At 45.5% G+C, this 142,941-nt stretch overlaps 3 protein-coding genes across 5 annotated transcripts in view; 1 reads left to right on the top strand and 2 right to left on the bottom strand.

Annotated features, from left to right (window-relative positions):
* The window catches only part of WIPI1 (WD repeat domain, phosphoinositide interacting 1), a 32,411-nt gene extending 17,236 nt beyond the window's left edge, over positions 1-15,175 (bottom strand). Inside the window, 5 exon segments of the mRNA XM_032870779.1 lie at positions 3,190-3,286; positions 8,163-8,332; positions 10,138-10,220; positions 15,009-15,052; positions 15,054-15,175. Of these exon segments, the coding sequence (XP_032726670.1) occupies positions 3,190-3,286; positions 8,163-8,332; positions 10,138-10,220; positions 15,009-15,052; positions 15,054-15,089 (430 nt within the window). The 5' untranslated portion in view covers positions 15,090-15,175.
* A 34,530-nt stretch (positions 15,176-49,705) lies between these two features.
* Positions 49,706-71,407, top strand: PRKAR1A (protein kinase cAMP-dependent type I regulatory subunit alpha). Of its 3 annotated transcripts, none has more exons than XM_032870765.1 (11): positions 49,706-49,794; positions 53,023-53,205; positions 58,506-58,676; positions 59,502-59,593; positions 59,796-59,857; positions 63,570-63,616; positions 64,538-64,696; positions 65,944-66,004; positions 67,174-67,295; positions 68,477-68,558; positions 68,896-71,407. In XM_032870765.1, exons 2-11 carry the CDS (start codon positions 53,029-53,031, stop codon positions 69,066-69,068), a joined length of 1,146 nt encoding a protein of 381 aa, XP_032726656.1. In that variant the 5' UTR covers positions 49,706-49,794; positions 53,023-53,028; the 3' UTR covers positions 69,069-71,407. The 3 variants fall into 3 exon arrangements, with proteins under 3 accessions (XP_032726656.1, XP_032726655.1, XP_032726657.1); XM_032870764.1 differs by lacking the exon at positions 49,706-49,794 and adding an exon at positions 50,014-50,159; XM_032870766.1 differs by lacking the exon at positions 49,706-49,794 and adding an exon at positions 52,538-52,780.
* A 4,126-nt stretch (positions 71,408-75,533) lies between these two features.
* On the bottom strand, positions 75,534-121,276 carry FAM20A (FAM20A golgi associated secretory pathway pseudokinase). The gene is made up of 11 exons (XM_032870763.1): positions 120,885-121,276; positions 85,056-85,240; positions 84,290-84,340; positions 82,757-82,835; positions 80,712-80,804; positions 79,828-79,943; positions 79,111-79,291; positions 78,495-78,604; positions 78,026-78,107; positions 77,554-77,613; positions 75,534-76,141 (listed from the first exon to the last, which is right to left on the bottom strand). The coding sequence occupies exons 1-11, from the start codon at positions 121,274-121,276 to the stop codon at positions 75,877-75,879; spliced, it is 1,614 nt and encodes a 537-aa protein (XP_032726654.1). The 3' UTR covers positions 75,534-75,876.
* Positions 121,277-142,941: the final 21,665 nt, after the last annotated feature.

The following is a 142,941-nucleotide window of genomic DNA, read 5'->3' as shown; positions in this document are numbered from 1 at the left end:
CTACTCTGTTCGATTACATGCACTGCCATGTGGTATAGACAGCTCCCTCGGTATTCTGGAGAAGGTCGTAAGAGCATGGCACAGCCGAGATCTGCAGCTGGCAGAACTTATGCGGAGTTCTCCCCCCTCACTGCTCAGCACACAGACCGCGGCGCTGGCAGGAAATTAACTTCGAGCCCCGTCTGGCCAAACCCTTTGAAGGAAACAGCCTGCAGTCTTTGACACAACGGGAATGGCCGTGACACAGACGGACACAAGGAAGGAAATTTACAGCTGCATTAGAGACAGGGTGCGAAGCCGTGGTAGAGCTCTGTGTGTGTCATTTATTTATAATTCACTAGGTTACAATCCACTCAGCATCCATGTGCTCCTGCCCGTTGGACAAGGGACTCTGTTTCCCTGTGTACTCATGAAGCACCGATCAAATCAAGAGCCCGAGTTTCCATTTTACAGTTTTGTTAAGAAAATAAATGAGATGGGGCTCCTGGGTGGCTCAGTGGGTTAAAGCCTCTGCCTTCGGCGGAGGTCATGGTCCCAGGGTCCTGGGATGGAGCCTTACATCGGGCTCTCTGCTCAGCAGGAAGCTCTCTCTCTGCCTGCCTCTCTGCCTACTTGTGATCTCTGTCAAATAAATAAATAAAATCTTTAAAAAAAATAAAATAAATGAGAGAATGAGAACAAATAAAGGAGGCGCCTGGCCTCTGAAAATTTTACATTTCTGGGTTTGACGGATCTCAGTCTGCTCAGTGAGGAACTGGTCATGTCTGGGTGGGTGTGACTTTGACCATGGCCGGGCTAGGGAAAGAGCCGAGCCTTTGCTCTCCCTGCACTGCTCACTGCCTGCCCTCAGTTAATCCACCCCAAAATAACTTTGTGGGATAACCATTATCATCTCTCTCTTCCTGGAGAACAAAGGGAGCTCAGGGGAAGCTGAGATGATAATTATAAATTTCAGGATTTGAAAAAGTCTTGGGCTATCTCTCCCAAAGGCATCAAAGGTGTCAGAAGACATATTTTGGTCTTTCAACCCGCCCGTGGTCTTTCAGAAGGAAATGCTAACTCTGTCCTAAAATCCATTCATAACGTTTATCTGAGACAGAGAAAACACCTCCCACTGTTTCTAATTTTTCTCGAGATAAAATTATTCCTTTACAAATAGCACCCATTCTCTCTAACATAAAATACAAAAGGCCCACCCTTTCAAACCTCCTTTTCTCCCTGTTTAAAGTGCAGAAAGAAAGGCAACCAGTGACTTTTCTGAGCTGAGGAAGACAGCTCCATTTGCTAGAAATTAAGAGTGGGTGGGGAGAAACTGCTTTTCATGGGAGGAAAGGGCCCAGTCGTGCAGGCAGGCAGAGCTGTCTTGCTGGCTGAGCGTGTGCGGGCAGAAGCAAGGGAAGGCGACTGCAGCGCTAACACACGGGCCCCGCGGCTGGAGAGGGTCCTGACTGCGCCACCTCCTATCTTCCCAGAGAAATGGAGAACCGAGGGAGCTTCCAGCTTCCTAGCCACCTGGTTGGCCCCTTGCCCAAATCCATCAAGGTCCAGATCAGGTCCACTCCTGCCCTGAGCTCTGCTTCGATTTGGCAGCACCTCTCTTACCAGCCCTCGCAGAAAAGCACATCTTCCTTCCAGCTGTCTGCACCCACAGTCCCACCCTGGGTCCTGGCCCTGCAAAGTGCGCGTCTCTGGGGACTGGTGTGGCTACATTCTAGGCCCCTGGTGGGCAGCACCTCGTATCGCTACCCGTCAGCGCCCTCTGTCGGCCAGGGCACGTAGTGCATCTTCAGTCCGTAACTTTCCAGACCATTTCAACCTCCCGTTCCTAGAACAAAAACCTAACCATCCGCAGCTCCTTCACTTATCATCTTGCATTTTATGAAATATGCTTTAAAGTCGTCGTCTCTCAGAATTTTCTAAAGGTCTCAATGGCTTTGACCTTTGAAAATATATTTTTCATGGCAGAAATTTTATTTTTTATTTTTATTTACTGATTTTTTAAAGATTTTATTTATTCATTTGACAGACAGAGATCACAGGTAGGCAGAGAGGCGGGCAGAGGTGGGGGGAAGCAGGCTCCCTGTTGAGCAGAGAACCCGATGCTGGGCTCGATCCCAGGACCCTGGGATCACGACCTGAGCCAAAAGCAGAGGCTTAACCCACTGAGCCACCCAGGTGCCCCCATGGCAGAAATTTTAAAGCTCTGAGGTCGACAGGAGAGAGGGGATGCATATAACCTAGGTTTATTTTATAGGTAGAATAGAGAAGAGGGGAGGAAAGCAGGAATAGGAGATTTTACCGCATGGTGGTCTGTGAGCTGGTCAGTTTCACAAACACGAGCTCCTGTAATTCTAAGATGATGTTGCCAGATGGGTATTCCCATCCCATTTTACAGAAAAAAATCTGAGGCCCAAAGAGCCTCGGTGACTTGGGGTAGGCGATACAGACCTTGAAATTCAGCAAAAGTCGAAGAATTAGGAAACTGCCGTAAATGAATTCGGCTCACAGACGTTAACCTGAATCTGTACACACCAGCTGTCCCAGCGCGATGACTCCCCACCCTCCCAGCCAACCAACGGCCGCTTTCTCGTTTACTTCCCGCTTCGTGAGCTCACAGGAGTCCTCTGCTTTTTCAATCCACCGAATCCAATCTGTTCCCATTCTTACATGGGGGACTGGTTCAATAGTGGTGTCTCCAAGGGGTTTAGTGAAGACCAGTCTCCCAGCGCATCACCCAAGTCTAGAGATTTCATTGTAGCTTCATAAAACACATTCTTTGGAGCCTTTCTCCTGCTCGTGCAGGCACACCAAGTCAAAACCTGCTCCTAATAACTACACCTCCTCTGGACTGAACAACCACAGACAATAATTAGGGGCAAACACTTTTTAATATCAGATGCACGAAATCTCCTACATGTCTACCTTAAGTGCCTTGACACCCTTGCAGAGAAGGGGTTCCAGAAGAAAGGGGTTTCTCAGAGGCCGCGGTCCTGAAGGGTGTACAGCCTAACATAACTGGGATCCGCCGCCGTGAAGAAAACCTCCAACGTAAACACCACTGAGACTCAAAACCCATCCAAACACTGCTTCAGGTTTTCGATGGAGGCGGGGAGTCCAGTCTGTGAGAGGAGCGGCTGGGTGTGACATCTGGGGGTGGGGGAGGGCATCTCCTCTGATTTCGGAGCTCACCTGTTGGGTTTGCAGGAATATCCAGGATGGTCTTCAACAGCTTCATGTCCTTGATGTTGTGAATGTAAATGGCCTCCTCCAGGCACACCAGCAGCCTCTGCAATCACACATACGCATCAGTCCACTGGGCTGGTTCCTCCGAAAGGACCCGACCGGACAGACATTGCTCATCCTTCCTGTGAGCCCTAACTTGCTTCTAAGCCTAAAGGAGGATGAATTTTGATGATCAAGTGGAAGATTACGTGGAGGGATGCCCATGTATGCACACACACACACATTATCCACCTGAACAGAAGCACACAATACAAGATCTTAAAAATTTTCCTTTAGAAATTGAGAATTTTTTTTGTGGGGCGGGGGTGGGGTGCGCCTGGGTGGCTCAGTTGGTTGAGTGTCTGCCTTCAGCTCAGGTCATGATCCTGGGGTCCTGGGATCGAGCCCTGTGTTGGGCTCCCTGCTCAGTGGGGAGTCTGCTTCTTCCTCTTCCTCTGCCCCGACCCTGTGCTCTCTCTCTCTCTCAAATCGATAAATAAAACCTTAAAAAACAAAAAAGGAATTGAGATTTTGTGTGTGTGTGTGTGTTACTTTCTTCTCTTTAGAACAGGGACTCCTGAACACTTCCTGATCAGACTCCCTTTGCCATGTGGAGCAATTTTGGGTAAATGTTTGGTTCCTATTCCTATCAGACAGGCTCCCTTTCAATGTTCATAACAAAGTCTCCCTCTTGCACAGCGTGGGATTCTTTTTTTTAAACTTCATTTAGTTACTTGACAGAGAGAGCGAGCGAGCACAAGCTGACAGAGTAGCAGGCAGAGGGACAGGGAGAAGCAGGCTCCCTGCCAAGCAAGGAGCCGGACATGGGCTCGATCCCAGGACCCCGGGGATCATGACCCGAGTCAAAGGCAGTCACCCAACCAACGGAGCCACCCGGGTGCCCCACGGCGTGGGATTCTTTACTCCCTCCACATCACCAATCTTAGGTTTTACTCCCTTGGAAGAACTGCCAGATTTACCTTCGTTCCACTCAATTCTCCAGCCCACTTCTGCATGCTCTCTCCGGCTCTGATAAAGGGAACTGGAAAGCCCTTCTGCTCTCATGTGTACCCCTGGTCCCAGGGTGCCCCCGCAAGACCATCCCAGTGACCCCCACCCTCTGCCCTGCCCCAGGCTCAGCTCCTTTCTCTCTCCAGCACAAGGCTCTTCACTTCCTTTTCAAACGAGGCTGGTGAGGTGCAGAGATTCTTCCCAATGGTCATGTTCTCTACCAAGTGGGAACAGGCCACGGGGTTGCCGTTGGGTGTGTCAAGGAAGGGAATGCATAGCTCAGTGTACGTGTGGATGCTGGGTGTGGGTGAGGGGCTCTCGGGAGGGACTTTTTGGTTCGGTGGCTCTTTCCTCACTCGGAGCAGCTGCCCGCACCCCCTGCATGAGCTGACTTGGCTTCCTCTAAGCTAGTGGTTCTCAGGCTTTGATGAGCCTGCCGAGCACTTAAGGGGCAAGGCCCGGCCTCTTCCTGGAAATTCTGGTTTGGGAGGTTTGAAACAAGTACCCAGGTCATTCTAATGCACACCTGAGTTTGAGAGCCTCTGTTCTCAGGCCAGATCCTCTTATCCCAAAAGACAACACTTAGAAAGGAAGGCACCTAAAAATACTACAAAAAACCCTGGTTGGTTCTCCTCCAAGGGAAAGCCTGCCCTGCTGGCTTCCCAGTATGACTTCTCACAGCTCAGAAAATGGAGACCATCCCTTATATCCAGCAGAAAAAGAAAATGTAAACACATTCCTCAATTTTAATTAAGGCTCTGTGGTCACAGGCCTGGGTGCTGAGGGGTTAAAAAAAAAAATTCTAATAGGGTCTCAAAATTGATGGCAAACATTAGCATTTCTCCGTGAAACACATTCCCTGATTTGTCTGAAAACTTTGCCTTTTACCCACACTTTCTGTGCTTACGTTCTTAGGTTTCTGATGGGCTCCTGTGTCCCCACACCCAGTCCCCAGGACAGTGGGTCCTCAACGCATGCCTCTTGTGGTACCAGCCTCTACACCGGGCTCATCCCACCTGTCTGCCTCTGTGCCACCAGCTGTCAGCCACCGTTTGTCGTGTGGCCCAGTCAGTGAATTTCAGGTCACTCCTGCTGGCCGTGGACAAGAATTAAATGGGACAGAGGGAAAAGGAGAGATAACAAGGGGGAGAGAGGAGACACCGTGTCCCGAGTTCACGTGCACACAGACTTCCAGGGCCAGCCTGACCCCGCAAACTGCTCGCTAATGACCAGTTTTCAATCCTAGCCGAACCCTGGGTACGCCTTCAAGTCCGCCGGGTCACCTTTGGTTCTCATCAACTCTGCTAGGATTTAGAAGCAATAACTCCTTTGCCCGATTATAAAAATACTGATATCGTCTCTCCTGAGCACCAGACTTAGGTATAGATCCAGAGGCTTCAACACTCATCTGGATAACCAGGGCCCTCAGAACAGATGGCAGGAGCACTGTCGGAGTTTACCTATGGAAATACATTGGGTGTGCCATCTTTATTCTGCAAGATACGTTTCCTCCATTGAGGATGAGGGGCATAATATTAACCGATAGTGAAAAATAACATAATTACTAAATGTGCTTCCTTTCTACATATTTAGAAGAAAATAGGGATGTTCTCTCCTCATAACTCCCTACACAAATCTTTGATAGTTTCCTGTTGTTTTTAAAAAAGGAACCTCACTGCCGGAAGACCCGCTGAACCCCACAGCGGGTAGGGCGCACGGCTCTCACTCCCATTCGTTTCCTGCAGGGGGCGGCAGAGCCTGGGCATCAAGGGACTGTGGCCGGGCAATGGGGGCTGAGGCAAGTGCCCAGCCCCAAAGCCGCCAAGACCAGAGCCTGCACGTTCGAAGAAAAGCAAACCCCAAGCACGTTCCAGACTGTTTCAAATCATCTTCTTCGGAGAAGAAATGCTAAGGAGGAGAGAGATGTCTGAGCGGGTTCCAAAGAGCTGGCCGTTGACAGCGGGGTAGCGCTAGGAGCACCTCGGTTCTAAAGGAGCTGGGGAGGAGAACCACAACAGTCATGGATGTTATACTGAGGACATGGTGGCATGGAAGGGCTAGCAGACTCAGACCCGTGAGTGATCCTTTGTCCCATGTGGTAATGAAAATGTCAGAGAGCAATTAAGAAAGAAATGAGAGAAATAAATTCTATAGATAATATTTGAGAGTTCCGATCTTTACAGGACTTTGACCTAAACAATCTTTTTTTAAACAGATTAAAAAAAATTTATTTGAGAGAGAGAGAGAGCGTGCATGAGCAGGGGGAGGGGCAGAGGACGAGGAGGAGGGACGAGCAGACTTCCTACTGAGCAGGGAGCACGATGCAGGGCTCGATCTCAGGACCCTGGGATCATGACCTGAGCGAAGTCAGACACTTAACCGACTGCGCCACCCAGGCGCCCCTGGCTGAAACAATCTTAAAAAGACAATCAGGTGCCAAAAACAGAGATTTAATTTTTATATACTGGCTATCACTGTATGCAAAGACAAAAGTTTTGCAATGAAATTTAATGTGCTCCCAACAGATTTCGATAAGAGCCCTTGAGCCAAGAACTGGGCTTAAAAACCTTCAAGCCGAAAACTCTCAAAGCCTCTCCCTCCCTGGCCAAGAGCCTGGGCTTATTTCCTTCTTTACTCCTGCTCCTTACTTAAATATCCCTACATCCTGCTTCTCGGGCTCTTACCTACCACACTGTTCTATACAGACGTAAAAGAGTATCCAAAGTAGTCGACCAACTCAAGAAACAATCTCTTCCTTCTCATAAGCCGAAGGAGCACTTTGTCTCATTTGTTAAAAAAATTATTAGCTTTCAATAGTTGGGTAAGAAGACAGAAGAAAACATTATCCTGGATGAAGGCATTGCATGACCTCTACCATCTTGGGAATATTTAATTGGACAGACAGATCTGCATGGTCATATAAAGAATATATCCGTTTGTTTATTTATTTAACAGGCAGTTGGCAAACATGTTCATGGAGCACTTTTCCCCCAGGCACTGTCTTTTCTTACCAGGCCTGTAGCAGTGGACATAGCAGATACAGTGCCTGCCCTTATAGGATTTAGAACCTAATGATTTAAGGGAGACTCTACTAATACCCCCAAATATTTATTTAAGGAGAATTTCTATTTTTAAAGAGAATGTTTTCTATATTTGAGATAAGAATAATCCTTCCTGGGTCACCTGGGTGGCTCAGTTGGTTAAGTGTCTGCCATCGGCTCAGGTCATGATTCTAGGACCCTGGGACGAGCCCCGCATTGGGGTCCCTCTCCCCGCTGCCTGCTGCTTCCCCTGCTTGTGCTCTCTCTCTGTCTAATAAATAAATATACACATAAATCTTAAACAAGCAAACCACTACAAGTAAGGTCTGTAAGGATGAGCTGGTGGAAGGAAAGCGGGGCGCAAGAGCCTGGGCACCTGGATTGCAGGGAAAGCCCAAGGAGAGAGCAAGAGAAGGTTAGTTCTAGAACTGCCTTCAGAGCTAGCCGGGGGGGAGGGGGTGCAGGGCACACTCATCCTCAGGGGCTTCATTCTGAGAAGCATTGCTGCCCGTTCGTTGGCAGTGGATGCCACCATCCAGGGTCCAAACCAGGGAGAGGTGTCCTTCTGCGTTCAGTGCCCACGAAGTAGCTCACGGGACAGTATCAGAGCCAGATTTCCACCCAGCCTGTGTCCAGCAGAAAAGGGTTCACTCCACCAGGGGCCAGTGTTCGAGAAGGGACGCGAAGCAGAATGACCAGGGAGGACACATCCCTGAAACTAGGGCCTGGAGGAGGCTCGCCAGGTCCCGGTGATACGAGGCCCGAGTCTTAAAATCCCTTTTAGAATTGGCTGCGTGGTTTAGCAACACTCGTCTCTACGAACAGTCATCTCCTTCTTGGGTGCCCATGAGCAGAAGCCTTGCAACCCGAGAGATCTCGCCCACGTACCTGCCGGTTCAGCCGTATGGACAAGATGTTGCTGGAGTAGCTGTAGTTACAGATCTCCGTGCCTTTCTTGAAGTGATAGACGTTCATCTGCCGCGGCTTCGTGTGGCTGACCACCACAACCAGGCTGCTGGAGAAAAGGCGCTCCACGATGTAGACATCCGGGATCTCGTCTGGGAAGGAAAGTGGCCCAAGGTGACACAGACTCCTGCCTCCCCTGCCATCAGCCTGTGGCCTCCAGGTCTTGCTGATGGGGCGCCCTCCCTGAGCCTGCATTTACAACGATTTTCTTCCCTCCTCCCTGACGCTCTGTCTGCTTCCCAAGGTAGCAGTTCCAAAGCCCAGTCCAACACCCAAAGAAAACGTGAGTGACTAGAACCCCGAGTCAGGTCTTCCAAGCCTCCCCGGATGCCCTCTGGGAGCTAGAGTCAGCCCTCAGGCACCGCTGTTTGCTGTGAAACACATTTGGGAGGTTTGGACAATCTCAACCCACCCTTCCTCCGTGACGGGTTTCCAAGGAGTGTCTGCTCGGGGGAACGTCTGATTTCAGAATTCTGGTCCCTGTCGCTGAGAGTTACTATGGATATGGCCATGGCTTGGGGGGCAGTAACCTAGTTAAAGCCGTAACCCCTCCCCATCTTGTGCTCCCTGGGCCTCTCCGCAATCTCTTTCTTGTTGAAGACAATCTGGACATCTGTGTCATGACCAGGGAAGTACTTCCACACTCAGGAAGAAGGTAAATAAGTAAGCCCATAGGTGGACACCTCCGTGTTTTTCTGAGAACATTCTTTCTGCATCCCTGCCTTCGTTGTGTGTAGGCAGGTCCCCTAGGCAGTGACATAGGACAGAGACAGAGCGAAGTATTCCCGAAAATGGGGTAATAAAAATAGTATCTTACAAATATATTAGGGACCCAAACTATTTATTTATCAAACCACTTTTTTTCCAGGAAAGCCAAAGATTGTGTAAGTGATAACGAACTATTACCTACCCTGAAAAAAATAAGAGAGACACATTTCTCAGCTGCATTTTTTGGTGATATTCATTTGAAGTATTTCAACACCTTCAATATGAACTACATGAATGGGATCATATTACTTTATTAAAACGAAGAAAATATTTCCATGACTGAATGACTGTTAGTGATATTCTACAGTGCCAATATAATGGCCAAAAAAAAAAAAAAATTGTAAGTGACCTTCTGGTTTGACAATTATAAAAACTGATGGCTGTGCATAAAAGTATATGAAGAAGTGTGAACAATATGGTTTCAAATAAAGGATTTCTTTCTTTTTTTAAATTTTATTAACATATAATGTATTATTTGCCCCAGGGGTACAGGTCTGGGAATCATCAGTCTTACACAATTCACAGCCCTCACCAAAGCATATACCCTCCCCAGTGTCCATCACCCAGACACCCTCTCCCTACCCCCCTCCCTACCAGCAACCCTCAGTTTGTTTCCTGAGATTAAGAGTCTCTTACAGTCTGTCTCTCTCTTTGGTTTTGTCCCGTCAAACAAAGGATTTCTTAATAGAAAAAGAAAATGTTACCTAAGATATTGCCAAATCTAAGGGCTTACTTGTGGGTGTTTTTTTTTTTTTTTAAAGATTTATTTTATTTTATTTGACAGAGAGACAGATCACAAGTAGGCAGAGAGGCAGGCCCAGAGAGAGGGGGAAGCAGGCTCCCTGCTGAGCAGAGAGCCCGATGTGGGGCTCGATCCCAGGACCCTGAGATCATGACCTGAGCCGAAGGCAGAGGCTTAACCCACTGAGCCACCCAGGCGCCCCTGTTTTTTTTTTTTTTTTTTTTTTTTTTAAACCAAGTGGAGGCAATGATTTATATTCCAACCTGAAAAATATGGACTCCTTCAGCTTGACAGTTAAGGGAGAAAAATGCAGACAGGTCAGGAGCACCACAGATTAAAGTCTAGAGGGAGGATTTGGTGTCCCTGCGATCTCACGCACACACTTACTGCTTCCATGGACTTGGTCCAGTTGCTCCACAGAACTCAAGGAGAACAGCTTATAACCGGCTTTGGTTCCGATTGCTAGCGATCTGTGGAAGATAGTGACAGCAGGGGAATGACAAGAGGTACCGTACTCCGACCACAGATCTGCCCAAGATAGACATTCCCTTTCCTCCCAGTCTCTCAGTGGGCAAACATCCATCCTCAGGTTTTCTGGTATTTGACAACTATCTGAATAGTAGTCTGGGGCGGGGACGGGGGCAGGCATGTTAAAAGGGAAAAGGGCAAAGACAAGGAGAGACACAGAGTTGCGAAATGGGTAAGAGATCTGAAACTCATCAAAAGAAATATCAAGCCTACTGGTGGCTATGCTTCCCCAACCAGGCAGAAATAGGAAAAATGGAATGCTGGAGGATATCCATCCTGGCACTACTCCTAACATGAGGAGGGGTCTTCTGGTTGTTTGAGAAGGACTTTAACAAAAGGTAAATTTTTTTTTTTTTTTTTTTTTTGCTTAAAAAATAAATACACCAGCATAGTAGGTTTAGTCATTAGTTAAGTACGGTTTAATGGATGCATCCTTTCATTGTTTTCCATAAAAACATCCCAGATACTTCATACCAGTAGTTCTCATCCCCAGATGGACATTAAGTTCATGTGGGAAGCTTTAAAAAAATATTGATGTTTACTCCTCCTCCAACCCTGAGCTTTTTAATTAGGTTAATCTCTCTCTCTTTCTTTCTTTCCTACCCCCCATCTCACTCTCTTTCTCTTTCTCTTCCTCTCTCTTTTTCTTTTTTTAGTTCAAGTACTCCCATGTGCAGCCAGGGTTGAGAACTCTGCTTTCTACCACGTTCCACAAAGCTAGTATCACAACCAACCAACAAAACAAAAACTAAATACTCATCTGGAACAATATGGGCTAAAAACAAAAAAGAACGAAAAAAACAAAAAAAATTTTTTTCTTAATTTTTCACTTTCAACCAATAGAAAAAGACAGAGTGTAAACCCAGGTTTCCTTGGCTTTAGGATGAAAGCAAAGGGGTCAGTTTTGTTCAGGAGCTGGGATCCCCATCCAGCTCTCTCCTGCTTTGCCTTCAATGCCTCGGTGGTGAGGAAAATCTTACCCAGGGCACCCTGAGAATAAGCAGTCTGACCTTGAGCACTTCCATCCTGAGAAAATGGGATGTCAGAGCCAAAATGGACCTTAAAATAGTCCTATGTGGACCTAAAAATTAGCCCAGCTTCCTCATTTAAAAATAAGTATTTGCAAAGGTGAGATTTGCTCTTCACAGGGAAGCATATACAAACATAAGCCGTTTACTGGGGCAAGCCTGGACGCAAGGCTCTCATTTCATACAAAAAATCGTTTCAAATAAAAAAATGAGGACATCACATGATTTTCCATGGAATTATTTTTTTGGTTTGTTTGGTTTTTTCCTACCCAAACATCTGTTCTTCCCTGGAACACAGGGATAGGAGACTATGGTCAACTTTTAACTGGTGAGGGAGTTGCTTGTTTCCCAGCCCTCCCACCTGCTTGCGGGGGCAGGGGGGGGGGGAAGTGGTGTGCTAGCCATTTGCACGAGAGCAGCAGTGTGCCCGGGACCGGGGTCTGGCACCCAGGACTACAGCATTAATGGTGACAAGCAGCTACTCGAGAGGCAACCCAGCAGCATCTGAAAACTTCAAAACACAGCTACGAAAAAAACCAAACAAACAAAAAACACAGCTACAGGCAAAAGGGTGGAACTGGATTACTATCTGATACTCGTATACACATGTGAACTCAAAGTGGATTAAAGACTTGAATGTAAGACGCAAAGCCATAAAACTCCTAGAAGAAAACATAGGCGGTAAGCTCCTTGACATGGGTCTTAGAGATGTTTTTTGGACCTGACTCCAAAGGCAACGGAAACAAAAGCAAAAATAAACAAATAGGACTACATCAAACTAAAAAGCTTCTGCACAGCAAAGGAAACCACCAATAAAATGAAACAACAACAACAACAACAACAACAAAAAAAACAACCCACCGAATGGGAGAAAATATTCGCAACAAGGGGTTAGTATCCAAATATATAAATTCACCTAACAATAAAACGACCCCCAACCTGATTAAGGAATAGAAGAGGGTCTGAACTGACATTCTTCCAAAGAAGACATATGGATAACCAACAAGTGCATGAAAAGACGCTCAATGTCACTAATCATCAGGGGAGATGGAAATCAAAACCACAATGTGATATTGCCTTACACCTGTCAGAATGGCTAGTGTCAGAAGGTAGGAAATGCACAGCATGGGAAATACAGTAGCTAATACTGCATTACTTTTGTAAGTTAACAGGTGTTTAGTAGACTGACTGTGGTAACCATTTCCCAGTGTATACAAATGTTGAGTCACAATAGGTCATACACCTGAAACTAATAGAACACTGTATGTCAATAATACCTCAACTTTAAAAAGCTCCTTTGTATTCCTATGATTCAAAAAATGTTTTAAAATACACTTGGTAGTCATTACCATTTTTAAACTTCCTTCACACAAATATAGATGCGTTTAGTAGCAAACTGATTTTTACAAACAAACTTGCAAGGAAAAAAAAATGTAACTAGAGTCTTGTGATATTAACCAAAAGATTTTCAACAATTTAAATTTGGCAATTTAAAATAATTTTCAAACATAGGCCCTGCTCCTAGAACAGAAGGATTTTATACTATTACTATTAAGTTTTAAAAATGATGGATCAATGGCCACAAAAAATGCTGAATCAAGGAATTCAAACTACGACTTTATTTTATTCATAAGGCCTTCCTGCAGGCAAACAAGTTCTCATCATCTCTCATAGGAATAGGGCTTGGGACAAATACATACTGCCAATCAAATGAAAAAATGTACCCAAAGCACAGTGCCAAACATGAAGGATGATCAAAGAAGTTTAGTTGTAATACTGTAAAACTCAGCCTTCACTGAAAGAAAAAGACACATTGGTAAGCCTAAATGCATTAGTAAGGGGCTTGACTTATTTTAAAATCCAATGTCATACCCTCTGTGGCTCAAAGCAACTGATGGTGACAAAAACTTTTATTTATAGATAAGACAGAGCTGTCCAGCAGAGCCTTCATCCAAGAAAACAGAACAGACAGTAGAGACAAGGAAATTAACTTTCCAAGCACCCAACAGCTTTGAAAATAACATTCTTACCCAAGTGCTATAGAAAGTTGGGACTCAGCTAGAATAAAAATCATCATCACTTAAAAAAATCTAATAAACAATGCGACAAAGCAGAATTTAGAACATTTACTTCCAGTAAGCAAACTGACTCCCCTCCTTGTCCTGTGTTCAGTTGGGAAGGAAAACATTCTGGCATTTATTTCAACAGCCATCCTCTCTTGCAAAATGCTACTTACAAAATGTCAGAATTTTATCTACACCATCATTTCTGTAAACTGCTGGTTTCAACCCATCAGCTGATCTTAAAAACAGTTCAGTAAGTTACAAACACCTTTCAAAGAAGGGATCCCCCAAGTAGGGGGTAAACGCTATTTAATGAATCACATTTTAGGGACGTTCTATGTATGTGGGTATTAGGAGATGTTGTAATATGTATTTCTTATTGTCGACTGTGGTTAAAAAAAAAAAAAAAGCTTGAAAGTCATTCATCTAACCAAGCTGACCAACTACCAGATTACCCGATTACACATAGTTTTTTTGGAACAAAGGCATATTGTTTGGCACAGGGTGTTTTTAAGCAGAAACACAAAGGGAATGAAAGCCAGAGTTACTTATGGTACAGCTCGGCCTTAATTACACCACTGAATGTTCAATATTAGCACAGCCCGGTCACAGGCAGTCAAAGCACAAGCGTGAAGCCAGCTCCAAACAAGGAACACAACAGAAACTGGTACAGCAGGAAGTGGGAAACTGGAAAGCGGTCATCCCTGCTTGATGCTCTGGGTGCACATTCCAAAGTGATTATTCCATATGGTCCTAGGGACTGGCGTCTAACAATTCCATGAAAAGAGGCAAGGAAACAGGCGTTTGCTTCCAAGGGACTGAATCCTTGAGATGTCCGAACCACAGTTCAGCAACTCACTCTCTGGCCAAAGTCCAAATGTGCACCTCGAAGTGAAATATTAAAAAATCCACTCCAAAAGCAACTGGAGCTCGTGCTTCTCAGAGAAGGCAGCCTGGGCCCGGGAAAGGGCTCTTGAACTCGGAGAAGCAGATGCTGCCTCGCCCAGGGAGGGGGTTGGGAGGCTACGTGCAAGCAGTGAGAGGGGTGGAAAGGTTTCTGACACCCCGAGACTGCAGGCGAGATGCCTTGAGTGGGGCTGGGACCGGGGCTGGCCTGGCCACAGGGATAGGCTGCCTCTTTGTCCCAGGCCCTGCCCAGATGCCACGTTGAGATGCTCAAGGACAAATGGGAAAGTTTTTCCTGTATTCCCATCTTCCTGGGCCCCAACAACCTCGCCCTGGGTCAGCTCGCCACTTCCCCCTCCCCTCCCACCTCCTTTGTTTTGGCTTCTCCTCCCCCTCCCCCAGACCCCCGCTCCGGTCGCTAACCTCTGCCCCCACTGGATTCCGAAGCCTTCGCCCGCCCCGCTCCGCCCTGGAACTCTCTCCCTCCTTGCTCCGCCGGCCGCTGGCCCTCGGCCCGCAGCTGTGGAGGGGCGGGGGTGGGGGGGCTCGAACCCCCGCCGCGGGAGGGGGGGCCCCCGCCAGGCCGAGCCTGTCCCGGGCCGCCCCGGCCGCGCCGCCGCCGCCCTCCTGGGGCGTAGGCCTGCGCCTCTCCCGCTACAAGTTGCCGACAGGACAAGACCCCCGCTCGCCACTTTCTTCCCCAGCTCCCGGCAGGGCAGCCGCCGCGGCTTACGTGCAGTCTTGGTTGAAGGAGAAGCAGCTGAGCGCCGCCTCGGCCCCGCCCGGGGGGGCCGTCCGCCGCCTCGGCCTCCATCGGGGACTCGACCCGGGGAAGCCGCAGCTCCGAGCCGGCGACAGCCACCTCAGCAGCCCGCTGGCGCCGGCTCCGCGGGCCGGGTCGCCTGCCCCTCTCCGCTCCTGGCCCCGCCCCCCCCCCGCTCGGCCCGCCCCCGCCCCGGCTCCGCTCCGCCCCCCCAGGCCCGGCCCCGACCCTCCTGCGGGTCCCAGCCAACCCTCGGCGCTGAGGGGGCGGAGGCCCCACCCCCGGCCGCCATTGGTTACGAGTCCACGCCCACGGCTCCCCCTGGGCCAATGGACGACAGCTGCGGGTGGAACCGCCCCGGTGGCGACCCGCCCCCGGCTCGGTGAGAAGGCTCTCCATTGGCCGAAGGCGCATGACGCAAGGCTACAGGCCACGTGGTGGTGTTGTCATTGCCAGATGCCGCGAAACGGGAGATGGCGAGAATGAGTGCAGCTGAGGCCCGACCTCTTGGCCTCCGCGGCGCATCTGCGATGGGGCTGTGGCGGGGGCGGCGGGCGGACGCGCTCGGTCCCACCCCGCCCAAACCCCTGTGACGAGTAGCTCTCTATTAAACTCGTAGAGTTTAGTAGACAGCGTGAGACGCCAAAGCCCCAGCCTTTAGTGGAGTCTTCAAGCTGCTTAGAGAAAAGTTTCCAAAACGGGGATGCTAAGGCCAGACCTGAAGTTATCTTACCGCCTGCCCCGCCGTGGAAAGCCAAGCGCTGTCTTAACTGTGCCGATGATCTCGCTGAATTTTTAAAACAGGAACAATGTTTTATGCCCCATTTTTTATTTTTTATTTTTTTAAATTTTATTTATTTATTTGACAGGAAGAGATCACAAGTAGGCAGAGAGGCAGGCAGAGAGAGAGGAGGAAGCAGGCGATCCCAGGACCCTGAGATCATGACCTGAGCCGAAGGCAGAGGCTTAACCTGCTGAGCCACTCAGGCGCCCCTATGCCCCTTTTTTTTTTTTTAAGATTTTATTTATTTATTTGACAGAGAGAGATCACAAGTAGGCAGAGAGGCAGGCAGAGAGAGTGGAGGAAGCAGGCTTCCTGCTGAGCAGAGAGCCCGATGTGGGGCTCGATCCCAGTGGGATTATGACCTGAGCCGAAGGCAGAGGCTTTAATCCACTGAGCCACCCAAGCGCCCCTATGCTCCATTTTTTAAATACAGGGTCAACTGAACAGCCAAATAATCTGTCAAAAGTAACACAACAGATGGTAGAATGTGGATTTGTCTGGTATCAAGACCCGCGCACCAAACCACCTGCTGGGAAATTTGGCAAAATCCATCTGATCTGTAGTTGAAAAAAAAAAAAAGAAAAGGAAAGGAAATGTGTATAAGATGGTGTTTTTGATGAAAGGGATGAGATCTCGAAGATGGCCCGATTCGAAACTCACATATTTGACATGAATGCTGACAACAGTCTCTCTTCCCAGGTTAAATGCATGTTGCATGTAATATACCCAACACAGTTCATGAATCAGTAGCTCTGCTGGCTTTGGATTTATATAACTCCTGATGAATTTTTAACTCATACTTTTCAAGCTGAGATGACATTTTAATTATGCCACAGTATTTCAAATTGGCATAATTAAAATCTATTTTGTGACAAAGCTGTATATGCATATGTGTGTATACTCGCACATACTTTGGAAACTTGAACCTGTCATGGATGTGGGAAGAGCACTATTTCACATAAGCTTTTCTGGTTGCGTTTCTGGTTTGGGTTTTCTGAAGCATAAAAATAAGTTTCTTCATGCAACACTACTATTCTTTCTCTCAACTGATGTGAAAATAGTTCAGTTCATAGACCTGCAGATGTTGGTTGCTCTTGAGTTGATTGTGAAGTGTTGTGTAAACCATCTTAAGTGAAAATAGCTTCTGTTTGGATGCTTGAACTGTATCATCTTTGTTACCTCTTGGATCACAGGTGCTTCTCCTTAGCACTCCCAGCTCAGCCATTTATAAAAGTAGGAGTCTGGTAGGCTAGGTGCTGGGCTGTTTGGAGAATTAAATAAAGTGTGGAATAAGGTTATTACGGTGGAAGCCGTTATTCTTGGTAGTTTAGACGTTATTAGGTAGAGTTGGGAGCTGGTGTTAGTTTTTGAGCAGGAGTGTTTCATGATAAAAACAGTGTTTTAGACAGATAAACTTGTTTGGGGTGTGCAGAATAGATTAGAAGGGGGAAAAGCCTAGACTAATGTGAAATTCTAGGAGTTAAGGGACGTAAGATACAGGCTGGAAAGGTTAGGACAAACCCCAAATAAATTTTTTTCTATTGAAATATATTTGACATATATTTGATACATAACATTGTGTAAATTTAAAGTGTATGGCATGTTGATTTGATACTTATATATTGTAATATGATAGCCATTGTAGCTATTATTAGCACCATATTAGCACCACTAATGTGTCACATGAAGAGATATTTTGAGGCAATGCTGTCCAAGAGAAAGATAATGAGAGAGAGAAAGTAAGAAAGAAAGAAAATGTCAGCCACAGATATGAACCCCATTTATAATTTTAAATTTTCTAGAAGCCACAGTAAAAAAGGTAAAAAAGCAATGAGTAAATGAACTTTAATAATTGTTTAACACAACGTGTCAAAAATCCCATTTTAATGAGTAATCAATGCAAAAGTATTAATCGGTTAGTTTAGATTATTTTTTAGCATCATTATTTAAAATCCAAAGTATGCCTTTCGCTTAGAACATATCTCAATTTACGCCAGCCACATTTTAAATACCTATGTGGCTATGGCATTGCCCAGTGAAGTCTGGGGAGCATAAAGCACAGAACCTAGTGGCTGATGGGGAGGGGTGGTGTGGCAGAGAAGAGGAGGGAAGAGTCCAGTCTGATTCCAGGGTTAGGAAGGTGGGAGCTCATGATGCTGTTTTCAGAAACTAGGTGTTTGGGCAGGTGTTCAGGAAGATGCAATTAGTTACATGTTGACACAGCTCACTGGGATTACAGTTCAGGCCTCGAGATGTAGGTACGGGAGAAAACTGATGACCTTCCCAGCCCCACCTTTCCCATGAATGATCCCCCTTGGATGTTTCCCACTGAGTTAGCAGTCCACCACCCACCACCACCCCCTTGGAAATAATACCCCAGGGCTGCCTCACTTGATTTTATTTTTCCCAAGATAATACAGAAATCTGTATTTTTATATAAACACATTTAAAATAAATATGTATTTTACATAAACCTATGTAATTTTATGTAAAAATTTAAAATGTTGATGATCAATTCTTATTTTTAAAAAGCACTGTGTGGGCCAAATTAAATATACTAGCTGGCTGGATGTGGTTTATGGAGGTCCAGTGTGTGACCTCTGTTCGAGGCATAACACCCTCAAAAAAAAAAATCCAATGAAAATTCTATGAATAAATCCAGAGGTGCTGGATTCATTTAATGTCGGGCTGATTTTTCTTTTTCTAAGTCCTAGTTCTAGGTTCCGTGGGAGAAGAAACTCCTGATTTAAATATTGGGTTGATGCCATCCTAATCCTTCCACATTCTAGGAATAGGAAATTTCAACACCAAATAACAGAAGGAGAGGCTATCTGGAGGAAGAGGGGATGACAACACTTTACCGCAAGAAAAACAGAATTTCAGCTTTTTGTCCTTCTTCCAAGTGAGATGCCTAAGTGGCTATCTTTTCCCAGACAAAATGGCTATTATTTCTAGAGAAACAATAAATCAGCAAAATCCGAAGAATAAAGCTGAGCTTGGGGATTAAGTATGCTTGGTAATACAAAATGCAGGCCACCATTCAGCTAATGGGAAGCCTTCTTATTTGTGCAGCCATCAGGCTGTCATTTTAAAATGCTGATTAGGGACTGCACTGGGCAATGACCAGGGAAGTTGGAAATGACACATCCTGTCTGACTCAACCCTCATGTCACCCAATATGGTTGCCCACAACACCCAACTGTCTATAATTAGAGTAACTACGAGGTGAGCAGATGCCACTCCTGTCCCTTTCTTTGTATACAATCTATTCCATTTTTATAAAATCAAGTCATAGGAAATAAGCTCCTTTTTTCTTTTCCGATCCGTTTCAGCACTCAGAACGTGAGTTGAGAAGGAGTAGAACCGGAGTGGACGTGTGTAGGGTAGTGCTTTGAGAAAAGGAAGAAGGAGGAAGGGCCTGGGGACAATGCAGAATAGGTAAGACTTGGGGAGTGGGGAGAGGGAAGAGGGGTGTGTCCCAGGCTCCAGGAGTCAGCCCTACCCTACTATTCTAGGGTCAGAAGTAAGGGCTTGAAATGTAGGGTGATTTCTGGGAAAGGAGGTGATCCCATCAGATTGGCAAACAGGAAGTACCCAACCAGAGGGATGGCTACAGAGCAGACACAATTGGGCTTTTTTCTTACTCATCCCAGGCCCAATCTGTGTGGGAGAGCATGGCTGCAGTAAATGAACGGTCACTATAATGTTCCTCTGCTCTCCAAATGGAACCACTAAATCTGGTTTTATCACTGAAAAAAAAAGAGAGAGAGAGAGAGAGAATGGGGGGCAAAACCCAACAACCATTCTAATATTCCTTGACTTATGTATTTCCTCTCAAGAGTAAAAAACAATGGTATTTCATTCAAGAGTGGACTGGTGTCTTTGCCTACATTCTCTCCACCATCTGTCTTATTTTTGCTTCCAGAATAATCTTCAAACGCCGAGGCAAAATCACAAGTTCTCCATAAATACTTGGTGATCGGCTGACATTCATGAAGACAGTAGCTTTCTATGTGAGCATTTGCAGACATACGAGCTAATGGTCTATCAGTCTAGGCAATGTAGAGAGTTTCAATCAAGGAGCTTTGTTCACTGGGCCATCTTAAGCCCATCCAAGATTCTAGAGAAGTGTTCCTCAGGTCAACCAATCCCCCCCCCCCGACTTAAGTTTGAAAGTATAAATATAGGTGACATCTGGAAATGAAAAGCAAAGCTTTGTAGAAAGCCTGACTTGAAGCCTCATACATCTTCTCATTTAATGCTTACTACATGTCCTATCCTGGAGATTTTTATGCGTATCACCGGACTGCGTAAACCAAGGTCGAGAGATGCTGGATAAGTTGCTCAAGGTCCTGGGGCAGTCTGTGATGGAGATGTGGTTTGCACTCATCTTCCCACCACATTTCCAGGTCTCCTCTCCATCTGTGCTTCCCCTCAGACTACGGTGCCTCAAAGCTCGCAACAGAACTGGTGTCTTAAACTGTACTCCATTCTCTAAAGGGACAGAGAGGCAAGGGTAGAGACGTGGAGGCAGGATTGTGCCAAGAGGGCCACAGGCCAAGTGCAAGGGGCAGGGCATCAAGCCCGGAGCTTTTCAAAGGGGGCAGAAGCTTTGCTTAGTTTTGGCGCAGATACTACTAGACGTATCTAGAAACATCTTTTGCTCCCAGGCCGAAGGGTTAACCTGAGCTCATGGGCTAGGGTAGTTAGTTAATAAGTGTTGGCTCTAGGACTCTGGGTTTCTTCCTGGTCTAGAGAGCTGGTATGAAGAACAGTAACGATTCCTGAGAATTTTTCACCTCTGGGGGAAAGGTGATTTCAAAGGCCTTAGGGGAGCCCAGGAGAGGAGCGAGAATCCCATGTTTCTTGGTGAACAGTGCCATCTAGTGACCTGTGGTATTCAGTTCCAGGCTGGTGGGTAGACCTGGAAGCCGAGACTGGCTTGAACGAGAAGATGCAGGGAGCTAATCCTGAAACCCTGGAAGAAGAGTCTCAGACTTCCCATGTGTTCTTCCAAAACCTCTTTACCACCTATGCATGGAAAATATAGAGGCCTCCTTCATCACTCTCTTGCAGAAGGCGAGGTTTGGAAGGGGTTGGGCCATTCATTCATTCATTTGATCCATTTTTATTCAGTGCCTGTTATGTGCCTGCCAGGTTCCAGGTCCTGGGGTTGCAACATGGATAAAAAAAAAAAAATAAAAATTCCCGCTTAAATGGGCAGAGAGACCACAGGCAAGAAAAATAGAATGGAGAGTCGTTCAGATGGCCATGAGTGCCAAGAAGAAAAAGAAAGCCTTTGAGGGTTTGGGGTGGGGGGAGGATTTCATGAAGAATGGGCAGGGAAGGCATCACTGGAAGGTTCCATTCAAACAAAGACCTGAAGCAGAGAAGGGAACGTGTGGGGAAAAGCATTCTATGCCGGACCGTGGAGGAGGTGAGACTGGCTGGGAGAGAAAGAGGAGGGGTGGATAAATAGGAAAAGAGTCTGAATGATGATGCTCAAGCATGTGGGGGAGGGGCGAGAAACCGCTGGGCATTTTGACTTCTAGGAACAGAATCACTCAGGGAGCTGTGTCGAGAATAAATGAAAGGTGTCTTGGTAGATTCACGATTCCCTTCAGCATGTTTAAAAACTCCAGGAAGCCCAGTTTATTGTTTAATGAGGTTGAACAAGTACTTTCCAGGCTTACGCCGATCTCCTTCTTCTAGGGGCAGCCACTAACTTCTTGTGGGACCCGAGGAAATGAAAGTCAGCCCTGATAAGCAGACTGTGATGTTCCCAACAGTCATAAATGAGGCCAGTGCAAAGCCAACAGAAAACAGTGTTTTTCCCAAGGCCACACCACAGCCGCAAAGAAACTAACATTGAATGATTAAGTCTTTCTTATCAGTGTCTTCCGCAGACTCCCTCCATCCCTCCCACCTGCTGAACAAAGATTTGTGAGATGCCCAATTGTTAATCCATCCCTCTTCGTGACCACCTCCAACCCTGGCCTGGTGTCTGTTCCCCTACCCTTCCCACCTTAGAATCCCTTAGTGGAAACCCAAACCTTACAAAAAGCCTCTTCCTAGAGCCTCGTACCGAGACACGCCATGGTCCATTGGGTTTATGCTTTCCCTTGTTGCACCAAGTTAAAAAATTGTCATCAACTGTGCAAACTTGGGGGTCTTTACCTATAACTTTATCTGCCCCCAATATTTTGGAGAACAAAGTTTAAGACATGTCAGACAAGGAGCGCCTGCATGGCTCAGTTGGTGAAGCGTCTGCCTTCGGCTTGGGTCCTGATCCCCAGGTCCTGGGATTGAGTCCCACATCGGGCTCCCTTCTCAGTGGGGAGCCTGCTTTTCCCTCTCCCTCGGCCTGCCATTCCCCCTGCTTGTGCTCCCTCTGTCTCTCTCTGTCAAATAAATAAATAAAATCTTAAAAAAAAAGGAAAAGACTGATGAACCACAGACCTGTATCCTTGAGACAAATTATACATATATAAATAAATAATAAAAATAAATAAAAATTAAAACATTGAAATTAAATTATATAAATTTATGAATTTAAATAAATTACATTAAAATAAAAGTTTTAAAAATAAGGGGCGCCTGGGTGGCTCAGTGGGTTAAAGCCTCTGCCATTGGCTCAGGTCATGATCTCAGGGTCCTGGGATCGAGCCCCGCATCGGGCTCTCTGCTCAGCGGGGAGCCTGCTTCCCCCCCACACACTTGCCTCTCTGCCTACTTGTGATTTCTGTCTGTCAAATAAATAAATAAAATCTTTAAAAAATTTTTTAAAAATAAAAGCTGACAAAAAAAAAAAAGGACAATCAGACCAAATAATTACTTGCTGTAACATTCTGTGACTCTAAAGCTGAGATCTTGCACCCTGCCTGAAATGTCTTGTGTACCAGTGTGTGATCTATGTAAGCGTGGAGGACTATATTGTCAAATCTTTTTTTTTTTTTAAATGTTCTGGATGTTTCCTATAAATCAGGTGATATGATATGTGACCTTCTGTGTCTGGCTTCTTTCATGTAGCATAATACTTTCAGGGCTCATCTTACATGGATGTTATAGCCTGTGTCATCAGTAGTTCATTTTTTATGGCTGAATAATAGTCCATTGAGGGTATATCCCACCCCTTATTTGTCCGTTTGTCAGCTGATGGACATTTGAGTTGTTTCTACCTCTTGGCTGTTGTGAAGAGTGCTACTCTGAACCTGTGTGTACAGGTGATTATCTGAGTGCCTGTTTCCAGTTGTCTTGGATATATATATATATATATATATATATCTCAGAGTAGAATTGCTGAACTATATGGTAATTCCATATTTAACTTTTTAAAAAATTCATTTGTGAGAGAGAGTGAGCAAGCACCTGTAGGGGGAACAGCAGAGGGAGAAGGAGAAGCAAATTCCCCGTTGAGCAGGGAACCCTATGCAGGGCTCGATCCCAGGACCCCAAGATAATGATCTGAGCTGAAGGCAGACACTGAACTGACTGAGCCACCCAAGGACCCCTCATTTTTTGAGGCACTAAAAAACTGTTTTCCCCATAGGCTGAACCATATTTTGTTCCTGTAGCAACGAACAAGGGCTCCAGTCTCTCCACATCCTTGTCAACATTTGCTAGTTTCCCTTTTCATTTTTGCCATTACTAGAGCCATCCCCGTGGGTGTGAAAAACACTGAGTTTTATGCCATGTCTGCAAAGTTGCAAATTCTTGCAACTTTGTAGTTGCACCCAAGTAGTTCTGAGTCCCCCAGCACTCGCAGTGAGCCAAAGCCATGCCATATTTTCAAGGCTCCCACACCCATCCTGGGTCACGCTCTGACAGTTGGGCAACAAAGTTTTGTACCCTATAGACACGCATTCAGGTTCAACATCTAAAGGTGAAACATGAGTCCACCAGGCCAAGTCAAGGGGGCAATGTCTGAAGCAGACCCTGGGCTGCCCCTTCTGGCCTGTTCTTTCTGTTTTTATTTTATTCTTCTAGCTAAAACCTGTTGATGCTGCAACATGGTCTTCAGCTGGGGCTGGACATGTTTATATCCCCCCTCCCCGCTTCAATTCAGCTGACGTACGCCAAGCAGGCTTCTTGTTAGGGTGAAAAGGGGGTGCTAACCACATAACTAACAACATGCAGGACAGAGTTGTTCCTTTGACTGTGAAGATCCCATGTGACATCAAAGAGGACATGTCTCAGGGGCATATGTGGCATATCTTGGAAGAGGGTCTCTGTATGGGACTGAGAGAGGGAGAGAGATCTGGTTTCGCTGGTGAAGACGTAGTCACTGAAGCCATGAGAGGAGGTCAAATGTAATGAAAACTGTGTCAGTTGGTGAAGAAAGGGAGCAAAATGTCCTGGTTTGATGTCTGGAGTATTCCTTTAATTTTAGGAACGCTACAGGAAAGGAGGCTGGAGTGTGTGCGCAGAGCCGGCAGCAGCTCTATGTCCTACATTGCCAATGAATGAGAACCTCCGTTATAAATGGAAACCTGAACTGGCAAGCGCTCATTGGCTGAAGCCGAATGCACCAGTTTATTTTGGTACCTATCATCTCCACGATCTCCTATTTTGCTTATTGATTGCAAATACGCACGAGGAATAGAAAGCTGGAATGTTTTCCCAAAACGGGACTGAGAGTTGTCACTGCTGCGTATCTGAAGTAGTAGAACTCAGACTTTTCATCTTTTCTCTGTGGTCAGAGATGTCCTTTAGTGGGTTTCTAACTTTTTACAGAAGTTTGGCTTCTGAGGCTGTTGAAGAGCCTTTAGGAAAGATACCAAGTGGACGAGACTTATCTTAAAATATTTGAGATAGCTATTTCCTAGACCCTCAGCTCTTCTTTCTCCACTTTCCCCCAAGGCATCTGTTCCCATAGATGGAGGTTGAAGTCAGCGTCTATCTACAGATGACCTTTGTCTGACCTCACTCTCTGGAATGCTCTGCCTGCCCCTGTCTTTCATCCCAGAGCACATCAACACTAACTTCCACTGGCATTCCTGATAGGATCTCTTTCTCCTGAGCTCTTGAAAGAATCCTGCCTCAGCAACTCCCAGGGAATGGTGGGAGAGTTCATTTTTAAAAAAAGAAATTTATCCCACACCAAGGACAGGAGTCACTTATTTTGCACTATTGTGTGCATTGGCTCTGTGGGGTAGGCTATGCTTCTTCTTTTCTCTCAATCCATGAACATAGTATAGATTCTTATGTCCTCTTGACCCAGGCATACAATTTCTCATGACTTCGTAGACCTATTCCTTCTATTCCCAAGGATTTTTTTTTAAAGATTTAATTAATTAATTAATTTAGAGAGCACGAGTTGGGTGGGGAGAAGCAGAGGGAGATGGAGAGAGAGAATCTCATGCAGACTCTTCATTGGGCTTGGGGCCCAACACAGAGCTAGATCCCCTGATCTTGAGATCATGGCCAAGCCAAAATCAAGAGTCAGATGCTTAACCAACTGAGCCACTCTGGCTCCCCATTCCCAGGGATTCTGGTCACATTAACCTGTGTATTTACTTCAAAACAGCCCTCAGATGACTGAAATTATCTGGTTTGTTCATTCGTTTCCATATTTACCATGTATCTCCTTTATCTAGAAGGTAAGCTCTGTGAGAGCAGGGTCTCATGTGTCTTCTCCCAGCATCTAGAGCAATGCTTGACCATATAGTAGATACTCATAGAATATTTGCCAACTGAATGACTTAGAGAATCAATAATTGAAAAATCAGTACAAAATTAGCTTTCCATTAACTCTTCATAAGTGTTATTTTCTTGACTCTCTTGAACAACGATATTGCCCAAAGCTAACTAGTATTATGACCAAATGTCAATTAACTATATTAGTGCCTTTCAAAATTTTTGGACCCCCTTTACACCCTTAAAAATTGTTGAAAAACCCCAAAGGGCTGTTGTTCCTGGGAGTCGTATCTACCATTATTTAGTGTGATAGAAATGAAAATTGAGAAGAGTTCAAAATATTTATTAATTCATTAAAAATAATAAATACATTACATGTCAGCATCAATATCATATTTTTTTTCTGTTTCAAAAAAACCCCCAAATTAACAGGGAGAAGAGAGGCATTGTTTTACATTAAATAAAACATTTTGATGTCTGGCTTGATAGAAGACAGCTGGATTCTCATATCGGTTTCCACACTCAATGAGTGGTGATATCACACGTCACAAAGGCTTTGTGCACTTGTGAGAGAATAGGAGTGAAAAAAGGCAATAATATCTTAGTGTTACTTAAAAAATAGTTTTGACTTCCCAGATGACCTGAAGTCCCAGGGATCTTTGCAGAACACTGTGGGAATGAGTGATTGATATTATTGGAGAAGAGTACTTTTCTTTACATTTTAACCACATGGCCTTTAAACACTGTATCTCCTTCTTTAACTTCCTTTACTTGCTTACTATTAAAATGTTTATATTTCTCGAAACTGTATCATTGCCAAAGGCAGTCAATATGCATAGTTAGTGATGAATGATGGAAAAGTAAACCAAGATTAATAATTTGTTACACTCAAAACGCATCTGCACACAAACAAGAACGACACTAACAAAAATGGCACTTTTACTGAGCACATACCATAAGCTCCATATTTTCCAAAGATCATCTCTATTCTTTATAATAACACTTTTAGGTAGGAATTATTAACCTCATTTCAAAGAGGAAGAAATGGAAGCTCAGGAAACTTAAACAATTAAACAACTTAAACAAGCTAATAAGTGACAGAGAAGCGATGGCTGTACTCAACTCTTCTTTTACCCTCAAATGCTAGGTTAGCACGAAATGGAAAAAATGAAGAGTTCACTGTACAAATTAACCTTGCTGTTTTGTACAGATGAAACAAGGAATCAAACAATGCAGGTTTTATTTTTCTTTTAGTGATGTACAGCTAAAGAAGTTAATGCATGTTTTTGTGATATGGAAGGAGTACATTTACAGCAAAAGACAGGAGAACAGTGAAATATCCATCAGTAGAGGACAGGTTACATTAATTGTATCCCATAGATGGAATACTACGCAGTCATAAAAAAGAATAAGGCAGCCCCTTTGGTACCGAAACCAGCTTAAGATATGTTGTTATATGAAATTGTAGAGTGGCACCAGGTCTATTTCTATTTTAAGAATGTGTGCGTGAAGGTACAAATGGGACTGGTGTCTTCCATGAACTAGATGGAAGGATGAACAGAAGGCAGTTTATTTTTCTGGAATCATACCACCTTGAAGGGAGGCATGGGCACATCCCCTAACTTTTCAAGTCCTTACAGCCAGGAGAGGGGATTAGCAAGAGAGGGGTGACGTTTTCATCAGTGACATTCCTGTACTTCTTTCTTGCCTAACACCTTCCCATTATGACAGCTCTCTAGATGTCTCCTAAAGCCTGTCTCTCCCATGGGTCCCAGATGTGGTTATTCGGAGGGCTCTCAGGGGACCCTCTGTGTTGCCTAGCTCCTGATTTGGAGATGTGCTCTTTGGTGGACCTCTGTGGCTCTCCTCCTAAGCTCCTTTATCCAGTGCCCACCCACAGACTCTGTTCTGTCACACTGGCAGGTGGCAGGGGGGGCCCTTCAAGGTGGCTCTAGCCTGGAGAATTCCTCCAGCTTCTGTTACTTGGGAAGATGATGAATCCTTACCTTGTCAAGGCTGGGGTAGAGACTCCCACGTTCCAGGGGCCACAGGACAAACTCCACCCACCTTCCTGATTTCTCTGCTCAGGGGCACTGGGATGGTCTGTGAGTCTTTAGAGGGCAACAAACCTTCCAACAGGGGCTGACTACATGATTTACAGGGTTCAGTGCAGAACAGAAACTCAGGGTCCCTTGTTCAAAAAAGCAGGAAAAAGTGATGCTAAACCACTAATACATATATAATATTATAAATATACAGATATATTATATCTAGCTAAAATATAAATATAGGGGCCCCTGGGTGGCTCAGTGGGTTAAAGCCTCTGCCTTTGGCTCAGGTCATGATCCCAGGGTCCTGGGATCAAGCCCTGCATCGGGCTCTCTGCTCAGCGGGGAGCCTGCTTCCTCCTCTCTCTCTGCCTGCCTCTCTGCCTACTTGTGATCTCTCTGTCAAATAAATAAATAAAATCTTAAAAAAAATATATATATAATATACAATATTTTATAACTAAAATATGTTATTACTTATAAAATAGGAGTAAGAAAGATACTTGAGTACTAACATAAACTTACAAATTGCAAAACATAACATTTTGTATGTAACGCAATAAATTGTAATTTGTTTATGTGATTATCTTGAGTCATCATTCAGTTTTTCTGGCTCATTTTTATGCAAATTCATTTATTAGGTGACCAAAATTTATACTTTCAGCAACTTCCTTTTTAATCGATGGAAATGAAAATGATGTAGGTCACTCATGGCAAATGCCAGATTGTAAATAATTTTTAATTTTGAGAAGGGTTGTTCTGTGGATGCAAGTTTCATGTTCTTATATGACTTGCATATGTTACAGGAGATGTCAGAGGAAACGTTCAAAATGGCACGTACAGATTTACATTTAAACTTAAATTTGGGGCCGCCTGGCTGGCTCAATTGGAAGAGCATGTGAATCTTGGGGTTGTGTGTTCAAGCCCAAGATCAAGTTAGGTGTAGAGATTACTAAAAACACACACACAAAACAAAAAACCAACCTTAAAAAAACCTTAAATTCAGACTTACACAGAATTTTTTAATATGAAGAGATAGAACCATTCATTTGGCTACTGATTCAATTAACTGATTTCTCTAGCAAATTTCATTATCAATTTCTGGAAAGAGGGAACTGGAAAGGATAATTTCCCACTCCTAAAGCCTTTGAAATTGGGAGAATGTGGTAGGAAGGAGCTTACTCTGAATTTGTATAATTTGCTACTGTTTGGCTTTTTATTTTTATTTATTTATTTTTAAGTAATCTCTACATCCAACCTGGGGCTGAAACTCCACCTTGGAGATCAAGAATCACATGGTCCACCAACTGAGCCAGTGAGGCGCCCCCTGCCATGGTTTGGCTTTCTAAACACAGGCATGTATTCATCGTTCGATTTTAAAACTTGTTAACAAGAAGAGGAAGTCTCCAAAAAAAAAAAGGAATGCATGTCAGCTGTTGGATGCTCATTGGTAATGTTTTGATTCTTGCCAATCTTTCCAAAGCCATTCAATACATTTTCATATTCATTTTGTATTATACATAGCTACGTATAGTTTAGCATTCTTCAATTCAGCTGAAGAATTTGAAGCCTGGAAAATGTTTAGATTTAGAACATTAAGTCGGATCCACTCTGCTCTTTTTGTTTTTTTTCTTTTTCCTCTCCTAAGTTTTTGGAAAGGGAGGGAGTCAGCTGTCATTTGTTGCTGTTTTTAAAAAGATGAGGTGTGCTTCCTAAGGGTTGAATTGAATGCCAGCAGAAGGGTACATCCTGCGTTGGACATCTGTGCATGAACAGGACGAGCTGAGCGCTGGAGGACTTGGACAGCAGTGCCCCAGGGGCCTGTTTGATCTCCTGCTGCCTGATGTCACACAGAGTGACAGCAAGCCGGCAGGGCTGTCTCCGGTCCCGTGATGAATGTTCAGCAGAGCGGGGATGTCATGTGGTGCCTCTTGTAGCTCCCCAGCCAGTTTCTCAACCTGCTCATCAGATAAAAACCAAAGAACACCAAAGTTCAAAATCAAGACCCCCAAGTTTTCATATGTACTTAGTGAAGGAACTAAGACATTTAAAAAAGGTCTTAAAAATTCCAAAATCTAAGTTGGATTTGTTTCTACAATGAAAGGGTGGTTTAACACTCAAAAATCACTTTCTACATGTGATGTGATTTTAATGTATTAATGGATGAAGGAAGAAAACACAATCCTCTCAATAGATCTCTTTGAGGATTGACAAATTTCAAAAGCATTCACAATAGAAATTCTCAGCCAGCTGAGAATAGAAGGGAACTCCCTTCACCTCGTATGTAACTTCTACCAAAAACTTTTAGAAAATTGCATATGTATTGCAGAAACACATCCTGTGCACCCTGCGTTTCTACATAGCACTTAAAGGGGGCAATTAAATTTTCACATGCCAATAACATATCCAGAAACATAATATTGAGCAAATAAAACAAAAACAACAAAAGGACATGCATAGCATGAGATTTTCCCTGGGAGTCCTGCTTTAGCTTCAGCCCAACCATTCTGGTGCACTTTTTTCATTGCTGCTTTCACCTAAATATTTTCTAATTTCTGATTTCCACAATGGTGGAAATGCGTGTGTGTGTGTGTGTGTGTGTGTGTGTGTAATATTTCAAAATTTCTACACATGTCAAGTTTTTGTTATTGTTGTTACTATCCTTAAATTTGATTTCAAGTTTCCCAGAGAACATGGTGATGTGATGTTGAGTTTTTGGGTTATTTGATTTTGTCATCAGTGCTCTTCTTTTGCAACCTAATGCCTGTGTGTGTGTGTGTGTGTGTGTGTGTGTGTGTGTGTGTATGGGGCCTGGTCAATTCTGGTAAATGATCTATAGTGGTTAAAGAATAATGTCAGTGTAATAATTGTTGGGTGCTGAGTTCTCTCCAATTTCTATTAGATTCGACTTTTAAGTTATGTTGTTCAAATCTTGAATCTTCTTGATAATGGTTTGGGTCATTTTTGGATATTTACTGTCATTTTATTTTGTGCTTTTTATCTGCTATGTGTGCCTATGCATCTGTTTATCTCCATGATTAATATATTTTTAAAAGATTTTATTTATTTGAGAGAGAGAGCGTGCGATTGGGGGTGGGGGTAGGAGCAAAGGGAGAGGGACAAGAAGACTTTGCACTGAGTGTGGAACCCGAGGTGGGGCTCGATCCCATGACCTTGAGATTTTGAATTGAGCTGAGATCAAGAGTCAGGTGCCCAACTGATTGAGCCACCCAGGTGCCCCTCATTGATTAATATTCATGATTGCCTACCTCACCCCCCTTTTAACTGGTTTTGATTTGGAAGTTATACATCTTGACTATTCTTTTAGAGATTATCCTACAGTGGGTTTTTTTTTGAAGCTTATTTTAAGTTTTAATAGAGGAGGATTCAAAATCAAAATTCAAAATGTGCAGGATTCAAAAATCAAATGATACAAAATAACTTCTGAGAGGGAGCAGACCAGTAACTTACATTTCCTTGTCCTAAGCTCAACACACCATCAGCATTTACTTTCAAAGTGCTTTGTTTCCCAAAATTTCTCCTAAATTCTCAATATATCAAAGTAACATACCCTTTGTTATTTATTCATTTATAAATTTTAGACAATGCCTTCAGTTGTTTGGTGTGGTGATGGAATCTTTAACACACTCTTCCTCGATAATATAGTAATATGAAAATCCTCCCTGATCATCTTTGTATATGACAGCAATGGTCATATCATAAACCTTTATTTCTTTTCCCAGAATGTATAAAATCTCAGACTATCAGAAGGTATTAGATACCCTTCCATCTACTACTTCCAGTTTGTCTCTCTTCCTTCACTGTATTTTTATTTTTACATTTTCTGCCATTACTTCATAATGACCATGTAAATTTTGTTCACTTCATAACCAAGACTCATTATAAGAGAGCATTTCCTATTATTATTCAATTTTACGATCTTTATGTCACTCAGTGGAGAACTATCCAGTAGCTTAGGGAAACAGAGAAGAGTGTCTTTGTTTGAGTTCTGGGTAAAATAGAAAATCTCTAGAGACACTGAGATTTCCAGACTGTACTGCAAATGAGTTTGGGCCTCAAATGTACAGTAGCTGGGTTGTTCGTGAACCCTTGAACTGATGAATTAACATTTTTAAAAGTCCCAGGATAATGATAGCTCTGGGGTACCTAGCAGAAGAAACAAACAGCTCTCTGGAGGGATACACTGTAACTCAGACCACAGAGGATTCCCACTGACAGCTCTATTGTGAAAATGAGCTCACAATAGAAAATTAGCACACAAAAACTTCTTATGATACAGCAGTTTGAAAAAGACTTTCACGTATGCTTAAATAAGGATAGACGTTGAAAAGAGACTCAAAATGAAGGGAGGGGCCCCTGTGTGGCTTAGTCAGTTCAATGGCCGGCTTTTGATTTTGGCTCAGGTCATGATTTTGGGGTCCTGGGATGGAGCCCTGAGTCAGGCTCCGTGCTTTGCAAGGAGTCTGAGTGGGATTCTCTTTCTCCCTCCTTCTCTGCCCCTCCCCCTGCTAGTGCTCTTTCTGTCTCTCTAAAAATAAATAAATGAATCTTTTAAAAAAGAGAAGGGAAAATAGCCAAGATCCTAGAATTTAAAAAGATTGATCTATGTTTAAAAGAATCGAGTAACTTCCAAAAACAAAAAACAGGGTCATTGAAACTACAAGCTCATAGATTGGTTCAACAGCATGTTAAGAGCAGCAAAAGAGAAAATTTGTTAATTTGAAGAAAAAAAATCATGATAACATTAGGTGGAACACAGCACAGAGAGAGCTAAGAAAAAATCAACTAATGTAGTCGAAGATGTCGGTTTTATGTAGGGGTCTCAGTTTAATTTCCTGCCACAGATGGGTCCAAAGCTTCATTTCTCCTGTCTGTTTAGTGCAATCTGAGCCTGTCATTTACCAAGTCTAACAGCCGTAGCTCTCCTTACCCAGTTACGGCATCAGCTCACGTCCCCCATAGGTCTGGTTTTCCGTACCTTTTTGTTTGTACTTTTCCCCTGCCTATGTTTGTGCCATGTTTTTGGCTCCTGAGGTTTCCTTTTCCTCTTCAAGAACTTAGTTATGCATTAAAAACCTTATTATATTTGATCCCAAACTTCCAGGTGTGGATGGCCAGAATGTTTCCTCTTTATCACAGTCTCCATCTTTTTTTTTTTTTTTTAAGGATTTTATTTATTGGACAAAGAGAGACACAGCGAGAGAGGGAACACAGCAGGGGCAGAGGGAGAGGGAGAAGCAGGCTTCCTGCTGAGCACAGAACCTGACGCAGGGCTCGGTCCCAGGACCCCAGGAACATGAACCTGAGCCGAAGGCAGATGCCTTAATGACTGAGCCCCCCAGGCGCCCCTCACAGTCTCCATCTTGATAATGACTCATCACACCAGCCACTCATTCATTTATTCATGTGGTATCTCTGAAGTACTTCATATGTATTAAGCACAGGTGATACGAAGATGACTAAAACATGTAGAAACCAATAACACCACACACACACACACACACACACACACACACACACACGTGTGTGTGCATGGTAGCTATGTGGGGTGATGTAACTAGCTTGATTGAAGCAATCATTATATAAGGTATACTTACATCAAAATATCACTTTGGATACCTTAAATGTACACATCTTTAAAATGTCTAGAATGAAATGTAAGTTCCACGCAGTTGGAGAGTCAGAGACCGTGCCTGAGTTCACCATCACAGAGCGTGACCAATGTCAAGTGACCTCCAGACCCAGCTCTGGCTGCACAGGATATTATCTTAGACTTCCGAGTTACTCAGTGTGCTTGGATTATGTTGTATTAGTAGAGCAGTAAGTTTGCTTTGTAAAAGGGGGCAAAGTAAAAAGAAGACACCTGTTACTTCCCCTGAGTTAAGCCTTCTAAAAATATTTCCCTTCAAGTGACAGCTTGTTATTCTGACCCTTTGATCTTTTATTCTGGAGGCGAGATCTTCTAAACTCTCCTCCTTCTCTGTGTTTGTAAAACAGTGATCATGCCTGACCTACAAAGACAGAGACTTCATTTTGTACCCACAGATTTTGGGCACTGCGTATAAAGGGGGAAACATCATTCCAATTATTCTTGCAAAGTCTAAAAGAGCTACATCTTCTGTACTTAAAAATTCTGTTCCTCTCATTGATTCTAAACATATATGCTTTAAGCTCAATGATGAAGTGCTCTGGTCCATTGCACACTTAGTGATTCACTGAACCTCTGATTGATCAAAATGGAAGAAAAGATTCTCTCAGGAACCAGCCGACTTTGCCATCAATTTCGCATTAGTCAGACTGATGTCTGGACTAGGCAGAGAAGACCCTGAGAGATTTTTTTCAATGTCTGCATGATTAGGAAGTCTTGAAAACTAATGGCTTTCCAGGGGACTGTTTAATGAAAAAATCATCAGGCTGAAGTCTGCTCTACTGTCAGGGGACACGAGCTCTGGATTCAAAGATATTTCTTCTTCTTCCACCTCCTTGCTTTCTCCTTCTCTTTCTCCACCTCCTCCTTTTTTCCTTTTATTATTGGTTTTAAAAATATTTATTTATTTATTCCAGAGAAAGAGCAGGTGCGAGCACAAGTGGGGAAGGGGCAGAGGAAGAGAATCTCAAGCAGACTCCTGGCTGAGCGTGGAGCCCGGTGGGGGGCTCCGTCCCACTGACCCTGAGATCTTGACTCGAGCTGAAACCGGGAGTCAGATGCTTCACCGACCGAGCCACCCGCGTGTTCTCTCTTTTTTCCTTTTAAATAAGCTTTCCCCTTCCCCTTTCTAATAGAAGAAGAAATTAAGCTCACTATAGAAAGTAAGAACGTAGTGTGGCTGTACTTCTTCTCTGGAATCAAACCAGAGTTTGAAATCTGGTTCTACCACTGGGTACAGTAATCCCAGAGCTGATGCATGCATTTCCCAAGATGTTTATGCACACACGAATGGGCTGGGCATATGGCAGGAACTCAAAACACTGTTTTACTAATAAAAGTCAGGAAAACATAAATAACTAAAATGATCCACAGTTCCCCTGCTGGGAAATAAACTTTACCTCCAGGTACACTTTATACTCTAGAGCTTTCAAATGAAAGTCACCAAATTAGTTCATCAATATTTTTTAGACCTACGCTATGTTCTGTAGGAAGAGGCACCTGGTTATAATTTAAGTCAACATTTTCTGACTTTCTCTTGTGCCAATACTCTTTCTAGTATTCATTCATCCATCATTACATCATTCAAATATATTTCTTAGCACCTTTTATATGCCAGATACTATTCTAGGTCTTGGAGGCTATACAGTGATCAGAACAAAAGCTTTGCTCTCATGAAGCTTACATTTCTTTCTTTCTCTCTCTCTTTCTTTTTTTTTTTTTTTTTTTTGTTTTTTTGAATTTTTTGTTTTTCAGGTAAATTCTACACCACACGTGGGGCTTGAACTCACAACCCCAAGATCAGGAGTTACGTGTTTTCCTGACTGTACCTGCCAGACACCCCTGAGGCTTACATTTCTGTGTGTGTGTGTGTGAGAGAGAGAGAGAGAGAGAAAGAGAGAGAGAGAGAAAAGGAAGGAGAGATAGAGAATAAAACAGTAAGATACATACAATATGTCATAAAGTGATAAATATGGAGTAAGGGAGAATATGGGGGTGGTCAGGTGGCATTTGGGCGCAGATCTGAAGAAGGTGGGGCCATGAGGCCTGAGGCTGTCTGGGGAAGTCCATGTTTCAGGGAGAGAGAAGAGACCCTGAGGCGGTGGGCCTGACTTGTTTGCCAACCAGCCAGGACATCATTGTGCCTGGAGAAGTGCATGATCAGGATGTTCAAAGGGTTCAGATCAGAGGCTGACGGCAACCACACCATAAGGGCTTGTGGGCCATCGCAAGTCTTCTCTGCACCATGTACAACCTCGTCATCCTGTGATTGGCCTTGACAGAGAAATGCAAGAAGGACTGAAATGTGCCCCTCTTTGGCAGAATCTTTAAGGGCCAGCATGTGCTTCTCCAACATTTCTTTCCCTCTACCACAGTGCTTGACTAAGAGGTCACTTTTTAAACCTGAGACTGGTGTGAAGACGATATGGAACCAGATTTCAGGCGCCCCGCTGGAGAGGTATGGTGAGAGCAAGGGGTAAATTTTCAGATGGCTCTTTTTTCAGCCTGTTTCTGGATTGGGCTTGTCTTGAAGTTATATTTGTGAAGCACTTTATATAATATTTGTTGAAGTTAAATTGCCCGTATCAAAAATGAAATGGGGAGAAACTCCTGGAATGGCAGAGTTCCCCCTGTAACCCCCAGCCTTGCAGGGGCCACTGTCTCCATTATAGCAATGGCCATCCAGTTGGTCTCCCTGTCAAGCTATTTTCTGCACCGATGCCAAAGTAACATTTCGACAAGCAAATTAATAATATCCATTTCCTATCTAACATCTTTCAGTGGAAAAGTACAAAAACATATGGAGAGTCTGAAGAGATGGAACATCAAAAATACTGACAGAGAATTCTTCACAATGTTTTGTTAATTTCTGGGTGGTGGGATTGTGGATGATTTTAATTTTTTTTTGGTATTTTTCCATATAATGTTGAAAGAATCCACATCCTCCACCCCCAATAAAACCCTTTACTGGCTCCCCTACTTCTAGTATGGCAGATTCAATGTGGTCAAGGAGCTTTGATACTCCTTCACAGAAAGTCTGGGTTCAATGACCTTCCATTTGAATCTGGGCTGGCTAAAGTCATTTGTTGGATGAAGAGAATGTGGCAGGAATAATGTTCTGGGACTTCAAGGTTAGGTCACAAAAAGCTATGCAGTTTTTGCATGGTGGTCTTGAGACTCTGGGAGCTCTAGGCTGTCATGGAAGACATCTTGAGACTTCTGTGTTGTCAGTGCCCCAGCCAACAGCACAAGTGGGGTCCATTCACTGAATCATCCCCACCACAGTAGCAGACACGTTGGGGAAAAACCATTTGAACCCTTCAGACCTGCCCACCCTCCAGCTGAATACCACTGCAAGACCTCAGACCTCAGAACTCAGTTGAGTTGAGACCACATGGAGCAGAAGAATTAACCAACTGAGTTTTGTCAAAATTCCTGATCCACAAAATCATGAGATGTAATACAATAATTGTTGCTTTAAATTTTGGGTCAATTTGTTAGGTAGTAATAGATACCTGTAATTGTAATAGATGAAGAAAGTCTTCTCAGTGGGGCTAAGGGCTTCCCAGATCTGGCCTCTGCCTACCTTTCCTCTCATTCCCGTTCCCTCCTACTGTGCTCTCCTATAATCTCAGACTTCTTATAGGTTCCTCAAACCACCATGGTCTTCACCCTCTGTGCCTTTGTCCATGCCCGGGCTCTTTTTCTTTTCTTTTTTTTTTTTTAAAGAGTTTTATCAAAGTATAAGTGGTGTCCAAGACTCCCACAAAACTACACATGCTTATATATGCAATTTGATGAATTTGGACGTACACACACACACCTGTGGTGCTATCGCCACAGTTGAGGTAGGAAACATAGCCATCACCTCCAAAAGTGTCCTTGGGTCCCTTTGCATGTATGAGAGTGTGTGGCAAGAATACTTAACATGACATCTACCCACTTGATAGATTCTTAGGGCACAATAAATACTCCGTTAACTCCAGACACGATGCTGTACACCAGATCTCTACAACTTGTTCATCTTGCAGAACAGAAACTTCATACTCATTGAGCAGCATCTCCTCATGTCCCCCTCCTCTAGACCCTGGCCACCACCACTCTATTCTCTGCTTCTAGGAGTTTAACTATGTTAGAGACCCCATATCAGTGGAATTTTACATGCGAAGTGAAATAAGCCAGTTTCAGAAGGACAAACGCCATAGGATTCCACTTACATGCTGGGCCTCTTTTCTCGTGTATTCCATTGGCCTGGACCACTTGTGCTGATGTTGTCCATTGTGCCTGCCCCTCTGGTGCTCCTCTACTCATTGCATTTGCTCCCTGCCTGTCTTTTCTGCTAGTTCGTGTGTTAGTTTCCTCTTGCTCCTATAACAAATGGCCACAAACTTCATGTCTTGGAACAACAAAAATTCATTATCTGGAGCTCCTGAGGTCAAAAATCTTCAGTGGGTCTCACTAGGCTGAAATCAAGGTGTTGGTTAGGGCTGCATTCTTTTTCTGAAAGCTCCAGGGAAGAACTTGCTTTCTTGAATCTTACGTTGTCTAGAGTCCACACATTCCTTGACTTCCCCCTCCCCCTTCAAAGTCAGCAATGACCAGGGAAGTCTTTGTCCCAACACATCACTCTGACACCGGCTCTTCTGTCTCCCTCTTTCACATTTAAGGACCCTTGTGATAACATTGGGGCCACCCAGATAATCTAGGATAATCTCCTTATCCTAAAGTCATTTGATTAGCATCCCAATTCCATCTTCAACCTTAATTCCCCTTCGCCAAGTAATATAACAATCATAGGTTCTGGGGAGTGTGTGGATATCTTTGGGGGCCATTATTCTGGCTGACTCTAGTCTGTGAACTCTTATGATACAGAGGTTATGACTTACACATGACTCATTTCCAATGTGTACCGAGAGCCTGCTATGTAGTTAAGTAGCAGGATCTCAGGGGTAGGCATTCCAGAATATGGAGCTGTGAATGAGATGGGAGTTTTTCTAGAAGGAGCTTATACTCAAGAGTGCAGGTCATCAAACTATGGTCCACCTATAGTTTTTCTACAGCTCACAAGCTAAGAATGATTTTTACATGCTTAAGTGGTTGAAAAAATTCAGTTGTCTTGTGAAATACAAAAATCATGGAGATTCAGTTTTTAGTGCCTATAAAGTTTTCTGGAACACAGCCAGGCCCTTTCGTCTATGCATTTATGCGTTGTCTATAGCTGTGTTCATGCTATGCCGATGAGGCAGAGTAGTTACAACAGAGACCATATGGCTGCAAAGCCTGAAATAATCACTATCTGGCCCTTTTCAGAAAAATACACCAATCTTTGCTCTAGACCTCTACTGTCCAATAGAACTTTTGTGATAATGGAAATGTCCTATATCTGTGTCGTCCAAGATGGGAGCCACTACCCGCATGAGGCAGGCTAGTGTCACTGATATGTGAGTGTTTTTTTTTTTTTTACACTTTATTGATTATTCAAAAGATTTTATTTATTTATTTATTTGATCGAGCAGGGGGGAGAAGCAGAGGGAGACAGAGAAAATCTCAAGCAGACTCCACGCTGAGCACAGAACCCCACTTGAGGCTCGATTTCACGACACTGAGATCACGACCTGAGCCAAAATCAAGAGTCTGACTCTTAACTGCTTGAGCCGCCCAGGCACCCCCTGACTTTTACACTCTAATGATAACTGGTATCAGTTTAAAGAGCCTGCTGTAGCTGGTGGCTACTGCAGTGGACAGCTCAGCCCTAGGGGAGATGATGATTATGAAGATGCTGATGGTTTCACCATGTGCGAGGAGCCACGCTAACAGAGCAAGGGCAATGCTCTTACCGTTCCCACTTTACAGATGAGAAAACTGGGGTCTAGGGAGTTTGAGTGATTTGCTGACGGTCAGGCAGCTGGTGGGTGGCAGAGGTGGAACCCGGGTAGATAGACTCCAGAGCCGTCACTCTAACCAAGAAGCAATACTGTCTCAGTAAGGTAAGACCTAGACACATTGAACTATGACATCTAGGAGAATATAATAGGTCCTGTGGATTTCATGTAGACAAGGCAGGGAACTGCATGAGAGAAGAACATCTGACCAGGGAGGAAACAGACATCTTTGTAGGTGCCTGACTCTTGAACTTGGTCTTTGACATTCAGGCAGGATTTTGACTGTTAGCTATGCGCTTGTAAAGTAGGAGGGTCCAATGACCTGAACCTGGGTGTGGCATTGGGAAAACGGAGGGGCTATCAAAGAACTAGAGAGCAGTCCAGTTTGGAAACCCATATCAGAGCTTTGTCAGCCAAGGACACAAACGTTTTCTTGACAGATGGGTGCATTTCCTCTTTTCTATCAATAGCAACCATGTAAGTGACCTTGTCTCTCTTTTCCCTTGCTAGGAAGCTTAGCCTCACACTTGAACTTGATGATAGCAATAGTTAGGAAAATCTTAGGGCTTGAATATTTATGTTTCCTCTTCCATCCTGCCCCCAGCTTGATTTCTGCTCTTATTTATGTTTTTCTCCTGATTTTACTATTTATTCTTATTCATGTTTTAACCTAATTTTATTTAAAGCTTATTTATTCTAATGCTCCTCAGCCCTTTTATGAATGTGTCTGAGTATACATAAGAAAGTAGGTTCTGGGGGCACCTGGGTGGCTCAGTGGGTTAAAGCCTCTGCCTTCGGTTCAGGTCATGATCTCAAGGTCCTGGGATTGAGCCCCGCATTAGGTTCTCTGCTCCGCGGGGAGCCTGCTTCCTCCCTTCTCTCTCTCTGCTTTCCTCTCTGCCTACTTGTGATCTGTCAAATAAATAAATAAAATCTTAAAAAAAAAAAGAAAGTAGGTTCTGGTCGGGTGAGTATCTCAGGTGAGTGTAGGCAGGTAAGTCTGAAAAGATAAGTGGACTGTCTGAAAAGACATCTTGGTGTCAGGCACTGGGCAGTCACGGTCAGGTGCAATCCCCATGCCCTCGTCTCCGGCAGCCGTGGCTAGCATCCTGGTAGCTCCTTACTCAGTTCTCGGAAACCTGGCAACTGACCTTAATTCCATCCCGTGCTGTTGCCCTCTCACTTCCTGGACTGGCTGATGTGTGTTGATATCTCCCCCGAGTGTTAACTCCCAAACATCCTTGGTGCCAGTGTTGCTGTTGGCACCAGAGAACATGCTGGCATCCTATGACCTTTCTAAAGCCACCTTGATTGAGGTCCTCTTCCCCTTGAGGTCTTCAGTTGCTCAGAAGGTGAAAACCCAAGTGCATTGGCTTGGCTCCGGGTCCAGGTTCACACCCCAGCTCTACCTCTTCCTATCTCTATGACTTGAGCAAGTTCCTTAGCATCTCCATGCCCCAGACTCATCTGTAAAATGGAAATGACAATAGCATCTACCTTAGGAAACTGTGGTGAGGGATGGGCTGAGTTAGTATGTGTAAAACATGGGTGTCGTTCCAGACACAAGTAAACACTGTGTGTGTGAGTGCTAGCCTTATCGTCGTGAGCTCTTCAGACTCATCTTCAGCCAGTTGTCCTCACACAGCGTCTGGGTTCCTATATCTGGAACAACTTGCAGTTTCCTAAATGCCATCCAGAATGTTCCTTTGTACCTCTGGGTGTTTTGCACACGTTTCCTCTGTCTGAAAGCGTTCCTTTCCCCCACTTCACCAACTCTTCCTTATTCTTCTTGCATTAGTTTAGATGCCTCCTCCTCCGGGAAGCCCTCCCTTCCTACCCTCCATCCTCCCTCCCCCACTTGTAATTTTCTTGTCTCTCTCCCTAAAGACCAGAAACTGTGTTTGGCTCACCCTTGGAGGGATAATCACAGCTCCTGGTAGAGTAGCTACACATTAATCTGTTAATGAGTGCTTGGATGACTCCCGTGGTCAAGTCAAGACACAGTCCAGACAAAAATGTATGCAATTGGAAATGAGATGATGTCCATTTCCAGCCGCAGAATTTCAAAGCCTGCATGAATCCTAACCCCTGTTTATACTACTGCCACTGGGTGGCGCCACTTTAGCCATGAATAAGGAACAGCCTTCCTCAGATCAGTCTTAAATAATGAGTGCTTCTGGAACTTGTACTTTGCATACAAGGCTAACACCTTGTACTCCTGATCAAGGCTGAACAGCAAGTGCATGCTGTGATGGGTAGTAGGAAAATGGGGAAGGGCAAGGGAATACTGAGACAGGGGGTTAGACCCCATCAGGGGATGGGAAGTTAAGAAGGGTTTCTGAGAGCCTGGGGTTGTAGACAGGAGGCCAGTTGCAAATCTGGAATGCTGGACTCAGTTCAGAGAGCAAGGGTGTCATGGAGGTGGGAGAAAGGAAAAGAGAGGGATAGAAGTAGGTAAGACCCACTCGGCAAGAATTGATGAGAAAACATTCAGAAATGGGGCACTGAATTCTATCCTGGAATCCAAATCTAGAAGCAGGCAGGGGTGGGGCAGCAAGCTAAGATTTGGGCCAGAAAGACCAGCCTTAAGATCTGCTTCATTAAGCCTCACCAACAGCCATCATTAAGATGAGCACAAATAAGATGTTTATTTCAAAGTGGAAAAGGCACATAGGTTTTCCCAGTGCAGGTGCTAGAAATTTGTCTATGCTTTTCTCCAGCTTGCAGCAGAGAATTTTTTTAATGGTCCTCTACAGTTGAGATGACCACTGTACAATGATGAGTTGTAAGTGATAGCCATGGAGCAGAGCCCCCTGCTCTGGGCTCCCACCTTCAGGCATGGCTGGATCAAGGTGGTCAAAGTGTGGCTAGCCAGCCTGGGCTCTCCACATGGCTGTAATTTTGGCTGGGTGAGTATCTCACTCCCTGACCCGCTCACCCACCGCTGTCTCACGGTCTTCCTTTCTTAGATGACATAAAGACTGTACTTGAACTAACATGTTGCTTTATAATTATCCAAATAGAAGTCTAGAGACTTTTATACTGTTGTTTTCCAGAAATTTATATCAGTCAGTGTTCTCACATGTAAGCAAAGAAATAAAGGCTGGATGACCTAAGTAGGAAAGGAATTTATTGAACGGGTATTGGGTAACTCATAGAACTTCTGGGAAGGCATGACGACCAGGTTTGGGGAACGTGCCAGTTGGGGCAACACTCAAAATTACACTGCGGAAATAGCTGGGTAAGGACACCATTCAGGATTCACTCTATGGGACGTGACTAGAAAAGCGATTAATGAAAGCAATGCAGTCTTGACATTCTGTGTGGTTTCCCTGTGCCTCTAATACAGATCGCGAATGAACATTAAGTAGCCTGACGGCTTCCTGATTATTTATTCTCTAATCTCTCGCTAGCTGGTCAATGCAAATGAGTTCATGTGGAGAGGCAGCCCAGAGCATACTTCCTCCCTGATGGCAGATCAGAAGTGGCATCTTGGTTTCCGGTGTCCCACCTGTGCTGTGAATTGTCCCAACTCTTCATGTCTCACGCCATCCCTTTGTAGCATCGGTTTCCATCTGGAAACACTTGTTTCCTTTGGTTTCTGTGACTCCATTCTCTCCCGGTGTGCTGCCTGTTTTCTAAATGTTCCTTCTGGATCCCCCTCTTCCCTTTATCCTCTCAACCTTGGTCCTTCTCATGCCACCTTCCTTCTTCCCTTTTCTTCTCTCAACATACCTCTACCCCCATGGTTTTGTAATGAATAAGCTGGTGATTTCCAACCAGCAACTGGATGGTCCCTCACAGGTGTCCCAAGGTCCCCTCGCACTCATTGTATTCCCACCCACCTTTGCTGTCCCACCTGTGTTCTCTGAATCAGTGAATGGCAACAGCGTTAATCATTGTCTAAGTCAGAAATCTAGGCATCATCTCTGGATGCCCTCCTTTGTACCCACACATCAGTCCCTGAGTTCTGTCCCTCTTGTTTCCTTAAAATCTCTGGAATCTGCCCAGCTCTGCTCACCTGTATCGACCCTTTTTTTTTTTTTAAGATTTTATTTATTTATTTGACAGAGAGAGAGAGATCACAAGTAGGCAGAGAGGCAGGCAGAGAGAGAGGGGGAACAGGCTCCCTGCTGAGCCGAGAGCTCAATGCGGGGCTCGATCCCAGGACCCTGAGATCATGACCTGAGCCGAAGGCAGAGGCTTAACCCACTGAGCCACCCAGGCGCCCCATCAACTTTTTAAATTTAAGCCATCACTATCCTTCACCTGGATCATTGCAACAAAACCCCTAATAGGTGTCCTTGTTCCAGGCCCCTCGTACTTCCTACTTCTTCCCTCACTTCATTACAAACAGAGTGATTAAGTGGATAGTGGGCCACTTCTCTTTACTGCACGTGACCATTCAGTGAATCTCTAGAGACTCTAAGAAGAAAAACCAACTTCTGCAGCAGAGGTTGGCACATGCCAGGCCTGTGGGTTGAATCTGTCTCACCACGTGTTTTCGTATGGCCCACAAGCCGACAATTACTGCAATTTTAGTTTATTTTTTATTTAAATTCAATTAATTAACGTATAATGTATTATTGGTTTCTGAGGTAGAGATCAGAGGTCCATCAGTCTCATATAGTACCCAGTGCTCATTATGTCACCTGCCCTTCTTAATGCCCGTCACTCAGTTACCCCATCCCCCACCCGCCTCCCCTCCAGCAACCCTGTTGGTTTCCTGATTAAGAGTATCGTATGGTTTGTCTCCGTCTCTGCTGTCATCTTGTTTTATTTTTAGCTCTCTTCCCCTATGATCCTCTGTTTTGTTTCTTAAACTCCACATATAAATGAGATCACATGATAATCTTCTTTTTCTGATTTTTACATTTTTAAATTGTTGAAAAAAAAATCCAAGGAATGTGACATGTGAAAAGGATGTGAACTTTGTTTAAAATATACAAAAAACTCTTAGAACTCAACAAATAGAAAACAAACAATTGAATTTAAAACTGGGCAAAAGGTCTTAACAGACATACCTCGCCAAAATACAAAGATGGCAAATAAACATACAGAAAGATGTTTAACATCATACGCTATGAGGGAATCGCAAACACAAACAACAGTGAGATGTCGTTACACACCTAACAGAATACCTAACATCCCAAACACTCAAAACGTGAAATGCTAGTGAGGACATGGAGTGGCAGGAACTATCATTCACTGCTGGGGGAATGCAAAATGGTGCGGCCGCTTTGGAAGACAGTTGGGTGGTTTCTTACAAAACTAAACATACTCTTATCCTATAATTCAGCAGTTGTGCTCTTTGGTATTTATCCAAATGAGCTGAAACATGTCCACATAAAAATCTACACAAGATGGGCACCTGGGTGACTCAGTTGGTCAAGTGTCTGACTCTTGGTTTTGGTCCAGGTCATGATCTGAGGGTCGTGAGATCTGCGTCTGCCTCTGCGCGGGTCATGGATCCTGCTTGGGATTCTCTCTTTTCTTCTCCCTCTACCCCTGCCCCCCAAAATACTCTGTACATGAATGTTTATTGCCAAGTCATAATTGCCAAGACTTGACAGCAACTAAGATGTCCCTCAACAGGTGAATGCATAAATAAACTGTGGTCTGGCCACACAATGGGAAGTGATCGGTGCCATAAAGAAATGAGATATGAAGTCATGAAAAGATATCAAAGAACCTTATGCATAATATCATGTGAAAGAAGCCCATCTGAAAAGGCTACATGCTGTAGGTTTCCACCTGTATGACGTTGTGCAAAAGGCAAAACTTTGGAGACAGTAAAAAGATCAGGGGTTGCTAACAGCTCAGGGAAGGCAAGGAGGGATAAACAGAATCTGGTGGACCTTTAGGGCAGTGAAACTTTCTATATAAAAACATTCGACAGGATACTATAATAACAGATGCCTGTCATTATACATTTGTTAAAACCCATGGAACACGCAACACCAAAAGTGAATCTTAATATAAACAATGGACTCCAGTTGATAACATTGTATCAGTATTGGCTCATCATTTGCTACAAACGTCCCAGACTAATGCAAAATGTTGATAGGGGGAAAATGTATGGTGGGTGGGTGGGGGTGAGATGGTATCTGGGAATTCTCTGGATTTTCCGCTCAATTTTTTTTGTAGACCTAAATCTCAAAAACTAAAGACTACGGATTTAAAAATTACATCAATTTCAGTGTTCCCAACATATTATTGGAACCTGGGCATATCATTCATTTACATGTTATCTATGGCTGTCTTTGGGCTACAAAGTCCACCTTGAGAAGTTACCATGGTGACCAGATAATTAGAAAAGCCTAAATCAGTTACTTCCTTGCTCATTTTGGGAAAGAACCAACTGACCCTTGGTCTAAGCCCTTCTGCGTGAGGCTATCATTTACCCTTCCAGCTCCCTCCTCACCCTGCTGCCTCCCATCTCATCCTTCAGTCATCCGGAAAAATATTTTCCCTAAGAACCCAAACACTCTCTTGCCCATCAGTTTCTTCTACCAGAAAGACCAGGCAGGACTCAAGCAGAATTTTATGTGTCCCAGCATCTCTTTGGGGCAGCCTTCTCTGACCTCCCGAGTCTGAGTTAGGTGCCCCTTTGGTACTCCTCACCCTCTCTCACATTTCACCCTGTCTTTGGAAAATGTTTTATGTTCTTGCTGATTCCATAAGACTGTGAGCTTTTGAGGGTGGGGCCATGGCTCATTCTTCTCTGCATCCTTGGTGCCCGAGTGCCTGCTGTGTGGATGCCAAGGAACATTTTTCAAGGCTTCTGAACCTGGCATCTATGCATGGATGGGTTTCAGAATATGTGAAATCAGGTGGTAAATGTCATACGTGAGTCTGTCTAGGCATATTTTCTGGGCAGGAAGCCTGTTGTTTAATGAGCTTCTCCAAAGGGGTCATGACCAAAAAAATTTAAATTAAAAAAATTAGATTTCCTGGAAGAGGTATGGATACATGGTTAGCAAATTGCCAATAGGGATACATTAACAAGATTTGTTGACTTCATTCATTTGAGAGAATGAAAGTTCCTGACCCTACTCAACATAGCCAAAAGGTCTTTGCGGATGAAGGACCCAGCACTGTTTTTGTTAAGCCCCATATTCATGACCTATTGATATAAAGTTAGCATTAGTTTAAAATAACATAGGCAGAGGAGATGGATGTCCAGAGGAAGAATATTTAGAAGAGATATATACAGATATCTGGGCTGAACTTGATTCATGTTTATGATGATTAATTTTATATGTCAAGTTGGCTAGTCCCTGGTGCCCAATTTTTGGTTAAACATGAGTCTGGGCGTTGTTGAGAAGGTATTTAAGGTATTTTCCAGATATGATTAACCTTTATATTATAGACTTTAAGGAAAGCAGATTATCATCCGTACCATGGGCAGGTGTCACCCAATCAGTTAAAGGTCTTAAGCGAAAAGATTGAGGTTCACTGAGGAAGGAGTTTGGCCTCCAGGCTGCCTTGACACTAAAGGCTGAAACAGCAACTTTCCCCGGGGGGTTTCTATCCTGCTGGCATATCCTGCAGACATTGGATTTACCAGCCCCCCACTATTACCTGAGCCAATTCCTTACAATAAATCTCTGTACCTTACTTAATACAACTCTCTCTCTCTCTCTCTCTCTCTCTGTCTCTCATTGAAATTCATGGATTTAAATACACTACTTTGGATAAAGCTATGTTTTGGATGAAGCTGTTTTCGCTTGGAAAACTTTTATTAGACCCAGGATTGCCACTCCTCTGGTTTTGTGTTTCATTATTTTCAATTAATGCTCAAGGTAAACACCCCTCCTGAGTTTACATAATCATTTACCACTGAGAAAAAGTAGGAAGACTTTTGGCATTTGAATGCTTGCTGGATTTGGGTTATGTTTGAATCACGACCTTGGGTTCTTTCAGAAGCACAAATACTCAGCCCTCCCATGTACTACAAATAGGTTTTTTTTAGTCTGAAAAGTTCTCCTAGGAGATCTGAACTACGTGGATCTGTCCTGAGCCACTGGTAACTAAGCATAAGAAACAGGAAGAAATGGGCTGCCAAAATATTCCTTCCTTCTACATATGGGCTTTCTTGGTTCTACTTCTGCTTCCTGAATGCATCACTGATATTTATTTTGCTTTTAAAATTGTTTGCAATCATTTTGCAAACATTGTAATGGCAACTAAGGGGTTTTTCTTTTTTTAAAGAGAAAAATTTAACTGTAACTGCCTTAGAACTTGCTTTTGTTGTATTTTTCAAGGACACAAACCAAAGAAAAGGCTGATAGACCTTGGAATCAAGGGCAAAAGGCCTCTGGAGGAGGGAGAGTGGCACAGAAACTATGGTGGGACAAGTGTCACTTCCGAAGTATAATTTACAAGTTGTTACTCTCCCAGCCTCGCGGCGTCACTGAAAGAGCATTTGCACGATTTGGAAACCACGGATGCTGTTTGGTTTTTCAGAACAGCTGTCTCCGTGACCTCTCCCCAGGCTCAACTATCTACTGCCCTTTCCCTTTTTGTCTTTTAAAGCCCCAGCATCTGAGGATTTGACAGCTCGAACAAAGTTGAGCACCACTGACACAGGAAATGGTCCATGGCTGGACTGGTGCCTGAATGCAGCTGAACTGGGACACACACCCAGGCCTTAGCAAGGAAGCAGCTGTCACTCAAAGCACTCAGTGGTTCAATGTCACCAGCTTGCTCATTTCCCTGTTCGAAGTGTCTTGACTGTCTTAGGAAGGTAACACTAATGACGGACGCAGGATAGCTCAAGCTTCGCCTTGTAGTTTGGGTGGCTCTTTGGATAGAAGAGAAGAACGTGGGAGGTACACTTGCACTTATTCATAGCATCCCACACTGTGTTGGGCACTTAATCGTCTATGTTCTGCAAAGGCTAAGATCCTTGCCTTATGGTGTGAGCCACAACAGCCATGTGGTCTTGGGCATGTCACTGCACTTCTCTTGGCCTCATCCTCCTTCTGCAGCACAAGCAACAGCACCTATACCACAGAGTTATTATGAGGACTAAGGTAATTATCATGTGTGAAGCACTTAGGGCAGTGCTGGGAAAATGTGTGCCATTATTAGCTTTCTTGCTTAATTTCAATACAACCCTGCTTATTCGTTTAAGATTGGGGAAACTGAGGCTCATGGAGATTAAGTCAGTTGCCGGAGATGGCAAAGCCTGAACCAACCTCAGATTTATCTGCCTGCGGTGTTTTCTTCTTATAACATGACTGGGCCTGCTCAGTGCTATCGAATTCCCTCTCCTGCCTGCCAGCTCAGCATTCAGTTTATTAAGCCGTTCTTTGTACCGACAAGGGTGAAATCCTATATGACTGAAGCTCTGTCTTTAATCTCCCATTCCACTCATCCCTGGTGAAAGGCCAGTGGTCCCCCAGTGGGGGCCCTGTGGGGGAGGAGACACTTTCCTTCTACATTTCCCTCCTGCAGGCCTCATCAGCCCTTTCTGATGGTGCCTATGCTGACTACGATTTTCTGAAAGCAGGAGTAGCCTTAACTGAATAAAAGACATATTCTGATGAGCAGGACCCTCCCTTATCAGCCTGGTGGATTTAGGAGAGCAGATGGCCCAAACCAGAACACACACACACACACACACAAAACACAAAAATAAATAAAAACTACCAAGCAAAGGCAAAATTAATTTTCATACTATTTAACCTAGTCTATCCAAAAGGTTACCATTTCAACCTGGAATCCATATAAAAATTACTGAGATATTTGTATATATTGTGTCAAGTGTTAAATCCACCGTATTTCACACACACAGCCCTAGAGCTATATACCATGTGAATACAACAGGTACCAGACCCAAGGATACGTGTTCTCCCAGGGCCTTCTGTATCCATTTACGGATTTTATGTCTAAAACTGCCTCCTGCTCCCCCTTCCTTCCTCTCCCGGCAGATACCCCGATGGAAAACATGGCTGAAGCGGTAAAGGAGCCGCCTTTTCAGGCCCCTCAAATCCGAATCATCCTTGATGAGTGGTTTTTGCAGGCAGCTGGGACTTCTCGTGGGTTCACGGAGGGGGTGCGCCTGTCTGCTCCCTTTGTACTGGTCACCATGCCGGGTCAGGCGTCCTGATGGGGGGCAGTTCGGGTTCTGCAAGTACCCTGACAAGTCCTTTGCAGTGTCTGGGGCCCACAGGGACGTTGAGGCCTCCGTTGGCCACAGCACCCCGGGAGGGGAGAGCGGCCCGATCGGCCAAGCAGACACTCGGCAGAGCTCGGATTTCCTGGACCGGATGGCGGGCCCGAGCCAGGAGGCGGGCGAGGAGAAGGCCGGGCACAGGATGCGCAGCCGGGCGTGCGCATCCTGGGCACCCGCCCGCGCTCGGCCCGCGGCGCAGCTGCCGCAGATCCGCCGGGGCCGCCGCCTCCTCCGGGGCTTGGAAACGGCAGGAATCTCCCCACCCCGGCCCCGCGCCCTCCCCCTGCGGGGGCCGCCGGGCGGAGTCGCCCACCTGTCATCCGAGACGCCCCACGTGGGTCGGCCCGGCGGGGGGGAGGAGGGGGTGGGGGCTTGAAAAGGGAGGGAGAGAAGAAGGCTGAGGCGGCGAGGGAGAAAGGCCGGAGCGAGAGGGGGCGGAGTGAGGCCGGGGGGCGAGGGGCCGGGGAGAGCCGGGGGCTCCCGACAGCCGCACCGAGAAGGGGCGAAGAGCGGAAGGAAGAATAAAGGGGACCTGCGGCGTCCAGGGCGGAACTGGTAAGGGGGCAGCGCCGGGCTGGAGAGAGTGGAAAGGATGAGAGGCGGCCGAGAGGAAAGGGCTGAGAACAGGGACGAGGTTGTAGGGAAAGAAGAGCCGAAGAACGATTCTAGGGTGCGGAGAGGCGGAAGGGGAGCTCGGGCCGCCGCGCCTTTAAGGTTGCCAAGGCGACGGCTCTGGCCAGAGCGAGGCGCATTGACGTCAGCAGCCGAGCGCTGATTGGCTGCGGCAGGGTCGTTTCCGGTGGAGCCGCCGCCGAGCCGCTATCGCAGAGTAGACCTGGGCTGGGAGGGAAGCGCCGGGACAGCTCAGCTAGCCGTAGCCTCTCACCCGCTGCCCCGTGTCCGCCGCCGCCCGTCCCCAGGTGAGTGGGGTCTGTGGGGAGTCCCGACGCGCCCCGCTTCGCCTCCCCGCCACCCGTTCGGGGGCGCTGGACCGATCCAAGATGGCGTCACGGGGAGAGACCTGCAGGGGGACGGCCGCACCCCCTGCCCCTCCCCGGCCCCGGCGGGCGCCTCCCCGCAGGCCTCACGCCCCGGGCCGCGCCCCCGGCCCCGAGTCCGCGGCCCCGAGGCCCCCAGGCCTCCGGGGCTGCTCCGGTGCCGGGCTCACCGGCTGCCCGGGCCCTGCGCCCTCCCCGCGCTCCGCGGCGCTCGGGTCCCCGGCCCTCTGCGGCCATCGCGCCCCTGCCGCCTCCGCCCCCGCGCGCAGCGGCCTCTTCGCTCGCCCTCCCCCATTTCCTGAAGGACATCAGTTCGATTTTACTGGAATCCGCCATCGTTTTCCCCAGCCCTGCTGGCTGGTCTTGAGACTCGGCTGTTGTCGTTGTCGTTTTTCGTTCTAGAGTGTCTCGTCATCTCCAGCAGGGGCTTCGCCTCTCCTTCGTGGGATTCCACCCCCATCCCACCCCCACCACCGTGGTTTCAGCCTGCCTCCTAAATTTCTTTTTGTCCCTGTTCACCTCCCTTTTCCCGATCTACCCCTCCCGCCCCCCGTTACCCCGTCTTTTCGCCACCATTGTGGCCTTCCGACCAGAGGAGGATGAAGGAAGGATAGGCCTCCCTTCTTCGTTTTGTAGCCATGACTGTGGCAGGAGTGAAGTGAAGGGCACTCTGCTGTCCTTCCTCTCGAAAATAAGTACGTGGTACCTCTTAACCCCTGCAGCGCAGTGCAGGAGAGATACCAAACCGCTGCTCTGAGAGGTTCTCAAGAGACTGGTCTTTCTGACCAGAGGAGGTGTTCCTGGCAGGTCTGAGGGGCTGCGGTCTGAATCAGCACGTTTCTCGAAAGTGTGCTAGGTATTTCCTCGCGTGAAATCCCTCTGCAACTGATTTGTATCGCAATTGAATTTACAAAAGAAAAGATCTGAGTTGTTTTCTTATGAGTAGATACAATGCAGTGAAAGTTTGAAAGTAGTTAAATAATTTTTGGGGTTGGGGAGAAGCTAAAATGTTGGGCTCTTTAGTTTTATGAACAAGTATGGAGTTCATCTAGGTATATTCGATTAAAAGTATTAAGTCTGTTAAGTTTGGGTTAAGGGGTTCACATGATGACTGCGTTAATCTTGGGGCATTTTTTGTTAAGGTGCTGCCTTAAGAAACCAATGTGTTCTTTTTTAATACATAATTTTGTTTCAAACAAAAAGCCAGTTTCACTTCTTAGACACGGTTCTCTCATTTCTACCGGCCCAAAACCTGATCTTTGAACGGTTTCTCTGATCAGTTGAATAAATGTATTGGTATTCCTGAAATACGTCTGAGTATTTTGAAGCATAAAAGATCTGATTTATCATTGTTCTTGGTGGGCTTTGGTGTTTGAAATGCAGAAAATTCTACTGAAGTGGATTATCAGTTCATAGGATGGTTTGACCTGGAAAAGTGTCTGGTATAAATCTAATGTAAATGAAATTTTTTTTTTTTGATTGTATATTTTTGAAGTAGCATGATTCTTTTTCTGTGGCTTTTAGTTTAGATGCTTGTCAGGGAGCTACAGACTTTCTCATGATCTTTTAGTCTGTTATCACCTTTATCATGAAAGTTGTCAAAACAAAATGAGTAACAGTGTAGCACTTCGGCTTTTGACTCTGGTATTTTATATCTTTTTTCTTTCATATTTACGGTTTCATCTCTGATTTTGAGTGCATTGTATTTCGAAAAGACTGATGCATATTGAATTCAGTTAGGGGGAGAGGACCTCACTTTTATTTTCTAATCTCAGTTGCTTAATAATTAGAAGTTGGAAGGAAGATAATTTATGACTGTTAAATTATTATGTTTTTAATTCCAGGGTAAAGTCTGCTGCTCACTCTTCTATTTCAACTTATTTTACTTTACATCAAGGTAGTTTGAATCCTCTAAAATTCATTAAATGCAGTTTATCTGTTGAATCTTCACGTAAGTTTAAAATTTAACCTATTCTAGCATTTTTCTGTCCAGCTGAAGAAAATGTTTTGACATTTACCTGTCCAAATCTTTTATGATTTACTTGATAAGGTTTTTTTTTGGTTTGCTTTTTTTTGATTATTTATTTATTTTTTTCCTGTTAAGGATTTTTTTTTCTCTTACCAGTGTGTTAGTGTGCTGTTATTTAGGGCTGGAATTTTATAGAAGGGTCTGGAATAAAAGGCTGCTTTTAAAACTCACTGGGGGTTCCTTTTTTGCTTTAAAAAATTTTTGATTACGCTTGTAGTTGGTTGATCAGATCCTTTGCTCCAGTGGTTTGCTGGGTGACAGTAGGACACTCCCCCGGGGTAGGAGGTACATACAGGGAATGTCAGATGCTGTTCATTGTGCTTACTTGCTTTCACTTAGAGCCGGCTTGTGTGCCCTTGTAATTCTCTGTCCTGTTTACCATTTACACACTTCCTACGTCATCATGATTTCTTTTGCAGGGGGAGAACTGAATTGAAATTCCCTTAAGGGCCTCACTCCTCAGCAGTTCACCTCTGCAGGGGATAGTGGCTCATACTTCCTCCCAGGAGCTCAAGTCCTTGCCTTTTCCTGTTGCTGCCTGCAGAACCTACGTGAAACCCTTCTTTGGGAGAATGCTGTTTTCCTACGTATTTTATTCCTGAGCCCCCACTTCCGTGTTTGAAAAAAAAAATCTTCTTAGAAAAAAAGTAGTCCTTGTGAATCAGTTGGCTGATGAATTTATTAAGCCAAAGGCCAAATTGGCATTTGCTCTTTATAAATAGTTCACACAAGCATGTGTGTGTTTTTTCCTCGTAGAGAACCATGGCGTCTGGCAGCACCGCCGCCAGCGAGGAGGAGCGCAGCCTCCGGGAATGCGAGCTCTATGTCCAGAAGCACAACATTCAGGCGCTGCTCAAGGATTCTATTGTGCAGTTGTGCACTGCCCGACCCGAGAGACCCATGGCATTCCTCAGGGAATACTTTGAGAGGCTGGAGAAGGTAAAAATAAATGGGGGGAGAAGATGACCCTGGCAATTGTTAAACGTGATGCTGTAGAATGTCGTTAATCTGTACCATTTGGCAGAAAAGGAGTTCTGACCAAGTAAGAAATCTAAAACAGAATTTCCAAAAAGAAATGCAGTTAAGGCATTTGTAGTGCCTTTTAACTTTGTGATCAGTAGAATTTATCAGAAAACAAACCCATATGCTAAGTTTAGTTGGGTAACAGAGGGCTTCTGCACGTAGTTCCTTGTAACTATTTTAATCCCTAAAATTGATTAAAATATCTAATTAGATACAGTTGATCAGAAGTAGCAGTTGTATGACGAGAAATTCTACAGTACTTGAAAGCAGTGAATGCTTCAGCAAAGCAAGTAAACCAGGTAAACCTTATCTCACCTTTTAAAACCAATATATTGAAGCATGTGAGTCCAGTTTCTGACTGATACATCAGAAATTCTGAATTAGAGATGTCCATATTATTACAGATACCAATTTATCTCAGATGAGTCCACTCTAAGGCAGAAATGTTAAGATTGATGGTTGTCAGAATTTTACTTTATTTACAGTTTCGGTCAGGACGTGATTCCTCTTGGAAAAAAAAATTAATTCAGTTTTTATTCTTTGTTCATCCTCATTGTGTGTATGTCACTGTGATCTAAGCATATAGTCTATGCTTTTCTAAGCAAAATGATAATCAAGAGCAATGCTTCAATTAAGAAATGATGAATGAGAAAGTCTGGAACGTTAAATGTTTTGAGTAGTTTGATTTGTTTTTTTGTGAATCAACGAGGTGAGTTCACAGGTTTTCTTATACATATTGAAGTTTTGATGTGGTTCATAATTATGAACCAATTGGGATGCATTTCTTAGGTATATGATCATTAATTATCTAATTGTATAATAGAAATGTTTGTAATACATCCGCTTTGTTTGGAGAATCTTTTAAGTAGCATACTTTATTACTGAAAGAATCTGTTTATACGGGTTTAAAAAATGTTTGGTAGCTCCCTGATCAGACATTTGCTACTGTTTTCTTGAAAGGCTGTTTGTTAAAATTGGTGTTTAGTCCCATGATTAAAATAATTAACAACAAAAAACAACTATTCAGCCCCCATAAATGTAGCCTTGCTGTCTTAGAATTGTGGTAGAAAGTCTGGTTTTCTCCTTTTTAAGCAATTTCCAAAGAGTTGGTGAAATACTGTAGAGCCAGGCAGCAGTGGGCGTTTCCTGTTTTGAAATAAAGTGTGTTCCTGGAGATCTGGTCCTGAAATGGGTCACTGTAAGGTGATCCCTCTTCGCTTCGGACATCAATAGAAACCATTAAATGAGGGAATGAAGTTGGTGAGACATTAAGTGTGTGTCTTTTTATAGGGAGTGTTGAATGTGTGGTGCTAGTTTCAAAGCCTGGGCTTACCGTAGCGCTGTTTAAGCACTAACCAGCAGGGAAAGCAAGAAACCATTATTAAATAGTTTTTTTGCACATGGGATTTTTAGATTTAACGTGTTTTGTTTGGCTCCTCTACCTTTTAACAAGAGTCAGAGCTGAACATACTCTTTCCTGTAACTCAAGGGTCTTGATTCACTCGCACATACTCCTTTAGCGGGGCTTGAATGTTGCTATCTGGGCTTTCAAGCAACCAGATTTTTGGCTCTTCAGCAGATCATTGTTCTGTACATTAGGTGTTAGGTTTATATGTCTGAAAATATACAATCACGTTCTTGTCACCTCCTTTCCTGTGTTAGCCATGGGTCATGTACCCTCAGCTACTCAATAAGAAATGTGCCAAAGAAGTCACACTTGGTCCATTGAAAGTGTCTACGTTTTGCTTCAGGCTTTCTCCTGGAATTTAAATTCTCATTTCCTCATATGTTGGCACCTTGCCTGTCTGATGGATCAGAGGAATTTTAATAGCTGTGTCCACTGAGTGTCTCCTATGGGCCAGGTACTGTCTGAGTGCTTTGCATACACGCATACTTGTTATTTCGAATGTGTGAGGTAGGTGATCACCGCCATTTTGAGAGGTAGCAGGTAAAACTAAGAAATGAAGTAATGTGGCTGTGGTCTTGCAGTGTAGATAGACCTTGTTGTGGCAGCGTACAGCCCGCCCCTCCAGTTTCAGTGGCTCACTACAAAAGACCTTATTTCTGTATCATGTGTAGCCCTTCTGGGCTCAGCCCATCTTGCCCTCTTGACTCCACAGGTCTTGTTCTGGGGCTGAGTGGAAGGAGCAGGCGCTCTACAGAGCACGCTATTGTCAAGGCAGGGAAGGACCAGAAGCTCGAGGGGGCAGACCGTAGAAGGGGACACAGTGTGGCATGTCTGCTTATAGTCCATGGCCAAGGCAAGTCATATGGCCAAGCCCCAAGTCCATTTGGAAGTTTATTTCATCTACAGGGTCGAGTGGAATGGCGATGGCAGAGAGGGAACAAGTAATTATTGAGAACATGTTAAGTGAGTGTTGAGGGGAGTGTGAACTTAGAACTCTAGAACTTCAGAAGTGCCGTTATCTAGTTTGTTTTGTTTTTTGTTTTTTGTTTTTTTTTTTTATTGCTTTTGTTTTAATAAGTGGGACAACTAAAGAGGGAAGAGACTGACAGCCGAATGACAACAGCAAGAAAAAGGATATAAAAATGTATCATAATGTGTACTAGAATGTGATCTCAGTTAATGGCTCTGAGTGGTCAAGATGAGGTTGTATCTGATTGCCGTTTAAAGATAATCCACGAAACAGTTAAAAATCACCATGCTTTCAGTACTTGAAAATTATTTTAAAAATTCATTTAGGTGTAGTTCCAAATGAGATGTTATTTGTGTAATTTTTCATGAAATTTTTATGAAATGCCAGTGCCTGGTTTTGAGGGGTAGAATGTGTTTTACTTATGGTCTTAAACTAAATTTGGGGAAACTGGACTTTTACAGCTAGAGCTATAGTTTTAGAGTATGAAATGGGAGAATCTCACTGGTGTTGGCATCACCAACATTGGAAAGTGAAGTGAGTTTTCTGAAAAATGTATTTTAAAATATTGGTTACATATTTGCACATGGTTCAGAATTTTACAGGGACAAAGGGTATGACAATAAAATAGGATGGAATATATGCAATATAATGCATTTTCTATTTAACTATGTGTTAGCATATAATATGTAAGATATGTTTTATATATGTACAAATTGTACATTATTATACAATAATATATAAAATATTTTAAAAAGTCTCCTTCCCACTCCATTGTCTTCCTTTAATGTAGCCAGTTTTCCATAGATTATATAAAGGCATTTACCTACAAATTCAGTTATAAAAGAGCTGCTTACTTTCCCAACAGGTGCATGGCATTCCATCGTATGGGTAGACTATAGTTTATTTAATCACTACACTGAAGATCATTTTGTTTCCACTGTTTTACTATTATAAACAACGATACGATGAATAACTTTGTGTGTATCTATCCATATCTTGAAATAAATTTCCAGAAGTAGAATTAATGGATTATTTGGTCAAAAAGTAAACTCAGGCATGCCTGGGTGGCTTTAATTGGTTAAGTGTCTGCCTTCAGCTCAGGTCACGATTCCAGGAACCTGGGATTGAGCCCTGCATCGGGCTTCCTGATCAGTGGGGAGCCTCCCTCTCCCTGTCCCTCAGCCTTTCCCCTCTGCTTGTGTGCCCACGTGCATGCTCACTCTCTATAAATAAAAATAAATAAATATCCTTTAAAAAAAGAAGTAAATGCATTTGTAATTAAGTAGACAAATGTATTAAATGTTTTACTATATGTTTTTCTTAACGGTGGTTTCTTTTTCTTAATTTGAAAATTAGAAAATCCAGAGAAAAGAGAAAAAATAAATCCAAATCTTCCTTCCAGAAAAGAATAAAAATCAGGCATGATTTTACTAATAGAAACTAACATCATTAATACCTTAATGGTTATCATCCTAGACTTTGTTGCTGCATGTATAAGTTCTTTTCTTTGTCTTGATGCCTAAAGCAGGGCTAAATACCACGTAGGAGAAAAAGTAAGCATCTTAATTTCTTTTATTATTATTATTATGAGTTTAAAAAAAAAAAAAAACTATTAGAGTGCTTGTGCACAAACCAGGGGAGGGGCAGAGAGAAAGGGGAACCAAATTTGTGGCTGAGCTGGGAGCCCACATGAGGGGCTCGGCCCAACAACCCAGAGATTATGTCCTGAACCAAAACCAAGAGTCTGACGCTTAACTGAGAACCCAGGGACCCTTCTTTTAATTTAAAAGAAATTAAAAATAAATTTTTTTATCAAAACGTTTTCTGAAATTATCAGTGAATGCTAATAAGTTCATTTACAATTTGAAAGATGGTTTAGAAATACTGGAGAATGAGTTAAATGAATGAGAGTATAGTAGAGAAGATAATCTTATTTATATGAGGCATAATAATTCATTCTTTACTGCAGAGTTAAGAGGAATTGCTAAGCCCTAGATCTGAAAAATAAGAATGTTAGCGTTTATTTCAGTTTTTATATGAATTGGTTTAATGAGTTTGAAGACAAGTAAACTTCTCTTGGTTTTAATTTTGTCATAAACTCTGATAATAAGAAGGTTTCCAGTTCTCTAGGAGAAGTATTGGTAGATCTAATCTTATTTAAATTCTTAGTTACCATCACATCATTTCATTGTTTGTTTCTCTTTGAGACTCCAGCAAGAATATAAATTCCACAGGCTTGGGACTCTTTCCTGTTTGTTTTGACACACTTTTCCTAGCATAGACTTGAGATGGCAGATCTAGAGACTCCTTCCTGAGTTAATGAAATAATCCAGTAACCCCAACATTCTTGTATCACTTTGCTGTAGCTTAGTGGTTATTTCTAGGTAATATGCTTCTTGTGTGTGTGTGTGTGTGTGTGTATATGTTTGGGAGCGAGGTTCATGCTTCATGCTGTCTGTAGCAGCATACAAATCCCCAAGATTTTGTTTTCAGTTTTGTTACTATTGTGTACATTATAAAGCCTTGTTGTCAATCTGTTACTATAACAAGTGTCTCATTTTATATTTGTGGGTTGTGTCTGTATTAATGGCTTTTCATTAAAAATACAGTATCTGTTACTGTCTGAGGAAAAAGTATGTCCTTTCAGATTATCTCTTTTCAAACTTGACTCACTGTTTTTGCATTTGGAATTGGCATTTCCCCCTTTCACATCGGTAATAGAGGAAGAGATTTGAAGTGATGGAGATTGGTTCTTACTGGGATAGGAGAATACCAGATTTACAAACTGAACGATCTCATTTTATAAACCGGCAAATATATTTTTTTTTTTTTTTCCAGGAGGAGGCAAAACAGATTCAGAATCTGCAGAAAGCAAGCTCCCGTGCGGATTCGAGGGAGGATGAAATCTCTCCTCCTCCACCCAACCCAGTGGTTAAGGGCCGGAGGCGCCGCGGTGCTATCAGCGCGGAAGTGTACACGGAGGAAGATGCTGCGTCCTATGTTAGAAAGGTAGGCTTGCCGCCCACGCCCTGGGGAGGCTTGTCCAGGACCCCGTGGTAGTCAGCTGACCTCTGTGGGTGAATGCAAGTGCTGTTTTGAAGAGTAAAGCGCGGACAGGATGGGCTGTGCTTCACCCTTCACAGTTCTTGGGTCCTGGCGAACAGGCTTGCTGTAGTAACGTGCGTCGGAGCAAGTAACTAACGGTGATGGTCAGACAGTGAGTAATGGCGTTTGGGGGCTTTTCCTTCCCACCGGAGGTTGCAGTAGAAGGAGCAGGCAGTACTCTTTTTTTCTCTTGGGTCCTGGTTGGTTTTTTGACATCCTATAATTCATGTTGTGATTTTTAACCTTTTATCCCCTAAGTTTCATCCTTTTGACTTTTTTTTAGAGTTAGCCATCCATTTCGAGTTATGGTGTTAAATCAAGTGGGGAAGAGAATTGTGCTGGCAAGAGGCTTACGAAGCTAGTAGTACGTGATCACGGTTAAGAAATGGCTGTGTCATAAAATGCTTAGTGTTCCCTCAGAATAGTGACCTTGGTTAAGGTGCCGATGGTTTATTTGTTGACTGGAACCCAAACACCAGCCTTTAAATACAGGCTTGGTTGTAGGCAAGGGGATTAATTAGTCAGTATTTATTGAGTACTTTAATATTGAATAAAGTATTGAGTACTTTATAGATCAAAGATATTACAAGTGTGTTGTGTTAAATACTTAACACAAAGCGGTCTTGTTTAAATACCGTAATGTATCTTGACATTCAGTTGAAATGCGTGTTCAAACATGCTATGCTTTTGATTTATGGAATTGTTACTGGACCTTCTGTTCTTTTCTAGGTTATACCAAAAGATTATAAGACGATGGCTGCTTTGGCCAAAGCCATTGAGAAGAATGTGCTCTTTTCTCATCTTGATGATAATGAGAGAAGGTACGTGCAGGTTCTTTGTTATTTCAGTACAGTTGTGGCCCCACACTAGTCGCATCATTGTTGCAAGTTTTAAGACTCTTAATAATTGTTTTCCTGAGGACAGTCCAGGCTGAAAATCTGGGAGCTTTAAGTCTAAAGTTAATGTTTGCAATCCGTAGAAGACGCAGATGGGGTGTAACTTGAGGCCTTCTCTCTCTTGCAGTGATATTTTTGATGCCATGTTTCCGGTTTCCTTTATTGCTGGAGAGACTGTTATTCAGCAAGGTAAGGGCTTCTCCCCTGTGTCCTGTAGTCCTGCGGGAAGTTGGTGTTCCTCCTTCAGTCTACCATTTTCTTCTGTCTTAATACTCCTGGATTTTCCTATTTCTTTTTCTTTCTTTCCTTTTTTTTTTTTTTCTGTGAGTATAGTTGACACACAGTGTTATTTTAGTTTCAGGTGTGCAACTTAGTGGTTTGACAAGTTTATACATGATGCTGTGTTCACCGCATTTATGGTATCATCTGTTCCTTTATCAGTATTACAGTATTGTTGATTATATTCCTTATGCTGTCTCTTTTATTCCTATGATTTATTCATTCCATAACTGGAAGCCTGTACCTCCCACTCCCCTTCACCCATTTGCCCAACTCCCCACCACCTTTCTCTTCTGGCAACCATCAGTTTGTTCTCTGTATTTATAGACCTGATTCTGCTTTTTGATTGTTTATTCATTTGTAGGTGTGTGTGTTTGCTTTTGGTTTTTTCTTTTTTTAAGATTCCACTTAAGGAGTGGAATCATTCGGTATTTATCTTTCTCAGTCTGACTTATTTTGCTTAGCATAGTACCCTTTGGGTCCATCCATGCTGTTTAAAATGGCACCATCTCATCCATTTTTATGGTTGTATAATATTTCATTGTGTATATACCCCAAGTTTTCCTTGTCCATTCATCTATTGATGGCTGCTTCGGTTACTTCCGTATCTTGGTTATTGTAAACAATGCTACAGTAAACAATAGGGGTCCATATATCTTTTCAAATTAGTGTTTTCATTTTTTTCTGGTTAATACTCAGTAGTGGGATTATTGGATTATGTAGTATTTCTATTTTTAGGGTTTTTTTTTTAAGATTTTATTTATTTATTTATTTGTCAGAGAGAGAGAGAGCGCGCACCCGCACGCGGCACGAGCGAGTACACAAGTGGGCAGAGCGGAGAGAGAAGCAGGCTCCCTGCTGAGCAAGGAGCCCGATGCGGGACTCGATCCCAGGACCCTGGGATCATGACCTGAGCCAAAGGCAGCAGCTTAACCGACTGAGCTACCCAGGCGTCCCTAATTTTTTGAGAAACTTCCATACCTTTTCCATAGTGGCTGTACCAATTTATATTCCCCCCAACAGTGCAATGAGGGGTCCTTTCTCTCTGCATCCTCCCCAGCACTTCTTATTTCTTGTCATTTTGATTTTAGCTATTATAATTGGTATTAGATGAAACTTCATTGTGGTTTTGATTTGTATTTCCCTGATGATTAGTGATGTTGAACATCTTTTCATGAGCCTGTTGGTCTTGTATATGTCTTTGGGAAAATGTCTGTTCAGATCCCCTATCCCATTTTTTAATCAGATTGTATCTTTTTTGGTGTAGAGTTTATAAGTTCTTAATGTATTTCAGATATTAACCCCTTATTGGATATATGATTTGCACATAACTTCTCCTGTTCGGTAGATTGTTTTTTTGTTAGTGGTTTCCTTTGCTGTGCAAAAGCTTTTTATTTCGATGTAGTCCCTTGCTTTAGGAGACATATCTAGAAAAATGTTGTTAAAGCCAATGTTAGAGAAATTATTGCCTATATTACACTCTCTTACAGGATTTTTATGGTTTCAGGTCTCACATTTAGGTCTTTAATCCATTTTGTGTTTATTTTTGTGTATAGTATAAGAAAATGGTCCAGTTTCGTTCTTTTCCATGTAGCTGTCCAGTTTTCCCAGCATTATTTTTTGAAGAACCTGTCCTTCCCGCAGCATATATTCTCGCTTCTTTTGTCCTAGATTAGTTGGTCATATACTTGTGGGTTTATTTCTGGGCTCTCACTTCTGTTCCATTGATAGATGTGTCCCTTTTTTTGCTGTACCATGCTATTCGGATCACTACAGCTTTGTAGTGTATCTTGGAATCTATCTGGTATTGTGATACCTCCAGCTTTGTTGTTTTTTTCCTCAGGATTGCTTTGGTTATTTGGGATTTTCTGTGGTTCCATACAGATTTTAGTATTACTTGTTCTAGTTTTGTGAAGAGTGCTGTGTTGGTATTTTGATAGGCTGTAGATTGCTTTGGGTAGGAGGGACAGTTTAGCAACGTAACTCTTCCAGTCTATGATGAAATATCTTCGTTTTTGTCATCTTCAGTTTCATTCATTAGTGTTTTATAGTTTTTGGAGTATAGCTCTTTCACCTCTTTGGTTTATTCCTTGGTATTTTATTCTTTTTTGGTGCAGTTGTAAATGGTGTTTTTAAAATTTCTCTTCCCTCTTTGTTATTACTGTATAGAAAGGCTATTTATTTCTGGCTTTTAATTTTGTATCCTGCCACTTCACTGAATTCATTTATTACTTCTGATAGTTTTTTGTTAGCGTCTTTAGGATTTTCTGTGTATAATATTGTGTCATCTGCAAATAGTGACAGTTTAAATTTCTTTACCCATATGGATGCCTCATTTGTTTCTCTTGTCTGATTGCTGTGGCTAGGACTTCCAGTACTGTGTTAGAAAAAGTGGGGAGAGTGGACATCCTTGTCGTGTTGCTGACCTCAGAGGGAAAGCTCCCAGTTTTTCACCATTGAGTATGATGTTAGCTTAGCTGTGGGTTTTCATATATGGCCTTGAATATATTGAGGTATGTTCCCTGTAGAGTTCATACCTCCTCAAACTATTCCAAAAAGTAGAAGAGGAAGAAAAGCTTCCAAATACATGCTATAAGGCCAGCATTACCCTGATATCAGAACCAGACAAAGACATCACCAAAAGAGAGAACTATAGCCCAATCTCACTGAGAACGTAGTTGCAGAAATCCTAAACAAAGTAATAGCATGAAGCAGTACATTAAAAAGACTGTTCACCACAATCAGGTGGATTTATTCTGTGGATGTGAGGATGGGTCAGTATTCACAAATCAATCAATATCATACACCACATCAGCAAAATGACAAAAGTCATATGATCAAACTAAGTGATCCTATTTTTTTTTAAGTTAAAATCCTTTGAACTAAAAGGTACAGTTTCTCTAAAGGACTACTATTTTTCTAATATCTGATACAGTTTTGTTTATACTAACTCTTAAAAAATATTCTTACATTTTAATTTCGAATTTCGTGTGGGATTTCAGAACCATGTGTCTTCCATATATCCTTTATATTCGTTATTAAACACTTACAGAGCAAAATAAAGTAGGAAGTAGCAGAGCATTTGCATTCTTAATCATACAGCCCATCTATTTATAAGGTTCTGGGGCTTCTACTGATTCTTAACTTTTTTGCCCTGTATATGGATATGGGTCTAACCTTATGGGTATCTGCCTGTCCCCCTCCTCACCCCAGCCTTTTAAAATGCCTTTTAAAATTTATTCTTGAATATTTTCATTATGGGTCTCCATAATCCATTTCTTTTCCAGGTTAGTGACAGTCTGATGTTTTGTTACTTTCTGAGTTGTTTCTTGTTTTGTTGTTACAAATGACGTAGCAATTAAAATATTTGTACACATGTAGCTTTTTTTTCCCCCCAGAGATATTCTTCACTAGGAGATGACTAAAAAAATTGATCAGTTTTATGGCTTTAAAGACATATTGCTGGACTTTTTTTCCCCTGAAAGGTTATGTTAATTTATAACACACTTTCTCTCATCACCTGTATAAAATAAGTTTATTTATTATTTTACATTAATTTGGTAGTTCTGATATATGTTTCTTTAATTTATATCGCACATCTGACATTTTTACTCTCTTTTAGGTGACGAAGGTGATAACTTCTATGTGATTGATCAAGGAGAGATGGATGTAAGATTTAATAATAGCAAAAATATATTGATTATTGTAGAAGTTAATGTGCTGATATTTATTACTATTAAGAGTTTCTGAAGGGCTTGTATAACTCCTACATGTCAAATTCCATCAACATCTTTTGCTAAATATTTTAATAATACAGTGAAACTTTAAACTATTGAAGATAATTTCTTTAGCTAGACATTAGTTTTTTTGTTTTTTTTTTTTTTGGAGAGAGAAAGCATGCACGCATGCTTGAGAGTCGGGGGAGGAGGAAGGGAAGAGGGAGAGAGAGAATCTTAAGCAGATTACATGCCCAGCACCGATGCGGAGCTCTGTCTCACAACCCTGAGATCATGACCCGACCAGAACTCAAGAGTCAGACGTTGAACCAGCAGCCACCCAGGCGCCTCTTGGTTTAAATCTTGCTGGAGTCACGGTTGAGGTGTTTGTGTGTGCTCTGTGGTAAGACAGATGGGAGAGTCTCAGTCCTACGTGGTCATTAGCTCTGAGACTTGGTATAGGTTTTTCGATTCTGTGAGTCTTGTTTACAAGTGAAATGTGGATAATAATAGCACTGCTGTCAAGGATTATTAGACAGTTCAGTGTCTCCTGCAGGTGAGATGCTCAGCACAGTTACGTGACACAGCACTCTGAGTGTACGTGATGGTTAATGCTGTTTACCTTTCTGTCCTGGTCATCCCTATGGGAACCTTTTTCTTATCTGGTAATTAAACCAGGTAATTCACAGACACTCTGGGTTTATTTAATTCACCATCAAACAGCAACTGCTTTGCTATGCTTTCTCAAAAACATATATTCTATTCTTGAAACAAAGTTCAAGATTCTGCGCCCTTAGAAAGTTTTGTGGATTTTTAATAGTCCTCTGTTTGCTGAGTATTGGAAAAAACTCATTCTTTGTCATTTGTGTTTTAGGTCTATGTCAACAATGAATGGGCAACCAGTGTTGGGGAAGGAGGGAGCTTTGGGGAACTTGCTTTGATCTATGGAACACCTAGAGCCGCCACTGTCAAAGCAAAGACGAATGTGAAATTGTGGGGAATTGACCGAGACAGCTACAGAAGAATCCTCATGGTGAGACAGCGTGGATTTTCGAGTGCAATTTAGGATTTCAGTCTATGTAACTGGTGTTTGAGTAATATCACCAGATCTTGTAGAACAAATGTCTGGCTAGAAAAAGCATAGGAAACAATTGTGTAATGGCCAGGTCCCCTTTGGAAGTCTGTCCATATGCCGATCTTTACTTTATCTTTGCACTGAGATAGCTTGATAGGTGTTACTTCTAAGTGCATAAAGTGACTTAAAGCCAGTCAGAAGTAATCCGCTTCCCTAAACTGCGGGTGGGTTATCTGTAGTGCAGATGTCCCCTTTCACTGAAGGAGTAAACAAAATAATAAAACCACTGGAACATTCTGCTGATGTAGGCAGACTTTTTGAGAACTTCTCGGTGGATTTATAGAGTAGCTATAGATTTAAGTGCCAGCTAATGGCATGAGTCCTCTTGAGTGATTTCCGTAAATTTGCGCAGTGCCTGTCTGGCTGTTTGACAATATGCACTTGGCTGTATTCTGAATATTTTGTGTATTTGGGGAATATGTGTGGACAGTTAAATATATACGTGCGTGTGACGACATTGCAGAGGACGGTGTTTCCCTCTCACCTTCCCACAGGTGTATTTAACCTTATAGATAAGACAGCTAGGTTAGGTTTGGGTGATGGCACTGTTTTTGGTGGGAGGTCTAGAAGTGGTAGCAGTTTTATTTCCTCACTTCTGTGGAGGGTTGGGGTTGTGGGGAAGAACCCTGGGTTGGAAATATGTTCAGCTACAGTCACACATAAAACTTTTTTTTTTTTTTAAGAACTGATTATTTATTTGGCATTTCACTAATTGGTGATTTTAGGCACCTTCTTTGGCCATATTCCTGATGTTATACCTTTTTTTGAGGAGGGGAGTGATGAGGGGGAAGGAACAGGTAGAGAATCCCAAGCAGGCTCCATGCCCAGCACACAGAGCCTGACCTGGGGCTCGATCTCACAACCGCAACGTTATGACCTGAACCAAAATCAGCAGTCAGACTCAACTGAGCCACCCAGGTTCCCCAGGTTGGTGTTACTTTGAAGAATGAGTTACTAAGCTTTTTATTGAGCTGAACAGAGGGTTTACCATCACCAACCAGAAGAAAAATAATCATGTATCGAGAAGCAACAGCAAGTGTTGACTATTTTTTTTAAGTTTACTTAACACTCAATATTTATTAGCTCACAGCATTATGTGATAATTAACACATTTTTGAGATGACTTTTATTTTTTTCGTTTATAGGGAAGCACTCTGAGAAAGCGGAAGATGTATGAGGAGTTTCTTAGTAAAGTATCTATTTTAGGTGAGTTTTGGAAGATTGCACAGAGAATCAGTAAATTGAAGTGTTGGTGATAGTTAAGAAGAACCTATTGCATTTCATAAAAACTGCTCTGGTTATCAAGTCACCTTTTTTTTTTCTTTTTCTTTCTTTTTTTTTTTTTTGCTAATAGTAATGAAAAACACGTGGGATACAAAGTTGAAGTTTGACTAAGTTAGAAGTAATTTTACAGCATATTTAATTTGGTAGTATATGACAAACCTCTTAATTAGAAATGGTGGGCCTGAGAAAAGCTTCTTGGATTTGTGTGCTCCACATTCCTCTAGGAGAGGCAGAGAGGCTATAAGTGTCCTCCTTTGACAGTGGACACTAGTAGTTGTTCCCCCTGCGATGTCTGTCTCTTTTGCTCCATTGGTGAGTTTATCAATAGGTTCAGGACAGTGAGTATTGCTAAGAATGCCTTTTCCCTGTAGAAAGATTAGGTGCCATTTTTGGACTTTTCTCTGAAAAAGTTCTAGAATTGTGAAGTTTAGAGTAAAGCAGGTTAACTCGAGATAATTGTGTGTATTTTCTTTTGTGGCCTTAGGATGTGGTGACAACTTGTTCTTCCCTGGGAGGGGAGTGTGTGCTGATTCTTAGGTAGTAGTCTTCTGCCATTGTTTTGTTAGAGCAAATGGACTTTTCCCCTTATTTTTCCTTTCTCCGAAAGGATTACATTTAGTTTGTGACTTGGGTTTCAGTTTGGCCTTTGAGAGCTAATATCACTGTCAGTTCTCCTTGTTGGCTTCATAAGTAAATTCAACTTGGGATTTAAATAGATAAGTTATTTCCGTGAACCTTTGGAATAGTACAGTTGATGATACTCTCACTTCTGGGTCTTGTAGGTTAGATTTGCATTGATGGTGTTCATTAGGAGACTTACTGATTACTTTTTTTTAACTCCTTTACCATTGAGTGCAGTTGGTACAAATTAGAACGGCCACTGGACTACTGAAGTAAGGGTCTGAGGGTCGTCCGTAAGTAAGAGGAGGATCTGGCTGAGATTTGAGGTAATTGAAGAGAGGTGCCGTGTTTAATCTGTAACACTGGATATCGAATGGGCATGGCTGTTCGATTGATTCTCTTTGTAGTTTATTTTTTGACATTTTTAGCAGTGACAGTGTGGAGAAATTCTTTTGATTCTTGCCTTTCAGAATCTCTGGACAAGTGGGAACGTCTCACGGTAGCGGACGCACTGGAACCTGTTCAGTTTGAAGATGGGCAGAAGATTGTGGTGCAGGGAGAGCCAGGGGATGAGTTCTTCATTATTTTAGAGGTAAAGGTATCTGTGTTTGATGCTTAAAAAAAAAAAATCGTAAGAGATTTTGTAAAATTATAAAATTATAAGAGAGAAAAAAAGGGCCCAATTCTGATTTATAGTTTGATTTTTTTTTAAAGAATACCTGACAGTTTTATTTAAAAATTATCTTTCACTTTGAAGTGGTGCTGTTTGGTTTTCTCCCAGGTCACCACATTTTATTTCATTTATTAATTTTTAAAAAGATTTTTAAAAAATTTTTTGAGAGGGGGAGAGAAGGGAGTCGGGGAGGGAGAAGCTGACTCCCTGCTGAGCAGGGAGCCTGATATGGGGCTCCATCCCAGGACCCTGGGACCATGACCTGAGCTGAAGGCAGACACCCTAACGGACTGAGCCACCTAGGCGCCCAAGTCACCACGTTTTAAATGAGTTTGAGTCAGAATTCTGGAAGGCTATTCGTGAGGTAATAGCCAAATTCTGACCTACTCAGTCCTTATGCAAGCCAAATGAAAGTCAGCCATGTAGCTTAACTCTCAGGGATCTGTACCATCCTTGTTAAAATCCTGTGTTTGGACTGTTTGGCAAACAAGGACTAAAGGCAGGTGTTTCAATTGTAAGAGTTACTATGTTTCATATTTTCACAATTCATGGAGATGTGTAACAGTTGCTCTTGCCTGCCAAGCAGAGCCAAAGAGCAGATTTTCTGTGAAAGTGGCTCAGTAGGTGCTAACTGGATAATTCAGGAGTCACACTCTTTCTCTGAAGGGCCAGTTGGGAAGTCATTGAGGCTTTTGTGAACCTTCGGGTTTGTATTGCAAAGACTCCGCTCTTGTTAGAGTGCAAAAGTGACAGTGTGTAAATGAATGGGTATGCTGTTCCTCGTAACATTTTATTTATAAAAACTGAGCTTGGGTCTGGCCCTCTGGCTGCAGTTTGCTAACCTGAGTCTGAGCCTTCTGGGTTCCTCGGTATGATGAGGAGACCCTCCCGGGGGGGCTGCTGGGTGGATGGGGCCTGATAGCTCCTGGTGGGACTCTTCCCGGTCGTCTTTTATATGGACGGGGAGATTGAAATTGAAATCACTGCTGAAACCTTTTTTTGGAGTTTTAACTTTTTTTAACAAAGTAGCCAAAATTGTGTTGGACATTGTTACCCTGGTGTTAAAGTATTTGTTTTGCTGTTTGGTGATTGTATTGTAGGGTTCAGCTGCTGTGCTGCAGCGTCGGTCAGAAAATGAAGAGTTTGTTGAAGTGGGAAGACTGGGGCCTTCTGATTATTTTGGTATGTGGATTTCCTTGAACTAGATACGTAGTTAAGTCACCTTTCAGTGAGATAGCATAGTCTCCATAGTCTGTCTTAGTTTTCTCTTTCTCCCGAAGTTTATTTTTTAATCGCAGTCTCTCAGAGAGAGAGATTTTGGAGTGCCTGCCTTTAACCTGTTAATACTCAAGTTACTGATTGTCTCCTGTCTACCAGGTTTTTTTTTTTTTTTTTTTTTAAGTGCGTATGGGTGGTTTGTCCTAATTTACTGAGTTATTAGGACAGATGAGCCTTGCTTTCTCACTGCCGTCGTTTCCTGTCGATGCTCACCGGCCCCCGTGTCTTCTCCCCGCGCCAGGTGAGATCGCGCTCCTGATGAACCGCCCCCGCGCCGCCACGGTGGTGGCTCGCGGCCCTCTGAAGTGCGTGAAGCTGGACCGACCCAGATTCGAACGTGTTCTCGGCCCGTGCTCAGATATCCTCAAACGAAACATCCAGCAGTACAACAGTTTTGTGTCTCTGTCTGTCTGAGATCGGCCTCCTCTGCCTCCCTTTCCTCCCCCCGCCTCCCCCAGTCCGGGCTTCACCCCTGCAGACTGCTTTCTCTTCCTCTTCGCAGCGCCACGTGGCCGCTGGTGCCGCCGCTTCTCGTCTGTTTCTATTCAGAGTTGCTTTTATTGCACCGTTTTTAATTTGGAGCATTGATCGAATGCTCAGGCACAGTTAAATAAATAGAAAGAGTTCTGTGGAGACCTCGCTGTTACTGCTTCTCTGTGTGCAGTGTTAGTGTTCGACCTAGGCAGTGCGTGCCCTGCTTTCCGGTGAGGGTGCGTCCCTGCGCCGCGCGGAGTAGAGTAAGGGTGTCCCAGTGCAAGATTTGTTTTTTTCAGTGACACGATTTTCCAGTTATCATAAGCATATTTTAGACTGTGGCCATATATGCTGTGTGTCTTTATAGAATAAATGATTTCTCATTAAGCTCTGAGGATTAGGAAAAACAGATCTAGAAAAATCTTAGTATAGTAGAAAGACATCTGCCTGTGTTTAAACTAGTTTAAGGGTGGAAAAGTGCCCATTTTTGCTAGTTATCGGATGGATAATGGTCTGTTGAGTTTTGTTTTTTGTTTTTTGTTTTTTTTTCTCTTAAACAGAATTTTTGTCAAGCTCATCCGCCTGGTTTTGTCTCCTGTTAGTGTTTCCTCCAATTCCGAAACGTGTGGGTGTGGCTATCTGTGCCTGCCTTTGGAGTTTGAAACCAAATCGTAGACTGCAAATACTGAGTTGTGATTTAACTGTGTCTGCCTCAGCTCAAATACTGCGATTAGACCTTTATTTATCCAGCTAGTGCCAAATATTGATCATCAGATGCTGAATCGGGAGTAAGAATTTGAGGTCTACAGTCTAGGTTAACTTAGAGCTTTGGCTGAATGTATGACGTCCTTCAGTTGGCTCCAGGATTCTCTCCTGTGCTCCCTGAACGCTGGCTGCCGGAGACGGAGTCGGCTGGGAGTGGACCGGACAGATGAAACAGACGTCCCAATAAAAGAATGGAGGTGATGTTGGTAAAGGAGAAATGCCAGGGGGACAAAGTTCAGTGTTGGGGACTCTGTCCCACTAACTTCATCGGGACACGAGATTTGGGAGGAAGTGTTTTATTTTGGTTTTCCCTTTTTATGTCAGCTAGAATTTGTGGTGGTTGGGGGTGGGGGTGGGTGTGTCTGTGTTGTTTCTGAGTGGTCTACAAGGCCATCCTGCTGAAAAGGTCTGCTTTTCTATTTAGCGTTTATTTTCTGTGGCACACTTCTTTTGTAAAAAACTTGTGTTTTGAGTCTTAATTGTTTTCCAGTATTTTCCAGCCTTATCATCCTTATATGTTACATTATTCCATGTGCACCAATGATACCCAGCAGTTTATTTTTATTATTGTTGGTTTTTTTTTTAAACAAAATTTCACCGTTCTGTAATGTTAGGCACTTTTATTTTCATTATGATTTATATATAATGTAGGGGTTATATTTGGGAGTGACTGCAAGCATTTTTTTCCATTTGTGTGCAACTGGCTCTGATTATTAATCCTCTCTCCTACCCTGTCCTGGGTCATTTAAATTGGTTGTGATAGATTTGTTTCATAGATTTGAACAGTTTTAGGTTGTCAATAAGTTTGGAGTATAGATCTGGGAAAGAGGTTTTATTTACATTTTAGCGTGAGATAGAAAGCCACCTTACTACAAATTCTTTTGTTTCAAAATAATCTATATTAAATGGGGGTTTTCTGACCTGTACTTTGTGTTTAGCTACCTTTTTCTATTTAAAAAATTAAAAATAAAAGTTATGTTCTTATTAGCTTAAAGCTTGATTTGATCTTTGTTTAAATGCCAAAACTGTACTTATATGAATTATTTAGAATGCCATAAATTTGCACAGTTCTCATATGTGTATATAATCATGTTCATGTATATTTAGATACATTTAACGCTTTCTAAATGAGTTTTGCTCTTAAATCATTTGGCTTGCTGTTTACTCCCTTTTGTAGTTTTTAATCTAAGGAATTTTAAGTCTAAATTTAAAAATTAATCACATTTAAAGCTTTCTCTTTGTGCAATCTAAGAAAATGTGAGAAATCACAATTGGTGTAGTTTGTCTTAGTTGATATTCAGGGCTTTAGAAGTCATTATTTCTGGGCGTGGTGAGTGAATTTAAGAGATCTACTGCTCTAGAAAGTATAGATGGCCAAAGGACCATTTTGTATCGTTTCCTGGTTACTAGTCTGATTATACTGTGTGTGCTAATATACTCTATTCTTTTTGTTATAGATTGTCTTAATGGTAGGTGAAGTAATAAAAAAAGATTAAATAATTTAAATCCTTAAATGAATCAGTTTTTCTTCCCCTCTTCCTTTCTTTCTTGTCTTCTTCCCCTTCACCCCCAGAAACTTTGAATCTGGTGGACAAGAATGAAAATCAAGAGTGAATTATGGGGTTAGTGTTTTGAAAGAATGTTTGTTTTCAGTGTTTTCCAACCCATTCCAAAGAATGAATCTCAGATCCTTACCTGAAGTGTGATTGAGTTGTAGCAGATCTGTTTACTGAGTAACGGAAGGAAAAGATTAAATCAAAAGCCAAAAGAGTGCCTTTTTATTCCAGACGGACTGGTTCTCTGGTCTCAGAACTTTGCCAGACTTCATGGGAGATGTCATTTCTGGATCAGCATACTCTGTGGTTTAAATTTAATACATGCCTTTGGGTATTTAGGTCTGTTTACTTACATATATTTTACATTCATGAAGTCTTACTTCTGATAGTCCTCATATTTCTGAGATGATTAAGTTGTACTCATTAGTTAGTTGGTATTTATTCCTTCATATTCAGTGAAGTTGGAGGTGTGTCGAATTCTAGAACATTCTTTAATTTGTGCTGCTTTGTAACAGATGTACTTTTGTCCGGATTCAGTAGCCCCTTCCCTTAGCCCACTGGAGGGGGGAACATTCAGAGTCACCACAGAATGTAACTGAGGAGAACTTCTTCAGATTGACTGTACTGGTTCTAATTTCATTCTCCTAGAACTCTGGCTCACGTGGAGTTGTTTTTTTGTTTTTTAATGACTTAAATATTTACATTTATTTATTTATTTTTAAATATTGACATTTTAAAATTGAAGTAGCATGATGTTCATTCCCTTAGTACTGCTTTATCTCCATAACCACAAATTAATAACTGAACCTTTTTGTATTTTTGTTCCGCCCAGGCAGCGTATTTTTAAATGGGCTAGGACACCATCGAGAGGCGAATGGGCTAGGACACCATCGAGAGGCGGCGGCCAGAACACCATTTAATGTGTCCCCCAAAGTCCTGTCGTACCGCTGCCAGTGAAGGCTGCAGCTAGGAGGCTCTGAAAGGGAGTCTTAAATCTCCCTTCTAACCCTGTGGAGCTTTCACATAGAAATCAATATTATTGTGTACATTTAATGTTAGAATTTGTTAACATTAAGTTCAGAGCTGTGACTTCATCCTGAGTCGACCTAAATCTCAAACCCCTAATGAGTTTAATTTTTTCGTTTTGTGGCAATTTCTGCCAATTTAGCTCAAGTAGCTTTGTGATTCTCGAAGTCACCACTAGATGGAGAGTGTTTGTTTTTATCATCTTGGTGAATGTCAAAGGAGTTACAGTTCATCTTCCTCATTCAGGGTGTTGTCTTTGCGAATTCTGTGAATTTGTCTACCTGCTAAAATTTATTAGTAACCCCCAAATCAGTACTCGGAGCACTTTCCCTGTTTCCCAGATGTGGGCGGAGTGGCAGAGACTTTGATTCTCCTGACATGACATGCGCGTGTCCATCTGCGCTCCAAACAGTGCCGCTCTGCCCTGTGCTTCCGGCCCTGCTGCTGCCATCGCGTGTCCGCCTCACGGTCTGTCCGGTGCTACGCCAGCATTTTTGCACTTTCTGTTGGTGATGTCAGTACTTGAAATGGCCCCCAAGTGTCGTGTGAAAGTGCTGGCTAGTGTTCTAAGGTCGAGGAGGCCGTGATCTGTGTCTTGTAGAGAAAGTAAGTGTAGTAAGTAGCTTCTTTTAAGGCCTGAGTTATGTTGGCTTCAAGGTCAGTTTCTCAATCAGCGGTACATAGTGTGGTGTCTTGAACACACCCTAACACCTCAGACAAGGTTATGTACTGATTGATGGGCAAAATTTAACTAGAGTCTCTCCGGAACCTCAACCCCTGTATTTCCTCTAGGCAGACGGTTCTGTCTCCACTAATCTGGTGTCGGTGGTGACTTTACAAAACCACCACGAGTAAGAGAACCTGCCTGCACTTTTTACAGTCTTCAAATTCAGATTGTCCTCCTGGCTTATGCGCAGGCAAAGCTGAGTTCCTTCACACCCCTTTCCCTACCAGTTTTTGTATTGACCATTCCCTTTCATTTTGCAATTCATTGTCAGTAGTAATGTGAAAAGTTTTATAAAGAGGAGAATGTTTATGTGATGGGAAGTTGAACGGTGGTCCAGAATGGACATGTTGGAAGAACCGGACAGTTCTAAGAAAGTACTCTTTTGTCCCCCGGCATTTTTGACAAATGATAGAGTCTTAATCTTTGCATTATTGAAAAAATAATGGATTATTTAAGTAAAAAATTAGGTAACTTGGTACCTTACATATTGTGGTCAAACTCCATTCTATTACTCTTTGCAAAATACACCACAGCGTTTATTCTAGGCCATATAAAAGCCAGTGCCTCGTCCTCCAAGTGGCCGGATTTGAGACAGAGCTGTGGCTTACCTTCCTGTTGTTGGGGTCAGTGGTTGACACCCCAGGCTGCTCTGTGCTGTTCTTTGAACACCTCTGCCTGAATCTTTTTCTGCCGTCCCTCTGCGTGCAATTACCTGGTCTCTCCGCCCGAAGACAGTAGCGTCTGGAAGTGGGAGACCGTGCCCGGAGTGGGAAGCCCTGATCGGTGGCAGAGCCCGCAGGTGATGGGAGTCTCTCAGGGGGAAGGTTCTACCAAAGGGTTGAGTTTTGTTTTTTTTTTTTTACATAAACCGACATAACTTCACAGACTGATTGAAGTGCTGTTGGGTTTTTGTAGGACAGTGGAAAGAAAACTTGAGCGTACACTTAAATCATTAAGTTGTGCAATTTTGTGAACCTCGGAGGTCAGGGATTCAGTGTGTGTGTTGCGGAGGCTGGGAGAGCTGTCTGCCGACACCTGGGAAGAGCTCCGAGGAGGGCACTGGCGTTACTGTCCTGGAGACGTAGGGTTGGGGTAATGCACCAGGGATGTGGGGTACCGGCTGGGTCAGAAAGACTCATGTCACTTGTCAGAGTTTAGATGACCTCTCTGCTCTTGACCTGGCAGCCCCCTGCCTCACATGTCTAGAATTTGAGCCGCTGCCTTTAATGGGGAAGTGGATATGCTGAAAGCAACTGTTTTTACTGGTTGACTGACTGACGAGTCACTCCATAGTATGAATACATTCCTATCATTTGGGTTTTCAGACATGAATTACGGGATAAGAAACAAAGCCTCCTATGACAGTTGTCTCAGTTGTTGGCAGGTCAGTAGGGAGAAGGCGGAGGGGATGGGATCCCTGATGTGTCCATTTTTAAGGGAGGCTTCAAAAGTCAACTTGAAGAGCGCTTGGCTGGCTAAGTTGGTGAAGCATCTGCCTTTGGCTCAGGTCATGATCCCGGAGTCCCGGGATCAAGCCCCTCGTTGGGCTCCCTGCTCAGTGGGGAGGCTGCTCTCTCTCCTTCTGGCCCAACTCGTGCTCTCTTTCTTTTGCTCACTCTCAAATAAATAAAATATATAAAAAAAAAAAAGTCAACTTGATTGAGTCCTTTTTCAATAAAGCAGCTGAGGGGAGGAACATCTAGAGTGTCAGGTCTCTTCAGAGAGCCTCCTGCTGCTTCTGGGGGCAGGTGGGTGACCGTTCCAGGACCTTACGGGAAAGAGGATTGTGGTGGGTGGGCAGTGGGAGGCCCTGGCTTTTCTCCTGCCCGAGTCCAGGCTCATGTACCTGCTGGGCCCATGCTGCTGTTCCCCTCCAAGACTACTTGGTTTTCCCTCCGGTACAATTCTTTCTCTCGTTGCTGGAGGCTAAATCTGACATAGTTGTTGTTTTGGTTGGTATTTAAATATTCTTCAGATTGAAAACATCCCTTTTCAGATATTCTGAGCAAATTCCTCTGTTATTTTTACCCCTTGTAACAATGTTTCCAAGAAATTACTTCTGGACTGGTCAAGGGATTACTGTATTCAGCTGGGCCACAGTGACTGGGGCAGAAATAGAAAGGGCGAAGTCTACTTTGGACCAGTTTGAGAGCTACCATATTTAGATTTTTTTTTTTTTTTTTTTTTTTGGTCTGCTCCTGAGATGCCAAATGTTTTATCTGGGTCAGAAATTATCCTTGTAAAAAAAAAAAAAAAAAGAAAAAAAAAAGAAAAGAAATTATCCTTGTAGATATAGTAAGGATCTGGAGGTCAGCTAGGTGTCCGTGGTATCCTTTAATTTTATTTGTTCTACTCTTTCCTGGGATAAGGCTTCCAAACCTTCCAAGCCTGACTCTTATCCAGATTTCCCAGTTTACTCAGGACATGGTCTGTAGTGTTGATGAAACAGTACTTTCTGGGAAACAGGGAGCCAAGGAGGTCCACTAGAGAAGCCATGCACCGAGGAAGAAAGTTCAGCAGCAGATCCCTCTTGCTCTTGTGGAATCATCCCAGTGCCCTACCTCTTCCAGAGCTCTTGACCCAGCCCCTCCTGGGGCTGCGAGGAAGCAGTGGTCCGCACCCGAGTACATGGTTGGTTCCGGGGTAGTTCCTGAGGTCTGGCTTCATCCCGCCCTTAGCTTGTCAAGTTAGCCTGGCTAGAGTCTGGGGCGGACTGTTGTACTGGGTCAGTGGCTATGACATTCTGCTCTCCATGGGCCTCCACGCACCCCTCCACTGTCTGCAGGATGATTTGGAGTCTCCGGTCCAGGGCCAGGAGGTGGGGCTCTGTGAGGACAGGGCTGAGCTGGTCTTCTAGCAAAGACTCCCGCATCACGTCACTGAGTCTGTATTCGGCCTGGGCCAGCAGCTGCAGGTGCAAAAGCGTTTTCTTTTTTATCCTGGAAGGACAGAGCCATAGGAGACCAATGAGTAAATGTGAACAGAAAAGCGCCTGAACTTCTTTCCCCACAAACAGCTGCTGTAGCTGATGTTCTGGGAGCCTTCTCCCCCAATGTCTTCTCAAGCACATGTTATTGAAAACCAGGGAAAGGAAATAAGTGACAGTTAACGACATTTGAAGGAGATTTAAAGCCACCGAGAGAAGTTTCTCGTAGGCGAAATGATGAAGAGGTTTGCCATCTCAAAAGCCATAGGTACCCTCAGCCTAAGTTGTTTCTTGCCAGTTTTATATTTCCCTGTGTCAGACTCTTAGAGGGATGGAGATGGGGTGGAGCCAATCTCGACTTTAGGATCTTGATTTCTTTTTTGAGAATCTGACTTGCACTCCCATCTGTAAAGCAGCTTAAGTGTCCGACTTGTCATCAGCAACCACTGCCTAGCCTGCTTGTAGCGGGGGGGCGCTGGAGGGAGGCACGTTTAAATGAACCAAAGAAGCGGATAAAGAACATGCTTTGCTCAGACTTTTCCAGCTGGAAATGAATGAGGCGGTTTTGCTAGGCGTGCCTCCCGTATTCCCAGTTAGCTCTGGAAACCGCAGCTGAGCCGGCGGACCCATTCACCGTCCTGACTCCCGACACAGAGAGGTGTGGAAGTGGGTTAGACATTCTCTAGAGCAGGGAGGCCACGCTAAGTCCACATACTTCCTTTCAATCTGACATGAGTTTATAGGGCTTTTTAAAGATTCTATTTTTATTTTATTAAAGATTTGTTTATTTTAGAGGCGGGGAGGGGCAGAGGGAGAGAGTCTTAAGCAGACTGTGCACTGAGCCCAACGTGGGACTCGATCCCACAACCCTGAGATCATGATCTGAGCCAAAACCAAGAGTCAGGCATTCAGCTGCCTCTGCCACCCGGGCGCCCCTAAGGATTTTATTTTTCAGGGATCTCTGTACCCAACATGGGGCTTGAACCCATGACCCGTGGTCAAGAGTCGCCTGCTGTACTGGCTGAGCCTGCCAGACGCCCCCGGTTTACGGGACTCTAATCAGGAGTTTACTCGGACGGTGAACAAGTGTATTTACGAGCTGCTCTGAGTGCTGAGCGAAGCAGAGCTCTGATGAGTCGTGTCGGAGACGAGCAGCCTCTGCAAGGGTGAGCCCTTCTCTGGGTGGGTTCGAGATAAAAGTTAGCGACTGAAGGGTTTAAAAGAGGAGGTCCTCATTCATCCTGTGTGGCCAGATGGAAGAGGGAGGTGTTGCTGGGGAAAATTCTGTAGGTGGACAAGGAATGAGGTCATGCCTGTGCCCCTACCCCCTGGGGTCCTAGACCAATGAACGCGAGGACCTCCGGAGCCTAGTTGCAAGTGGGAATAAGGGCACAGTTGCCACCTGCCCTGGCACTGGGAGCTCACCTGCAGCACTGGGACAGCGGCGACAAGATGGAGAGTTCGTCCTGGGAGTGTCGTCCAAACCTGGAAGGGGAGACGGGCTTTCAGGGTAATCCCCTCGCCCCTACACACCTTACTCTGAATGGTTTCCTCTCTCCTCTACCTCAGCCTTGTTCTGACTCACAGCCGGGGGTAAAATGCCAGGGGTCAGCCCCCTTGTCCTCAATCAGCTCCCCAAGGCCTCTGTGCAAAGAGGCTACTACCAAGCATCATTTGTTCAGGACTGAGCCACAGAGTGAAAATGTGGAAAACTGACTAGCAGTCTCAGGAGAATCCACCGTTACTTGGCAGAGATCTGGGAAAAAGGGAATGGGACGAGGAGGGCAGGGCGACTGGGAACGCGACCATGGAGGGGCCTCATCCTCGTGGGCTTCCGGTTGGCCCCGAGCTGCTACACCCGGGCCATGGCGGGGGATAGCGGTGTTGGGACACTTACCCTCTGGCATTGTCAAGGTGAATGAGGAACCCATCATCCCCGAATTTGGTGAACATCTCGTAATGGTGCCGGTCCATATTTCCTGCAAAGGAGGGCAGGTGCGTCTGACCTCTCCATCCTCCCCGGGCCCAGAGGCCGGTCCACAGTTGAGTCGGGAGTCTGAACCCAGGACCCCACGCCGTTTCCCACGGTTATTAGTGACAGTGCAGCAGGAGAGGGGAGCTAAGCGAGCAGACAGTCCCTCATGTGGACGGGTTTCCCACCGCGTGCCCGCCTTCTGAGGTCCTCTCTAAAGAGGGGAGTGTGTTAACCTCTGTCCCCTGGGACCCTCACTGCTTCCGAGGCTGTGAGCCGTGCAAGGTTGCACAGGCCTCGTGGTCCAGGATCGAGCTCATGGCCCAGGGTCATGGCGAATCCCAGCCCCAGAGGCGAGACCCCTGTTGCCAAGCGCCCGAGCGTGGGGACCTACCTATCAGGAAGTCGAAGATGGCCATGTCGATGATGTTGAGGAGACGGTTGCTGCTGTTGTACGGGTAGATCTGCTTCACGGTGTCACAGTAGAGTGGATTGACCTCCCACCTGAGGGGGAGAAGAAGTCCTGGGGCTGGAAAAGCCAAGATGGCAAGGTGTTGGGGGCCCTCCTCACGCCTCCCTGTACCCTTCCCCCCCCAAAACCCTGCCTCCCTGATCCCGACTCGGGGGCCTGGGCTTCCCAGGGTTTACTCAGGAGGAGCAGGTGTCCCTCCTGCGGGCCCCCCACTGCTTCCCTGTATGACAGCAAGCGTGACACCGTGATTTCGTGATTGGCCTGCTCATCTGACCATCCCCCTAGGCTGGGGAAAGCCTCTGTCACGTGTCTCTGTACCCCCAGCACGCAGGAGGCTGTTTGTAACTGAATGCGTGAACCAAAGGGGGAGAACAGACACCGCTGGCCCTAGGATCGGTGTGAGATCAGGAAATGATTGGGGCTTGGGGGGTCCGTGAGCCAGGCTGGCGGCAAGGCCTCGTTGCAGGGGTGCAGCTCCTCTCCGGGACCAGACGGCCGGGCCGTGGGCATGGGCATTGTGCCCAGGGGGCCAACTCACTCCTCTTTCCCTGCCAGAGAGTAGGATCGGATCCAGGGGTTGGGCACAGACAGCCTGGGGGCCAGGTTGAGGGACGGCAGGAACGTGGAGAGGGAGCCCTCTAGCAGGTGGGGGTTGCCACACACGGCGTATTCAGTCTTGCACATGTATGGGCACTTGGCAAAGAAACACACGTTGCTGGCTGGAGGGCACGGGAGGAGAGAGAGAGAAGGAATAAGAGAAGGAGGCGGCAATGCCGTGTTCCTGTCCCCACCCCACACCCCGGGAAAGTCCTCCAGGAGGGAGGGGAAGGCCTCCACTCACAGCTTGGGCACAAGCAGCAAGGAGAAGACCGTATTGCCCTCCCAGATGTCGGGGCTTGCTAGTGCTTTTAAATTGAGCGTCCTGGGTACCAATTTTTCAAATGTCTCAGAGCAGAGAAAGTGTGGGCCCCAGCCTCCCATCCAGATGATGAGAATGCTGTGCTCGCGTGGGTGACATCTGAGTCCAGGGGGCCTGCCTTGTCCATGCCCACACAGGCTACGTGGCATCTCACCCGTGACCCTTTCCCATCCCCAGTTCATCGGGTGTGACGCTTGGGCCAGGGTGGGGGAGTCTGATGGCAGCATAGACCCACCCCAACGAGGGCTGGCAGGTGCTCAGACCACTGGGAATGCATCGGTGGCCACAGGGGCCGACCCTCCTACACCCAGAACATCACTCGGGCCAGTACTCTACCTGGAGACACGAAGAAAACACTCTGCAGGATTTCATTCTTGGTGACCTCTAGGATTTCCTTGGTGACATTGACTAGCCTCCCCACGGTGGGTGGCACCCGTCGGAAGTCCAGAATCCTGAAGGAGAGAGAGCCCTGCTCACATCGGGGGATCATTGTGGGGTTGGATGGTTGCCCCTTAGAAATGGATGGGCGTTCCTGCCCACCCCCAGCCCAGGGCGCCCTGCAGTACCGAGCTGACGGTGCCCAGGGCAAACCTGTGTCTAAGGGGCTGGGACAAGGGGTGGCAAAGGAATCCCGATTCCAGCAAGCCTCCTGGACAAGCCTTCCTACAGTCCACGCTATGTTCTAGGGCAGAGCTCTTCATACGTCCCTGGGCGTACGAGTGAGCTGGGCTCTCCTTCACATGCAGGCTCTGATTCAGACCGGCCAGGGTGAGCCCGAGCTTCTGGATTTCTGAAAAGTTCCTGGGGTGGGGCCCCGGCTGCCGGTCCTTAGAACACACCGTGAGGAGCCACGACGGGCAAATGGGAGGGGAGGAAGTTGAGGAATGTGCCTTCACCTTTGGAGGAAAGGAGATCTATGGGAGTGGAAGCCTTCTCCCTGTTTCCAATCAGGAAACCAGAGCGAAGGGCAAGGTCAGGTCCAAGGTGGCAGCCTGAGCAGGCTGACAGGGTGGTTAGCTTTCTTCTGGGTCATTCTTTTCACTACGTGAGAGGCCTTGTGTTCTTCAAACATGGGGTTGAACGGGAGATGTGTTGAGTTCAAAGGCATCACTGAGGTTCGTGAGGAAGACAGGATGCGGGAAGGAAGAAACACCAGGGAGGTCCCGCCTGAGATCCTGCCCAGCGCCCGTCCCTGCCATGTCCCTGGGGCCTGACCCTACCTGTCCAGGTGGAAAGCTGCGATCTCGGCATTGTGTCTCTGAAAGTCGATGAAGTAGAAGAAGTCGGCGGGTGTCTCTTCATCTCGCTGCTGTCTGGAAGGAAGGGAGGACTCACGCCCTGGACCCAGGCTTGGTGGGAGCCTGAGCAGAGGGCTGAGAAGCATGACTGGAGGGAGAGGAAAACAGCCTTTCATGCTTTCAGTGTCCATGTGTGCCTGATGGAACGACCCGCCAGGGACAGCCCGTGGCTCCCACGGCTGGGGGAAGATTCTCGGGGTTCCTGTAAGACCTGGTCCTGCAGACGCTCCCCGGACCACATCTCCTCTCTGAGCCACTTTCAGGGACCGCGGCTGATCCTTTTAAAAGGTAGGTTAGTTGGGAAAATACGCAGACATTCTTGGGCAGGTGTAGACAGAAGAGAGGCACCTTCTGGCCAACCAAAGGGGCAGAGACCCAGACGTCCAGAGTTAGAGGTGGGGGAGGAGGCGGGCCTTTTCTAGAAGGAAAAGCGTCCTAGGGATGCAGTTTAATACAGCTGACATTTGAAGACCAGAAATGGTCCAGGTCTTAGGGTGACGGGGTGAAAAAATGAGCCCGTCCCTTCGGAGAAGCCTCGGCTGGGTCCCTGGAGTGAGCCCAGCCGGAAGCTGGAGGGAGGCTGGTTCAGAGGCTATTGATTTATACACATTTTAAAATCGCGAATGGATTCCTGAAAAGCACCAGGCCTGCCCGAGGGCGACGGGGCTGCTGGGTATGAATGTTCAGAAAGGTGCCCCCCAGTTCTTCAGGGCAGCGTGGCCTCTGGCCCCAAGCTTGACTTGCCTTGCTGTGAACACCCGTGCAAGAGAGATCGGCCCTGGGGGAAAGCGTGAGGGCTGCAGAAGCAACTCAAATGTAAACACACGTAATGTTGCCCAAAGCTGTAAACAGCTCCAGCGGTTGAAACAGTGACGTGCACTTTGCCAAAAAACACACATCCTGGAAACCACGGCGAGGCGTTGCCAAAGCAGGTGTCCTGTTTTTAAAAGGTGCAGCCACCTTGGAAGGACAGGCCTCCGTGTGCCGGCGTGCCCCTCTTCTCCTCACCAGCGTCGCCGCCCGGCACCGGGGCAGCAAGGAGCATGTCCACGGGGCCCCGTCCGCACATTTGAACTCCTGAATTTCATCCATCAGGATCCACCTTCTCTCCGGCACCTTTTAGAATTTTCTAAAACATCATTTCCCTGTTTCTGTATGGCCCACCTAGATGGGACTTCAAATTTGAAAATCCTTTTTACATCAGGGCTTCTCAGGCTTTGACAAGGGCTGATGCATTTCTCAGTGTCTCTAGTCCATAGATTACATGAAAAATACGATCTTTAACTATGGCCATAGTTTATATTATCCCAAGATAAACTTGTACTTTCCCTTTTTAATAAGGGACACGTTTGTTTTTTGTTTTTGTTTTTACTTTAAATGACGTATAGGAAAAAAAACATGCATGCTTTTTCAAGAAATACGTTTTAAAATGATGCTGTTTGGCTTTGGATGAAATTTTATACAAATGCAGATTAAACTTTGTGTTACGGCCTCAGGATCGACAAAAGGGCTTCTGTGACCCAATGCTGGAAATTCTTGCATTCTACCCAGAGAGAAAACCAGTTGGTTTGGACAGTCTCTGCAGGTCGTTTGTAAGTGACAAGGTGGAGAAGGAGGAGGGGCCGGGACTTCCGGTCCTCTCCCGCACATAAAACATGGCCAGTGTGAGTGGTTTTCCTGTCCACATACGAAAAATGACAGTAGAGCTCCCCGCCGTATCATTAGCTCTAAGTTTTAATAAAAATCCTTGCCATCCCAAGGGGCCAGATAAGAATGTTCCTCAGGGAATACAGCCCCCGGATCAGGTGAGGGGTGGTGAATGGGAGAATGTGCAGATTTATTACTGTTTTTATGCCCGAATATAAGAGGAGATCCCCTCCCCAGCCTGCCCACATTCACTGATTTTTGGTCTGATTCCCTCACGGCTGCCGCAGCTGGACGCGGAGGTGAGGAAGGCGGTCACTTACCTCATGGGTTTGAACATGGCCTTCCCGAAGTCTGAGAACCTGAGAACCAGCTTGAGGTGGACCCCGCTGGGTTTCACAACTGTGAGGGGGGGAGAAGGGAGAGTGAACACTGTCTCTGAGCCTAACCTCAGGGCTGTGACCTTTTGGTCCTTCAGAAAAACAAAACCCAGTTGATTTCTTCTTTTTGTTCTTATGTGGTAAGATCCTAAAGACCAGCATTTGCTTTTGAAAACTGCAGGGTAAATTCTAGTGTGTGAGGACATGGAGAACGTGTCCAGGGTGGGGCTCAAGAAAATCCTGAAGTCTGTTCTTACGGGAAGAGGGTAAACGCTGCAGGTTTCCTGAGATAGACCCTCACTGAAAAGCCTAAACGATGTTTTCCTAAGAAGAACTGATATTGTCCCCTCTGTGCTTCCCAGGGACCCCTGTGGATTCTGATTCTGCCACCTGTTACATGGCATTGGACTCCTTTATCTGCATCTCTCTCTAGTTCCGACCGCACACCTGGGCCGGCACAGGGTTTGGGGACTGACACACCTGTGGCGCCCCTTCCTCACCCCGCACTCGGCCCTGCCTCCTGACACCTTGCATTCTGGCTGCTTCACTCGCTTTGCCCCGTCCTGGCCTTGCTGTGAGCCCCTCGAGGGTTGGGACAACACCCTACTCACCTTTGCGTTCTGTAACATGGCAAATGGTGGGCAGGTGCTAAGCCAAAGCAAAGGGAAGCCCCGGGCCCTACAAATGCTCTTTCGAAGCCTTACCATCATGGCACATACGGGAATTTCTATGTGTGATCAGTGTGTTGAAGTAAATGGATGGGGTTACTCATCACGGGCGGTGACTTGCCAGTGGGTGGCCTGGCCACTCTGGGGGCTGGGGAGCTCCGTGTCCAGGCACAACTGTACCCGACTTGTGGCACCCTGGGAGCTCTCTATCTCCTGCCTGTCTTTCTGATTCCATATTCTAGTCATCGTTTACCCCAGTGGGTCTCAACTTCGGCTGCATTGGACTCACCTGGAGGGCTTTAAAATTCTGATGCCTGGACCCATTGAGCCAAGACCTCCCGAGGGGGAGGACAGCCCTCAGTACTTTCTAAAGATCTCCAGGTAATTCTAGAATGTGGCCAGCTTGGGAACTGCTGCCCAGGGCAACTGCTTCTGAGACCTCCAAATGTCCTCCAACCCCTTGAGGATTTGGTTAAAATCCAGGTTCTGATTTGGAACATCAGAGTGGGGATTGAGATTTTTCATTCCTAACAAGCTCTCCGATGATGCTGATGACAAAGGAATAGTCCCTCCTGGATGCCTTTTCCTCTGTGTGGGTGGCTATGTGGGTGGATGGGTGGACAGAAATGTCGAGTTCTTAGAGACCGAGCAGAGAGACTCATGCTCCTTCAGCTTCCGACCAGGACCACCGCAGAGTGAGCTCCTCTGTGAACCCACTCTGCAGGTTCCTCGTGGTGCTGCCAGGTCCCGGGGTTCACGGGGCTGTGGTGATGAGGGGGCTGGACAGAGGCAGGGCTGGGCCACTTACTCTGGGTGCAGTCACATGCCCCAAGCAAGGCCTTCTCGTCCTGACTGTAATCTGTAAAGGAAGAGAAGGGAGTGAGAATGTCCAGCCTTGCTCCTAGGAGAGCTCACCACACAGCACCCTTAACTCTGGTTCGGACCACAGAAGGGGGGGATGGTGAGGCAGCCTGGGGCCCTTACCCATTCAACAGGGGATGGCTGGGGGCCTCAGCTGGCTATAGCCTCCACCCAGCTCCATCCCAGGCCCCATGCCCTCTAGCCCTTCAGTAGATGCTCCAGCAGCTCCTGGTGTGTGATCGAGGCTAGTCTGGTCCTTGTTAGTGACTAAGCTGTTGGAGTGCTTGAGAACACAGACGTGGGATGGTAGGACTGTGTTTGAATCCCAGACTGGGTCTCTGGCCAGGTTGCTTAACCTCTCTGAGCCTCAGCTTCCCCTCCTATAAAATGGCCATGATAATATCTATGTCATATTGTGATTGTATAAAAGAAAGTTGCCAGGTTTCTGAGAAGCTCACAATAAATGGTAGCAACCACCATTCTTAATGTGTACAGAAATGCTTTCTTCTGGCTGTCTGATGCAGTGGTGATGAGATTAGAGTGATAAGATCTCATTCAAAGGGAAAAAGATCAGGGTCTGCTTTTCTTCTTATGGTCCTACCACACGTCAGAGCCAACCCTTTAATATTTCACCCTAGAGCTCAGTCTGAGATGGTTTATGCAGCCTCTCCGGGAGAAAGTTAGTGCATCCCGCCTGACCCAGTGCATCTCACCAGCACTGATGGTGGGAAAGCGCATCATGTCCTTGAGGAGTTGGCTGACGACAGGACTGGACCGGGAGTACAGCCCGTGGCGGCTGATCCCCAGGTGGAACTGGACCCAGCTGGCCTCGAGTTGGAGCTGCAGGGGGGCATCATTGGAGGTGAGGTTGAGCTGCTCTTTGTACATCTTGTGTCGTCTGAAAGAGCAGAGAGAGTTTTGTTTTGTTTCCACTGGGGCTATAAGAAGTGCAAAGGCTTGCCAAAGCCCCTTGTCTGGACTCTCTCTTCATTCTTACGTTCATTCAACAACAGTAGTCAGCATCTACTTTGCACCTGGCTTTATGCTGAGCTTAGGATACCATGGGGTGCAAAACAGGCACATGTCTTCCTTGCCCTCAAAGGGCTTATAATCTAGTGAGTACAACAGGCACATAGATGCACAATGCCATCCACAAATACATAAATACCTAACTACAAACCATGACCAATTCATCCGAAGAAAAGGGCAGATGGTTAAGAGTAAAATTAGGGACCTCATATAATCTGGCATCTGGGTCTCTTTGTGCATTTTTCCATGAAAACGTCTGTATGCTTATACTTCCCACTCTTTTCTGACCTATGGAATGAAATGGGGGACAGAAAGGTACCTGGTGAGAAGGAAGTGGTTGGAGGGTGAGGATCCCTTCAGTAGCGCTGGAAGCCAAGTAGATTAAACAGTAAGTCATATAGGAAAAGAAGAATCCATTAGCCATTTACTGTGTGTCCTGCTCAAGAGCCTTTTCTGCCAGGGTACAAAGTAAAAAGTAAGAAAACAACACCGGGGCTGTATAGAGGCTGAGAGTCTAGTTTGGGAGACAAGTTGTAGGTCTCTGAAATCATCAGAGGAAAAGACAGGGCGGTTGTAGTTGACGGCTAGATAGGTCATTCAGACTAAAACACCCCAACATTTTGGAGACGGCAACGATGCCTACACAATGAAGTGGTCAGATGAAGACAACCGTAGAGGAAGGTGGGCTAAAGAATGGGTGGTGTTTCAACTGAATGGGGTGTTACGAAGGTACTCCTGGGCGGGGGAGTGTGTGAGTGCCGGGAGAGGCTGGCAGGGGACCGATGTACGTGAGGATCAGAGAGGCAGGTGGGGTAAGCAGGTGATTGAATAGAAACGTAGAGGCCTCCCGCTGGAAGGCAGAGCAAGCGAGCGTGATGTCATCTGGCGAGATAAAGCTCACTGTAGGGCAAGTGGGCTTGTTGGGGGAGGGAATGGGTGGGTGTTCCTATCCATCTGTGTTTCTCAAACTGGTACCGTACCTCTGAGGTCTGTGATGGGATTGAAGTTATTTTTTGCTTTTTGTTTTTTTGTTTTTTGTTTTGTTTTTGTTATAAGTTTTGAATTCTGAATCTATCATTTTGAATTCTGCTAAGCATAAAGTATCTCATAATACCACCGAGTCAATGTTGACTCATTGTTTTGTAAACGTTTAATTAGATATGAATTCGTTCTGATTTTGGAGTTTTCGTTTTCGAGCCAATATGTTTTTTTTGTTCAGGTCTTGGAGCCCTTTAAAAGCTCTTGTGTATTTTCGGCACTGTGTCCACATTGCTAACGGATAAAGACCCCCGATCTATTGTCTCCGTCGGCTCAGGACGCCCAAACCAAACACCACTTCCCCGGGGAGCTTCAACACCAGCCATTGATTTTCTCACCCTCCTGGAGGCTGACGGTCCAAGATCAGGGTGTGGCCGGGTTTAGTTTCTTCTGGGACCTCCTTCTAGGGCTGACAGACAGCTGTCTTCTTTCTTGTCTCCTCACGTGGCCTTTTCTGGGGTGTCTCTCCCTCTTCTTATAAGGATGCTAGTCTTATTGGTTTCAGGCCCACTCTACATAGGAATCTTGGGGGAACACTTGCTAACCCACAAGCTTTGCTGGTAATCACCAGGAAGGTCCACTCCAGAAGACTTTCCTCAACTCAGTCCAGGGGGTCAGGAGAGAGAAGGGCTGGGATGGCAAGGCAACTGTCCATTGCTGAGGTTTCTGAACTGAACACATTTCTGCCCATGTATGGAATTTGATGAGATTCATTGCTGTCAGGCAGGGCTGTACGCATACTTCCATTCTCTCTCTCTCTCTTTTTTTATTTGACAGAGATCGCAAGTAGGCAGAGGCAGGCAGAGAGAGGGGGAAGCAGGCTCCCTGCTGAGCAGAGAGCCTGATGCGGGACTCGATCCCAGGACCCTGGGATCACAACCTGAGCTGAAGGCAGAGGCTGTAACCCACTGAGCCACCCAGGCGCCCCCCATTCTCTCTTTAATCAGCTTCTCTGGGGGTTAAGAGAAGTACTTGGTAGTAGTCTGCTCAGGCTGCCATAACAAAATACTACAGATCCGGTGGCTTAAACAACAGACATTGATTTCTTGCAGTCATGTGGACTGGGAGGTCCAAGATCAAGGTGTGATTTGGTTCTAGATGAGGGTTTACTTCCTGGCTTGTGGATGGCCACCTTCTCACAGGGTCCTTATATGGAGAGAGAAGCAGCTCTCTTGCTTTTCTGATAAGGATACTAATCCCATCATGGATCCCTACCCTCCTGACCTCATCTAAACCTAATTATTTTCCAATTATTTCCACCTCTAAATACCTCTAAATACCACCACATTCTGAGGTTAGGCTTTTGACATATGAATTTGGTGGTGGGAGCAGGGAGGAAAGGAGGACTCATAAGTACTCAGGCCATAAAAAGATGAGCCTGTTTTTCCACCCTTAACTCATCTGTAGAGAACACTTACTTAACATGCGAGGGAGAACAGACGCCCCATCTAAAGGGGACAGCTGCTATTAAGTTTCAGCTAACAGTAGTCATGCCTTGTCAGTGCTCATTCATTTATTCATTCGTCAAATATTTGTTGACTGCTAGACACTGATCTCCATCCTGGAGCTAGGGCTGTGTACAAAACAAACTCTGTGTTGTCATGAAACTTACGTTTCCTGGGAAATCATTTATTCTGAGTGTTCAAGAGAAGCTGGAAATCCAGATCTTGGTCAGAATGTAGAATCTTCCTTTTTAAAGCACGTTGACTTAAATCTAAAAACATCCTGTATCAGCTGCGTATGCACACAAAGGAAATGAAACCAGTATAAACCAGTATCGTGACGAGATTCCTACACTCCCACGTTCATTGCGCTATTATTCCCAACAGACGCGGAAGGGACTTACTTAGGTGTCTCCCAATCGATGAGTGGATAAAGGAAATGCGGTATATATACAAAGGAATATTATTCAGCCTTAACAAAGAAGAGAATCCTGCCATTTGCAACATTGTGAATGAACCTGGAGGACATTATGCTAAGTGAAATAAGCCAGACACAGAAAGACAGACACAGTATGATCTCACTCACATATGGAATCTCAAACAGTCCAGGTCACAGCAGCAGAAAGTAGGATGGTGGTTGCCAGGGTTGGGGCTGAGAGGAAGGGGAGATGGGGAGCCACTCATTGGTCAAAGCGTACAAAGTTTCCATTACACAGCATGAACGCCTTCTGGAGATCTAACATAGAGTTGTGTCACTACAATTAACAATACGGTATTATATGCTTGAAAGATGTAAGAGAGTAGATTTTTAGTGTTCTTCGTACACTCACGGTAACTACGTAAAGTGATGGAAATGTTAATTAGCTTTTTAATTGTTAATTAGCTTGACGGTGGTAAATTATTTCGCAATCAATCAAAATGTTAAGTGTATCAAGATACTGAGTTGTACACCTTGCAAACAGACAGCTGTTGTCAATTGTACCCCCGTAAATCTGGAACAACAACAAAATAGCCACCCACTCGTGTTCCGTTCCCTGTGCTGTTAAGACACACTCAGATGTGATCTGACTCAATGCAGGGACATATTAAGACACACGTGGCTCTGAGGAAGTCCTCGCACAGAGGCGACAAGGCAAGGCAAGGGAACTCTCTCTTAAGTCTTTGGTCTCCAAGAGCAGAAGAGAGACAGATGGCGAGACTTCCCTTTCCCAAATCAGCGAGCCCACGGCAGCCATCCAGCTAGGGGTGGGGGAGGATTTGAGCTCCCGATATCGTTCTTTAAAATGACACACTGTTGAACGGCTTTTATGAAAATCAGGGGAAAGGACAACTTTTTGACCAGGTCTGTAGGGCTCTTGCCAACTTTTCCTTATGTTATTAACATTTATTTTTATTTTAACAGCGAGTCGGGCTAGGCTCTCGTTCCCAAGCCTACTTTGGGGTTAAAGCTAAGTGATGGCTAACCTCTCTTGGGGGTCTGCTGGAAAGATTGCACAGTCCCGAGCTAAGCCAGTCACCCTGCACTAGAGCAGCGCCCAAAGCAAGTTAGGAAGAGAAAGAGACATTGGGGCGGAGCTGGCTTTTGGCAGAAGGGGCTGGGGGGAGGGGGAGGTTCTCTTAAGTGGCGCTCTGAGCTGATGAATTCCAGCCACAGCGGCAGTCTGGGATACTGCATCCAAAGGAAAAAGACACATGTGGCAAATTGAGTGTCGCTTCTGGATGAGGGCAAATTGCTCTTCAAGGCATTCGCGTTTACTGTGAGGCGGGGGACACATGGCTCTCTGGCTAGCTGCTCTGCCCTTGCCGGAGCCAGCGTGACAACCTTGGGGAAAGGGTGGGGAGAGGAGAGAAAGGTATCAGGTACCCTTTACTGGCTTTTTTTTGTTTGTTTTTTTTTTAATGGTTACGATAGAGCTGTCAAGACTAATTTATTTCTGGTTAGAAACTTTGTGTGCCTTTGGCTCCTCGGGGACAACCAGCAGGGCGTGCTGGAGCTGGCTTGGACGGGGAGCTCAGGATTGGCACTAGTGGGAGCTTTAACACCATGGCAATTGGCAGATATGACCTACCAGGGTTTAAAAGTATAAAAGTGCTGAACACAGAATTTACCCGCTTTCTTTCCTGTTTGTGGTACTTTAAAAAAAAAAAAAGTAGTTTTCTAAAAGAGCAGTTCAATAAGGCAAAGGTAGATACCACTATGTTGGGAGCACCTGGGTGGCTCATTTGCTGAAGTGTCTACCTTCAGCTCCGGTCATGATCCCGGGGTCCTGGGATTGAATCCCGCATCGGGCTCCTTGCTCAGTGGGAAGTCTGCTTCTCCCACTCCTTCTGCCACTCCCCACTGCCTGTGTTTGTGGTCTCTCTCAAATAAATAAGTAAAATCTTAAGAAAAATACCACAATGTTGTTAAAAAGCTATGTGTATGTGTGTGTGTGTGTGTGTGTGTGTGTATCTATATATATCTAGTTTGAGGGCCTGGGTACAGCCACCATGTTTGGATCATCTCATCGGGACAAGTCCCCTTCCTCTCGAGGGGGTGGGTTGGGTTTCCACCACTTGCCCTTTGAAAGCCGCAGATCCCGCTCCTATGTATTGCATGCTTGCTCTGGCTTTGGGAGATGGGGTCAGGTCCCCTGTATGTCACCTGCACTACAGAGGGATCAAGCCTGGTCACCTCACCTCCAGGTTCCAGTCAGGACTCTGGAATTCATTCCCCATGGCCACAGTTATTAGGGACATTTTTTTTTTTTTAAACTGTAAACAAAACCGCTTCCCCAATTCCATCTTATATATGGATGATCTGATAAGTGCCTTTCTCAGAACCTTTATTACTCAATGCCTAGTTAAATCCTTGCTTCATTTCCAGACTCTGTCCTTTGCTTGCTTGGTTGGTTGTTTTCTCGATAACCTTAAATCTCTAACGATGCTTCCCAGACTTCCAGCCCGCTGGGACAGAAACCTTCAGCCATAGAACTCCTTCAAGCACCATCTCCAATGCCCCCATCTCCAGAGTGAACATTTCCTTGACTTTCCCAAATAAACACTAAACACAAGAGCAAAACACGAGGCCTGTTCTTCCAGGTAATACTGACAATGGGAAAGTTCTCTCCCTGCTGGAGTGAGATGAGTGGGTCACTAAGACATCAGCACAGTGAAGCAGACCAGCAGCTAATCTGCAGCGTGACAACAGAAAAGGACACAGACTTTTGTGTCACGAGGACCTGGTCCTGCCTCTTACCTGCAGAGTGAGTGACCTTGAGGACTGGGCTATACCCACAGGACCTCTTGTGAGCCTATGTCCAGTGCATGAGATATCTAGTCTCATCCCCAATTCACAAATGAGAAGACTGAGAACAGGGCATGGCCTTCCAAAAAAAAAAAAAAAAGTAGTTTAAGCCCTCTGAGCCTCAGTTTACCTATTGTGGAAAATGGGCATGCTGACATCGAGCCTCACTGTATTGTAAGAATGAAGTGTAGTACCATCCAGCCACAGAGAAGGCATCAAAGAATGGTTGCTTTTCTAAATTATTATTATTACTGTTTATAAAGACTGGAGATCAGGAGAGCAGGTTTTCAAAAATACAGCTGTAGTGGGTAAGCAGAAACAGTGGCTTTGCAAGCCAGAGTGAAGTCCTTGGAACGTCCTTTGGGCAATGGAAGGACCTCTAGGTCATCTGTTATATTAGATACCGCCAGGGACATGCTCTCACCCATCTTTGAGGTCAGGGACCATCCACAGGACCTCAGAATTCCTCTGTAGTTTGCAGTCTCGGGGTACAAGCGGAGCCCCAGCCAATGCACCTTGGAGGCATTAAGGCGATACACTGTGTTCTGCCTTCTGAGTGTTCAGGCAGGTCTGGCCTTGGAACATCGAGCTCATTGGGAGCCTGGATCTGCCTTTGCTTGCTGGCAGGTGGGGAGATGACAGCATGTGGAGGGTGCCAACCTCCCCTGTTCGTTCTGAGATCCTGAGGGCACAGCCACCCGGGGCGGGGGGTGGTGTGGACGTGGCATTCACTGGCCAGGTGCTGAGGGTGCGTCAGGCAAGGAAGGGAGACAGCTGTGACTCAGAGGGCTCAAGGAGGATCTGGAAGGTTCTCGGAGGCTTGGGTGAACTCCCCACGCTCCCCGTCACTGACCCCATGGCTTTAGATCTGAAAAACCTTCCTGGCGCCTAAAGTTCCTCGTTTGTAGGAAATAGAAGAAATAGAATTCACCACCTCGGCCCTGCCAAAAGGCATAGATGCCTCGATTATGTTTACAGAGACCCCGTGGGTTGGGGTCAAGTGCTTCTGGGATAATTTTGGCCCCAGGCCATGCAAATGCAAATAATACTTTCTTTTGGCCGTTGCAGTGGAGAAGGCAGGGTGACACCAGAAGGGAAATTTGAGGCCCTTATTTATTCTCCAAAAGCCAAGAGCAAGCTATTCATCCTCAAATTTACCAGTGGCAAAGCCCAGGCTTCTGACTCCTTTCCCCTCCAATTCATTCCCAAAACCTATAATGTTACCTCCACAGCCTCTAAAATTTCCCTTTTCTTCCTGCTGCCCGTGCCAGCGCAGCCCTCGAACCTCTTACCTAGGCTCTGGGATGTCCTCTCCCCTGATACTTGTCACTCTGTCTCCCCCTCTGCCCTCTGTGGCGCCCTGACAGTCAGACGCACAGTAAAACCCAGCTCCAAGTATGTGTCTCCCTACAAAATCCTCCTCTAGGTCTTTACTGAATCCTTCCCAGCCTTTTGGGCCAACCCCCCCATGGAACTTCCTCTTTGAAGCTTTTTCAGTCCAACCACCGGATATGATCTCTCTTTCTCGTGCCCACAAATTTCCACTCAACTCCCATTTCTTCTGCTGCTTTTGCCATTTTCTGGGTAATGGTGATTTAGACACATTTCTCATTCCTTCTAGCACATCGCAGACAGGGGCAATGTCTTGTTCGTCTTTGTGTCCCTTCCAAAACCCAACGTAGCCCCTTGCCCATGGAGGACACTTCATGTTTATTATTGGAAGAAGTCAGAAGCTCTCAGCTACCACCAACACGTGCTATGACTTGAGTGTATCTCTGCTATTAACATGCTGCAAAATATTCCAGCGATTTGATGGTCTCTAATTCGAAATGAATCTGGTCTTTCCTAGATTATTTTATCCCAACTGTCCACAAAGAAAACTTTCTAACTAAGGGAACCCCATAGGAGTGGGGCATTGACATCCAGGAGTTAGAGAGGGTAACTAGCAGAAGGGTGAGTGAGGAGAAAAAAAAAAAAAAAGAAAGAAAAGAAAGTTGAGTGAGGATGGGACATCTCTTACTGAGTTTAAACATCACAGCATCATTCATAACTAAGACCAGGCATAGTTCTCTGTATGGGATCTCTCTCTGTTTTTAGCTGTATTGGGCCGAACTAACTTCCAATGTTTTAAAATTTATTTATTTATTTGTGAGAGAGAGAGAGAGAGAGAGAGAGAGAGAGAGCAGGGAAAAGGGCAGAAGGAGACAGAGAAAATCTCAAGCCAGCATCATGCTGAGCACAGAGCTCAATCTCAGGACCCCAAGATCATAACCTGAGCTGAAATCAAGAGTTGGACGCTTAACCAACAGAGCCACTCAGGCGCCCCTTCCGAAGAATTTAATGCAAAATCATTTTGAAAGTCCTGGAGAGAGCACATGTCTTTTGACGGATGCTTCAAAAGGCTGATTCTCCAGAAGAAATTCGATATCCCAAGACGTAGAAATGAGTGGGTGGCACAAATGATGTTTTCCTGGTGTTTGGAATTTTAGGGAGCTCTCTGGGTTTTCTCCAACCTTTCTGGTCTCTTGGTCTGGTTCCCACTCAGGCTTCCTTGATCCATCATGAAGTGCTAGAATTCCAGAAGGATTCTGGAATTCTGCTAGAATTCTGTTCTGGTTCTCTCCCTCTAGCCCCACCTTTGATATCCTTGTACCCACACCCATAGGTTTACTTGCCACTCATATGCCGAGGGCTCCCAAATTCTTACCTCCAGCCCTTTGAGCTGCTGGCCTCTACATCCAGCTGCGTATTTCTATAAAGGACCAGACAGCAGATATCTTGGGCTTGGCAGGGCCATGACGTCTCTGTCTCTACTATACGGCTCTGCCACTGTAGCGAGAAAGGAGCCTCGGACAAGGCAGAGATGAATGGGGGAAGCTGTATTCCAGTACTTAGTCTATCGGTGAAAACAGGCGGCCACGGGCCAGTTCAGGTCTGCGGGGTGTCGCTTGCCAAGGCTGGTTTTAAAAGTATCTGCAGTCAACAAAGTTCAAACCAAACTCGTGCTCTTCCTTCCAGCCCGGGGCCTCAGCTGTGGTTTCTACCCCCAAGGGCTGCCTGTCAGGGAGAAGCTGACCTCGGGCTTTGGGTTTCCAAGAGGACAATGGGCTAAGGAGACGCTCCCTGGAGAAGCAGGGGAAGGTGTGTGGGAAGCAGGACAGGGGAGGAAGAAGCCAGACAAAGGGGTGACTTTAGGGGAAGTCCCCTCCATCCGTCTGATCCTTTGGGAGGCTGGCGTGGGTTCTGCAGCTTGTTATATTCTGGAAGATAGTCCTACAGTGAGAGGCAAGGGAGCCAGGCTTTTGTGCTCTTATCCGGGTCAGTCACTGGCTCCGCTATTCCCAGGACAAGAGCTTGTGGGGTAGTGAGGCAGCCAGAACAAAGCACCACAAACTGGGTCGCTGAAAACAACAGAAATGTATTCTTCCATATTCTGGAGGCCAGAAGTCCAAAATCAAAATATCAGCACAGCGGGTGCCTGGGAGTGGCCAACTCTTGATGTCGGCTCAGGTCATGATCTCAGGGTCCTGAGATGGAGCCCCGCATCGGGCTCCAATCTCCGTGGGTGTGGGGGGAGGTTTGCTCGAGGTTCTCTTTCTCCCTCTCCCTTGACCGTCCCCTGCCCTCTCTCTCTTTCTCTCTAAAGTAAATCTTAAAAAAAAAAAAAAAATTGGCAGGGTTGCACTTCTTCTGAAAGCTCAAGGGATGAAGCCTTCCTGTCTCTTCCAGCTGTTGGTGGCTCCAGGCGCTCCTTGGCCTGTGATTACATCGCACCAGTCTCTGTGGTCACGTGGCCTCCTCCTCTTCTCTCTTCCAAGGACACTTGTGACAGCATGTTGGGCTCAATTCAGATAATCCAGGATTAGCTCCTCATCTCAGAATCCTTAACTTAATCACATCTTTGCAAAGATCTGTTTTCCAAATAAGGTAGCGTTCAAAGATTCTAGGGATTTGGTGTGGATATCTTTCGGGAGCTATTTTTTTTCTACTTAATGCAAAGAGTAAAACTCTCAGGGACTTCTGGCCCCTCCTAAGGGTGAGGCTGGTAGCAAAGTGTGCAGAAGCTGGAGGCTGGATGCAAAACTGGAAGGGGCCCAGCCCAGTGATTACGCCGCTGTCCATCTGGATGAGCCAGAATCCTTGGAAACATTCTAGAAATTTCCCTCCCCCTCTCCACAATGTCCACTCCATCACTAAGTCATACAGACTTGGGGCAAAATGCTGACATGTGTTTTTTAAATGTGGAAGGTAAGCATTTCTTATGGTCTCACTATAATAAATGTGCTCATAAAACCCATTACCTAGAATGGGGCATTTCTGTCATTCCTGAGTATCATGGCTTACTTTTTCTTTTTATAGATTTTATTTATTTATTGAGAGAGAACGAGAGAACAGGGGAGGGGTAGGGGAGAGAGAGAGAGAGAGAATCCCAAGCAGACTCTGCGGCCGGCATGGAGCCCAATGCGGGGCTCGATCTCACGACCCTGAGACCATGCATGACCTGAGCTGAAATCAAGAGTCAGACACTTAACCAACTGAGCCACTCAGGGGCCTCATGGCTTCCTTTTTCATGGTTGTAGTTAGCAAAGAATCCTGAATTCTTAATAATTAAAAAAAAAAGTCAATAGCTCTTGAAATCAAAATGATTGTTTTTCAGAATGCAAGCTCATGCCGTCAGCCTCCTGCCCAGAAGCATTCCGTGTTTCCCTACTGCTGTTTGATCAGCTTCTTTACCGTTGCTACAAGCCTGTGTTGGCGCATGGGATAGAAGCTATTTTAACTTAAATTAACTAAAATGAAATAAAATTAAACGTGGTTCCTTGGCCACATTTCAACTGCTCAGTAGCCACACGTGACTAGTGGCTATTTCTGTGGACAGCACAGATCATAGAACATTTTCAACAACATGGGAAGTTTTATCAGATGACATTGGTCTACAGCCATGCTTCTCTACTCCAGCCACGAGGGTACTGATCCGTCCAGCCACAGGGACTTGGAACATGCTATCTCCTCTATCTGGGGCACTCTTTTCCCAAATCCTTCTCATCTGGCCTCCAGCTCAAGCCTTCCCTTCCTTGAAGGTCAGCATTGACTCACGTCAGGTCCCACGTCACTACCTCTGTGTTCCATTGCATAATATCTTCTCCTTTGTTCATGTCACTCTTACAATTTCACACTTGTTTCTGTTTATCAGACCCAAGCACTACAGTGGTAGAGTCTTTTTCTGTTTTCTTCTTGACATTGGATCCTGAGCATTTGGCATGTAAGAGGAGCTTAAGAGATCTTTGTGGAGTGAGTGGAAGTACTCCATAGCTCACACGGAGTGGGTGCACAGCTCTAAAAGGAACGACTTACTGTATTTCTCTGGAAAGGCAATTAACAGAAATCACAAGCTTATTCAAGAGAAGCTGATCTGTATGCTTCTTTTTGGATATCACATGTTTGCCAGAACATTAAAATCTCCAGCCATTCTACCTGCCCTCCTTCCTTCTTAATCACTGTGTCATCTTTTGAATTTCCTGCTTCTCCTGCATCAGGACAGACTGAACTGATCTTGGGAAATAACCTCCGTTCTTTTTGCTGAAATAAGTCTCCCTTTGGCATCTGGACACAGAATCCCTTCCAGAAGCAGTACAACGATGCCAAGCCCTCTCAAGCGTAGCTATTTCATTTGTGCACCACCGAATTTATATTTGGGCTAAATTCGGTGGTTATGAAGCTGTTATGAGAAAATGACACTCCCTCCGCCGTGAAAGCTCACACTGAGGTCCCCTGCAGAGGAATTTGGTGATAGTCCATTATTTTCTAACGACTTGAATCCCTGTTCATTTCCTGGAGCTGTTCCTTCCTGAGCAATTCTAGAAGGTGCTGTACCAGGTGCAGAGTCGTAACGAGGTTCCCTCCCTGTCCCATCACCTATGCTAGGGTGGATGGTATTCAAGCGTTTGTGGAGCCCTGGCCATCTGCACCCAGATCCTGAACAGAGGGAGGGAGGTGGGAATGGGGTGTCAGGCCCCCAGGCAAAACCCTCTCTGTTAGAAACTCCGGGTAGTGGTCCCTTTGCTCCAGCCTCAGAAGAGAGACCGAGCAGGAGTCACATTTCAGAGTCACATATTTTCTTCCCAACTAAGAAGCTCTACGTTTCTCAAGGGGAAGGATCCGCCTTGGATTTCTTTTGCTTCCGCCTCAGTATTTGGCAAAGTGCTGTGCACACAGTAAATGCTCTATAAATAATGATTCCAAGACGTCTGAACAAGTTTCCTGCTGCAAAGACGCCGTCAGGCTCCAGAACACTAGGATCAAAACTTGGTAGGGGGATTTCTTGAACACGGGAATTGCGCGGGATTTTGCTCTCAGTTAGAATGGAACTCAGAAGGCTGGTTCTCCTCGTTTTGTGAATTTCCAAATGCACTCCGTGAGGAAGAAAATTTAAAAAGCATTAGAGTGAGCCTCGATGGGGCTTGGCTTTCCATTTAAATCAGTGCACCTGTTTGGTCCATATGTCTGTTTCAGTATTCTTATCCTTGACACTGGCCTGAGAAAGAACATTTATTCAGAGTTGTTTATTGTGGTGGTAATGAGTTTGGAAAATGCTTCTTTGAATTGTTCTGTATTTCCAGTGACCAAGAAGGATCCAAGTTTAGTGGGGCCTGACATTTACATATTTGGAGGACCATTTTTTAAGAAAAAGAGTACAAAATTACGAATACAACATTAGGCACGAGAGTGGCTGTTTGTTTAAAATGAGAAGAGATATCAACGAATTAAGAGTGTCTTGAGGATTTAGAGCCCTTTCTTCTGAGATGCCATATTTACCTCGAAATGTGTCTTGACTGGGACCAGGCTCCCTCCCTAACTGGCTTTCCTCCACACCCTATGGCTCCCAGCACCCACAGGGGAAGTCGGGGAGCCTGGGCTGACGCTTTATCAGCATCCTGGTATACCTGCCCTGGACAGGCCGGTATGCAAATCACAACCCAGAAATAATTACTTAGCACCTAGCGTGTCACTTTCAAACACATTATCTTAGGGCAGTCTTTAGGGGGCTTTATCTAACTGGACCTTCTGGATCCCCTTGGCCAGGAGCTGAGTGTGAGAACGTCAGAACAATGGCATTGAGCAGAAGTGGCTGAGGCCAAGAAGGGTGTGGGCTTTTGGAAATGGCCTTTTCTGTTCACCATTCGAATGGACTTTATTCCTGAGACCCAAGCATTGAGCTCCTGCTGGCGGCCTGTGCTCACCATAGAATTATGTAGAATGACCAGCCTTCAGCAGACTGCTTGACTCACCGTCCAAAGCCTGTGGTTCATCATACACAGGTCATGGGCTGCTGACTGATGTCTCCCCACCACTGGGTCCCCTGGGTTCAAAGAGGACATTTCCCATTTCTTCCTTTTCTACTCATCCTCCTCCTGATCCGTTCATCTCTGTGCCCTCGAGGCCAAGGGAAGCCTACGGGAACTGTGATACAATAGTAGTGGTCGGGAGCCTCAGACCCCAAGGTGACGTCCCTAAGTGCTCCTCATTTCCTCGTTTCACTTCCCAAGACAGACAAGCATTCACCCCCGGAGTCTATCCTCCAGCTTGGAAAAAGTATCTGCTTCCATTAGCTCGTGGATCAGAGCTTGATTTTTAGGGGTAGGTGATGGGTGGTGATGCTGCTGTGTCTGTCCATTAAGAAGGAGTTTGCAAATCCAGAGAGAGAGGACTAGAGAGGCAGGTCCCGGGTCCTGAGTCCTGGCTCTACCACTCACAGCTGTGTGACCTGTGGCAAGTTACCTGACCTCTCCGTGCCTCCCTCCATCTGAAAAGCAGGGATGGCAAATGTACCCACCTTATGTGATTTTAGTGAAGATTAAATAAATTCATTGTTATTTATGTGAGTTATTATTACTGTGATTTCTGGGACTCCATTATCACAGGGCTCTGTATGCCTCATGCTGGTGGGGAAGGAGGGCGGTGAAGAATTCTGCACAACAGCTGCTTAATTTCCCAGTTACCTGAGTTCCGCTCACGAGGGTGAAAGCAAGAGCTTATTCTACATTCTCTTGGATGGCTCCTGAGGTAGGCTGAGCAATGGCTCCCCCCAAGGATACCCAGATCCTAATGCTGGAACCTGTGTATTTTTCCCTCTATGACCAAAGGGACTTGCAGATGTGATTGAGTTGGGGATCCGGAGAGGGGGCAATGATCCTGGATTGCCTGCCTATCATCACAGTATCCTTGTAAGACGGACATACAGGGGAAGAGATGCAGAGAGGAGGAGGCGGCAATGTGACCACAGGGGCAGTAATCACAGTGAAGGGACCTGGAATTACCAGAAGCTGGAAGTGGCAGCAAATGACTGCTCCCCTAGAGCCTTAGGAGAGAACATGACCTTGCCTACACTTTGACTTTGCACCTCTGGCCTCCCGGAAAGTAAGAAAATAAATTTCTGGTGTTTTAAGCCACCCAGTTTGCGGTCATCTGTTTTGGCAGCTCTAATAGAAGCGGCCACAGGCAGGTACAGCCAACGGAGCCAACAGAAACCACCAGCCACGGAGTGGTTCTTGGCTCCATGGTTCCTGAGAGCAAGTCCAAAAGGCATTCCCCCAAGGAAGCCCCTTTCCCACGCTCGGGAGCTGGCACTGGAGGAGGGGACTGCTAATAGGCTGGAGAAAGGTAATGCTTCTCCATTCCATCCCCAATTCTGAAACCTGGCTGCATACTAAACTCCTTCTACAGATCTGGCCGGACAAGGAAACAAGCTCCTACAAAGACTTGAAAGCCCAGTGACAGGCAACAAGGAGGTGTTCAGCCTGATCCAAACTCGGGCTGCTGCGCCCTTGCCCTGTGGCTCCCGAGAGCCAGCCCCTCACACCTGTCGCCAGTGCCCTTCGCTCCCACGGGTGCTCTTGCATACGGTGGTCCACAGTGAGCACAAGGAGGCTCTTGCTCTGGGCCAGGCACTCCCTAAGCCCTGGCTCATTTCTCGTCACAACTACCTGATTACCAATGAGGCAGGTCCACCGTTGGCCCCATTTCACAGGGGAGGAGACCCACCTGAGTTAGGGACCTGTGTGGAGTTGCCTCAAGGTCACCGGCCTGATGAGCGTTTGCTGCAGAACAGGGACAGAAATCTCAGTGACTGCCTTCTGAGACACCTCCTTACCACCACTCTGGTTGTCTGTCATCTTCCTGGCTATTGACCACCTCTCACTCCTTGTACTAGGGCTCTGAGCAAGGATCACTGATGACTCCCCAGTCTCCTCCCCAGGGAGAGGAATCCATAGCCCCACGCGTGCAACCAGGAGCCCATCCAAGTAGGGAGGGCATCACCGTGCACAGCCTTCACACTGAGGGGCGGGTAACCACGAAAGACATTAGCTACATGCAGCTGGGCACATAGGCACGAAATGACTTGCTTAACTGAGGTGGACATCTAAGCTAAAATAAGAAACTCTTGGTCCTCATGATCCCAAGTGTGAAAAAAATAAAGATCTTATCAAAGTGGCTAGACTTAGCCATTTCGCTCAGACCTTGTTGATTTTGCTTGGCTTTGAAGAATGGGCTAGACACTCGTGGCAATGAGGAGGAACATTCCAGGAGCTGGACAGTGACCTCAGTGGGAAACCTGCTTCTCAATCTTCATAACAACCTTAAGACTGAACGCCCAAGATGTGAGTAGACTGGACACTCTGGAGAGGAAAGCAAGAGCCATCCCCGGTCTCTGGGATCCCCAGACTCAAGTCCAGGAATGCGCAGATCCCTTCCAGGTGGGCTACGTTTCCCAGATTCTAAGCCTGGGTGCAGCGCTAAACACTGGCATGACTCCCAGACATCACTGGTAGCACACAAAGAAATTTGGAAAGAGCCGCACGCTGAAACCTCTCTGGGCAAGTCACAGTGGTGGGAGGACAGGAAAGGCTCTGGGAAGTCCTGCAGCCAGCCCTCCCGTCCCAAGAGCCCTTCCTGTTCACGGCACGTGTCGGCACCCCGTGGACTCCATGGTGCGCACGACACATTTGGGAAACATTAAAGATCCATACCGGACCAAGGAACGCTTCCACCAACCATGACGTGATGATTCATAGAGCTGGGGTCCCACAGCTGTTTGTCCATTTTTTCCACCGGACCGCTGCCTCTGGCGAAGACCAGAGCTTCCCAACAAGAGGCCATTTCACTCCCTGGGGGTGGTGATACTTGGAGAACTTTTTGCAATAGAGGTGGCGGGGAAGGTGCTCAGGGAAGTGCTTAAACTCCCTTTGGTACATAGAAAAGCGGAGCGCAATGGAAAATCGGCCCGAAATGTCAGGAGTGCTGACGCGGAGCGACCCCGGGCTGCAGCCATGGAATCAGGAGCAGACAAGACACTTAATCCTCTGACCATGACCTGAAAATCGCCGGGATAGGCTCTGGGCTCTGTGCAATTGGATATTTTCCATAGACAGCGTACAAGTCTTCCCCCGGGCCTCCCACACTCCTCCAGTATCTTCTGCGCAGCAAAAATTAAAAATGTTTCTTAATGGTTTAAAAAAAGAAACGCCGACTGGGAGTCAGCATATACGGAGCTGTCAGAGTTATCCCAGCTTCGCAAGCCCATGGCTAAAATGCTAACACACCTGTCCCCCACAAGTGATGCGGTACGGGTCTGTTGAAATGTCATCATTTTGGTTCTTCCCATCCTCCCATTGTACGGTCCCCAGATAAACAGAGAGATGCCTCATGTACACACACACAGGACGCATGCGTAAGTGTTACACACACACACACACACACACACGCGCGCTGTTAACAAATGATACTGACGTTGGCTGGACGATGGTCTTCTCTCTCCTGGACTGTTTCCCTGACTGCAGAAGACAGAAATGGGGTCTAGTGGCTGTCCTTGGAGCAGACCCAGAAAAAGAGGAACCTTAAAAATCCACACCCGGGGTCCTCTGATAATCAAAGGTAAATCAGAACATACATACTTTCAAAAAATGTTTGAGCTTTGTCTGAATGTCTGGCACATAAGGCAAGAGCATGTGAAGGACAGAGAGGTCCGAATGCAGGAAGATCGAAATGCAGGGGGTTGTAATTGGGGGTTAGGCGGGGGGGGGGGGTACATGATTTCATGGTTTGTGGGCCAGTTTCTTTCTGGCTCAGCCACGGATGGAATTCTTTCCAGTCCTTGGCCTGGAGACCTAGCTTGAGTTAGGGCTCATTTGCATGGCATTCTTTTTTCCATCCGATTTACAAACTGAGAGAGTGATTGCAGACCTTGGCCTGTTTTCCTCCTCTGCACGAGCAATGACCCATGTAGTAGGATAATTTATTGAGATATTTTTGTGTTTTTTTGTTCTTGTGGAATTTTTCCCAACTCTGTTCCGAGGAGGTAGCTGGGCTTTGGCGTTTCCCTGTCCCCGAGGCTGTTTATGACCGAGGACCAAGCAGGCAAACTTGAGACAGGCTACCCCACTCCTTCTCTGGCTTTTTTCATTTTTGGTTTTTGGAAAGCCTGAACTCCATGAAGGGATACGCTGGACAGGGGAGTTTGACAGACTGTGGGATGTGCCTACCGAAGCACAAACTATTGAGGGAAGTAGACAGATTCCGAAAGCTGCTTAGGAAAGGGAAGTTGGTTGGGGGGTGTATGTCTGGTCTGTTTCCTGGGGGTGACAGAAAGTGACTGCATGGTGTGCCTAGGAAGGTGTGTTTCAGGTACTAGAAACCCACCCCAGCAAATAGTCCTGTGCTTATGTTTGAGCTTGGCATAGACCCAACAGAGTACCCCCCAACCCGCCCAGCCACCTGCACAAGCCCAGGTGACAAACATGGACTAGGGGCCCTCCTCACCTGTTCTGTCACCTGTGACCTTAAGTACATCTGCCCAGCATGGAGGGGTTTGGGAAAAAGGGTTCCTGTGATGACTTGGAGTAAATAAATGTCCAACCAACCTAACAGGAAAGGGGGCTTAGAGTTTCATCTTAGATTGGATTCCTCAGAAAAAGAAACCCATCTCCCGTTTCTTTCACCCTTCTGTTGGTGGACTAAAGGCAGGTTCTGCTAGAATCACAGGGTAATCCTGGGATCTCCGTGGCTTCCCACAACAGAGGCTCCTTTCTTACTCATGCTACTTGTTTCATGAAGGTCACAGCATGCTTCAGGGACCTGGCTTTGGGGATACGCCAAGATCCCAGCGGGTGGCCTTCCGAGGCCATGAGGGTCAGGAAAGAGAGGCCCTGGAGCGTTCATTACTGGCCAGGAAGTGACGTAGGTCACGTCTACTCTCCTGCCACTGGCTAGAACTGGTCCTATGGCCCCGCCTGGCTGCCCGGGTTGGGGGGGGGCTGGGACACAAGGGGAGCACGTGGATGCTGGTGCCTCGCTCTCGTGGTATTAGCTCACATAGGATGTGTCTTTATTGAGTGTCGCTAACTTGCGTTTGTGAAGAGCTTATTAGACATGTATTGTGGGGGGTCCTTTGCGTGGATTCTCTTCTTCTAGTTCCCCCAAGCCCTGTGAATCGATCATCCCTGCAGTCTCTGGACGGGGAAATGAAGGTCCACAAAGGGGCATAACAATGTGGTAAACGGAAAAGACGAAGGAACAGCCTGGGTGTCTGACCCAAGCCTTTTCTGCTCTTCCCCAGAGTTGGCAGGGAAAGTGATGCTTTGTCAAGGACTTACTTAGCCAACCGATGGGGTCCCCATAAAGATCAGGGAGAGCGTGGCGAGAACGCCAGGCACGCGGGATTATCTGTCCACTGTTGGGAAAGCAACGACGGTATCAAGATTTCAGTGAGACTTTGCCAAATGGGCTGATTTCTCAACACAAACTCATTTCTCTCCGGCTGAAACACAATCACTTCCCCCTCTCCGAGCTGGGTTCATGCTATGTTGCAACAGACTGCTTGTTTTCACTCGGGGCTGACTGGTCCCCCTCCCCATCCTGACTTCCTGGGGTCACTGCTCTGGCTCAGCAGTTGAGTAAGACCTACCCAGCACGACAGGGGCTTCTGAGCTGGAGGGGACCCGAAGCAGAGGAGACCTGAATCGCAAGAGGCAGATCGGCGACCGTCCCCGGTGCTGCTGCGATTAAACCCAAGCGTGGAATCAGAACATGGGGGAGGGATTCGACCATCACTGATTTTCCCCCCTGATTATAAAGGCAACAATTTTTTGGGGGGGCGTAAAGATAACACAACAGGTCTAGAGGGCATCACAACGGATGAGTTGAGCTATTTTTACAGCTTTTGGTGCTTACCACCAACTCGCCCTCCGGGAAGCCCACACGATCTGGGTGTCCATGGCTGAGGGCTGGGAGCATTTCCGCCTGGCCCACCCCCAGAGTGCGACGCAAGGGGTCACTCTGAGAACATAGTCCCCAGGCCTCCTGCTCTCGACTCTAGTTTCAGCTATGCTGCCAGGACCCGACCTCAGATAGAAGGTGAAGTTCAAGTCAGTGTTGAATTTCGGCCTTGGAAATCCAGTTTCTGGTGTAACCTCACCCCTCCCCCCCGCCCCCCCCCCCCAGAGCCTTTCTCCTCCACCGAAGATGCGTACAATAATAGTACCTCTCTTACGGGGTTGTTGTGAGGATTAAGTGAGATAGTTTGGGAAGGAGGCAGTGCGGCTATCCTCCCCCCCACCGCCGGAGTAAGGATTTCTTGGGTGTCAGCTAGGACCACTGTCATCGACCCGCGGGAGGCTTTGTTGCAAGGGAAAGGTCTGCAGTGAGCAGAGAGCAGCCTGTTTAACTGGCTTAAGAATGCTTGTGGAAAGAGAAAAGAGGAGAAAAAATAAAGTCATTTCTGGAATCTGCAGGATTCCTGTCATTTCAAGTCATGTCATTGGGCAAACATTAGCTGACCGGTTTTTACTCTGAAGCGTGTGTGTGGGGCGGGAAGAGATGTGATCTCTGAAAGACGTAGGCTAATGGCACCGGGACCCAGTTCCGTGGTGTTCTGTCCGTCCGCAAGCACTAGATGTCCGACGTCCGGGTGACCGTGGAGAAATCCATCCATGCATTTTCTGTTTCCGGAAGCACCGGATGTGGCCAAGGCAAGCCAGGGCGCTGGCTGGGCTGGAGGCCCTGGTGCTCTTCCCGTGGCTGTGGGACCTGGCCAAGGCTGTTGCTGCTTCATCAACTGAGACTCCCACGTAACTGGATAAGGCTGGCGACGGACACGTGGCAAGTCACCCACATCGAACGTAGAAGAATAACCAATGAGCGGTCCTTCCCCTGTTGGTGACTCACTGCTGTATGCACCAGGCACCATGCTCAAGGAGTTATGTATGTGACCTCACTCTGCCCTCCAGTGCCCTCAGGGTGGGTATTCTGGGCCACACTGCTAAGGAGGACACCAGGTCTCCAGAAGACAGGCCTCGGGCCTCTGGCGATTCGTGGCTGAGCCAGGATTTCAACCCAGAACTGCATGCTCACAGAGCCTCTGAAGTACTCTTTTTCTCATTCATGCACCAGACACTTATTAAGCACCTACTGTGTACAAACCAGCCTTTTAGATACTGGCTTACATCGCCAAAGATGCAAGCAAGCCTCCATCCTTCTATTAGGCTCTGGGACGACCATAACAGATGACCACAAGTTTGGGGGCTTTCCAGAAATTGAGTGTTCTCGCCGTTCTGGAGTCTGGGAGTTTGACAGCGAGGTGTCAGTAAGTCTCTGCTCCTTCAGGGGGCGGGGGGTGCTGTAGGGGGAGAATCAATTCTTTACTTCTTCCAGCTTCTTGTGGTTGTTGGTGTTCCCTGCCTGGGAGCCCCACCACGCTCTCTGCTTTCTTGCTCACGCTGTCTCCTCTTCTGTCTGTTTTTCCTTAAAACGACACTTGTTTTATCCATTCATCTGTGGATGGACATCTAGGTTCTTTCTATAGTTTGGCTATTGTGGACATTGCTGCTATAAACATTCAGGTGCACGTGCCCCTTCAGATCACTACATTGTATCTTTGGGGTAAATATCCAGTAGTGCGATTGCTGGGTCATAGGGTAGCTCTAGATGTGGTATATATATATATATATATACAAAGGAATACTATGCAGTCATCAAAAGAAATGAAATCTTGCCATTTGTGATGACTTGGATGGAACTAGAGGGTATTATGCTTAGTGAAATAAGTCAATCGGAGAAAGACAACTATCATATGATCTCCCTGATATGAGGAAGTGGAGATGCAACGTGGGGGCTTTGGAGGGTAGGAAAAGAATAAATGAAACAAGATGGGATTGGGAGGGAGACAAACCATAAGAGACTCTTAATCTCACAAAACAAAGTGAGGGTGGCCAGGGGGAGGGGCGTCAGGAGAGGGTGGTGGGATTATGGACATTGGGGAGGGTATGTGGTATGTTGAGTGCTGTGAGGTGTGTAAGCCTGATGGTTTACAGACCTGTACTCCTGGAGCTAATAATACATTATATGTTTATAAAAAAATAAAAAAAATTATATATATAAAAAAAGGAAAATGTAAGAACATATACAAGTTCTAACAGATTGTTATCACTTGGATAAAGTAAAAAAGTGTGAGAATAAAAAAAAAAAAGGACACTTGTTTTAGGATTAGGATACACCCAGATTACCCAGGATGATTTCCTCATCTCCAGATCCTTCATGTAATGGCATCTACAAAGACTTTTTTCCTTTCCCAAGTAAGATACCCGTGACAGATTCAGGGGACGAGGACATGAATGTATCCATTCAATTCAGTACAACGCTTAAAAACCTTGTGATCTAGTGAGGTTAAATGCTGAGCTTATCAATAAGCAAGAAGGTATTAAGTTCTGTTAAGAGGCCTGATGAAAACGGGGCAGAAGCCAGCAAATGAGGCCCTGGGACCCCTTTAGGTCACTGGGACAGGAAAACCCCCTGTGGGTGGGGAGGTCTGAAAGGAGACCTGAAGGGCAAGAAGAAGCCAGCTGTTTTTCTGGAGCCTAATTGTTCTGGCCCATCTGCTTGATTTTTTTTTTTTTAAATACATAATGAAAAACTGATGTTTTTGGCTGAGTGGATCCTGCCAGGGAAGTCAGGAAGAAGCATTTTCATAGATGCAGATAAAATAGTTTTCCTAATCACAGATTACAAGTAACCTTAACAGATCACTAGCTCCATCATTGCCAGAAAGAAAGGCGGCAGCACGATTGTCATAAATCCAAGCTCATCATTTCTGGCTGACCTCCTCAGACCTTTTAATGGATTTACAGCTCATAACAGAACAGAAGGCCACCTCATTCGGTTACATTTTGCAATGAGTTTAACCCACAGGGGCCACGACTAAATTCTACTGCTCAGATTAGGCATTCTGTGGTGGCTTTGTTGATGGTTTTTTAATATCGAAGGTGGGCATTCGGTTATAATGTCTTTTAATATTTTTCCAGTCCCCAATTTTGCAGTCACATGCCATGGCATATGGCTGGGTGGCACTGATTACCCTTTGACCCACCTGTCGTAGCAGCTCTAGAAGTATTGTGTGAGGAGGATCCAGCCTGCCCTTGGACCTTTGGCTCCTCGCTGGACGGAGGTCGGTGGCTTTGAATCCACTCACCCATCCTGTTGGACCACGTGACCTTGCCACAGAGCCTTCTGTTCCTACTTCCAGGTTTAGCCAACTGCCTAGTCTCCCTCTCTGCACTGAATGATAACCCTGAGAAGCTCCCTCCCTGAGCTCCCGGGCAATTTATCATAAATATAATCCCCCTTGACATCGATCAGAAGCTCTGCTGTGGGGCTCTGCTGGGTGGCTCGGCCCGTGAAGCGTCCGCCTTCCGCTCAGGTCATGATCCTGGGTCATGAGATTGAGTCCCACTTCGGGCTCCCTGCTCAGTGGGGAGCCTGCTTCTCCCTCTCCCTCTGCCCCCACCCTCCCCACCCCGCTGGTGCTTTCTCTCTTGCTCACTCTTTCAAATAAATATTTTTTTAGAAAAGCAGCTCTTGGGGCGCCTGGGTGGCTCAGTGGGTTAAAGCCTCTGCCTTCGGCTCAGGTCATGGTCCCAGGGTCCTGGGATCGAGCCCCACATCGGGCTCTCTGCTCAGCAGGGAGCCTGCTTCCCTCCTCTCTCTCTGCCTGCCTCTCTGCTTACTTGTAACCTCTGTCTGTCAAATAAAAACTTAAAAAAAATTTTTTTTTTACAATAAAACCATGGTCACTCATGGCCTTTGTATTCATAACAGAACGGGACTGCAGTGGCCTGTAGGGTGGTCTCCCAAAAGACCTCATGTCCACGACCTAATCCCTGGGATCAGTGAACGGTACCTTTTTGGAAATAGAGTCTGTGCAGATGTAATAAAGTTAAGGATTTTGAGATGAGATGGTCTTGCATCATCCATGGGCACCCCACATCCAATGGCATGTGTCCTTCCAGGAGAGACACAGGAAGCAGAGAAGACCCATGAGCACAGAGACAGAAAAGGAGGTGACGGGACCATGGTGGCAGGGTTGAGAGTGATGTGGCCACAAATCAGAGAACGCTGGCAGCCACGACGAGTTGAAAGAGACAAAGAACTGGTTCTTCCCCAGAGCCTCTGGACAGAGCACTGCGCCCTCTGCCAAGTGACCCCTGCGTTTCAGAGTCAGCCTCCAGAATTGTGAAAGAACACATTTCTTACAGGACACGAATGCCAGTGACTGAATTCCCTTCTCAGAACTTGCTCAGGAAACGCTAACATCCAGTGGCCTAGCGATGTGACTTCCCGAGAAGTGGGAGATCGATCTCCCCAAGTGTTCTCTGCCAAGGGGCCTGGGCCACTGAGCGACGCGGTGTGTGGCATGAAAATCCATCCTTGATGGTCTGTTTCATTTCCTGACAGCAAATTATCCTAGATGACCTCCTTTCTCACTCTGACATTATAATGACACAATGATTGTGATGATGATAAGCACAGCACATACATTTTTCCCTGTGTTGCTTTGATGCCATTGCACTGAGGGAGTTTTTGCAAATTTCAGCAGAGGGTTTTCCAGAAGGCGTGGCCTCTGAGGGTCCCGGTTGAAGACAGCACTTTTCTTCCCAGGGGTCATACACGGAGTCTGCTGCCCGAGGCTGGTGCCAAGGATACTGCTTTATATCCAAAGACAGACTGACTGGGTGTCTTTCCATGGGGACACTCGGTCAGCCTCTTACTGGCTGTAAGACCCACCCTTTTCTACAGTGAACTAATTACAGACTGTTGAAAAGAGCTTCAAGAAGGGGTGCCTGGGTGGGTCATGTGGTTAAGCGTCTGCCTTCGGCTCAGGTCTTGACCCCAGGGTCCTGGGATCGAGTCCCGCATCGGGCTCTCTGCTCAGTTTGGATCCTCTTGTCCCTCTCCCTCTGCCACTCCTCTTGCTTATCTGCTCCTGCTCTCTCTCTGTCAAATAAATAAAATCTTAACAAATAAATAAATAAAAGAGCTTCAAGAAGTAGAAAGGATTCTATACATTCATGCTGCTAATCATATTAGCAGTTATTATCAGAAATGCCCTAGAGATAAGTGAATGGATAAAGGTCTTTGGAAATTTCCGTATAAAACACAGGCTCTTAATATACCTGAGAAGTGAAAACAAATTTTCATCATTGTTCTAAATATTACATTGGTTCATAGAAAAGGAAGTGTTTAAAAATTTTCAAAGCAAGGAACACCTGGGTGGCTCAGTTGGTGAAGGTCTGCCTTCAGCTCAGGTCATGATCCCAGGGTCCTGGGATAGAACCCCTTATCGGGCTCCTTGCTCGGCGAGGAACCTGTTTCTCCCTCTCCCCCAGCCCCTCCCCCTGCTTGTGCTATCTCTCTTTCTCTCTGACAAATAAATAAAATCTTAAAAAAAATTTACAAAACAAGTTTTAAACACCTGGTGAGAGGATGCTGTGTCCTCAACCCATTCAGTCAGAGTGTCCATGGTCTTGGGGACGATTAGGACCGTTGTGGGAGGGTTGCAGGGGGACAGAGAGACCAGTATCCTCTTTGGACCTCAAAAATGGTCTCCAGAACAAGGGGAGCTTCAAGTCTGTCCGTAAACAGGTCTGAACCAAGAGCCAAACAAGCCCTTGACTGTAAGCGGGGATGGAGGCTGTGTTGTCTGGGACTGAGGGAGTTTTCAAGGGCTTAGAAAGGGAGGCCCAGAGGCTTTATGAAGCTGGAAGAACTAGGCCGGGAGGTGGGGACCATTTCAGCGATGACTGCCGGTGCCCCAGGAGCTGAGGTGGAGGCAGGCCCACGCCAGCAGAATCAGCCACAATGCCTCCCCTTCAGCTGGCCTCTGTATTCGTCTGCTCAGGCTGCTGTAACAAAACACCTCAGACTGGTGTGGCTTAAACAATAGACGTTTATTTTTCACAGTTCTGGAGGCTAGAAGTCCAAGATCAAGGTGTCAGCGGACGTGGTTTCTCCCAAGGCCTGTCTCCATGGCTTGAAGGTGGCCGCCTTCTCCCTGTGTCCTCACAGGGCCTTCCTCTGTGCATAGGTATCCCTCCTGTCTCTCTGTCTTCCTTCAAGGACATAGTGGCTTAAGGCCCCACCCTTGTGACCTCATTTAATCTTAATCTTAATTATCCATCTCCCCAAAACAGTCACGTCCTGAGGTGTACTGCAGGTTAGAGCTTGAACGTATGACTTTTGCGGGAACATGATTCAGTCCATAGCGGCGTCATTCGATTTTGGAGGGTTACGTTAGACGTCTTTCTCACTGACATATGCGGCAGGCTCTTGCCACTTGGAGCCACCGGTGCACTGCCTGACAACTCACCAGCAAAGGGGACCTGCTCTGAGCCTTGCTCAGGGGAACAGTATTAAGTTATTAGACTGCCTCTTCTCCGATGGCCAGGAGACCTGAATCTCCCCAGATGGCCTTTGATGTATCTAAGCAGAAGTGATACTTAGGAAGCTCTAGCCAGGACTTCCAGGGGCTGTGCATACATCTCCTCTCTCTTGATAACCTGCTACCACCATGCGACGAATCCTGGACTAGCTGACTGGGGGATGGCAGGCCGTGGACAGCCACAATCATCTCAGCCAAGGTCCCAGACAAGGAACCCCAAGGAAGAGGACACATCCAGGATCAGTAGAACATACACAGCAGCAGACCACGGATGTCTCAGGGAGCCCAGCAGAGGCCAGAAGAAGGCTTAGCTGAGCCCAGCCCAAACTGCTAACTTGCAGAATCATGAGCTAATAAATGGTTCTTGTCATTGTTCTTTTTTTTTTTTAATGGTTCTTGTTTTAAGTCACTCCATTTTGGAATGATTTGTTGTGCAGCAAAGTAAGCAGTGTACAAGCCCTAAAAGATGCTCTCTTATGCTCAAGTAGCCGGAAGCATCGGCAAAGCTGTGGTGGGAGGCGTGGTCATTATCAAGTGCCATGCCCTCATTACTGACAACAGCTGGGGGGTTGCGGGGGCAGGGGTAGGGGGCTTGGGTTCTAGGCACATCAATTTGAGAGAAAAGAGGAAAAGACATTTACTCTATTTCCACACATTCCAGATCAGTGGTTTTCAAAAATTCTTCTAGAAGTGGAACCTTCCTTACAAAAGAATCTTACCCAGTATTGCCAAAAAGAAACAATATTAATAATTTATCATTATAAATCTAATAGGGTAAAATATGTAAACTCATTTTTAAAAAGCCAACCAATAAAAATGAGAAGGATAACAGGATTATGAACTCAAGCATTCAAACTTGGGGGCGATGGAAGACAGACATCGTCTTATTTCAGAACCTGATTAATTTCTAACACCTTGTTTTGGTAACAGTACAAAAAAATCCTGATACACACACAGATTTTAGCAGCACACCTTGCAATCTCAGAATACTCCTCAATTAAACAAAGATAGAAGAAGCCATCTGTCCCCACGAACCACCTACCACAGACTCAGTGGGCTGCCATGTGCAAAACACAATCAGTGTGAGTTTTCTCACCTTAAGATCATCTTAAAGTACACTCTTTCAAGATGAAAATTAATCAATCATTTGCAGAACCCGAGAAACGCCTCTCAAAACCCTAGAAGTTCATGGAGCGCACTGAGAATACCCCATATTTTCGCTCTGACAGACTTCGAAGAAGAAATCTTGGTCAAAGATGCACCATACTTGGGACATAGCAGCAAGGAGCCTTCAGGGACCACAGCTCAACCCTCTTCGTTTCTGAAAGAAGGCAGGATCGACACACTGGTGTAGTGGCTCCAAGTGGGATCTCTTGTTGGGAAACAGAGAATGAGCCCATGAATGAACGGGGCCCACATCAGTGTCTCCCTCGGGCTCCCGTGAAGGGAGTAAGGTTGATTGAAGCCCACATACAAAGATGGCTCGCTTCTTGGGAGGATTTTAATGGTTGGTATAAAAAGTCTGCACGTGTTAGGAATTTGTTATGAATGAATTTGGTTTTATTTTTTATTATGATTTTTAAAAGATTTATTTATTTATTTGAGAGAGAGAGAGAGAGACAGCAGAGCACGAGAGAGCAAACACCAGCTGGGGTGGAGGGGGGTTGAAGAGCAGAAGGAGGGGGAGAAGGAGAGGGGGAAGCAGACTCCCCGCTGAGCAGGGAGCCCCCAGGCAGGACTCCATCCCAGGACCCTGGGATCATGACCTGAGCCAAAGGCAGACAGATGCCCGTCCAACTGAGCCACCAAGGAGCCCCAAATTTGCTTTGAAAAAGCCTTAATTAAGCTGAGACCCTTTCCAACATCACTGGTGAGGGCAGTTCCTTCAGGACCCCTGCCCCCTGTCCACCCAGCGTCACTCTGGGGGCTGCCCTTCCCGGCACTGAGCTACCGGGCGGACAGGTGTTTCCAAGAGCTCCGCCTCCCTGACGTCAGTGATTGGTTGAGGCGTGGGCAGCCTCCTCAAAGGTGGGCCCATCACAGCCTTCTACAGCCGGGCTGTTTTCTCAGAACGGGCCAATCGGCATCTCTGCTCAGACTCTTTCTTTTTGGAAATGGGAGAAACCCTTCTCTGTCTGGTCCTAGGACGGACTGTGGACTGTAGGGAGGCGAAGCTGCAGGAGGGGATACAAACTGGGGAGACACAAAGGACAGCTGCCCTTGCTGAGTTTTGGTTACTGGAGTCTCATTTTCTTTTCCAGCTCGCATTACTTTGAGTTGGGTCTCTGTCACTTGAAACCAAAGTGTACTTTCCAAAAATAATGATAAGCATTTGCACAGGATGCAAATTCGGTGTCCAATTTAAGGGAAACACAGACTTCATCACTTGAACTCAGTGGGGTCCAGTGACCCAGTTAAAAATCCCCTGAAGCAGAACAGCGGTTAATGAAGGGGCTTGATTTGATGGTGGAGCTGCCGTTGGTCCTTCTTTAGCGTCTCTGACGGCTCCGAGGGGCGCGGGATGCGCAAAAAGCAGCTACAGGTTGTACATCATCTTAACTCAGAGCGAAAACCACGAGCTGAGCTGTTACATGCAGATAAATACACTATTGCTACAGAATTTGCAGCTGTTCAGCCAACGGAAGAAAATGAGCCAGAAAGAGAAAATTCCTATTTGAACTGATGAAACGGAGACCCGGGGAGCCACTTGGATCGGCCAGGAGAGACCACTTGTCCCTGCGTTTACACTCTTCTCTGCCCTCAGCATCATCAGACGTATTTCCCTTTGACCCACGAAGCTTGCCCAGGTACCGACAGCACGTTTGCTCTCTGAGCTCTGTGCATGGCTTCCGGGGGCCAGACAGCACGGATGTTCTCCTGCCAGCAGAGATCTTCTCTAACCTACCAACGTCTTCCAAGTTTTCTAAAATTCCACCTCTTCCCGGGCCAGCCTTTTTTAACAGCCCCGCTTCTCAGTCCACGGGCCCCTGTGCCAACACTCCTTAAGCTTCTCTTTTACTCTCCATATTTTGCTGAGTTTTATTGCAGGTTCTTGGCTGATTCTCCGCTCTTCTCGATTCCCTGTGGCTTCCCAAATGGAACCGGTCTGTTACTAGGGGATCCAATAAATTAGACATTTTTCTGACTCTTAACTTTGCCTCTTGCCCAAATTCTACTGGCCGCCCCCAGGGCTTGGCCTCCGAAGTCCTGGACGCCAGCATCTCCCCAGTTCTCAAACTGTCTATCCTGATTTCACATTTCAACCCCAGGACATTCTACCAAGGGACAGGGCGCAAGAAGAGGGACGCCTTTCTTGTTGTTATTTTCTCCTCACCGTGGCTTCCATGACGCGTGTCTATGTGTGCGCCTCTAACAACAGGCTCACAGTTGCTCCACTGCCTCGAAAATTCTGTCCCACTCAAGTGGCACTCGTTGAGAACGGTACCTCCACTCGGCTTTCTGCCGCGTGCAAGCCTCCTTCAGCGGAACCGACGGGCTCTTGTCAGCCTCGCGCTTAACGAATAATCACAAGGAAAATCACACGTCGGCATCTGCCAAGGGGCAGCGCCAGGAATGAGTTGGCGAGGTCAGGGTCTCGGTGCTTCCCACGTGCTTTCAGGCAAGACTTCTTGGCTGCGCTTCCTCAGAGAACAGGAAGCTAAGGAAATTCCCTCTTCCTGGCACCTGACACCTTCTCAACTTTCCTTCAGGGCTTTTTTTTTTTTTTTTTAAGATTTTATATATTTATTTGACACGGAGAGAGAGAGAGATCACAAGTAGGCAGAGAGGCAGGCAGAGAGACAAAGAGAGAGAGATGAAGGGAATCAGGCTCCCCGCTGAGCAGAGAACCTGATGCGGGGTCGGACCCAGGACCCTGAGATCATGACCCGAGCTGAAGGCAGAGGCTTTAACCCACTGAGCCACCCAGGCGCCCGCCCCCCTTTAAAATTGACTTTATTTAAGGTATTGTAATGAAGAGAACACCCAGCCCAGATCCAAATTTTAGGATCTCTAAGTAGGGTGGTTTTGTCTTAGACCTCTATAGGGAGGGGTAGGAAGTTACAGGTGGAGTGATTTTGCAGTCAGTGTTGTTTTGGTTCGAGGCCTTTTCTTTATGGGATGCAACAGGCCATTTCCTAACAGCCCCCCAATACTGATGTTGTCTATTCCCAATTATTTGCTCTGCAGTATTTCTTCTGATTCCGCCTCCCCCACCCCGGGGAGACCCTATGGGAAACCAGAAGACCACAAGCAAACTGGGGGCTTTTCATGCCAGGAGCAACAGAAGCATGCTGTTCACTCTCACAGGCAGCTACAGTCATAAAAAATAATGTGGTGCTCTAAGGGGAGGGTGAGTACAGTCAGGGAGGGACCAGAGTGGCTGGAGGTAGTCGGAAAAGCCTTTCCAGAAGAGGGAAACTGAGGCCCTGTGGACTTCAAAGGATGCACAGCAGAGGAGCTGATGGTTGGGACCACATTCTGGATCCAGACCCTCTGGGTCCAAAGCCCACCTGAGGTTTGCTGGCGACGTGACTTTGGAAGGCAAGGTAAGCAATCTTCTTGTCCCCAGTTTCTTCTATGAAATGGAACAAGCAGCCTTACTGTATATCCATTTGCTACAGCTGTGTAACAAACTATCACGAACCCTACTGGCTTAAAGTTGCACCCCTCTGTTAGCTCACAGAGTTGGTGTTCAGCTGTGTTCTCTGTTCAGCTGTCGACCAGGCTGAGTTCTTGTCCAGAGACTCTGGGGCAAAATCTGCTTCTGAGCTCATTCTTGTTGTTGGCAGAATTCATTTCCTTGTGGTTTGGGGACTGATGGCCCTGTTTCCCTGCAGGCCATCTCCTGAGGACCAGTCTTAACTCCTAAGTGTCCCCTGCCACGTGGTCCCCTCCATCGTCAAGTCGGCATCAGACCCGTATTATACTCTGAATCTCTGACTTTCTTTTCTTCCATCAGCTGGAGAAAGTTCCCTCTTTTTTTATCTTTTTAAATTAATTCATTTATTTGAGAGAAAGAGAGTATGTGTGTGTGCACCAGCTTGGGGAGGGGCAGAGGGAGAGGGAGAGAGAATCCTCAAGCAGACTCCATGCCGAGCAGAGAGCCCGATGTGGGTCTTGATCCCAGGACCCTGAGATCATGACCTGAGCCGAACCCTCAACTGACTGAGCCACTCAGGTGCTCCAAAGCTCCCCCCTTTTAAAGGGCTGCTGTGATCAGGTCAGGCATACTTGGATAATCTCTCTATCTCAAGGTCAAGTCATCAGGGACCTTAATTACATCTGTGAAATTCTTTAGAGCAGTTCCCAGGTTAGCACCTGGTTGAATAATGAAGACAAGTGTGTGTACACCAGGGCTGGGGACCTAACGGGGCCATCTTGCAATTCTGTCCACCGTATGCACTTGCTTCTAAGGAAACTGTAAAGCCCAAGTTAGCAAGTTTCTGCGAAGTACTGGGGCCAGATCAAGCACGTTTCAGGTAAGGGGTTTTGGGCAAATAGTTAGGCAGTTGAGTTCCCAGGACTGATGAGAACTTCCCACGGTGAAAAGAGAGTGTTAAGGGCTGGGAACAAGAGAACAGCTGACAAACGTCCTCCCGTGCTTGGCCGAGGGTTTCATTTTGAAACACTCAGGACACAGGAAGTACCCGTACTCCTCGAACGAACACCATGTAAGTCTTTGCTGCGGTCATGGCGGTAAAGACCGAGCTCTGGAAGGAGGAAGAAGGGACCCGAAAACGGCCTCTGGATTAGCCCTCTCAGAAACCATCTGTTTGGAGTTTGTGGCTCTGAGGAGAGTGGAGAGGTTTCCTGCATCTCCAGGGATGCAGAAATCGCTAAAATAATAGGTCTTCCCAAATCAGTCAAGCAAAGCCCTAATTGGGAAAGAGAGATGGAAGTCAGGGTCCCCACTCCCTCTGCTAACCACACACAGGTCTGGTCGAGGTCTGTGTGCAGACCAAAGGAGGCTGTTTCCTTTCTTAGCCTGGCATCACTGATGGAAGAATCGGACAAGGGCCCAAGATCCTGGTGATTTTGGGAGAAAAGCAAGTGGCCACCATCCAGAAGGAAAAAGCTGGACATGTAGCTGCTTTGCAAGTGGAGTTGCCCGCCCCCGATCTATGTTCCTTATGGTCTGGGGCCGGCTTGAGACCAGCAGGAAGGAGACAAAGGGGCAGGTGAGGAGAGAGAGACCGAGGGGGTAAGAATAAAAAGATTGTATTTTGCATTCCACAGATGCCATGGTGGGAAGAAGCCTGGCCTTCAAATCCTCATAGGCCAACCAGTTCTCATTTCCAGCTGACTTCTTTTTCATCACCCCTGGCTCCTTCTCCCCTCTCCTCCCCTCCACCACCCCGCCGCCCCTCCTCTATCTGCCCTGCCTTCTGGATCTTCTCAAAGCTTCCCCGGAAAGACTTGAGCCAATTTACTCCCCTTAAACAACTGTCATCTTTGAAAAGCTGCTCAGTCTCTTTGCTGTGATTTTCAAAGGGAAACTCAGGGCTAGGCTTGCTTTCAGTGACAGCAAGTAGGTAGGAGGAGAGGGAAAGACAGGTGCTTCCTGTCCCTGGGCTGGTGGGAAAAACACAGATACACACATCCAGGCTTCTGAGAAATGCTGACTCTGTAATTGTAGGAAAAGACAGCCTTCCCCATACCTGAGGGAACGTCAAGGAAGAAAAACAGAGAGTAGGGAATTTGTATTTGTGTGCTAGCTGATGGAGTTTTGACACTGGTGGGGTTGGAGGGGGATGACCCTGTTTGACCTTGACTGTCAAGACCAGAGGGTTACGGAGGGACCAACCAAAGATCCGTGGGCAAAGGGCCAGGCCAAGCTGGCCACTTGTGACATGTCAAAGGACAGATGTTGTCTGGCTTGGGCGGCCTGTCGGAAGAGAAGAAACCCAGCCCACATGCCCAGGAAGCCGCATTTCTAGGAGGTAGAGGAGAGCAGCAAGGTGAGCGGTTACCTGTGCCCCAGGTAAGCCCTGCCTTCCGGCCTCGTGTGGCTGGTTGATATCTGGCCTGAAGTCCTGCAGACTACACTCCCCTCGCTCCTCGAGCACTCTTGGCTTTTCGCTACTCAAGACAGGTGCCAAAGGGGTCATCGTGCCTGAGAGAGCCTGGAGTTGCCTCCCTCGTTGTGATCAGCGACCAACAACCTGACAGAAACACTTTCCCTGATTGCATTTTTAGCTTGGATTGTGCCACACTTAGTTCCGTTTTGAGGGAGGAAGGAGAGGACGGGAGGGAGGAACAGTGGATAGGGGAAGTTTGCAGAACACCCTGAATGTCAGCCCAGGAGACTCTACGGGACACACAGCATATCTTTTGCATTTGAACTTCACCTGATCTTGACATGCAATTAACAAAGACTGATGGGAAACCTGAAACATTCAAAATGATGTCTAAGCTCCACCTTCCACCAAAATCAAAAAGGAATGTGCTGGGAGAAAAAACAAAACAAAACAAAACACCAGACAAACAACAACCAGGTCATTCCCTACCTCTGTTGGTAATGAGCTCACGTTGTTAGAAAGATACCTTCCAACTTCACACCAGGACTTGTTAGCGTGGTGGTTAAGAAAAAACTATATTACTCAGACTAACGGTCGCTTCTGGGCAAGGGGTGAAGAATGCTGATTTGGCTTCTCTTACTACCTGAAACCCTCCTGGTGTGGCAGATGGCTTGCTGCTACCATTATTTTGGATAGCAGTTAATGGTAGGTAATTATTGGCACAGTGGCATCCGTAGAAGTCTGTAACTCTCTAGTTTTTAAATACTGGCTGGGTATTTACTGGCTGGTAAACAAGGAGGGCTTATCCATGTAAGAGAGACACAACTAGTAAGGTCATTCGCTGTTTCTTCCTTTGCGGTCTAAGTATTTGCTTGCACAGAACTCTAGAGCCTTCCTTGGCCCGGGGTAGCCAGAGAAGCACACAGCAGCATGGGTGCGGGCTTCATCGAAACTTCCACGCGCTTTCTAGTCATCAGCCCACTCTCTGGCTTCAGGGAATGAGTTACTCTCTCTGACAACAGAACTCTGGGAGTGCTTTAAATTCACACTGGCCACTGAGTCCTCCACGTTTGTTCTTAACCTTGATGTACGTAATAGGGCATAGGCTTATTAGAATCCTCCCGCTGACGTTTGCCATACAGGTCTGGTGAAGGCAGGTGTTCTTTGAAATCCTAGGTCAAGTTTCAACCCTCGAGAATGCAGCTTCCTCTCCTGCTTCAGCCCACAAACCTCGCTTGAGGTCTGGAGGTAGGAAAAGGAAGAGGAAAAGAGATATCCCAGCTGTCGCATTTCAACCAACCATGCAAAACTACCCTGTTAGCTCCGAAGACAGCAAGGTCAGCAGCCCCCATGGGTCGACCCTCTGTTAAATGACCAAAATCATTTCTGTCCAGGAAATGTGTGTTTGTGACACACGATGGCGTAGAAATCAAGCTCAAAAATCGATGGTGGGAAATGTTGGTGAGAAAGATTTTTGTGTTTCTGCCAAAAATATTCTCCTGGACTTTCCTTCAAGACCCGGAGGAACATAAGGAAGTGCAGGGCCCCAGAAATGAGAATACATGAATGCTGATTCTGAAAACAAACGACTTCGCCCACAGTCCCCTCATTCTGGAACCTTCCACAGATATGTAGACGATTTTCTAGGGGCAAAATTTCCTAGTCCATTGATCCCGATGCCCACATTATTGATGAAATCAAGGTAATGTTGAACAGGACAGTGTCTGAGAAACACTCTCAAATTGCCTTTTGATTATACCCAATTAGCAATGAAACGGAGAACCACCTTTTTTCTAATCTAAAGTCATCAGCCACGGAGCTGCAAAATTCACCACAGCGATTTCAGCCAAGGGCTCCCCATTTCATCCCCTTTTGCTTTCTGAAAGTCCTCCCCTCCCTCAAGCCCCAGCTGGCCTCAGCGCTACAGAATAACCAGCAAACAGTTAAACTGGGCTAGCCCTGGGCAACCACGGAGATTTATGGTCTACCCATTCTCCGCAGGGACTGTAAAACCCTCTGATGACATTTCATTTTGAAATCTCTTGTAGTAAGAAAAGTAATGGGTGTGGTTCAAAATGAACTCTGGATGCCAGTGATATTTAGACAAGTCTGTACTTCGAAACAGAGTTCTAGCTCATGTGAAGGTCTCTGTCATTAACCCCCATCTCAGTATTTGGACTATTTCCCCGACTCCAAACCACCCCCCTTCCTGCCCTTTTACAAATACATCTTCTTAAGTGAATCCTAGATAGGTTTGGGCTCCCACCCCCATCAACCCCCAGCTACATTTTGCTTTGGATTTTTAGAAATTCCCAGGTAGCTTTCTACCTCCTCTGTGAAAGCATCAAGTCTCAGATCCGTGTCAGCCCAAATTAACCCAATGCTAAAACCACCTTCAAGTTAGAGCACCGGCCAGAGGGACAAGCCGGGTTTTAAATAGAACAGGTCGGTGACCAGGTCAGGGAACTAACCGTTTACTTTCCGCCCCAGCTGACCTCTTGTAATCTCTGACCCTGGCAGAGGAGTAAGTTAGGAGAAAGAGCTGGGTTTTCAGGGAGTAGCATTGCTTTCTGGAAGGCACCCAGGTCCAAAGCAGAGTGCGGAATTCGAACCAGCTCTGGAGTTGCTCTATTTGGGAACCTTTTCCGGAACACCCGAGTCCAGCAGCGGCTTCCCAACATGAGGACAAGGAGAAAGAGGGGGACAACGGCCGAGGACAGTGCAGCGGGGCTAAGGGGTGAACAGGGAGCTGGAGGGTGGCTTAGAGCATTTCTCCGCTGTGGGGCTGCATTGAAACTTTCTCCCCCTGAGATGCACTCGGGGCTGGACTCTGCCTTCCGCCAACAGCTGGTGGGGTCCGGGCGGAGAACACTAGCCGCGCCCGGCGCCCAGCGGAAGCTCCGGGCGGGGGCGGCGGGGCGGCGCAGCGCGCGCGGGGGGCTCCCGGCGCCCGGGGTCCTCACCTGTTCCAGCGGGCCACCTTCCTCCGGTAGTACCGCAGCGCCTCCTGGCTGGCCAGGAGCGAGTCATTGGGCTCGAGGAGCGGCGGCTCCTCCGGGACGCGGTAGAGCGGGTGGGCGAAGAGGGCCTGCAGCTTGGAGCCGCGGCCGCCGCGCCGCTCAGCGCCGGGCCCGGCTCGGGAAAAGTTGCGCGCGGCCGCGCGGGGGTTCGGGGAGGCGGCGGCTGAGTCCGGGGCCGAAGACGAGGCGCGCCGGGCGCACGGGCAAACCCGCGGGTCCTCTCGGGGCCGCAGCTGGCGCCGCACCTGGGGCCAGAGGTGGAAGTAGAGGTCGGCGGAGAGCAGCGCGCCCAGCAGCAGCAGGGTCAGCAGGCGGTCCCGGCGCAGCCCGGGCATGGCCCCGCCGGGGCGCGCGGGCGTCTCCGGGGACCCGGGCGGGCGCTGGGCGCCGAGGGCCGGCCGGGGTTGACGGGGCCGGCGTGCTCACCGCGGGGGATCGCCCCCCTCTTGGAGGGGTGTCGCCCCTGAACTTGGGGACCCGCGGCGTGGGGGCTCGCGGTGCTGGCGGGCGTCCCTGCTCCGCGCGGAGTGGAGACCAGAGGATGGTGCCCCTGGGCCCCTGTCTCTGGCACCTTCTCTCCCCGCGCCGCCCGCCCGGGAGCCCGCTGCAGGGAAGGGCTGGGGGGCGCGGGTGCCTGCTGCCCCCCGCGGGCGCACGGGCGGCGGGGCGGGGGGCGGCTGCGAGCGGGAGCTCGGCGAGGGGGCGGCGGCGCTCGCCTCCCGGCGGAGGAAGGCGGCTGCGGAGCCTGGGGCGTCTCTCCAGAGGATGTTGTCGCTGGGCGGCTGCGGCGACCGTTCCCGCGGCTCCTTCCGCGGATGGCGGGGACGCCCGTGCCCCCGGCTGCTCGGGGCGAGCTCGTCTGCGCGCCCGAGTCCTCGAAGCAGAGGTGACGCCGGGCCTACCCCGCCTGGCCCCGCGCCCGCCCCTCCGCCCACTCGCAGCTGGCACCTGCCTCTGGCGCAAGCTCGCCAGCCAACTCCCGGGGCCTCTGCCGGCTCTGCCCTTGCACCTTGTCACCCAGCCGGCACCTCGCGCCCATCCCCCTCGCCCCAGGCCTCCCACTTTCCCTGCTCCGGGCTCAGTCCCGGCACTTTCGGGGACTCAGGATGTGTGTGTGTGTGTGTGTGTGTGTGTGTTTGTGCGCGCGCGCGCAACCTTTTATTTTCATTTTCCTTTTTTAGAAAAAAGACAATTCCCCTAAAGTGTTTCTTTAGTAAGATTTGTCATATATGTATGTGCGTGTGTGTGTTGTCTGTTCCCTCTTCCTATCTCCCCCCCCACATCCCGGGCACACACTAGGTCCACAACACCTACGTGTCCCGTGCCTGGCACCTAGTAGGCACTCGGGAAACACCCGCTTAAGGAATAAAAAAGTTTGTCCTTTAAAAATAAGGCACCGATTTTACCTAGAATCTTGGTGATTTCCTGTTTGGAAGGAGTTTGATTCCAACTGTGCCTGCTCTTTACAAAGAGGAAATTTCTCCGGCACTCAAGGAGGGAGGGGCCTCCCGATGACCCCACTCTGAACTTTTGCATTTAGCTTGGTGTGAAAGTAGTCCACCCAAATGAATCACTGGACGACACATGTTAGACTGTCCCCTGATAGTTCGAGAAGTAATTTATACTCCCCCACCTCATTTCCCTTTTGAGGAAGAGGGAGGGGGAGGGGGCAGGCCAGGCCTGGACTCCTGACTCCTCTATTTAATGGGGGAGGGCGGAGTGGGGAGGAATTGAAGTGCAAGTCTGTTGGGGGAGGCAGCCCCACTGAGCTGAATGTTCCAGAAAACTCATGTTTGCCACCAGCGCCTGCCCAGAGAGTGAAGCTTCTCATGTTTGCTGATCCTACTCTTTAACCGCCTCCTTCCTTTGGCTGGAGTCAGGAATCCTCAGACACACTTTGGCTTGCGGGTTCAGAGCAGAGTTCCTTCCCCTGTAGTTCAGGGGAAGAGTCTTTGCTGTTTGCCATACCCTCATCTGTAACTGAATGTAATAATAGGACTGACCCAGTAGGGTTATTGTGTGCTTGGAACACCCACGAGCACGTGGTAAATAAGTATGTGATATGTTTGCTAGAAATATTATGACTTCTCGGTTCCTGTAGCACACTGGGTTAAGTTAGATACTATTTATGAGCGGGACAAGAGTGATAAATCGTGAGAAAGAGGATGTTGGACAGGGACCTCTTTTAGGAGCATAACATGGCCTAAAAACTCAGTCCAAGTGAGAAACCCCACATTGATACTCTTGCCACTTACTTTCCTCTCCTGGGTATTGATGTGGGAAACAAAGGCAGAAGAAAAATTATTAAATTTCCTCACTACCTACAGCCCGTTGACAAGTTCTTGAAACAGGCAGAGTGACCTTCTTCTAGGGACTCAACTGCCTCGAAGTTAATACTTTGCTAAGGGCAAAAGGCAATCTTAGCCTGGCTCCCAGGATCCTGTAAGTCTACTTTAACATATCAAATTTCCTTTAGAAATTTCTAAACCCCCCAAGATACATGTTGGCAATCATTTCCCAAGCATAGGACAGACTGATATACATCATGACTAAAGTTTTATTAGATGGTAATAAATGACCTTTTTGCAACAGTAGCTAGCCCCCTCAAGGTCCTGCAAACCTTGCTTCCAAAATTCCTTAGAGACTTACACTACCCCAGACCCCCTCCCAACTTGAAAGTATATAATGGGCCACTCCTTGTGACCCCAGTGCAGCTCTTTCTGCCTACAGGTCCTGTCCCCCTGCTTTAATAAAATCACCTTTTTGCACCAAAGATTTCTCGAGAATCCTTTCTTGGCTGTTGGCTTTGAACCCTAATGTTCTTTCCTATATCAGGAATGGTGGTGGGCATTTGTCCATCTTGTTGCATGATCCCCTTTGTTTTATCTGGAATCAAATTTCAACTGCTTTCCAGTTTCTGAGAAACTTTGCAACTCCTGATGGTCTAATTAGGTATCATGGCCCGAGGATGAAGAAGTCAGGCACTGACCAGGGTCACAGTGGCACTGGCTCTGTGGCAAGCTGGTGTGCATTTTTCTGGGCTGGCAAAGGACATGGGTAGGAAGCCATCCCCATCCCATGACTCCAGTCCTCCCCTACTCATGGGGTCATGCTCCCTTACTAGACTCTGTTGTCTGGCCTCAGCTCAGGAAACAGTATTTCTAAATTGATTAGGGATTATCTTAAGCACTTTTCCTCTGCTCTATCAAGGTCAAGGGCAAAACTGCACGTGGAAGTCAGATGTTAAGTGTGAATGAGGTTGGGGCGGGAGAGGGGAAATCCTAGGGGCAGAATTGGCCAGTTGGATGCGGGTGGCCTCAGTGTCCTCTTCCGTCTCTCAGAAACGGGTCTTGCCCTTCTGCTCCTGCTCTGACTCTCCTCACCTTGGCCCCTGGATTCCTCATTTACATCCCTTCAATCCATATCCAAGTTATTCCCAACTGCTGTTGACCAGAGCCTGACATTTTGTGTCAAGCCTCCCCTCGTAAATCCATCCCCACCTTTCCGTTCCCACAGGATTTCAATGCAGTCAGAGTCTCCTCATTTGCTGCTCAGACTCTCGCAAATGGGTTCCTAACTGGTTGCCCAGATTCCAATATGGCCCCATCACAGTGCCCACCTGTGTGACGATAGAATCAAAACATTTGCCAGAGTGAGATTTCTAGCACGCGGGTACAACCACGATGTCTTGTTGAAAAGCCCGCATGGCTTCTCATCGCGTCTGGGTTACGCTACTCACTGTGACGTGGTTCTTCATGGTTTGGCTTCTGCCTCCCCTTCCTGCTTCATCTCTCAGCTCTCCTACATCTTTCCGGTTTCACCCCATAATACTTTCTGCATTTCCCCCAGTGCTTCATGCTCTAGTAGACATGCCTTTATTCAAAAGTTCTTTGGAATTTTCCCACCTGGAGAATGTCTGTTGTCTGCCCAAGCTTTGGCCATGTGTCCCAATTTCTCTGATGCTTTTCCTCATGCTTGTTAAGCTCAGTACCGTGTGCTTTCAGGGACCCCCATAGCTCTTCCATTCACTCCTATTAAAGCGTTGACCAGGTTGTGTTTAGCTGTTTGTATGCATCAGAGTTTGAATGACACCCTCCCATCCCACTCCTGCCAATTTATATGTTGAAATCCTAACCCTTAATACCTCAGAATGTGATCTTATGTGGAAATAGGGTCATTGCAGATATAATTAGTTAAGATGAGGTCATACCAGATCGGAGCGGGCCCTTAAACCAATATAACTGGTATCCCTGCAAAGAAGGGAAATTTGGACATGGAGCTAGGCACACCAGGGATTCTCCATGAGAAGATGAGGACAGAGGTCAGAGTCATGCTTCTACAAACCAAGGAACACCGGAGAGAGCCAGCAAACCACCAGAAACTAGGTAAGAGGTAAGCAGCTTGTTCTCTTATAGTCCTTGGTAGAGATTATCCCCGTCAATATCTTGATCTCAGACTTGTGGCCTCCAGAACCAGGAGACAATACACTTCTGGCTTTTTTTTTTTTTTTTAAGATTTTTATTTATTTATTTGACAGACAGAGATCACAAATAGGCAGAGAGGCAGGCAGAGAGAGAGGATGGGAAGCAGGCTCCCTGATGAGCAGAGAGCCAGACAGCTCGATCCCAGGACCCCAGGATCATGACCTGAGCTAAAGGCAGAGGCTTTAACCCACTGAGCCACCCAAGTGCCCCTACACTTCTGTTTTTTAAGCCCCCAGTTTGTGATCCTTTGTGACAGCAACCCTAGATACTGATGCAGTAGCCGTGTCTGTCTTCCTCACTCGAGCACAGAGAGAGGGGCTTCCTTATCTCTGGGCCCGAAGCTCTGAGGACAGGGACTATCACTTATAGGAGAAGTTCGAGCTCAACGAATGCAGGGAAATCTTTGAGGCCAGGGACCTCAGGCTGTCTCTGCAACTGTCAGGTGTCATGTAGAACCTGGGACATGGGAGGGGCTTCATTATGGGTGACAATAAAATAAAACATGGTTCCTGCCTTCAAACACCTTTTATGATTATTAGAGGCAAGAGATCTGTCCGTACCTACAAGACAATTGAGAAAAAGTCCGAGGCTGTACGCTGGCCTGATGAGGGAATCCGTGCCTTTGTAGGCATTAAGGGAGCAAATGGAAAGGGCACTTGTGTTTCCTTTCAGTCTAGATAAATATCAAGCTCATTACTTCCAGGAATTAAATCATAAGAACAACAGAGTCAATATTTAAACATAAGAGTTCCTCAATCTGTGAAGGTTACACTCTGTTTTTATCTTGCACATGTCTGCATGTTGCTGAACACACAACTAGTTGTTTCTTGTTTGTGTGGTTGGTTTTCCAGGCCGGATTGTAATTCTGAGTACAGGGCCAGCACGCTTTCTTCTTTTTCCTGCTTCTATGGGATCTTGTGCCTAGCATGGCAACCAGCTGAGAATGAACCCATTCCTATGGGATCAGTGCCATTTGTGTGTGTGGGTCTAGGTGTGTTTATGTGTGTGGGGGATGATTGTGAAGTGTATTTAAAGTAAAAATCTGGACTTATAAAATCTGGCCCTGGATAAATGTTGGCTGTTACATTTAATTGGGATAATTAAGTTTTAGGAATCTTAACAGACCTAGTGAAAGGATGATAGGTAAGAGACATGAAATAAACTATGCTGACTGCCACTGTCTGTGTCTCTAAGAGTTATTGTTACATTACAGATGTGTGAGGGCTGCGTTGCTGTTAACTTCTAGCTATCCCAGCTATCCCTGAGAGAGGAGGACAGCCACTCGAGTACTGTGAATGGTGGATCCTGAATGCAGTGAGAATAAGAAATGATTTGGTGTCATACCCAGTCTCTTTGAGCTAGAAAGAACAGAACTTTCTTTACGTGACCAAGACATAATGTTCCAATGTAGGCCAGACATTTCTTCCAGTGCAGCCTATGCATTAGAATCACCTGGGTGGGGGATGGGGGGGTTTACAAAAATGCAAATTCTAGGGTCACACGCTAGATCTAGTGAATCAGAATCTTTGGAAGAGGGTCCAGGAATGTACAATTTCGACAAGCTGATTCTTAACAGCTTATAATTTTCCATGTACCCTGAGGTCCAATTCTGATAGACACTGAAGTCAGGGAATCATCGGTTGAGAGGATAGTGCTAATGAGAACAGGACATCATAGATGTCATTCCACATGACCATTCAACCTGGGTCATGAGGTCGTGAGGGAGCTTCTGGAGAGCGTGTGTTTGGCCCAAGACGAACTAGCTCAGCTACTGCTGCCAGAGAAAACAAATAAGCAACCCCAGTACCAAATGATGGATATGTAGCGTGATCTTACCATAAGTGTCATGTCTTTGCTTATTAGTACATTTCCTTTGGGAAACTGAATTACCTTCTCTGGCCTCAGTTTTCTCATCTGAAACATGAAACACAGAAGTGAATGATCTCTGAGGCCCCATTCAGTTCTAAAAAATGATAATTTTACCACGTTTTCTTGTATTAAGCATATAATAATCAAGCTTTTTTTTTTTCACAACCTATTCTCACTATATACCAAATAATTGAGGTAGCGAGCCAGCACATTGTGCAGGAAACACTGAACTGAGAATCAAGCTTAGATTTTGGTCCTGGATCAATGACATAAGGGCAAAGTATTTACTGTCTCTGGGCTTCATTTTCCTCACATGTGCGATGAATATTTTAAGTTAGATAATTTCAAAATCTCTTTCCAGAATTAATTTCCTCCAGGAATGATGATGAAATGTCAATGAAAACCGAGAGAATCCATTGCCTGCAGACTTGTTCCAACAGAAACACGAAAAGCAACTTTTTCAGATGGATGGCAGATACTACCAGAGGGAAATTTAGAGCATCAAGAGTGAAGAAAGAGTAACAGAAGTGATAAAAATCTGAGTAAATAGAATAGCAACTTTTTTGCGACTACAAAGGAGCAGCCTGAAGGTGTCGCTTCCAGTGATGGAACAGTTCTGTGTCCCTATTGTGATGGCGGTCCCATCAATGTGTACCTGTGTTAAAATTCAGAGTTACACATTTGAAAAAGGTCAACCTTTTTTTAAATTTAATTTTTTATTTTTTTTATTAACGTATAATATATTATTAGCTCCAGGGTACATGTCTGTGAATTGCCAGGTTTTACACACTTCACAGCACTCACCATAGCACATATCCTCCCCAACCCCACCCCTCTCTTCCTAGAAAAAGTTCAACTTTACTGGTCATTTTACTCTTCTAACTCTGTATTAAAAATAAAATTAAAAAAGAAAAGCTTGTATGCATTTATTCAACAGAATTTTCCGCTTATCGTAAGTCTGACTTACGATAACAGAGAATGGCAAAATAGTTAATGGTCTATCCACAGGAATACGTAAGTAAGTTGCGGTATGCTTATACAATGGGAAACAGCAGTTAACATGAAGAAACTACAACTGTATTTTCTGTGCAGGGACACACCTTAAAGTTGTAAAAGGATACGGATACCTTCATACGATATACATATGTGTATATACAGTGTATCTGTGTGTGTAACGGCAACAGTAGGATACTATTTAGATAAGCTTCGAAACTGGTCGAGTAATTCTTGATATTACTTATGGATAAATATATATGTAAAATGATAAAAACACGCATGAGAATGATGAACACAAAATTCAGGTTCGTGGTTACTGGTTATATATGGGATTGAAGTGGGGGGGAATTATTGCTGGTTATATGTGAGGCTTTGAGAGTATCCATAATATTTCTCAGAAAAAAGAGCCGAAGGATATTTTACAAACTTAAAATTTGACAAAGTTGGGGGGTGCGTACATGGATGTTAGTCATATTGTTCCTTCTACTTCTCCGTATACTTAGAATATTTCATTAAAAAGGTGATGTGCATTGTGGCTTCCTATCCTGGGTCAGTCTATCTTCTTAAAGAGACCCTTGAGCTAAACTGTTGGGCTTTGATATTGAGGTTAGGCAGGTTAATAAAGGTCAGCAGTCAAGAAATTTGCACTGTTTTCTTTTCAAGGGAGATACATGATAGAGGTCAAAGAATATGTAGAAGGACAGTCTTGACTTAAATGAGCCGTGTGTGTATCTTGAATTGGAAGAAGTTTGTACCCTCATGTGTGTAGCTGCCTTCAGATGAGGTCATTCTTCTAGGTGGCACCCTTGTGTCTGCTCTGTGAGTTTCATCCACCCGACTGAATAACAACAGCTGTGTATTCTCTGTTTCAGTTTTTACAACACAACTATTTTCAGAAGGCAGGATGTTGGGATTTTGGAGGAGGTGGAGTGAATTTTAGACAATCATGTCTTAAAGTATTTTAATTTTGTCGAATCCACTCCTAATCCACACCATGAATTCACATCCAGTGGGTGAGACAAACATGAAACAAATGAAACCCACATAAATATCTTGTTCTGGCTCCAAGTTTAGTCTCAGACCATCAATACAGTAGAAACAAGTAGAAAAGACTCCAAAAGGCTTTGAAAATTAACACGGTCTTAATAACTTTCGAGGGAGTGGAGTAGTGAGAATCTGGTTACTGAACTCCATGAAGCTTAGCGTATCTTTCTAAACATCCCGAACGCATGTATCTCTCTTCACAAAGGCCACAGTTTGTGGTCTCATCTTCTCCCTTTCTTCCCGTCCATCTCACACCCTGCAAACTCAAGCCCATTATGCCCGTCCTCTGCTCTTTATTCCATCCACCCTAGTCTTTCCATCGGTAGGGCTGTTCTTGCTGGCTGTCATTTTCCTAAACGCTTCCTACACAATTCAGCCCAACAGAGGTCTGCTGGCTGACTGGGTCATTAAGGACTCCTCCCTTCCTCAAAGGAGGATTTCAAATATTTGTAGCACAATATTGTATTATTGTAGTCCTGTCAGACAAAGAAGGATAAAATTGTCAATTGTGAGAAGTACCATTGCATGATCTCAACTCTCTTCATGCTTTAAAAAAAATGTGGAAGCAAAGATGTAAAGTGGAAAAGATTATTAATTACTTTGGAAGCAGGTGGATGACTATAGCCCATCTCTCTGCTGATCTGGTCATGCAGTCTTCTCTCTGAGTCAAAGTTCCACGTGTCACAAACTTCTACCGCGTTCCCCTGATGGTAAGGAAAAGGCAAATGGACCCTATGGTCTTTGCACCCTACCTTTCTTTCTTCCCAACTTTTATGAACTAAAAATTGGAACTGAGGGTCCAGCTCATGGTTTTACACATGCTCTCACAATGAGACAGGGCGTAGAAAGACACGATTCTCCTATCCTTGAAGATACAGGAACTACAGAGGTCATGGCCGGGCACATGTGCTGAGCACTCATTTCTTTTAGGTGTTCTAGGTGCAACCTTAATGAGATGAGTCTGTGGCCAGGACTGGGACCTGTGCTTACATATAGATAAGCCCTCTCCAAAGTTGGTTGTTCAGCTGTGTTAAAGAAGGCATCAACTCTGACTAGCAGCAGTCATGTGTAGTCAGAGGGAGGGCTCAAAAGCACCTTAGTTTCATGATGTATATATATTTAATCACATAAATAATGCATGAATGCTTTCCCTTTGTAAAATATGTGGACAATGTGCAAGATTTTAGAGCAATAAGGGAAAGTCTCCCTTCCTTTTCCCTCTTCTCCTCTTATTCCCTTCCTAGGAAGGTAACCATTGTTGCTCCGATATGACTCCTTCCAACACAACATATACTCACATGGTGTTTCCTCTACCTTACTAGTAATCAAAGAAATGCAAATGAAAACAATTGATGAGGATACTTTCTTTCCTATTGTATGTTCTTTGCTGAAAGTGAATGGAAATATTAGAGTCGGCTAGGGCTTGGGGAAGGGATTGTAAATCGCAGGTTATTTAAGCAGAAAAATTTAATCCAAAGAAGTTGTTAACTAGCAAAAGTGGCGAGATGCCTCTAAAGGTTCCAGAAGTAGCCTGTGCAGGAGCCATGACATCTAGGCTAAGGAAGGACTAGGAGGCTGCTCCCATCTACAACTCGAGGTTGAGATTTAAATCTCTTTGAAGGGAGTGCCTGGATGGCTCAGCCCATGAACCATCTGCCTTCGGCTTAGGTCATGATCCCAGCCCTGCATCGGGCTCCTGGCTCAGTGGGGAGTCTGCTTCTCCCTCTGCCTCTCCCCCTTCGCCCTGCTTGTGTGCTCTCTCTCTTTCTTTCTCTCAAATAAATAAGTAAAATCTTAAAAAAAAAAAATCTCTTCGAAGACCATGTGTCTACCACTGGAAAACTTGACCATGGGTGGTGAAGAAACTTGCATATCGCAGGTCATATTGATGCATAGACATGCCCATGAGATGAAGAGAAAGTGCCAAGACTGTGCCAGAAGCACTTAGAAACCACTGCTGGTGGTGTGTGTGTGTGTGTCCTGAGGTTGTGGTCGGAGCTGGGTCTCCCTTGCTGCATTAAAAAATTGAGGACTGGCACCCACAAAGGGAGTGTCTTCCTGCCACTACTGTCTTGCCCAGTGCCTTCCACTGACAAAGCCCATCATGTGCCAATCCACAGCAGAGAAAGTTTTGCAGGATCCAGCTCCAGGGTCACAAAGCGGGGGAAAGAAGGGTCAGTTTGGAACCGAGAGACAAGAACTGGCAGATTTTGACCTCTGAATTCCATTTTTTAAAATTTAAGGGGGATAATTAAAAATGTGCCCAAGTATTTAGTTAAAGAATGATTATTGCAGTATAGGGAAAAAAAGGGAAAGCAGCTCAGTCTTCAATTACTGAGAATAGCTTGAGTAAAATAGTGGTTCATCTATAAGATGAAGACATATTCATTTATAATCATGAAAGATGTTTATATTATTAGGCTAAAAAGTGCATTAATAATGACTTTTATATTGTGGCCCATTAAAATATTTATACATATATTTCCATGTATTCATAAAAAATCTTGGAAAGGTTTGGTATCTTCTTCGTCAACTCTTTGGTATGATATCTGGCTCATAGTTGTTTAGTAAATATTTACTGAACAGATGTATTGTTTTAGTTTCCTGGGGCAGCTATAACAAATTGTCACATGCTTGGTAGCTTAAAATATCAGAAGTTTATTCCCACAATTCTGGATACCAGATAGCTGAAATTAAAAGGCTATACTCTTTCCAAGGCTCTAGAAAAGGCTTCCTTGTCTCTTCCAGCTTCTGGAGGCTCCAGGACTCCTTGGTCTGTGGTGGTATCTCACTGCTCTTTGCCTCTGCCTTCACATGGTCTTCTCCTTTGTCTATGGTTTTCCTCTCTTATAGGAAAAATCATCTTTGGAAGAGCCTACCAGATAATCCGGGATGATTTCATTTTGAGATCCTTAATGTAATTACATTGGTGAAGAACCGCCCCCCCCTCCCTTTCCACAGAAGGTCACTTTCCCATGCTTTGGCAGATTTATCTTTTGGACGGTTGGTGAACCAGCAGCATTCAAGTCATTACATGTATGAATGAATATATAGCATTTTATAGTGGTTTCCTTGGGTGGTAGGGTTTATGAATAATCTGAATTTTCTTTTCTACTTCTCCTCTTCCCTCTCCTCCTCCTCCTTCCCCTCCACCCCCTCCTCCTCCTCTTCTCCTTCCCCCTCCTCCTTCTTCTTCTCCTCCTTCTTCTCCTTCTCCTCCTTCTTCTCCTCCTTCTCCTTCTTCTCCTTCTCCCCCTCTCCCTCCCCTTTTCCTCCTCCTCCTCCTCCTTCTCCTCCTTCTTCTTCTTCTTCCCCTCCTTCTCCTTCTTTTTGCTTACCAGTACTTTTATGACTTTGATGCAAAGATCTTTATATTACTTTTGAAATAAAAAGAATGTGAAAAAGCACTTGGCATATGAAAAATGAAGAAATACACTGAGAAGTCCTGATTTCATCATCTTAAATATATGTCTGAACCCATAGTTCACAAACTCCCAAACAGCTATACCCACTTAGTGAAGGAAACAGTAAGAGAAAATAAGCTCTGGAGGAGGGGCAAATTCATCACAGGAGACCTTTGTTCATTGATGCTTGGGGCAAAGCTAAAGAGTTCCTAGCTGAAATCCTCACCTCGCCTTCTGGGCATTTGAGTTGAGCAAACCTGTGGTCTGTGCAGCACTCACCCTCTCTAGCCACAGACCAAGTCTGGAGTCTCAATGCATTGTTCTATTTCAGTGCAGACCTCCCCCTCCTCCTTCTCCTCCTTGTTCTCATGCTCTGATTCATTGACGAATTCCTAGGAAGATGTTGCTCCATTAAAATAGGAAGGTCTGTGACGTCAAAAGGCATTTTAAAAAAAGTTCTCATCTTCTTTTACTGACAGAGGCAATCTTTCCAAAAGGGAAGCAGGGAAAACAAGTGAGTTTGGGTGTAATTACCTTTTTATTTCTCTTAAAGTTGTAGATGTTTTATTTCCAGCCTCTCTTGAAAAACTCATTTTTTTTAATCTTAAGCTTAAAAGTTTAAAGCTAGCCTAAAAAATGGGTGAAAATCAAGGGCTGAACTCAAGATTCGAAGTGTCTCCTGGGTAGGAGATTACTTTTTAAAATTCAGGTTAATGAAAAATAATAGTCACCTATTACTGTAAAGAAAAAGAGAGCCTTTACTGTAACCCTTAAAGTCATTGTCTGAGCTCAGATTAACAGTAGTGACATTAACATGTTGAGATGTCAGGTAACGTATTATGAGTGAATAATAATGAATGCGTGAATATCCAAAATGTAAGAATGGATCTTTTTTTTTTTCATTATTGAAATATTTTTGTTTTATGTACAAAGAGTTAACATGAAGGTAGGTATGTTGGAGATTTGCAGTAAGGCATAGATCTTGGATGACCCACTCAAGGAAGTTCACTTAATCCAACTTAATGAAACTGTGTCCTTCGCCTACCAGCAAAAACACTGGCAGCTCACATTGGGACCATATTTCCGGGTCAGACCGTGCTGGTTTGAGCAGATGCAACAAGAATGAGAAACTTGGCTGAATTTTCTTGACTCCAGTAGAGCTGCTGGTGACCCATCTTGCTTTCTTGGGAGCGATGAGACAAAAAGATGGTACGATATTAGATTCTAAGAAAAACTAGAATTGGCACGGATTGCATGGAGCACTGGGTGTGGTGCAAAAACAATGAATACTGTTATGCTGAAAAGAAATTAAAAAAATAAAAAAAAAAGAAAAACTAGAATCGTTTTTCTGTTAAAGGCCAGATAGTAAATATTTTAGGCTTTGTAAGCCAAATGGTCTCCGATGCTATGATGCAACTCTATCATGGTAGTAGGGAAGCAGCCACTGATAATACATAAACGAAGGCACATGCTGCATTCATTGGAACATTCCAATAAAACTTTATTTACAAAACCAAGATGTGGGCCAGATTTACTTCATGGGTAGTAGCTTGCTGACCTCTGAAAGAGGACCTCAGAGAGTTGCAGTAATATACCAATAATAGTTGCTTTCCCAGAACTGGAGAAAGCAGATTTTTATTTGGTCTGTTGTTTTCTTGTAAGAAGGAAAGGCCAGTATATTGGCAGATCTATGTGCTTTTTGGGAAGATTAATTTGGGTTAAGTGGTGATTGACACAATAGGAAAAATAGGAAAATGAGCCTCTGTATTTGTGAAATAAATGGTTTGATTCTCAGAAACAAGAATCTTTTCAGTTAATCCTATTGGCAATACTTTTGGCCATTAAACTCTGGAAACACGTTTAATATTTGCCTTATAAGTTCATCTTATTATTACTTAAAATATTTTTTTTCAAGTAGGCTCCACACCCAGCATGGAACCCAATGTGGGGCTTGACCTTGCAACCCTGAGGTTGAGACCTGAGCTGAGATCGAGTTGGATGCTCAACCAATTGAGCCATCTAAGTGCCCCATAAGTTCATCTTATTAAATAAAGCTTTTGCCATACAGAGTTATGTGTTGAATGATTGTGGTTTATGTCATAATATAGATGAGTTGGGAAAATAATCAGTAATCATATACACAAGGGATTTAAAAGGAATCACTTTACCTATGATTTATTCATTCTTGTTCATTGTTTCCTATGTAATATTTGATTGCAAGATAAAACTGAAGAGGAGAGTAAGACAATAGAAATGAATGATATTTTGGAGGGATTGTTGATGGAATATGGTTATATTCTGGATTAAAAGTGATTAAAAAAAAACAAAAATAAAAACAAAACAAAAACCCAGGGAGGACTGAGCACAATTTGGAAAGTGAATTGCTCTGAGTACAAATACTGTATTTGGTGGCATTAGTTAGTTGAGAAATCCCTAACTTCCTCCATCTTCACTTTGAAATTGGATGATTTAATGCTCATACAACCAAATCGAATAATGCACATTAACTCATGTAGCCTTTTAATATCCTTTGTACCATTGGGTTCTCTTTGATGCAGAAATGCAGAGATAGGTGTGCAAAAGATTTACTGCCCAGAGGGAGCCATCTGATTGCAATGCGGATCTGACAGTCTCTACTAGTCGGGTGAGGAGTTCTGTAGCAAAAAGTGCTTGTTAAGGGAGTTCTGTGTTGGTGGGGATTTTGGGCCACGCATTGCTCAGTCACTGGCAGGAAGTGGTCTTGGCTACCGTTGCCTCACTCAGTTAATGGCTTTAGAAGCTGAGATGGAGCCAACAGCTGGAGGCTGTCAACTAGCCATATAGCTAGGCAGTGAGTCCTTTCTTGAAGGGGGGTCTGAGGGGGCACATCTCTAGGTTTGACACATTCTTTTAACTTCTAACTTTCTCTTCCCTTCAAGTCTCATTAGCTGATTTGTCTTTCTCTGCCCTTTGCAGTGAGGTTCCCAGAAATCTCTGCTTGTTCCTCCTCTCTCTCTATTCTATAGACCCTTTCTAGAAGATTTCTTCTGATAAAGCTTGTTATTCTCACCCATGCCAGGGATTCCTATACATTTATAATAAGTTACAGTTGGGGGCATAAAACAGAAAGGTGAAATAACAATGGTTTAAATGTAAACTGAATTTGGATATTCTCAGTCCAGTGGTGGAATGGTGGCTCACTGTCCAGAAACCCAGGATCCTTCTATCATTCTACCCTGAAATCCTAGTGTATGGCTTCCATATTCAAGATCACGTCATCGTCACAATGGCTGTTGAGGCTCCAGCTATCTATCACATCCTTGATGGGAGAGTGGAAGAGCAGAGAGCCTACCTCTGGTCTGAGTCATCCAAATTTAAGTGGTTTTTCTGGAAGTCCCTTACAACATTACTATTTAATCTTTGGTTACACCATAGTCACATGTCTACATCTAGCTACGATGGAAGGTAGAAATGTAGGGGTTTTGTTTATTTGTTGTTTTTTTTTTTTTTAATTCTAGCCTCTGTAGGAGAGAAAAGCATGCAAGAAGAGGACGGAAATGGATTTTGAGGATCTAAATCCATTGAGTCTTTCACACTCCCAAATAGGTGTTTCCTGATATAAGTTTCTTCTGAGTTGAAAACATGTATTCTTCTGTCTCCTAGACATTTCCACTAGGATGTCCCCAAAGCAACTCAATCTGAACATGCATTAAACTGAACTCCATTATATTGACCCACAATAATGATTATGTTTCCCCCTATATAATTATGCCACTGATGATCTGGTCATCCAAAATCTCTCATTTCATACTTTTCTTTTCTCCTCACTTTCCATATTCAATCTGTCTCAATCAGTCTTGTGAAGGTTATTTTTCAAATATGTCTTTTCTTCCCCATTGCCATTGCCTGGATCTTGGTTTAGGACCTCATTATTTTTTGGCTAGAGGACTTCTGTATTGCTTTATTCATCTCCATCTTGAATTTTCTGATCCATTCTTCATGCTATTGCAGAAGTTGTTTTTGCAAAATGTAAATCTGATCTCATTGTTCCACAGCTTAAAATCTTATGCTGTCTACATACAAAGGCCAAACACTTTAGGAAGGCAGATCTCATGGTCTGATGACTGCTCTCATTTTGGCTTTATCTCTGGCCACTTCCTGTTATATGTCCTGTGTTTCATCCATGTTGTTTTAATACCTATATGCCATTGCAAAGTAGCTAGGATAGCTAGACAGCCATAAGCCCCCTTAAGACCTAAATCTTAAGTTCTGTCTTTCCTTTTCCTAATGCCCCACTCTTCCCTGGGAGCTCTAAGTTAAAACTCATAGTCTTCTGATGATGGGTTCAAAGAGGTTTTTAATCTTTAGAAAGATTACAAAAGGCTGGCTGATTTTAGGGGAAAGATGATGAGTTTGGATTTCAACATGTTGCATTAAGCTGCTTATCTGAAACCCAAATGGAAACATCTAGAGTTAGGAGATTCTGGGACTGAGAGAGACATTTGGAGATAAGGATTTTGACGAGGTCAGCAAAGACTTCACAATTTGTTCTGTGAGTGTGGCTGAGGTAGAATTCTGAAGGAATGCTTCAAATTCTTCAAATGCTCCAAATGATGTATCTGGCTGCAAAAAATACAAATATAGCCAATAGTTGTTCACATACACCTTGATCTATTGTTATTCAGGCATCTGGGTTTTTGCTGGATTGGCTTGGCAGTCCCTTGATATCAGGGTAGAGTCTTGGCTTCTATACTCTTCTCTTGACCTGCTGTCATGGAGGCAAGGTGACATTGCTCAATGGTTCTTGGTCTTATGTGGCAATATCCCAAGAAAGAAGGGATGGCCAGGAAGAAATGGCTTTCTCCTTACATGACTTATAGGAAATACGAGATTTCCCAGAACATCTCAGAGGTCTTTCCATTGTCACTTATGAGAAACAGGCCACGTGCCCAACCCTCCACCAATCACTGTTAAATGGGAACAGTTTGCCATGATTGGACTGAGCTCCCTGTTAGTGGGATAGCAAGTGAGAATGGCAACCACAAGTGCTTGCCACAGAGTCTATCAAGACCCAGGACTCAATCACAGTTTTGAGAGGATGAACATGGACCTAAGACTGGAAAAAGACAGGTCAATGGGCTGGTGGTGTTGGTCAGGTAGCCCTCTTAACATAAAAAGAGGGGACAGAAAATGGTCAATGGTGTCAAATGTAGTGATGACGTCAAGAAGAATGAGTGAACAGAGACTGAAGAATGTGACACGCAGAAATTGTTGGTGAACTTTAGGAGCAACGTGCTTGGGTTGGAAGCAGAAAGTCATGGAGTAAATGGAGGAAACTAGTGACGTGAACATATGGGTAGAACGTGTACAATGATGCCAGGTTTTTGATGGTGAATGGAAGGCAGGTGAGAAGGCAAGGCAGCCAGCGATGGGCAGCAAACACAGTGAAGAGTGAGAGGTATTTCACAACAGGAAGATCCGGGTTCATGGGTAGGTGGGTGGGAGGGAGTCAGTGGGGAAAATAAAATAGAAAGCATGGAAGAAATGGAAAGCAAGTGATGTCCCAGATGCTATGGAGGATAGAGGTGACAAGTTCACTTTATAGAGGAAGAGAAGGACATAATCAGAGGGTGGAGGGAAGGATGACAAAAGCTAGTGGATATTTTGAGATGCTGACGAAAGAAACACAAAAGCTTAAAATGGATCTTAGAGAAGCAGGAGGTTTGGTCATCTCTGGAACTTACTGAGGACTAAACGTGGAGGGTAGATAGAAGGAAGAAATGGGTTAAAAATGATGGATTGAGGAGAGAAGAGGAGGAGATCTGGAACATCAAGAACTGGGAACAGTTTACAAGTCTAGAACAGAAATTAAAATATGAAGAAAAAAAAAAACTCCTGGGAAATTAAATTTGATGACCAAAGGGAAAAGGAAGCCAGAAACCTATAAATTTCCCTGAGAAGGGAAGGATTTATAGATGAAGAAAAATTTGATGTGAAAAATCCATTTTTGGCTTTTCCCAGCCTCCTGCTGTTTGTGAAACAACAAATAACGTTTCTCAAAACCCAAATGTTTCAATTTCCTCAGCTGAAAGATGCCATGTTACCGTGATACTATTTATAAAATGAAGCTTTGTTTGTTCAATCTTACTCAGGATGACAAAGCTGAAAATAAGTCTCTGGGACAGAATTCAAGTCAGCTAAATCAAGGACACATCTAAGGTACACATCGTCTGTACCAGACATGAGGCTTTGAGATGACCTAAAATATAATACCCTTTAACCCGCCTTAATTGGAAAGAGTTAAATAAACATAAGAATCAGACAGACGGAGATGAAAATATCACCTTTTTTCCTCATAAACCAAGGGTAGGGGTTAATCTGGTCTGTAGGCTTGTCTACACTCCCCTGAATCAAACTTGCATCCCTCTCCCAAGCTGGAGGCCTTCTTCTCTGGAGTGGTCCTTCCTCAGTAAACCTCCTGGATGACCAAGAAGACCTGAGAATTCAGTGAGGAATACAGGTAAACAGTAGGTGGCTGTTTCTTCAAACCGAAAATGAGCCAACTCAGATCCTTTTGCCAAACTCATGAATCAAGGAAGTCATCTTCTGCTTCCCTGGAAGGGGGAGACATTGAGGGGAAAAGAGAGAGCCCTGAGTCTAATTAATGTCTTTCCCACAGAATGTGTATTATGTATCCCTGCCCAAACAAGGTAATGTGTCTGGCCCAGGGGTACGAGGGGATAGAAGGGTAAGTAAGACGTGTCCCAGGATTCAAGAACTTACAATCTAGCCTGAGAGAGAAGAAATAACCTGGTGGACAGACAGAAACACAGAGACTTGGGAGCTTAGGGCAGGTGGAGGTGGCATTTGGTGTAGGGGAAGGGAAGAAGGGAAAATGGGAGTTGAAAGGACCCAGAAGGTAAAACCCCTCACAAATTTCACTAAGGAGTTTGGTCTTTATGAGATAGGACCTAAGAAGGCGAGGGAAGCTTCTGAGCAGAGGAGTGAAGAAGTGGGGAGGAGAGTGTACGGTGGTTGAGAAGGGAGGACAGGCTCAGGGTGAGAGGCAATGAGAACTTGAATGAGGTGTAGATCAAGAGAAATGTTGGAGATAGAAACCATAGTGGAGGGTTGGCTATAGGGTATCTATAAACATGGGGCAGTTAAAGTGTCTTCCAAGGCAACACAGGGAAATGGGGAGAAGACAGAGAGTTTGGTTTTGTATACGTTGGGTTGGATAGGTTGGAAAGGTCTGCACTTTTTTAGAAGGGAGTTAGAAATAAAGAAACACACATAGACAACAATAAATAAGTGAGTGTTTACTATGTGGTGAGCCCTGTCCTGATTACCGGAGACACAGCAGTAAACATGTCAGATCTTGTCCTCATCCTCTTAGGGCTTACAGTTGGTCCACACCATTTCCCTCTGTGAGTGGCCACTCCTCCAACCTCCTCTGGACTGTTTGCAGGATATCAGGGACTCTCTAAGCAGAGGGACCCAGAAACCAGCCTGTGCCCTGCAACTGTCACGATGCCCTTTCCCACTCACAGTCCCCTGCACCAGACCACTTGTTCATGCTATCCCCGTGGCTCCAAACCCTGCGCTCCTGAGGGCATCCGTGTCATAGGCAAGGGTAAGACTCTGCACCAGGTTTTGTCTGTACGCTGTGTCTCCCGGGCTTGCCGAGTTCCACGTTTTCCATCTGGATTTTCACAACTCATGGTTTCCCCCCACCCACACCCCCATGGAGTTCCAAGGAACCCAGTGCAGGGGGGGAAGGCAGTCACAGACCTTGTTCCAGTCTCCTTGAGGCTTCCTTTAGCACTTCTTTTGGTTCATTTGCAAAATTTCCTCTTTCAAATGCCTACTACAAATAGAGAACATTGCCATGCCTATGAAGGAAGAAAATAGTGGGCTATGTTTGTATGTATGTCATGTGTGCACATGTGTATGTGCGTATGCGTGTGTATATACGTGTATGCATGCAGGTGTGTATGTATGTGTGTCTGTGCATGTGTGTATATGTGCATGTGTGTGTCCACACTTATGTGTGTGCAAGTGTGTATATGCGTACATATGTATGTATGTATATGCATGTGCATGTGAATATCTGTATATGTGTATATGTGCGTGTGTGTGTGTGTGTGGATGTGTGTGTGTGCCTGTGTTCATGTCTATCCTAGCAGCAGGCAGATCAAAATACTTGGCTACTCAAGTAATTGCAACAAAGTAGCATGAGTGTGGTTTGCAGGGAGGTAGGGGAGCTGTAGAGACGGAGGAAAGGGGCACTACAAGATTCTAGAACAGAGATTCCCAAGCTTTGAGGGTTCACAAAGTTCTCAGTGTCTTAGTAACTCTTTCCTAGCAACATGGGACAAAACAAATACCTAGGAGTTCTGTTTATTTAATGGTCAGGTCCAAAACACTAAGAATTCAGGTCCTAATGATTTGGTAGTTGGTTTTTTTTTTTTTTTAATACACATACCTAGAAAACATTTTTTATTCTTAAAAACTATTACAATTGATCCTTGAGCAACATGGGTTTGAACTGCATGGGTCCATTTATATGCATTTTTCCCCCCAATAAGTTTAAGACTGTATATGTTTTCTTTCTTACGATTTTCTTAAATTTTATTTTCTCTAGCTTACTTTACTGTAATAAGACAGTATATAATATGTATAACATATAAAATACATGCTAATCATTTATGTTCTCAGTAAGGCTTCTAGTCAACAGTAGGTTACTGGTAGTTAAATTTTTGGAGAATCGGAAGTTAGAGGGAGATTTTTTTTTTTTTTAAGATTTTATTTATTTATTTGACAGACAGAGATCACAAGTAGGCAGAGAGGCAGGCAGAGAGAGAGGAGGAAGCAGGCTCCCGGGCGAGCAGAGAGCCCGATGCGGGGCTTGATCCCAGGACTCTGGGATCATGACCTGAGCCGAAGGCAGAGGCTTAACCCACTGAGCCACCCAGGTGCCCCAGAGGGAGATTTTTGACTGCGCAGGGGTGAGTGTCCCTGACCCCCATGTTGTTCAAGGGTCAGTTGTTCTTGCTTATGACATATGTGTGCCTGTTGAGCTGCACAACTTCCAGAACCTTGGACTCAGATTGGACACTGCCATTCTCATGAGCCCTCTCCATATTGATTTCTCTGTGGTGGTACTTGCCTTTTTACATCACATCAACTGCCCCAAATCTAACTTCTCTCAAATGATGTCACCGAAAGGAATGTAGTGACCTAATGTTGAAACTGCAAAGTATCTTTAACTAGGAACTCTCAAGGTGTCCAATACATGTCAACCATCATTGGATTTCCCTTGAAATGTAAAGATACCCCAGAGTTCTCCCTGTGAGTTCATTACAGAGCCCTGGGGCACCTTGACCCATTAGTGTAGGGGGGATCAAGGAAAGCCTCTTGGGACCAAAGGAAGTTTGAACCAAGACACTAACCATGAGAAGGAATAGTCCAGGCAAAGTGGTGCTGGTGACAACCTCGCAAGGAGGGTGATGTTTTGTGAGAAAGTCTCATTCATGAAAGAATGTGATGACCTTGAGCAACTTACCTGCATTTTAGAGTACTTATCCTATCTGATTTTTAAAAAAGATTTTATTTATTTATTTGATAATGAGAGAGGGAACACAAGCAGTGAGAGTGGGAGAGGGAGAATCAGGCTCTCTGCCGAGCAGGGAGCCTAATGCAGGACTCGATCCCAGGACCCTGGGATCATGACCTGAGCCAAAGGGAGACACTTAAAGATTGAGCCTCCCAGGTGCCCCATCCTATCTGATTTCATACAAAAATACACATTCTTTGTAATATATATTATAATTATATTGTAATGTAATAGACATTAGTTGTTTTATATATTATGTAATATATGTAGTGTAATATATAGATACACATATAGAAATACAGTATACATATAAATATATACTCATATCCAGCTGTTTTCTCCTTGCCGTGGGGGTAAGTAAGGTTGCTCACTGGGCATGAGCCATAAAGGGTGTTCAGCGGAGGCTGCGAATCTTGGATTTGTAGCAGAACTGATTGGAGTAGTTTTAGAATTTCCTCCAGCTGTATTTGGCAGTCTGGGGACAGGAATAGAAAAAAAAATGGTTGGCTTTATTCAGTGCGAGGAATTGGCAAAAGAGATGTGGCAGAGAGTCAAGGGGTCTGAGGATGGGAAGATTTAGAGCGCTCACTGTCTTAACCTCAAAACCT

This window comes from Lontra canadensis, unplaced genomic scaffold (genome assembly GCF_010015895.1).
Source record: "Lontra canadensis isolate GAN:19392208 unplaced genomic scaffold, GSC_riverotter_1.0 scaffold41, whole genome shotgun sequence".
NCBI classification, from domain to species: Eukaryota; Metazoa; Chordata; class Mammalia; order Carnivora; family Mustelidae; genus Lontra; species Lontra canadensis.
Note: the sequence above shows the minus strand (reverse complement) of the source record. Positions and strands in the feature narration are given on the sequence as shown.

What these genes read in the sequence shown, in the direction of transcription:
- PRKAR1A (XM_032870765.1), top strand. Translation starts at nt 53,029, where the DNA reads ATGGCGTCTGGCAGCACCGCCGCCAGCGAGGAGGAGCGCAGCCTCCGG. An exon ending in CTGCGTCCTATGTTAGAAAG is followed by an intron (nt 58,677 to 59,501) that starts GTAGGCTTGCCG and finishes GTTCTTTTCTAG; the next exon opens with GTTATACCAAAAGATTATAA. An exon ending in TTGATCAAGGAGAGATGGAT is followed by an intron (nt 63,617 to 64,537) that starts GTAAGATTTAAT and finishes TTTGTGTTTTAG; the next exon opens with GTCTATGTCAACAATGAATG.
- FAM20A (XM_032870763.1), bottom strand. Translation starts at nt 121,276, where the DNA reads ATGCCCGGGCTGCGCCGGGACCGCCTGCTGACCCTGCTGCTGCTGGGC. An exon ending in GGCATGTGACTGCACCCAGA is followed by an intron (nt 82,836 to 84,289) that starts GTAAGTGGCCCA and finishes CCCCCCTCACAG; the next exon opens with TTGTGAAACCCAGCGGGGTC. An exon ending in TGTTTTCTTCGTGTCTCCAG is followed by an intron (nt 79,292 to 79,827) that starts GTAGAGTACTGG and finishes CGTGCCCTCCAG; the next exon opens with CCAGCAACGTGTGTTTCTTT.